The sequence below is a fragment of the Saccostrea cucullata genome, unplaced genomic scaffold (assembly GCF_032062105.1).
Source record: "Saccostrea cucullata isolate Sc308-1 unplaced genomic scaffold, CSIRO_AGI_Scuc_v1 ctg279, whole genome shotgun sequence".
Classification (NCBI taxonomy): domain Eukaryota; kingdom Metazoa; phylum Mollusca; class Bivalvia; order Ostreida; family Ostreidae; genus Saccostrea; species Saccostrea cuccullata.
Genome location: NW_026933486.1, coordinates 428887 through 567154, shown reverse-complemented (window position 1 = coordinate 567154; position 138268 = coordinate 428887). Strand labels below are relative to the sequence as shown.

General features: G+C 35.3%; 5 protein-coding genes, 4 long non-coding RNA genes and 2 pseudogenes across 15 annotated transcripts; 6 read left to right on the top strand and 5 right to left on the bottom strand.

The window, feature by feature from the left end:
- Positions 1-83: 83 nt before the first annotated feature.
- LOC134238488 (E3 ubiquitin-protein ligase MIB2-like) lies at positions 84-5429 on the bottom strand (annotated as a pseudogene).
- A 1520-nt stretch (positions 5430-6949) lies between these two features.
- On the top strand, positions 6950-10100 carry LOC134238471 (uncharacterized). 2 transcript variants are annotated; one of them, XR_009986024.1, is made up of 5 exons: positions 6950-7213; positions 8211-8270; positions 8948-9078; positions 9465-9592; positions 9978-10100. It is a non-coding gene; the product is annotated as an uncharacterized LOC134238471 (long non-coding RNA). The 2 variants fall into 2 exon arrangements; XR_009986025.1 differs by lacking the exons at positions 6950-7213; positions 8211-8270 and adding an exon at positions 8682-8721.
- Positions 10101-20736: 10636 nt separating this feature from the next.
- Positions 20737-27677, bottom strand: LOC134238470 (uncharacterized). Of its 3 annotated transcripts, XR_009986021.1 has the most exons (5): positions 27379-27677; positions 26319-26378; positions 25511-25641; positions 24511-24641; positions 20737-22928 (listed from the first exon to the last, which is right to left on the bottom strand). It is a non-coding gene; the product is annotated as an uncharacterized LOC134238470 (long non-coding RNA). The 3 variants fall into 3 exon arrangements; XR_009986022.1 differs by lacking the exons at positions 26319-26378; positions 27379-27677 and adding an exon at positions 25868-25925; XR_009986023.1 differs by lacking the exons at positions 25511-25641; positions 26319-26378; positions 27379-27677 and adding an exon at positions 25868-25892.
- A 23409-nt stretch (positions 27678-51086) lies between these two features.
- Positions 51087-62552, bottom strand: LOC134238477 (large ribosomal subunit protein eL33-like; annotated as a pseudogene).
- Positions 52594-53640, bottom strand: LOC134238475 (uncharacterized). The gene is made up of 3 exons (XR_009986028.1): positions 53555-53640; positions 53069-53172; positions 52594-52890 (listed from the first exon to the last, which is right to left on the bottom strand). It is a non-coding gene; the product is annotated as an uncharacterized LOC134238475 (long non-coding RNA).
- A 216-nt stretch (positions 62553-62768) lies between the features above and the next one.
- LOC134238469 (dynein regulatory complex protein 9-like) lies at positions 62769-72448 on the top strand. Of its 2 annotated transcripts, XM_062720601.1 has the most exons (10): positions 62772-62789; positions 62937-62968; positions 66682-66809; positions 67179-67423; positions 68772-68900; positions 69655-69898; positions 70344-70418; positions 71103-71234; positions 71771-71872; positions 72030-72448. In XM_062720601.1, the coding sequence occupies exons 2-10, from the start codon at positions 62950-62952 to the stop codon at positions 72138-72140; spliced, it is 1185 nt and encodes a 394-aa protein (XP_062576585.1). In that variant the 5' UTR covers positions 62772-62789; positions 62937-62949; the 3' UTR covers positions 72141-72448. The 2 variants fall into 2 exon arrangements, with proteins under 2 accessions (XP_062576586.1, XP_062576585.1); XM_062720602.1 differs by lacking the exon at positions 62937-62968 and having other exon boundaries at positions 62769-62787.
- Positions 72449-80093: 7645 nt separating this feature from the next.
- Positions 80094-103462, top strand: LOC134238468 (protein timeless-like). The gene is given in 25 exon segments (XM_062720599.1): positions 80094-80357; positions 83700-83786; positions 85129-85243; positions 87715-87809; positions 88682-88743; positions 88928-89120; positions 90522-90652; positions 90796-90856; positions 91248-91301; positions 91763-92004; positions 92139-92208; positions 92293-92405; positions 92526-92639; positions 95838-95947; positions 96245-96385; positions 96388-96436; positions 96860-97058; positions 97210-97325; positions 97671-97854; positions 98113-98175; positions 98328-98505; positions 98644-98706; positions 101296-101496; positions 101625-101724; positions 102064-103462. Coding segments are annotated over 23 exon segments (2757 nt in total). The 5' UTR covers positions 80094-80357; positions 83700-83786; positions 85129-85143; the 3' UTR covers positions 102182-103462.
- A 1258-nt stretch (positions 103463-104720) lies between these two features.
- On the top strand, positions 104721-105818 carry LOC134238474 (uncharacterized). The gene is made up of 2 exons (XR_009986027.1): positions 104721-105399; positions 105720-105818. It is a non-coding gene; the product is annotated as an uncharacterized LOC134238474 (long non-coding RNA).
- A 1238-nt stretch (positions 105819-107056) lies between these two features.
- On the bottom strand, positions 107057-119215 carry LOC134238465 (tetratricopeptide repeat protein 14-like). Of its 3 annotated transcripts, none has more exons than XM_062720597.1 (15): positions 119177-119215; positions 119109-119141; positions 117325-117483; positions 116684-116796; positions 116142-116218; positions 114042-114246; positions 113842-113933; positions 113454-113491; positions 112936-113076; positions 112765-112836; positions 112171-112290; positions 111491-111613; positions 110683-110797; positions 110284-110414; positions 107057-110195 (listed from the first exon to the last, which is right to left on the bottom strand). In XM_062720597.1, exons 3-15 carry the CDS (start codon positions 117465-117467, stop codon positions 107507-107509), a joined length of 4059 nt encoding a protein of 1352 aa, XP_062576581.1. In that variant the 5' UTR covers positions 117468-117483; positions 119109-119141; positions 119177-119215; the 3' UTR covers positions 107057-107506. The 3 variants fall into 3 exon arrangements, with proteins under 3 accessions (XP_062576581.1, XP_062576580.1, XP_062576579.1); XM_062720596.1 differs by lacking the exons at positions 119109-119141; positions 119177-119215 and adding exons at positions 117777-118535; positions 118628-118954; XM_062720595.1 differs by lacking the exons at positions 119109-119141; positions 119177-119215 and adding an exon at positions 117777-118954.
- Positions 119216-120841: 1626 nt separating this feature from the next.
- LOC134238467 (eukaryotic initiation factor 4A-I-like) lies at positions 120842-130053 on the top strand. Its single transcript, XM_062720598.1, has 10 exons — positions 120842-120982; positions 123040-123121; positions 123489-123621; positions 125438-125577; positions 125694-125859; positions 125965-126074; positions 128338-128481; positions 128621-128758; positions 128949-129118; positions 129271-130053. Exons 1-10 carry the CDS (start codon positions 120954-120956, stop codon positions 129413-129415), a joined length of 1257 nt encoding a protein of 418 aa, XP_062576582.1. The 5' UTR covers positions 120842-120953; the 3' UTR covers positions 129416-130053.
- Positions 130054-131715: 1662 nt separating this feature from the next.
- On the top strand, positions 131716-137606 carry LOC134238464 (uncharacterized). Its single transcript, XM_062720594.1, has 9 exons — positions 131716-131935; positions 132678-132744; positions 135373-135508; positions 135601-135906; positions 136016-136125; positions 136243-136386; positions 136510-136647; positions 136936-137105; positions 137340-137606. The coding sequence occupies exons 1-9, from the start codon at positions 131787-131789 to the stop codon at positions 137482-137484; spliced, it is 1365 nt and encodes a 454-aa protein (XP_062576578.1). The 5' UTR covers positions 131716-131786; the 3' UTR covers positions 137485-137606.
- Positions 137607-138268: the final 662 nt, after the last annotated feature.

The window sequence follows — 138268 nt, the reverse complement described above, 5'->3', positions numbered from 1 at the left end:
TTATTGTACAACCAAAGGATTAGAAAGAAACATGAAATAATAAAACATAGTAAGCAAATGTAACCTTTGTACGTAAAGTATACCTGAACATTTACGCTACATTTATATGCAATCAAGAGTTTAGCTGGTTCCTCAAAACCAGATTTTGCGGCCACGTGAATGGCTGTCCTTCCGTTTTTGTTCGCAGCATTGACGTCACACCCTGCTTCAAGCAATATCTTGACAGTGGTGGATTTGTTCCTGAAATATTACATTGTCATATAATATATACAAGTAAATTATAATAAAAGTACTATGACTATGCCTGAGCTTGCAAACTAATAACCCACACCCCACGTGAGCAATATGATAATTTAAGTAAATTAAAGTTTTATAGAATTTTTGGACTAATAAGTACATCGTAACCTTCAAACAAGGTTTCTTGATCAATGAAATACTAGTACTTGGCTTAAATGTAGCTGATGAAATCTTGGGGGTGTCCTATATATCCCTAAAACAAAGTTAATCAAGTGGACTAAAGACTGTAGGGATGAAATAGTGAAGTTCTTGTCAGGTCCAAGGTTCTTGTAAGTATAGAACAATGTCATAACTTTGCAATGGGGTACGGACTCAAACATTTTTAGGCCACAGAAAATTACAGTTCAGTTTTAAAGCAAACACGTACTTGGGTTTGTCTCAACACATTTTGTTCCCGTATGTCAGCATTAACATCCCTTTCATCTTCATACTTACGCAGAAACAGAGGCCAGTAATGCCGTATTTCCGTTTTGGTCCGTTTGGTCCACTTTTGCTCCACTGGCAATCAAAATCTTAACAACGCCATCATGTCCTTCAAATGATGCAGCAATCAACGCCGTTGTTCCTTTTATTTGCATATTACACTGGTTTTATAAAGATGGGGAAAATTAAAGAAAAGATAACAAATTCAAAAGCAAAAACTCACCAGATTTTTATTTCGGGTGAGAACAAAGTGCTTACCAGGTTTGGTTCCCCTTTGACCATTTGTGACACCATTTTATCGTCTCCATCAGCCGCCATTCTGAGAAACTGTTCAGGGGACAGTCTGCTTTTCTGGGCTTGTAGTATTCGCAGTTGCTCTAGTAATGACCCCAATCCATTCGCTAAGCCAGCAGTTGCTGAAATACGATATACTCTAGAATATCATTCATTTTAAGCATTAATATAGAATTTATTCATTTTTTTCAACCAATGTTGAAATATAACTTAAAATTAAAAGGTGGTAATAGTTTCCTCAACAAGGGAATTTTTACAAACCAACGGATAAAGAGAGATCCTCCTCTTCCTCCATCTCGTCGACCTGAGCCCCGGGGCACGGGGTCAAGCAGGCCACATTAAATACCCAGTGTTTCCTCCCGAAGGACACTACTACATCATTCTTAGGAGTGATTCGGGCTATCTTACCTACTTTGCCCAAAACCTGGTATGTGGTAATTATCAAAATACTTGTAATTAATTACATCAAATTTGAACTTGTAATTAATTACATCAAATTTCAATCTATTATCATCATGTATCTGATAATTAATCGATTTTTAAAAATTCATTTTTGCTTTTCATTAATATACCTTGGACATATTTGGATTCCACTCTCCGTGGCCTTTCTGGAGGGCTTCAACTTTTTGTTGGTCATTTTTTACACGGACAGTCTCCCCCGCGGCCACCCTCCAAACCTGCCAAAGAGTAACGCGAACCACTACAATATATATCATTTCTTATACCAGTGGTTATTAAAGTAATACGATGTATACGTTTGTTCTATATGTACGTACTTTGCTTAGAGCCTTTGGGTTGAAGACCCATCTGTTGTCCTGGAATTTGACGACAATTCCCCCGTTGTCTGTAAAACCATCGATTATACCACGTTTCCCTATGGCCTAAAAGTACCCAGTGGTACCGGTATATTAAAAAGATGTTTGAGATGAAAACCCATTAAGCTGGAATGCTTGAAAAGATTTTAGAATGATATGGTCTAGAGTTCGAATCATTTTCGGGGTTTTATTACATTTCTAGTGTACTTTTAAAATAAAAAGAACATGAATCCCGATTTTTGTCGCACCTATAGACTTGATCCAACTCTCGTATACCTTTACAGTATATAATATATGTATGTAAACAAATGCTAAGAGACAGTAAGACAGGTACAGGGACGATACGTAGACAGCTATGAAGAGAAGTGGCTCAGGTGAGTTATTATGCATCTTTAAGCAAATGGTCAAATCCGGATTCCCTTCATCAGTTGTTACATTATTTTCATTACCCATACTACACCATATCTTCTTGTTCTCTAAACAGATGCATATCCTTTGATAAAAGAATTGATTTTTTATGAATTTAACGGTGTATTGAATAATTGAATATCGCTATTAACTCACACTTTCCATCTCGTCATGAAACCCCCCGAAATTTTTCTGTGCTTCCTTTAATTCTGCTTTAGAAAGGGTGATGCAGACTTGGTCGCCAATTTTTACACCAACAGTTGACTGAGTAGTTACCTGATTCTTAATCAAATCAAGATCTGAAATATTAAAAAACAAGAGGCCCATGGGCCACATCGCTCACCTGAGTAATTTGGGTGATGCAGTTCTTTACCAGATTTCCCCTCTTGCTATACCTATCGTGCCCCCTACCCCCTTCCTTTTCATGATTTTAACACTAGTGGTTCTTGAGAAGAAGATTTTTAAAGATTTGTTCTATATATTTCTATGTAAAAGTTGGATTTCCTATTGTGGCCCCACCCTACCCCCGGGGGTCATGATTTTAACAATTTCATATCTACACTACCCCAGGATGCTTCCACATAAGTTCCAGCTTTCCTGGCCTAGTGGTTCTTGAGAAGAAGATTTTTAAAGATTTGTTCTATATATTTCTATGTAAAACTTGGATTCCCTATTGTGGCCCCGCCCTACCCCCCGGGGTCATGATTTAAAAATTTAATATCTACACTACCCAAGGATGCTTTCACATAAGTTTCATCTTTCCTGGCCCAGTGGTTCTTGAGAAGAAGATTTTTAAAGATTTGTTCTATATATATATTTCTATGTAAAAATTGGATTCCCTATTGTGGCTCCGCCCTACCCCCGGGGGTCATGATTTTTTACAATTTAATATCTACACTACCCAAAGATATTTCCACTTAAATTTCAGCTTTCCTGGCCCAGTGGTTCTTGAGAAGAATTTTTTTTTTAATGACCCCACCCTATTTTTGTCTTTTCTTGATTATCTCCTCTTGTAAGAGGACTTGGTCCTTTAATTTAACATTTTAAACTCCTCTTTACCCAAGGATGCTTTGTACCAAGTTTGGTTAAAATTGGTCCATTGGTTCTTGAGAAGAAGTCGAAAATGTGAAAAGTTTACACACGGACGGACGACGGACAAAATGTGATCAGAAAAGCTCACTAGAGCCTTCGGCTCAGGTGAGCTAAAAAGACAATCACCACCGTATCTATAAATACCACTGAATACCATTAAAGTAAGGCAAAATGCTGGCACCTATCTCCACTCCACCACACAGTATCTACGAGAGACATATACTATGATGGCGCACCACATTGCGTCATCTTCGTATACCGAACTGGAAAATTTTGTGAATGGTTTTTATTCTATGAATAACTGCATGCCAGATTATACTTGCCTAGCAGTGGAAGGTGTTCACGATAATATTCAAATCCTCTCGCCACTTCTTTGCAGGCAAGATCAACTTTCCCCTTGAATCCAATGCGATAAGCAAACACTTTTCCTGAAGGCCAAATGACTCCAACAGCGTTACGGTGAGACATATCCTTTTTGAAACTGCGAATGTCCCGTACAGTTCCCACCGCCCCACTTCCACCTTAAACAAGAACATCAAATGTACGTATTGCTGTAATCCAATTTTTACATTATTTTTATATTAATTGTAAGTCGTACCGTCTTGGTCTTCGTAATCCCAATCTCTTCCCCTGGTGACTTTGGCTCCAGGATACATTCCAAATGACCTCATGGCCAGACTTGAGAAGCGTTTTTGGACTTCGACTCTAAATAAATATTTTTTCTTTAAATGACGTTTTAAAGGCGTACAGTCATTGATACTTAGGGGACGACCATTTGATTCTGAGAGGGGGGTGTCAATCCTGTTTTCGGGTTGGATTATTTATTTTGATGCCAGTCAAGAGGACAGAATTTTGATTTTCTTCTTCATTGGAAAAAATGACTAAAAAAGCAAATAAAAAGGTAAAAATGTCCAAGTTCGTGATTGTACTGTTGATGTTGTGCGTGTAAGGGTGTGTGTGTGGGGGGGGGGGGGGGGTAATCAGTCATGATTAGATTCTTATTTTCGTGCCATCTGAGATTAACTTATTTATTCTCAACATTTTCAAGACCAGATTTTTTTAATTTCCCCAATCCCTTGGCATCTCCCGAATCAATGGTTGTCAACTAACAGTACACAGTGTCTAAAGAAGACGGACCTTCCAAATCAAACCTACCACTCCGAGAAGCTTAGTACAATTAACCTTGTCATATGACACGCTATCACTGGGACTTAACTCGTTGACATAGTATATTTCAACAGTGTGTGAATAAAAGGCTGTGTAAATTTCAGACGCTAATTAGGTAACGTCGAGAATACCACGCCTTAATTACTGAAAGTCCAAAGTTATCTGAGAATTGTCCTACTCAGCAAATATGACAAGCCATTTGTAGGCTAGGATATTAAAAAAAATGCTAACCACATCATTAAGGATTTTGATAAAGAAAATTAGTCTTGTGTTTATGATCATTTAAAAACTTACGCATCTAACTCAAATTTTGACAGAAAATATGGCCATTTAGAAAATGAAATTATTAGAGAACACTTTGGAGGAAGCAATGATTAAAATCATTGATGATCCTCTTCCACATCAGTCCTTATTATAACAGGTGTGTATATTTACACACAATTACGTAAGTGTAAGTCCACTTTGTTTTAATAAAACACTAACCCTTCTGCATTTGGCATAGTATATCTGACAAACTCGTGTTCCATGTCGTGTTTGCCTCTGAAGTAACAAATGGTACAGAGGTCGGTGTCTTTACAGATTTTGCACTCCCAGCACATTCCATAGAAAATTTCCCACTGACATTCCGAACATTTCTTGTTTTTAAAAACAATTCCTAAAAAAATAACAATTAAACAAATGCATTAAAAAAAAGAAAATGAAAAACAATACTTGTAGAACTAAAGTACTGACCTATGGAAGCATTATCGAACACTCTCAGATCATATTTGTTGTCTTTTCCGATCCGGCAGGTTGTAATATTTCCAATGTCCCAGATCACATTCACGACAGCCTCCCTCTCACTGACGATCACTACCGTCCCTAAATGCCCCTCCCTCCATCCCCGTCCCCCTGAGTCCAGTCCGGTCCCCGCACTACACGGAGTCCCGCCATCTTCAAGAAACGGAAAAATAAGAAAGGATCCTAAATGAACAACAAAATACCTAAAACAAAACTTTATTGACGGATTTTATATTATTTATGTTGTCAGATGTGACATATTTTTCAACGGATTGGAAAATTTCCAATACGGGAAGCAAAAGTACAAAAAAAATTTCGCTTTCCATATTCTTCAAAATTATAGATACAACAAAGGCTTGAGAAAATATAGCTACGGTTGTGGAAACTGTCATGCTGAAATGTTACTCTGTTGCAATTGAAAAAAAACATACCTTTTCATTTTGTAGCAGAATGTAGTTTCGTTTTGAAGGTTATCTTTTAGGAAGTAAAATTTTAGGTATACCCAACTCATCAGAGCGTATTCTTGATCGATATCAATAAATGATACGACTTTAAACGTACAGATAATCAACCAACCCCTGGCTTCTTTTATTCTGGTTGTTAACAATTGTCAGAAATTTTGTCCGTCTTCCAAAACGTGTTTAATTTTATGCCCCTTATCGAAGATTTGGGGGTAGAATCTATACAGATTTTTGTCCTGATCGTCCGTCTGTCTGTCTGTCTGTCTGTAAATCTGTTTGTCCGCAGAAAACTTTAAACTTGTCCATAACTTTTGAGTGCATGGGGCAATGGCTTTCATACACAAGTGTATTCCTTGTGACAAGACCTTTCTTTGGGTACCACTACCACCAAATTTGACCCCTTGACCTTGAATTTGGCGTTTGACCCGCTTTTATACCAAAGTATCAAACTTTAACCACAGTCATAGTCATATGTATATATTTACATCCACTGAATATTTTCTCCTTTATATCTTAAGAAAATCCATTGCCTAGATGGGGGGTTCAACTGAGTGCACTTTTGGGGCTGTGGGGGATAGGGGGTTCAACTGAGTGCAGCCCCTGGGGGGGATAGGGGGGTCAACGGAGTGCAGCCCCTGGAGGGGATAGGTGGGTCAATAGAGTGCAGCCCCTGGGGGGAAGCCGGAGTTCAGTACATGGGGGGGTGTGTTTACACTGTGTTTATACTGGTGTCTCATTATATCGCAGCCCCTGGAGGGGATAGGTGGGTCAACTAGAGTGCAGATTAGGGGGTCTGTGGGGGATAGCCGGGTCAATTCAGTACATATAATCCCCCTAAATACGGGGGTGTGTTTACACTGTGTTTACATTCTGTGGTCTAAATAAAATAAAAACGAATGAAAATCGGTAAAAATACGTTTTATATAAATACAAACTTTTCCGACGCTGTTTACAGGTGACAGACAGATGCTTTATCACTCACATGTTGTATCAATTATATACTATATACGCTGCTACTACGATTCACAACGCTGCTGCTACTACGATTTTGGCAGCGACTTTTATACCTGTTGCATCATCTGTAAGGGCCCTGTGCAAAAAATACGATAGACCTACGTTTTTTTTTTTTTTATGCTGACTACACAGGTATTACTTGGCAGCGATTCAAGTTTGTTTAGGGCCTTGTGCAAAAAATATGCTTACCTATGCATTGTGACGTCATAAACTTGGCAGCGACGTCATGTTAGCCCTTCACAAGCCGCGATGGCTGCTTATTTTGACACAATAACACAGACTTTCACAGCGCTTGAGACTTCATGTAATAACAGTATGGTCCTATGGATTTCAGTACCAAAACTGATTTTCTACCGTTTTTCTTCCAAGAAAGTTCTGAACAGCTGAATCCTGGATCAGCCTAGATGTTATTTCACTGGATTATTTAATGAATATTACTCTACTGAGTTACCTGGTTACATGGTAAGTTTTAACAAACTTTTCTTTATACATTTTCTATGAAGGTCATCTTTGTATTTATTCATTATTACTGTGTTATATACCTTATGTTTAGAACATTCATATAAACACTGCCATTGTTTACCCTGAAATACACTAGGACACTAAAAGATCCTCAAAAATGTTGATAAATCTTTTTTGCATGAGTTATGATCATATTGTCTCACATTCCTTTTATTGGATCAGTATTCTAAATATTCTTATGAGGAGACTCCTAGCATATCTTATAAAATACTGATACATGCTTTTAAAACAACTAAAGTGATATTCTCAGTTGTCATTTCTAATATTTCTATGAATATTTAATCACAGTGACCAAAAGAAGGATATGGAGATAATCAATCAGATCATATTATGCCAATGAATCTTTTGTCTCAAATCTTTTTTAATGAAATATACAGAATCTTTTGCCTTATTTGTCACTCATATTTTTACATTCTGGTGCAACAGTGGCCCAATGAAAGTGGGAAAAACTCAGTCTGAGCATCTCTGTAAATCTATAAACATGTGTGCCCCCCCTTTTTTTTAAACCTTCATGTATATACATGTATGTATTTTATTTAGTCAGTGATTTCAAACATCAACATGTAAAATATATATTGAGTACTTTAAAAGTGAATATGCATGATTTGTACACCCTGAATATTCTGACATACTAATGGTGACATCAGTTAAAAGAGTAATTAGTTATGTAAAATTCAGTTTATATGAATGTAAATGGGGTATTTATTCTCAGTTCATGTAAGGTATAATTTGCATGTAACCCAGAGTGTATTTAATATTACTATGATGGGTCATTCTGTGATTGAATTTAAATCAGAAAAAATGTTTACTAAATTTTGGTAAAATATATATGGTATCTTTTACATTTCTGTCCTGTTTGTCTGTCAATTGTTGCTTTACTTCCTTTGTAAAATGAGGTTAATTTGTGTATCACTGAATATTGTATGCTTTTTTTCAGGATCAGCTGAGATGTTATTTCACTGGATTATTTAATTGGGCATATAATTGGATAATTCTGGTAAGTTTGTCTTTGTTTTGTTTACATTTCCTATGAAGGTCATCTTTGCATTTAACCATGATTATATGGATTAATTTAATTACTGTGTGATTCTTATGTGATCTAATATCTCTAACATTCATATAAGCACAGTCTTATTTTGTCTAAAATATACTAAGGAAACTTCATATTGTTAATAAGTCCTTTTGCATAAATTATGATATAATGTCATAATTCATTATGTCTGTTACCCATGGAATTCAGACTTACTAAATTGTGATCTATAAGGAATGTAATAAAAGAAAAAGTAAGAATCTACAAAAGGTTTATCCTTGTTTTGATTCTAAATATGTGGTATATATGGCATACATATATTTTCATTTTCACTTTTGTTTCTTGGTAATGAGCTTTTCAAAAAATGAAGGACTACCTGTTGTATATGCTAATATCTTTTTGTATGCTGTACTGACAGGTATTAAACAAAATTGAATATGCTGTTAAGAGAAAGTCTGTTAGTGTCTAAAAATTACACTGATAATCATTTTGTATTTGTGATATTAATACAGTAACTGTGCTTCTTTTGTTATCTAAAGATAACATGATGAACTATTTTCATGAACTTTTTGGCACTGTATTTAAACATGCAATGTTTCATGCAGTTCCTTGTCATATTAACAAAATGATTATATTTTCTACAGTCCTCAACCTGGAAGATATGTTTTATTCCTAACCATCTATAATCCATTCTCTTTGAAGTTCAGCCTGTCTGCCCAAATTCCTTTGGAAATACATAGTTAGTCAACCAACATAGAAACAATCAAACTTGAAGGTAAAGTTTCAATGAGATACAATTGTAATTTTAATTTATTTAATTCTGTTTTATTTAAATGTTTATATTTTAAAATGGATAAAAAAAATGGATAAAAAACATCTGATAATGGAAATCAATATCATAAAGATAGTAAGTTTTTTAGTGTCTAAATAATTAATCTGATAATCATTTTATTTATGATATTAATACAGTAGTTGTGCTTGTTTATTATCTATAGATAACATGATGAACTTTTCTCATCTGGAGTTAATGTTAAAAACAATTTTTTGAGATTAAAAACAAATATTTTCATGATCTTTTTTGGCATTGTACATGTTGTATTTAAACATGCAATGTTTCATGCAGTACTCTGTCATATTAACAAAATGGTTTTATTTCTACAGTCATCAACATGGAAGATATGTTTTGTTCCTAACCATCTGTAATCAATTCTCTATGAAGTTCAGACTGTCTGCTCTTCCTTTGGAAATACACAGTTAGTCAATCAACATAGAAACACACAAACTTGAAGGTAAAGTTTCAATGAGATACAATTGTAATTTTAATTTATTTAATTCTGTTTTATTTAAATGTTTATATTTTATAATGGATAAAAAAATGGATAAAAAACATCTGATAATGGAAATCAATATCATAAAGATAGTAAGTTTTTTAGTGTCTAAATAATTAATCTGATAATCATTTTATTTATGATATTAATACAGTAGTTGTGCTTGTTTATTATCTATAGATAACATGATGAACTTTTCTCATCTGGAGTTAATGTTAAAAACAATTTTTTGAGATTAAAAACAAATATTTTCATGATCTTTTTTGGCATTGTACATGTTGTATTTAAACATGCAATGTTTCATGCAGTACTCTGTCATATTAACAAAATGGTTTTATTTCTACAGTCATCAACATGGAAGATATGTTTTGTTCCTAACCATCTGTAATCAATTCTCTATGAAGTTCAGACTGTCTGCTCTTCCTTTGGAAATACACAGTTAGTCAATCAACATAGAAACACACAAACTTGAAGGTAAAGTTTCAATGAGATACAATTGTAATTTTAATTTATTTAATTCTGTTTTATTTAAATGTGGATAAAAAAATGGATAAAAAACATCTGATAATGGAAATCAATATCATAAAGATAGTAAGTTTTTTAGTGTCTAAATAATTAATATGATAATCATTTTATTTATGATATTAATACAGTAGTTGTGCTTGTTTATTATCTATAGATAACATGGTGAACTTTAATGTTAAAAACAATTTTTTGAGATTAAAAACAAATATTTTCATGATCTTTTTTGGCATTGTACATGTTGTATTTAAACATGCATTGTTTCATGCAGTTCCTTGTCATATTAACAAAATGATTATATTTTCTACAGTCCTCAACCTGGAAGATATGTTTTATTCCTAACCATCTATAATCAATTCTCTATGAAGTTCAGACTGTCTGCTCTTCCTTTGGAAATACACAGTTAGTCAATCAACATAGAAACACACAAACTTGAAGGTAAAGTTTCAATGAGATACAATTGTAATTTTTATTTATTATTTATTTATTTATTTATTTACATATGCATTTTTATATTTCTGAATTGATAAGTAAATGATATATGATTTTTTTTAAATAAAGAGGGCTTGGTGGTCATGGTCATGTTTAAACTCTATTGATATCCTTTAGAAGAAGAAGAAAAGGCATAAAAATTCATGATCAAATTTTTAAAACTAAAATGTATGAAATTTTTCTTTGCCAAATGATAGTTAACAGCTGAAGATAACATATTTATAGAATAAGTTAAATATGGCTAATTTGTTAACCCCAGCTTCCTTAATAGCATAATTGGTAAAGATAGGAAGTTTTGACTTCAATTGCTGATGAATTCTGAATTTTCCATTTAATATTAACATTCTATCAAAGAGAAAGAATACTATAATGTGGCTCATTAGGATGACCAGAAAAGAAATCTTAATGACCCTCTTGACTATGTATAAAGATTGTAACCTTATAACTGATGTAAGATGATCTGATTGTGTGGAAATAAAATTTCCTGGTGTTTCTACTACCCAAGATCTTCTTATGAGTGTATGGGACTGCTGTAAACCTTCTCCTGTTTATAAAAATAATACCTTGGAGCATGACACTTTATTCATAAAAGGTACTTTCAATATCATTTCTATGAGTTTGTGTTCTTTCTTTTTAATAATCTAGTGTTGTATCTCCTTTAACCTCATTAATATGTATGCTTCCAACATCTTAGATCTGTCTGTATAGTTTCTTCAGCTCTTTGAACACAAATACCCTGATTCAATCTTTTGAGGTAAACATCATAGAGACATCATAGATGATTATCAGAGTGTATATATCACAATCTTGACCATAAGGTCAATTTAAATGGTCAAAGGCACAACAAATGAAAGTGAAAACTTTTCTTTTTTTTTTTTTTTTTATCAGAATACATAATTTTGTAATAAACAAACACTGGAAAGTTACTCTCATAATGAGCCTTAATGTCTTCCAAGAGTTCAGTTTGGACTTCCTCCATTAATCCTTGTATCTTGTAATCCTTGTATCTCCAATGGTTTTGTGGGCTAAAAATCATGTGTCTTTAACAATCTTTTTTTTCTGACAACTGTTTTCTCTTATCATCTATAAACTTGACTTCTTTCTAGTCAAAGGTCTTTCAGGGTAATCCAAGTAATTCTCACCCTCTTTTGGTAATAAATGGTTATATTCTTCATTGGCTTCTTCTGCAATCAAGGGTCTTTCTATGTAATCTCTGACAACATTAGGATCACCCTTTTCTGGACATAATTGGTTATATTCTTCTTGAGAAATGATCTCAATAGTGCCATCTTTTTTTATTTTAACTGGTATACCTCTGTCTACATCTTTCTCTGAAAGAATTCTCTCTCCGAACTGAATTTTACTCATTCCTTTACTCTTTTCTTTACTAGAGGTGTTACCCATGGTTAATATGAAAAGTCAAAATCTTATGTTACAACTTGTTTTTATACCCTTTTTGTCTATATGTAGAATTCCATCAAGCTTATATTACATTACAATTTTTTTTTTCAACTAAGACATTTTTTTTTCTCAGGATTCTCTAGTGAGAGGTTATGGAAATGATCTATGTCTACTCTTAGAATGGTGAAAGACTCTCAGATTATGCAAAGACTAACAGAATATCCTCTCTTGGAACACTGAAACAAGAAAACCAAACTTAAGAGGATGGAGGATTTAAGAAGAACATAAATATGATTTCCATCGAATTTAACCAGTACGATCATAGACTGTGGTTTATAGAGGATGACAAAGAAAGGACCCAGGATTGTATGTTTCACTGTCAGACACTGACTATGGATAAAGTGTAATCATTTATCAAACTGAGATCTAGTCAAATCAAGTACTGAAAATATGATTTTCTGATAGCATGAGCTCTTTAAAAACTATTTCTCACGGACCTCAAAGTATCTGAATGTGACTTTTATTTTTACCAATTCATATTGAAGACTGTTGTTATGTATGGGAATTACACATTTAAACCTTTTATTTTTCATCTAATTTTTACAACCCCCTAGAAATTACACAGATATCCAGATGCTGGATTTAATGGTATTATTTAACTTTCCTGGAATTGTAAATATATTTTGTTTGTGTATGTATCATGTTTAATTTTGAATTTAAAATTTGTCTCAATAGGACCCCCATAAAGATGTAAGTGTCCCATAATCTGTGATGCAATAATATCTTGAATATTTGTTGTCATTCCATATACTTCATACTTACTACATAAATACTGATTGGAGGAATACACTTTGTTGTTTGGGACACTTTATCAAGGTCAAAGCATGAGATTATTGAGAAGACTACTTTGACAATAATTTGTAACTTACAAACTTCACATCGTAAGTACATAAATGAAGAATGAATAGGATGAATAAGAGATTTCTTAAGAAATCTTGGATCATGTTTCTCCTGAATAAAAACCAGTTACTGAGATAACTGATATGAGTCTTGCAATAACTTCAACATTTTGTAATAAGTATAGAAAATATGATTTTCTGATAGCATGGGCTCTTTAAAAATTTAATTCTCACGGACTTCAGAGTATTTAAATGTGACTTTTATTTTTTGCCAATTCATATTGAAGACAGTTGTTATGTATGAGAAGTATACATTTAAACCTTTTATTTTGCATCTTATTTCTATAACCCCCTAGAAATTATACAGATATTCAGATGCTAGATTTAATGTAATTATTACTTTCCTGGAATTGTAAATATATTGTATTTGTGTATATATGTATGTGTATTGTACCCTATTTTTAAATTTAAAACTTGAAATATGATAAAGGTCCCTTAGTATCCCACATCAAGATGCAGTTACCCAGTAATCTGTGATGCAATATCTTGAATATTTTTATCATCTCATATACTTCATGCTTACTACACATAACAGCTTATAGTAATACACATAGTTTTAAAGGACACATTTGTCAAGGTCAAAGCATGCGATTATTGAGATAACTACTTTTGAAAATAATTTGTAACCTACAAACTTCACATCATAAGTTAAGAATGAATGGGAGATTTTCTATAGATTTTAAGATCATTTTTCTTCTGGGTAAAAGTCAGTTGGTAAGATTACTAATATGAGCTTTGTAATGTTGAGACTTTATATCTGTTATATTGGGTGACATGGCATATTCTGTGGAAAGAATTGGAAATGTAAATCAAATGCACAACAAGGATGTTTAAAGACTATTACTATGTAATACCTAAGAATTCTGTAAAAAATCTTATTATCACTGCATAGATAAAGACTGGTTGGAATAATATAAGTTTTGAACTAAGGTCAAGGGGAAAAACCCATTCATAAATAGATCTGCATGGGGAAGACTCCTCTAGATCTTCATTCAAAAGTAAAGAAAGTATTTTTTTTTTTTTAAGTTTGAAAGATTGAATGGCAGCATATCATTTGCTTATGAATTTAAAATGAATCCAAACATATACATCTTTAGATGATAACTGTAGAATTTTTTCAATTCCTGGACTTTCTGTCTTGATATTTTCCTTTATTTTCTGTAAAATTTAATGATTGTCTTTTTTAGTTTAGTTGCATTAGTTTCTTTTTGGCATGTAAAAATGACATCATCCAATTTGAAAGAAGTTCATCTACATTTTATATTTAGGAGAGAATTTTTCATCAAAGGTTTCATTTTTGTTTATATGGAATGCTAAGTTCTGTTGATTTCCCTTTTTTCTACTAAAGACATACCAGTAGAGTAGTAAATGTACATGATGTGTCAGCAAAGCATGCGGAAACCTGATGACTTTATCATTTCTGATTAAATCAAATTATGAGTTTCATCTTTGTTACACTGTAATAATTCCTAAATAGGACACACACCAGAAACTCTTAAAATGATCTCTACTGTTTTAACTGAGCATCAGGCTTTAACAGTACATAACTATTCCAAATGATTTTTGGACGCTTTTGTATCAAAAAGACAAAACAGTTGGTTCACAGATGTTCCAAAGAAAAACAGCCACAAAGAAATGATTTGTTATGTTCTTTGATTGATTCATGTAAAATATATTTTAAAAAATATACTCTAACATTTATCTTTTGCATAAATAACTTTTTGTGGAGAATTTTTCATAACTTTAAAAAAGTAGTCTTATTGTTTAATATGGTTAGCTTAAAATCTTGTAGACTTTAAAGTTTTACATGACCTGTCACACATCTTACATGTGTAACCATTTCATTTCAGGGTATTCAGCATATATTGTGGTTTTCTCTTAAATTTATTTGCTTATGTAATCAATAATTTGAGAATACTCAAATTAGGAAATGTAAGAGAGAATAGGCAAGAAAATCAGGGTTAAAAAATGTTTTTACTACAGAGGGGTTAATCTGTTATTTAATATATAAGTACATTCAGTCTATACATTTCATTTGGGTATGAAATAAACTTACATTTGAGCATTTTAAGACAATTGTAAATATTACTTTAATCTGTTTTTTAAAAAATGAAAATGACGAGATTCACTGTCAGCATGTTATTTCCTATAAAATAAAATAAAAAGAAAACAAACAATTTTATTTGAGTCAGTTTTTCTTTAAATGTAAATAAGAAGCATTGGAAGTTGGGAATATTTCACAAAGTTGATTGAATATAATTCTCACTAGGACAGTTGGAGTATTATGATTTTAGCATTAAAGGACACCATTTCAATTTCAATATACAAATCATGTTAGTCATGCAGTATATAGTTTACACTTACCAAAAAGTAAATGGTATCTCTATTCAGGGTCAATCCAAAGGAATGAAAACAATGTTTCTTTCTATGTATCAAATTTGAAGGATTTCTTGCAATAATTTCACTGTGTTCCTGTTCTGTTTTCTTTCTATGTATGGATAACCCTAACCTGTTCAATCAGAATACAAGAAGTAAATAAATTATGTCAAATGAAGAAGGTGCACAGCAGAAAATTACATGAATTGAACAGAGAATTTTGAGTTTCCCTCAAATATGGCACCAAGTGATGTAAATTTAAAACAAAATGTGGATTCATCTTATGATTGAGACTTGTACATATTATGAATGATGGGCATTATGACATTTAGAATGACATTACATTGATTCAATTATATGGAAACAGTTCTTAATCCATACAGTCAAAATGGAGGAATATATTTTTCTTTATAGGCATAAAGTATGAAACACTCACCCAATTCATCAAATTTTACTTTTTAAAGAAAAGGAGCCTTACTTGCTTTGTTGAGTTGACATTCCTATTTTTGTGTTTAGGTACACTGAATGGTTTCTGACTATATATGAGAACTTTTTATTTAAAATCATCAGATTGTTCTGATATTTTGGTTAAAATAACTGCATGACATCAATAATTTGTTCATACAAAGGGATATAAAATTTTTCCAGGTTTCTCTTTTTTGGGTCAAATTAAAAATGTGTCCAACTAATATATCCAACATATAATACAAGATAATCCAAGTTACACAAAGGTAAATAAATGACCTTATTAAGGTTTTAGTCAAAAGGTCAAAGTGAAGTGAGATCTGGATATTTATTTGTTTAGTTAATGTTCATTAAACATCACGAATAGGTTAATTAAACAAACTTCATATATTTTGCATTCTCAGGTCAAAGATCAGCACACATTTTGTTATACCATTGTTGTCCATGAATATTATAACACCTCTATTGACTTTTCAGGTTAAAGGTTTATGTATTCCTGCTACAGTAAAACTTCATTATAAGGACATCAGAGTGATTTGTTTATTTGTAAGGAATTACACTGTAGGTATAAAATCTCCCACTCTTTCTTTAATATGTCACTGAATGGGTTCCTTCATTTTAAAGAATTTGACAAGCAAATCATATACTGACTTTTAATCCTTCAAAACACAATATGTATATTAAATCTTGAGATTCAGACTTTCAAACTTTTAGGCTTTCAGACTTTTAGGATTTCAATCTTTAAAAACTTTCAATCTTGAGGACTGAGTATTTTAATATTTATTTTGTAAGTCTTGTCTTTTATGTCATTACTATTAATCCTTAGTAATTCAAACTTTTCATATTTGTAAAACCAGAGTGTTGAAGTACATTGTGTAATCTTATTGTTTATCTAAAATTACTGCTTTTAATACAGTCAAATATAATTTGTGATGATCAAAATTTACAAATTGCCTGACCTACACATATTTAAAGTTTCAACATCATACACTCTTGAATATCCATAAATATCAATATATTGATTCAGCATTGGCTATCAACCATACACTTGTTAACCTAAGGAAGGCTCTTATCATAAGTTTAAAAAACATGAAATTCCTCATGCAATTTTAAAGAATCTTTGTTATAAGGGATATTAAAGACAAAGGATCCATAAATTTCCAAGTAGTAATAATATTTTAAAACTATATATCCACATTAAATTGAGGAACATTTGAAGATCCCTTTTCTTTATAACTCATGAAATTTCATGTAGATAGTGACTATAATGTGTAAATAATCTTTATGAAAAAAAAAAGGATGGTGTAAAGTTAGCCTCACCCAACACCCAAGGGAGAGGGAAGGGGGTTGAACCCTTTTGTCCAGGAAACCTACATGAATTTTAAAGGTTTAAAAAATAAAATTATATCAAAAAGGTTAATATTTTTTAATTTTGTTTTTAATATTTTCTTAAGTTTTGTTTTTATTTTTAAAAAAAATTTGAAAGTTAATAAAAACAAAACTTAAAACAAAACTAAAATATTAACCTTATAAATTTGATATAATTTTATGATTTTTTTAAAACCTTTAAAATTCATGTTTCCTTGGACAAAAGAAGGGTTTTACCCCTTCCCCTCTCCCTTGGGTGTTGGGTGAGGCTAACTTTACACCATCATTTTTTTCATAAAGATTATTTACACATTATATGAGTTATAAAGGAAAAAAGGGTTCTTCCAATGTTCCTCAATTTAAAAATGTGGATGTATAGTTTTAAATATTATGACTACTTGGAAATGTATATGTCTTTTGTCTTTATCATCCCTTATAACAGAGATTCTTCAAACTTGCATGAGGAATTCCATGAGTTTAACTTATGATAAGAGCGTTCCTTAGGTTAACAAGTGTATGGATGATAGCCAATGCTGAATCAATATATTGATATTTATGGATATTCAAGAGTGTATGATATTGAAACTTTAAATATGTATAGGTCAGGCAATTTGGAAATTTTGATCATCACAAGTTATATTTGACTGTATTAAAAGCAGTGATTTTTTTATAAACATTAAGAAGATTACACAAACACTGTACTTCAACTCTTTGGTTTTACAAATATGAAAAGTTTGAATTACTAAGGATTAATCGTAATGACATAAAAGACAAGACTTACAAAATAGATATTAAAATACTCAGTCCTCAAGATTGAAAGTTTTTAAAGATTGGAAGCCTGAGAGTCTGAAATCCTAAAAGTCTGAAAGTCTGAATCTCGAGATTTAATATACATATTGTGTTTTGAAGGATTGAAAGTCAGTATATGATTTGCTTGTAAAACTCTCTAAAATGAAGGAGCACATTCAGTGACATATTATAGAAAGAGTGAGAGATTTTATACCTAATTCCTTACAAATAAAAAATATCACTATGAGATCCTTATAATGAAGTTTTACTGTAGCAGGAATACATTGACCTTTAACCTGAAAAGTCAATAGAGGTGTTAAGATATTCATGGACAACAATGGTATAGCAAAAATTGTGTTGATCTTTGACCTGAAAATCAAAATATATGAAGTTTGTTTAATTAAACTATCCATGATGTTTGATGAATATTAACTAAACTATTAAATATAGCAGATATCCTCCTCACTTTGACCTTTTGACTAAAAACTTAATAAGGTCATTTATTTACCTTTGTTTGACTTTGATGAGTATCTTATATGTTGGATATATTAGCAAGACACAATCTAATCTGAGTAAAGAGGAAACCTGGAAAAGCTTTCATCCCTTTGTATGAACAAATTATTTGTTGTCATGCAGTTATCTTAACCAAAATATCAGAACAATCTGATGACTCTTGAATAAAAAGAGTTCTCATTATACTAGTCAGAAACCATTAGTCTACCTGTCAAACACAAAAATATGAATGTCAACTCAATAAAGTAAGTAAGGTTCCTTTTCTTCAAAAAGTAAAATTTTGATGGATTGGGTGAGTGTTTGTTACTTTATGCCTATAAAGAAAAATATATGCCCTCCATTTTGACTGTATGGATTAAGAACTGTTTATATAATTGAATCAAACTTATTTCTTTCATGTCATTCTTAATGTCATAGTACCCATCATTCATAATATGTACAAGTTTCAATCCTAATAGATGAATCCACATTTTGTTTTTATTTCACATCACTTGGCGGCCATATTTGAGGGAAACTCAAAATTCTCTGTTCATGTTAATTTTCTTGTGTATACCTTCATCATTTGACATAATTTATTTGCTTCTTGTATTTTGATTGCCTAAATCAGAGCTATTAATACAGAGAAAGAAGACTAAAAATGAATACAGTGAATTTATTGCAATAATACCTACATGTTTGATACATAAAGAGAAATATTTTTTTCATTCCTTTTTGACCTTTGGATTGACCCTGAATAGAGATACCATTTACTTTTTGGCAAGTGTAAACTATATACTGCATGACTAAACATGGTTTGTATATTGAAATATGAAATGGTTTCTTTAATGCTTAAATCAAAATACTCCTACTGTCCTAGTGAGAATTATGCTCAATCAACTTTGTGAAATATTCTTTGCCAACTTCCAATGCTTCTTATTTAAATTTTGTATAAATTAATTTAAAAAAAAACTTCCAATGCTTCTTTATTTACATTTAAAAAAAAAAAAACTGACAAATAAAATTGTTTGTTTTCTCATTTATTTTACAAGAAATAACATGCTGACAGTGAATCTAATCATTTTTTAAAACTGGTTAAAGTAATGTTTACAATTGTCTTAAAATGCTCAAATGCAAGTTTATTTCATACACAAATACCTTAAATGTATAGACTAAATGTACTTATAGATTCAATATATAGACTAACCCCTTATAAATAGTAAAAATCATTTCTTAAATCTGATTTTCTTGCCTATTCTCTCATACATTACCTAATTTGAGTATTCTCAAATTATTGATTACATGAACAAACAAATTTAAGACAAAACCACAATATATGCTGAATGCCCTGAAATGAAATGGTTACATATGTAAGATGTGTAACACATCATGTACAACTTTTAAGTCTACAAAATTTTAAGTTAACCATATTATACAATAAGACTACTTTTTTCAAAGTTATGAGAAATTCTCCACAAAAAAAAAATGTATTTATGCAAAAGATAAATGTTAGGGTACAATTTTAAAATACATTTTACATGAATCACATAAAGAACATATCAAATCATTTCTTTGTGATTGTTTTCCATTGGAACATCTGTGAACAAACATTCTGTTTTGTCTTTTTTTTGATACATAAAAAGCGTCCAAAAATCATTTGGAATTGTTGTGTTAAACCCTGATACTCAGAATTTTAAGAGTTTCTGATGTGTGCCCTACTTAGAAATGTTTACAATGTAACAAAGATGAAACTCATAATTGATTTAATCAGCAATTATAAAGTCATCAGGTTTACACATGCTTTTCTAACACATCATGTACATTTTTTTTCTACTAGTATGTCTTTGTTCACAAAAAATTGAAATCAACAGTACTTAGCATTCCATATTAAGAAATATGAACCCTAGCTATTAAAAATCTAAAAGTATATTTGTGCATCAATGCATTATGTTTAACAAAACAATCTCTTTCACTGTGATGAAAATTGTCTTCTTCATATAACATGCAGATGAAGAACTTCTTTGGATGATGTCATTTTCACATGTAGAAAAGAAACTAATTCAACTAAAACTAAAAGACAGTCATTAAAATTTTAAGGACATTAAAGGATGATATCAAGACCGAAGTCCAGGAATTGATAAAATTCTACAATTATCATCCAAAGATGTATATGTTTGGATTTATTTTTTAATTCACAAGCAAATGATATGCTGCCATTTAATCTTTCAAACTTAAAAAAAAAAATTCTATACTTTTGAATTAAAAATTTCAAAATCTAGAGGAGTCTTCCCAATACCTATCTACATGTATTTATGACTGAAGGTATGTAAATCACCAGAGTTGCTGTACTGCACCATTTGAATAAAAGTCATATCCACATTCTTGACTTTTTTCCCTAAACCTTATTTCAAAACATAAATTATTCCAACCAGTCTTTATCTACGCAGTGATAATAAAATTTTTACAGAATTCTAAGGTATTACATAGTAATAGTCTTTAAACATCCTTGAACATAGTGCATATGATTTACATTTCAATTCTTTCCAAAGAATATGCTATGCCACCCAATAGAGCTGATATAAAGTCTATAGGTTATCACAAAATGTTAAAGTTACAACAACTGAATTTTACCCAGGAGAAAAATGATCCAAAAATCTATAGAAAATCTCCGAATCTTTCTTTACTTATGATGTGAATTTTGCAGGTTACAAATTATTGTCAAAGGTAGTTATCTCAATAATCTCATGCTTTGACCCTGACAAAGTGTCCTATAAAACTAAGTGTATTACTCTAACCTGTTCTGTGTAGTAAGCATGAAGTCTAATGGTTGATAGAAATATTCAAGATATTATTACATCACAGATCAGGGGACACTTACATCTTTATGGGGGTCCTATTGAGACCTATTAAATTCAAAATAGGACACACACACACACACATACACAAACAAAATGTATTTACAGTTCCAGGAAAGTAATAATTACACCAAAGCTAGCTTTTAAACATCTGTGTAATTTGTTAGGGGTTGTAGAAATAAGATGAAAAATAAAAGGTTTAAATGTATACTTCTCATACATAACAACTGTCTTCAATATGAATTGGTAAAAATAAAAGTCACATTTAGATACTTTGAAGTCTGGGAATTATTTTTTTTTTTGAAGATCTCATACTATCAGAAAATCACAATATCAATTCTAGGATTTGATTAGACCTCAGTTTGTTATATGACTGCAATTTATCTATTGTTGTGTATGACAGAATATGAAAGATATGAAGGGGAGAGCTTTTGACCTTTTTTTTTTCCTTCATCATAGTTTAAAATATATATTATACAGGTCTTTATCTATGTAGTGAATATAGGATTTTTACAGAAACCCTAGGTATTACATAGTAATAGACATATAAACACCCTTGAACATTGTACATTTAATTAACATTTCATTCCTTTCCTAAGAATTTGCACCTAATTTTTGTAAAGTCTATAAGTTATCACAAAATGTTAAAGTTACTGCATTACAGGACTCAAATCAGTAATCTCAGTAACTAACTTTTACCCAGGAGTAAATGATCCAAAAAAAATCTATAGAAATATCTTATTGATTCTTCATCTGTGTACTTATGATGTGAAGTTTGTAAGTTACAAATTATTGTCAAAGAAGTCATCTCAATAATCTTATGCTTTGACCTTGACAAAGTGTCCTAAACAACAAAGTGTATTCCTACAACCATTCTATATGTAATTAGTATGATGAATATGGTATGATAAAGATATTCAAGATATTATTAAACCACAGATTATGGGACATTAAATCTTGCATCTTTATTGGGGGTCTTATTGAGACCAATTTTAAATTCAAAATTAAACATGATACATACACAAACAAAATATATTTACAATTCCAGGAAAGTTAAATAATAACATTAAATCCAGCATCTGGATATCTGTGTAATTTCTAGGGGGTTGTAAAAATTAGATGAAAAATAAAAGGTTTAAATGTGTAATTCCCATACATAACAACAGTCTTCAATATGAATTGGTAAAAATAAAAGTCACATTCAGATACTTTGAGGTCCGTGAGAATTAGTTTTTAAAGAGCTCATGCTATCAGAAAATCATATTTTCAATACTTGATTTGACTAGATCTCAGTTTGATAAATGATTACACTTTATCCATAGTCAGTGTCTGACAGTGAAAGATACAATCCTGGGTCCTTTCTTTGTCATCCTGTTAACCACAGTCTATGATCGTACTGGTTAAATTCGTTGGAAATCATATTTATCTATGTTCTTCTTAAATCCTCCATCCTCTTAAGTTTGGTTTTCTTGTTTCAGTGTTCCAAGAGAGGATATTCTGTTAGTCTTTGCATAATCTGATAGTCTTTCACCATTCTAAGAGTAGACATAGATCATTTCCATAAGCCCTCACTAGAGAATCCTGAAAAAATAAAAAAAAAATAATGTCTTAGTTGAAAAAAAAAATTGTAATGTAATATAAGCTTGATGGAATTCTAAATATAGACAAAAAGGGTATAAATACAAGTTGTAACATAAGATTTTGACTTTTCATATTAACCATGGGTAACACCTCTAGTAAAGAAAAGAGTAAAGGAATGAGTAAAATTCAGTTTGGAGAGAGAATTCTTTCAGAGAAAGATGTAGACAGAGGTATACCAGTTAAAATAAAAAAAGATGGCACTATTGAGATCATTTCTCAAGAAGAATATAACCAATTATGTCCAGAAAAGGGTGATCCTAATGTTGTCAGAGATTACATAGAAAGACCCTTGATTGCAGAAGAAGCCAATGAAGAATATAACCATTTATTACCAAAAGAGGGTGAGAATTACTTGGATTACCCTGAAAGACCTTTGACTAGAGAAGAAGTCAAGTTTATAGATGATAAGAGAAAACAGTTGTCAGAAAAAAAAGATTGTTAAAGACACATGATTTTTAGCCCACAAAACCATTGGAGATACAAGGATTACAAGATACAAGGATTAATGGAGGAAGTCCAAACTGAACTCTTGGAAGACATTAAGGCTCATTATGAGAGTAACTTTCCAGTGTTTGTTTATTACAAAATTATGTATTCTGATAAAAAAAAAAAAAAAAGTTTTCACTTTCATTTGTTGTGCCTTTGACCATTTAAATTGACCTTATGGTCAAGATTGTGATATATACACTCTGATAATCATCTATGATGTCTCTATGATGTTTACCTCAAAAGATTGAATCAGGGTATTTGTGTTCAAAGAGCTGAAGAAACTATACAGACAGATCTAAGATGTTGGAAGCATACATATTAATGAGGTTAAAGGAGATATAACACTAGATTATTAAAAAGAAAGAACACAAACTCATAGAAATGATATTGAAAGTACCTTTTATGAATAAAGTGTCATGCTCCAAGGTATTATTTTTATAAACAGGAGAAGGTTTACAGCAGTCCCATACACTCAGAAGAAGATCTTGGGTAGTAGAAACACAAGGGAATTTTATTTCCACACAATCAGATCTTACATCAGTTATAAGGTTACAGTTTTTATACATAGTTAAGAGGGTCATTAAGATTTCTTTTCTGGTCATCCTAATGAGCCACATTATAGTATTCTTTCTCTTTGATAGAATGTTAATATTAAATGGAAAATTCAGAATTCATCAGCAATTGAAGTCAAAACTTCCTATCTTTACCAATTATGCTATTAAGGAAGCTGGGGTTAACAAATTAGCCATATTTAACTTATTCTATAAATATGTTATCTTCAGCTGTTAACTATCATTTGGCAAAGAAAAATTTCATACATTTTAGTTTTAAAAATTTGATCATGAATTTTTATGCCTTTTCTTCTTCTTCTAAAGGATATCAATAGAGTTTAAACATGACCATGACCACCAAGCCCTCTTTATTTTAAAAAAATCATATATCATTTACTTATCAATTCAAAAATATAAAAATGCATATGTAAATAAATAAATAAATAAATAAAAATTACAATTGTATCTCATTGAAACTTTACCTTCAAGTTTGTGTGTTTCTATGTTGATTGACTAACTGTGTATTTCCAAAGGAAGACCAGCAGCCAGGCTTCACTTCATAGAGAATTGATTATAGATGGTTAGGAACAAACCATATCTTCCATGTTGATGACTGTAGAAATAAAACCATTTTGTTAATATGACAGAGTACTGCATGAAACAATGCATGTTTAAATACAACATGTACAATGCCAAAAAAGATCATGAAAATATTTGTTTTTAATCTCAAAAAATTGTTTTTAACATTAACTCCAGATGAGAAAAGTTCATCATGTTATCTATAGATAATAAACAAGCACAACTACTGTATTAATATCATAAATAAAATGATTATCAGATTAATTATTTAGACACTAAAAAACTTACTATCTTTATGATATTGATTTCCATTATCAGATGTTTTTTATCCATTTTTTTTTATCCATTTTAAAATATAAACTAAAACAGTTAAATAAATTAAAATGATATCTCATTGAAACTTTACCTTCAAGTTTGTGTGTTTCTAACTAACTGTATTTCCAAAGGAATACAGACAGGCTGAACTTCATAGAGAATGGATTATAGATGGTTAGGAACAAAACATATCTTCCATGTTGAGGACTGTAGAAATAAAACCATTTTGTTAATATGACAGATTACTGCATGAAACAATGCATGTTTAAATACAACATGTACAATGCCAAAAAAGATCATGAAAATATTTGTTTTTAATCTCAAAAAATTGTTTTTAACATTAACTCCAGATGAGAAAAGTTCATCATGTTATCTATAGATAATAAACAAGCACAACTACTGTATTAATATCATAAATAAAATGATTATCAGATTAATTATTTAGACACTAAAAAACTTACTATCTTTATGATATTGATTTCCATTATCAGATGTTTTTTATCCATTTTTTTTTATCCATTTTAAAATATAAACATTTAAATAAAACAGAATTAAATAAATGAAAATGATATCTCATTGAAACTTTACCTTCAAGTTTGATTGTTTCTATGTTGGTTGACTAACTATGTATTTCCAAAGGAATTTGGGCAGACAGGCTGAACTTCATAGAGAATGGATTATAGATGGTTAGGAATAAAACATATCTTCCAGGTTGAGGACTGTAGAAAATATAATCATTTTGTTAATATGACAAGGAACTGCATGAAACATTGCATGTTTAAATACAGTGCCAAAAAGTTCATGAAAATAGTTCATCATGTTATCTTTAGATAACAAAAGAAGCACAGTTACTGTATTAATATCACAAATACAAAATGATTATCAGTGTAATTTTTAGACACTAACAGACTTTCTCTTAACAGCATATTCAATTTTGTTTAATACCTGTCAGTACAGCATACAAAAAGATATTAGCATATACAACATGTAGTCCTACATTTTTTGAAAAGCTCATTACCAAGAAACAAAAGTGAAAATGAAAATATATGTATGCCATATATACCACATATTTAGAATCAAAACAAGGATAAACCTTTTGTAGATTCTTACTTTTTCTTTTATTACATTCCTTATAGATCACAATTTAGTAAGTCTGAATTCCATGGGTAACAGACATAATGAATTATGACATTATATCATAATTTATGCAAAAGGACTTATTAACAATATGAAGTTTCCTTAGTATATTTTAGACAAAATAAGACTGTGCTTATATGAATGTTAGAGATATTAGATCACATAAGAATTACACAGTAATTAAATTAAACCATATAATCATGGTTAAATGCAAAGATGACCTTCATAGGAAATGTAAACAAAACAAAGACAAACTTACCAGAATTATCCAATTATATGCCCAATTAAATAATCCAGTGAAATAACATCTCAGCTGATCCTGAAAAAAAAGCATACAATATTCAGTGATACACAAATTAACCTCATTTTACAAAGGAAGTAAAGCAACAATTGACAGACAAACAGGACAGAAATGTAAAAGATACCATATGTATTTTACCAAAATTTAGTAAACATTTTTTCTGATTTAAATTCAATCACAGAATGACCCATCATAGTAATATTAAATACACTCTGGGTTACATGCAAATTATACCTTACATGAACTGAGAATAAATACCCCATTTACATTCATATAAACTGAATTTTACATAACTAATTACTCTTTTAACTGATGTCACCATTAGTATGTCAGAATATTCAGGGTGTAAAAATCATGTATATTCACTTTTAAAGTACTCAATATATATTTTACATGTTGATGTTTGAAATCACTGACTAAATAAAATACATACATGTATATACATGAAGGTTTAAAAAAAAAAGGGGGGGGCACACATGTTTATAGATTTACAGAGATGCTCAGACTGAGTTTTTCCCACTTTCATTGGGCCACTGTTGCACCAGAATGTAAAAATATGAGTGACAAATAAGGCAAAAGATTCTGTATATTTCATTAAAAAAGATTTGAGACAAAAGATTCATTGGCATAATATGATCTGATTGATTATCTCCATATCCTTCTTTTGGTCACTGTGATTAAAGATTCATAGAAATATTAGAAATAACAACTGAGAATATCACTTTAGTTGTTTTAAAAGCATGTATCAGTATTTTATAAGATATGCTAGGAGTCTCCTCATAAGAATATTTAGAATACTGATCCAATAAAAGGAATGTGAGACAATATGATCATAACTCATGCAAAAAAGATTTATCAACATTTTGAGGATCTTTTAGTGTCCTAGTGTATTTCAGGGTAAACAATGGCAGTGTTTATATGAATGTTCTAAACATAAGGTATATAACACAGTAATAATGAATAAATACAAAGATGACCTTCATAGAAAATGTATAAAGAAAAGTTTGTTAAAACTTACCATGTAACCAGGTAACTCAGTAGAGTAATATTCATTAAATAATCCAGTGAAATAACATCTAGGCTGATCCAGGATTCAGCTGTTCAGAACTTTCTTGGAAGAAAAACGGTAGAAAATCAGTTTTGGTACTGAAATCCATAGGACCATACTGTTATTACATGAAGTCTCAAGCGCTGTGAAAGTCTGTGTTATTGTGTCAAAATAAGCAGCCATCGCGGCTTGTGAAGGACTAACATGACGTCGCTGCCAAGTTTATGACGTCACAATGCATAGGTAAGCTCGCTGACTAGATAGTTTACAGAAAGATAAGTCCAACCTATTTTTGCAAGATGATGCAACAGGTAATAAAGATTTTGCAACAGGTATAAAAAGATGATGCAACAAGTATAAAAAGATGATGCAACAGGTATAAAAAGATGATGCAAAATCGTAAAAAGATGATGCAACAGGTATAGATGATGCATAATGTAAACATGATGCAACAGTATAACACACCCCCAATAGATTAAAAAGATGGGGATGATGCATATGTACTGAATTGACCCGGCTATCCCCCACAGGGGCTGCACTCCCTTGACCCACCTATCCCCTCCAGGGGCTGCACTCCGTTGACCCACCTATCCCCCCAGGGGCTGCACTCCCTTGACCCACCTATCCCCCACAGCCCCAAAAGTGCACGAACAGAAAGTGGTAGGGCTTTCATACTTCACAAATGTAATTCTTGTGAAAAGACGGTTCATTTTATACCAAGGACTTGGACCCTTTGACCTTGACCTTGGAGTTTGACCTACTTTAAAAATACAACTTTGACTATAATTTTTGAGGGGTTAGTACTAGACTTTTATACTTCACATATTTTATTCTTGTAGAAAGACCTCTTATTCGATACCAAAAACCTTGACATTTTGACTTTGACCTTGGATTTAGACCCACTTTTACACAAAAATTGCATATTTTTACTTTTGGCCCTAAGTTTTAATTGGTAGATACTATGAATTTCATTCTTCAATTATAACTTCTTTTTGGCACACCTTTCATTAAAACCAAGATTTTGACCTTGACCTTTGAGATTTCCGGACTTATGAGAAAACGTCAACCTTGGAAATAACTTTCGAAGAGGAAGGGTTAGGGTTTTCAACCTTCACATATGTAATTCTTGTTACAAGATCTTTTAATCAGTACCAATAACCTTAACCTTCTGACCTTGATCTTGGAGTTTAACATACATAAAAATCTTTTTTAACCTTATAACTTTTGAATGGTTGGGGCTAGGTCTTCCATCCTTCGAATATGTTTTCTTTGTTGAGAGACCTTTCATTGGATACCAATAAACTTGACCTCATTACCTTGATCTTGAAGATTTTTGTACTTATGAAAAAACTTAAGCCTGCTTTCATGTCTTGCAATTGTATTTCCAGGTAGAAGGCATTATCTCAGAAAATTTTAATCTTCAGTATGTTGCCATACGGGGGCATCAGTATTTCATAATCACATTTTTTTTTTGCACTTTAATGTTAGATATTTGCATATGTATACATTTTATGTTATATGATATTAATTATAAGTTCACATCAAGTTTAACGTTTGAAAAATCTCTTCACCTCTAAAAAATGCAAAGTTTCGATGATAAAAGTATTAGACCATTACAGAATCTTTATTACATATTGCCATTTTGTACCTCTTATTATCCCACCCGGAACGAAGTTTTGGGGGTGTATAGTTTTTGTCGTGTCCGTCCGTTCGTCTAGCTGTTTGTTTGTTTGTCCGCAAAACTTAAACCTTGTCCTTAACTTTTGATTTAATGGAGCTATGACTTTCATATTTCACGTGTGTACTCTTTGTGACAATAAATTTCTTTGTGTACCACCAAATCTATCTTTTTGACCTTGACCTTCGAGTTAAACACATTTTAACAAAAAAATTCTAATTTTTTACTTTGATCATATCTTTTAAAACAGTAGATACCAGGACATATGTATACTTCAAAAATCCATTTTCTGTTGAAAGACCTTTCATTGGATACCAATAACCTTGACCCTTTGGCCTTGGAGATTTCTGTTCTTGTAAAATAACTTTTACCTTGGCTAAAACTTTTGAAAAGTAAGTGCTAGGGTTTTCATACTGGACATATGTAATCCTTGTGACAAGCCCTTTCATTGGATATCAAGTCGTTTGACCCTTTGACATTGGAGTTCGACCTACTTTTTACAAACTTTAACCTTGGCCATAACTTTTAAACGGTAAGGACCAACGCATTTATACTTCCCAAATGTAATCTTTGAGATATGGCCTTGTGCAGAAACCAATAACTATGACCTTTTGACCTTGACCTTGGGGTTTGTCTTACCTTTAAAAACGTACCCTCCGGCTTTTAAGTGTGTGGGTTGGTGGGGTGGAGGTGGGGTATGATTAAGGCACGTTATACCTAGTAGGACCCAAAGAAAAACACCAGCTCCAATTATAGGAACCTCTTTGTAGTGACATTATTAAAACAATGCTATGCTTTTGATAACTAATTAACAAGAGGCTCTGTGAGCAATGAGTTCGTTAAATGATACCCCCGTATCCCATAAAAATATAGTGGCAAAGTCAATGCTTTGCTATGAGAAACCCAAAATATGTGTAGGATCACAAAATTAAACAAGATGTTTTTGTGAGCGCAAATTTAATATATTTGTACCAAAAGAACGGTATTCTCGCTAAAAATACAATTGTAAAATATTAAAGTTGGCCAAGACTAAAGTTTTTCACAAGTAAGGAATACTTCAAGGTCAAGGTCATTGATATCCAATGAAAGGTCTTGCCACAAAAATACATATGAAAATTATGAAAGCCTTAGACCTTACCTTTTAGATGTTATGGCGAAGGTTAAAGATGTTAAAAAGTAGGTCAAACTCCAACGTCAAAGGTCTTGCTTTCAAATGAAATGTCCTGTCACAAGGATTAAATATGTAAAGTATGAAAGCACTTGGCCTAACCCTTCAAAAGTGATGGTTAAGGTTTACTTTTTAAAAGTATGTCAAACTGCAAGGTAAAAGGGTCAAAGTTCATAGTATCTAATTAAGGATTATATAAGTGAAGAATGATATCACTAGCCCCAAGTGTTCAAAAGTCTTGTGACCTTGACTGTGACCTATATGCTAAAAATATTTTTTTTTTCTGCAAACTTTTACATTCGCCATAAATTTTGAACCATAAATGATAGAGACTTCATATTTGGTATGCATACACCACTGGTAAAGCTCTTTAAATGCCACCATGACCAATGACCTTGTGACCTTGACTGTGACCTACAGTGTATACGCTAAATACAGTTTTTTGTCTGCAATTTTAACCTTGGCCATAACTTTTGAACGAAGAAAGATAGAAACAATATTTGAAATATATACTTCACTAATGAAGCACATTCACGTGCCACCAAGGCCAATGACTTTGTGGCCTTGATTGTGTCCTATATGCTAAAAATAACTCGTTTGGAACCATGAGAGATAAAAACTGCATATTTAGTATGCATGCTTCACTATTCAAGTTCTTTGTGACCTTGACTGTGATCTATATATTATAAAATTGTTTTTTTTTAACTTAACCGCCGGGCGCATACTGTTTCAAAAATGCATCTTGTTCATAAGTATAAAAATCTCCATGGTCAAGGTCCAAAGGTCAAGGTAACTAGTATCCAATGTAAGGTCTTGTCACATAGAATACATACTGAGTATGTAAAGGATGGAAGTTATGACCTTTACCGTTCAAAAGTTATGGACAAGGCTAAAAAATTTAAAAGTAGGTCAAACTCCAAGGTCAAGGTGAAAAGGTCAAATTTGGAGGTTCAAAAAGAAAAGTCTTGTTACACGGAGTACACACATGAAATATGAAAGTCATAGCCTCATTAAGGGGGCTCTCTACACCTGTAAAGTATAACTGATTTTTGTTGCATGTATTTGTTTCTAATAATAGGCCCCATATCCGATAAAATAAGGTTCCAAAGTATTTCAATTTATTTTTTAGAAATATTTGAAATATGTTATTTATTTTGTTAAAATCCCTCCTATCTGTATTTTTAAGAGCCCAGCGCTTTAAATTTCTCTTCAAAGTTTAGTGTTATAAAATATTGAAATAATAACAAACAAAGCTAAAAATAAAATCAAAATAATTTTTATTTAAATTTACAAAAATGGACAAAAGAAAAACTAAAACAGCATTTTCTTGAGAATAGCTGGTTGGATCCTCTTCAATATCTGAAAAGATATATTATATCAAAGTGTAAAAACAATGAAAAAAAGAAATTGAAAAAAAATGAAAAACTGTCAAAAATTTATAAACATCACAAAAATTCAGGTGTGCGAGATCCGCTTTAAGAGTGGACTCAAATATCTTGGTACTGTTTTTTTATAAACTTCAAATAAACTCTACTTGCACAGTACAAGTATTAAACAAATGTTACGCAAGGACATTGAAAGAAGTTCGTATTGTACTTGTATTGTTTTTCGATGAGTTTAAGCGAAAATCATCGCGTTTCCAGTCAATGACAAAGACATGTATTTAGTAAATTCATGGTTTAAGTTTACTTGTAATATTTAATGATTAAATAATTAGAAATTGAATAAATTGACAAACATTTTATTTTAAAAGAAAGAATATGTATTGGGCGATACACTGTATTAATTGATGTGATATAATGTGCATTTCATACACAATATCGCATGTTGTGTTATACTCAGTGATTTATCGGTGTTAAGTTAATTTGAATCTGATCATTTGGGATCAAAATGGCGTTTTTACGGAAGTACGCCATGTTGTGACGTTGTAGAGGGCCCCCTTAAACCAAAAGTTAAGGACAAGATTAAAGTTTTCACGGCCAAACAGACAGAGATGCAAACGGACGGACACGGCAAAAACTATATACCCCAAAAACTTAGTTTACGGGGGCATAATGAGGTGCAAACTGGCAATATATAATAAAGATTTTATGATGGACTCATATTTTTAACATCGAAACTTTGCACTTTTTAGAGGTAATAAGATTTTTCAAACGTGAAACTTATGATGTGAACTTGTAAATAATATTACCGGTATAAAAAATAAAATGTCTTTGGGTTGAAGAAATAAGAAAAAAAAAATCGAAAAAAAAAATTAAAATACACCCAGCCGGTATCGAACTCACGACTCTTTGGGATACGTTCTAAACACTACGTGGAGTTCCAACTTCCTGGTTGAACAAGACAGTAATCCGTACTAAATAGTTTTGAGAAATACGATTGGTGTATAATAAAATTGCAGATTTTCTGCAAAAACAAGTTATTTCAATTTGTTTAATCTTAGAACAAATCGATCTAATAATTGAAAGCCTAGGATACAATAGAACTGCAAAGTCTATACTTTGTTTACAAATTTGCGACAAATGTCGCGTTCAGTTTGACAGATTATTTTGAAGTTATAGGTGATATTAGATATGCATAAGCCTATAATAGCTGCCCTTTTCCCGTTTCCCAATCTACAATGATGAAAAACATCAAAGTTCAGGTTAGCTAACTGGACCCTTCCAGCCCCTAGGACCCTGCAGAAATCTGTCAAGGGGTACCCCCTAAGGCCCCCTACCCACCCCCAGTGTTAGTTTGTTCAGGAGGCCGACAATGAATAAAATATGAATGCTGGAAATATGCCCCACGCACTTGGCACCACAGGGTGGTGCCACTACAGCCCCATTCTGAAAGTGGCAAATGATAGCCCTAGGGCCCCTCTACCTTGTCCCAATAATCATTTGATGAACACTTCAAGGATAAGGCGTATAATAGCTGCCCTTTTCCCGTTTCCCAATCTACAATGATGAAAAACATCAAAGTTCAGGTTAGCTAACTGGACCCTTCCAGCCCCTAGGACCCTGCAGAAATCTGTCAAGGGGTACCCCCTAAGGCCCCCTACCCACCCCCAGTGTTAGTTTGTTCAGGAGGCCGACAATGAATAAAATATGAATGCTGGAAATATGCCCCACGCACTTGGCACCACAGGGTGGTGCCACTACAGCCCCATTCTGAAAGTGGCAAATGATAGCCCTAGGGCCCCTCTACCTTGCCCCAATAATCATTTGATGAACACTTCAAGGATAAGGCGTATAATAGCTGCCCTTTTCCCGTTTCCCAATCTACAATGATGAAAAACATCAAAGTTCAGGTTAGCTAACTGGACCCTTCCAGCCCCTAGGACCCTGCAGAAATCTGTCAAGGGGTACCCCCTAAGGCCCCCTACCCACCCCCAGTGTTAGTTTGTTCAGGAGGCCGACAATGAATAAAATATGAATGCTGGAAATATGCCCCACGCACTTGGCACCACAGGGTGGTGCCACTACAGCCCCATTCTGAAAGTGGCAAATGATAGCCCTAGGGCCCCTCTACCTTGCCCCAATAATCATTTGATGAACACTTCAAGGATAAGGCGTATAATAGCTGCCCTTTTCCCGTTTCCCAATCTACAATGATGAAAAACATCAAAGTTCAGGTTAGCTAACTGGACCCTTCCAGCCCCTAGGACCCTGCAGAAATCTGTCAAGGGGTACCCCCTAAGGCCCCCTACCCACCCCCAGTGTTAGTTTGTTTAGAAGGCCGACAATGAATAAAATATGAATGCTGGAAATATGCCCCACGCACTTGGCACCACTGGGTGGTGCCACTACAGCCCCATTCTGAAAGTGGCAAATGATAGCCCTAGGGCCCCTCTACCTTGCCCCAATAATCATTTGATGAACACTTCAAGGATAAGGCGTATAATAGCTGCCCTTTTCCCGTTTCCCAATCTACAATGATGAAAAACATCAAAGTTCAGGTTAGCTAACTGGACCCTTCCAGCCCCTAGGACCCTGCAGAAATCTGTCAAGGGGTACCCCCTAAGGCCCCCTACCCACCCCCAGTGTTAGTTTGTTCAGGAGGCCGACAATGAATAAAATATGAATGCTGGAAATATGCCCCACGCACTTGTCACCACTGGGTGGTGCCACTACAGCCCCATTCTGAAAGTGGCAAATGATAGCCCTAGGGCCCCTCTACCTTGCCCCAATAATCATTTGATGAACACTTCAAGGATAAGGCGTATAATAGCTGCCCTTTTCCCGTTTCCCAATCTACAATGATGAAAAACATCAAAGTTCAGGTTAGCTAACTGGACCCTTCCAGCCCCTAGGACCCTGCAGAAATCTGTCAAGGGGTACCCCCTAAGGCCCCCTACCCACCCCCAGTGTTAGTTTGTTCAGGAGGCCGACAATGAATAAAATATGAATGCTGGAAATATGCCCCACGCACTTGGCACCACTGGGTGGTGCCACTACAGCCCCATTCTGAAAGTGGCAAATGATAGCCCTAGGGCCCCTCTACCTTGCCCCAATAATCATTTGATGAACACTTCAAGGATAAGGCGTATAATAGCTGCCCTTTTCCCGTTTCCCAATCTAGAATGATGAAAAACCTCAAAGTTCAGGTTAGCTAACTGGACCCTTTCAGCCCCTAGGACCCTGCAGAAATCTGTCAAAGGGTACCCCCTAAGGCCCCCTACCCATCCCCAGTGTTAGTTTGTTCAGGCGGCCGATAATGAATAAAATATGAATGCTGGAAATATGCCCCACGCACTTGGCACCACTGGGTGGTGCCACTACAGCCCCATTCTGAAAGTGGCAAATGATAGCCCTAGGGCCCCTCTACCTTGCCCCAATAATCATTTGATGAACACTTCAAGGATAAGGCGTATAATAGCTGCCCTTTTCCCGTTTCCCAATCTACAATGATGAAAAACATCAAAGTTCAGGTTAGCTAACTGGACCCTTCCAGCCCCTAGGACCCTGCAGAAATCTGTCAAGGGGTACCCCCTAAGGCCCCCTACCCACCCCCAGTGTTAGTTTGTTCAGGAGGCCGACAATGAATAAAATATGAATGCTGGAAATATGCCCCACGCACTTGGCACCACTGGGTGGTGCCACTACAGCCCCATTCTGAAAGTGGCAAATGATAGCCCTAGGGCCCCTCTACCTTGCCCCAATAATCATTTGATGAACACTTCAAGGATAAGGCGTATAATAGCTGCCCTTTTCCCGTTTCCCAATCTACAATGATGAAAAACATCAAAGTTCAGGTTAGCTAACTGGACCCTTCCAGCCCCTAGGACCCTGCAGAAATCTGTCAAGGGGTACCCCCTAAGGCCCCCTACCCACCCCCAGTGTTAGTTTGTTCAGGAGGCCGACAATGAATAAAATATGAATGCTGGAAATATGCCCCACGCACTTGGCACCACTGGGTGGTGCCACTACAGCCCCATTCTGAAAGTGGCAAATGATAGCCCTAGGGCCCCTCTACCTTGCCCCAATAATCATTTGATGAACACTTCAAGGATAAGGCGTATAATAGCTGCCCTTTTCCCGTTTCCCAATCTACAATGATGAAAAACATCAAAGTTCAGGTTAGCTAACTGGACCCTTCCAGCCCCTAGGACCCTGCAGAAATCTGTCAAGGGGTACCCCCTAAGGCCCCCTACCCACCCCCAGTGTTAGTTTGTTCAGGAGGCCGACAATGAATAAAATATGAATGCTGGAAATATGCCCCACGCACTTGGCACCACTGGGTGGTGCCACTACAGCCCCATTCTGAAAGTGGCAAATGATAGCCCTAGGGCCCCTCTACCTTGCCCCAATAATCATTTGATGAACACTTCAAGGATAAGGCGTATAATAGCTGCCCTTTTCCCGTTTCCCAATCTACAATGATGAAAAACATCAAAGTTCAGGTTAGCTAACTGGACCCTTCCAGCCCCTAGGACCCTGCAGAAATCTGTCAAGGGGTACCCCCTAAGGCCCCCTACCCACCCCCAGTGTTAGTTTGTTCAGGAGGCCGACAATGAATAAAATATGAATGCTGGAAATATGCCCCACGCACTTGGCACCACTGGGTGGTGCCACTACAGCCCCATTCTGAAAGTGGCAAATGATAGCCCTAGGGCCCCTCTACCTTGCCCCAATAATCATTTGATGAACACTTCAAGGATAAGGCGTATAATAGCTGCCCTTTTCCCGTTTCCCAATCTACAATGATGAAAAACATCAAAGTTCAGGTTAGCTAACTGGACCCTTCCAGCCCCTAGGACCCTGCAGAAATCTGTCAAGGGGTACCCCCTAAGGCCCCCTACCCACCCCCAGTGTTAGTTTGTTCAGGAGGCCGACAATGAATAAAATATGAATGCTGGAAATATGCCCCACGCACTTGGCACCACTGGGTGGTGCCACTACAGCCCCATTCTGAAAGTGGCAAATGATAGCCCTAGGGCCCCTCTACCTTGCCCCAATAATCATTTGATGAACACTTCAAGGATAAGGCGTATAATAGCTGCCCTTTTCCCGTTTCCCAATCTACAATGATGAAAAACATCAAAGTTCAGGTTAGCTAACTGGACCCTTCCAGCCCCTAGGACCCTGCAGAAATCTGTCAAGGGGTACCCCCTAAGGCCCCCTACCCACCCCCAGTGTTAGTTTGTTCAGGAGGCCGACAAAGAATAAAATATGAATGCTGGAAATATGCCCCACGCACTTGGCACCACTGGGTGGTGCCACTACAGCCCCATTCTGAAAGTGGCAAATGATAGCCCTAGGGCCCCTCTACCTTGCCCCAATAATCATTTGATGAACACTTCAAGGATAAGGCGTATAATAGCTGCCCTTTTCCCGTTTCCCAATCTACAATGATGAAAAACATCAAAGTTCAGGTTAGCTAACTGGACCCTTCCAGCCCCTAGGACCCTGCAGAAATCTGTCAAGGGGTACCCCCTAAGGCCCCCTACCCACCCCCAGTGTTAGTTTGTTCAGGAGGCCGACAATGAATAAAATATGAATGCTGGAAATATGCCCCACGCACTTGGCACCACTGGGTGGTGCCACTACAGCCCCATTCTGAAAGTGGCAAATGATAGCCCTAGGGCCCCTCTACCTTGCCCCAATAATCATTTGATGAACACTTCAAGGATAAGGCGTATAATAGCTGCCCTTTTCCCGTTTCCCAATCTACAATGATGAAAAACATCAAAGTTCAGGTTAGCTAACTGGACCCTTCCAGCCCCTAGGACCCTGCAGAAATCTGTCAAGGGGTACCCCCTAAGGCCCCCTACCCACCCCCAGTGTTAGTTTGTTCAGGAGGCCGACAATGAATAAAATATGAATGCTGGAAATATGCCCCACGCACTTGGCACCACTGGGTGGTGCCACTACAGCCCCATTCTGAAAGTGGCAAATGATAGCCCTAGGGCCCCTCTACCTTGCCCCAATAATCATTTGATGAACACTTCAAGGATAAGGCGTATAATAGCTGCCCTTTTCCCGTTTCCCAATCTACAATGATGAAAAACATCAAAGTTCAGGTTAGCTAACTGGACCCTTCCAGCCCCTAGGACCCTGCAGAAATCTGTCAAGGGGTACCCCCTAAGGCCCCCTACCCACCCCCAGTGTTAGTTTGTTCAGGAGGCCGACAATGAATAAAATATGAATGCTGGAAATATGCCCCACGCACTTGGCACCACTGGGTGGTGCCACTACAGCCCCATTCTGAAAGTGGCAAATGATAGCCCTAGGGCCCCTCTACCTTGCCCCAATAATCATTTGATGAACACTTCAAGGATAAGGCGTATAATAGCTGCCCTTTTCCCGTTTCCCAATCTACAATGATGAAAAACATCAAAGTTCAGGTTAGCTAACTGGACCCTTCCAGCCCCTAGGACCCTGCAGAAATCTGTCAAGGGGTACCCCCTAAGGCCCCCTACCCACCCCCAGTGTTAGTTTGTTCAGGAGGCCGACAATGAATAAAATATGAATGCTGGAAATATGCCCCACGCACTTGGCACCACTGGGTGGTGCCACTACAGCCCCATTCTGAAAGTGGCAAATGATAGCCCTAGGGCCCCTCTACCTTGCCCCAATAATCATTTGATGAACACTTCAAGGATAAGGCGTATAATAGCTGCCCTTTTCCCGTTTCCCAATCTACAATGATGAAAAACATCAAAGTTCAGGTTAGCTAACTGGACCCTTCCAGCCCCTAGGACCCTGCAGAAATCTGTCAAGGGGTACCCCCTAAGGCCCCCTACCCACCCCCAGTGTTAGTTTGTTCAGGAGGCCGACAATGAATAAAATATGAATGCTGGAAATATGCCCCACGCACTTGGCACCACTGGGTGGTGCCACTACAGCCCCATTCTGAAAGTGGCAAATGATAGCCCTAGGGCCCCTCTACCTTGCCCCAATAATTATTTGATGAACACTTCAAGGATAAGGCGTATAATAGCTGCCCTTTTCCCGTTTCCCAATCTACAATGATGAAAAACATCAAAGTTCAGGTTAGCTAACTGGACCCTTCCAGCCCCTAGGACCCTGCAGAAATCTGTCAAGGGGTACCCCCTAAGGCCCCCTACCCACCCCCAGTGTTAGTTTGTTCAGGAGGCCGACAATGAATAAAATATGAATGCTGGAAATATGCCCCACGCACTTGGCACCACTGGGTGGTGCCACTACAGCCCCATTCTGAAAGTGGCAAATGATAGCCCTAGGGCCCCTCTACCTTGCCCCAATAATTATTTGATGAACACTTCAAGGATAAGGCGTATAATAGCTGCCCTTTTCCCGTTTCCCAATCTACAATGATGAAAAACATCAAAGTTCAGGTTAGCTAACTGGACCCTTCCAGCCCCTAGGACCCTGCAGAAATCTGTCAAGGGGTACCCCCTAAGGCCCCCTACCCACCCCCAGTGTTAGTTTGTTCAGGAGGCCGACAATGAATAAAATATGAATGCTGGAAATATGCCCCACGCACTTGGCACCACTGGGTGGTGCCACTACAGCCCCATTCTGAAAGTGGCAAATGATAGCCCTAGGGCCCCTCTACCTTGCCCCAATAATTATTTGATGAACACTTCAAGGATAAGGCGTATAATAGCTGCCCTTTTCCCGTTTCCCAATCTACAATGATGAAAAACATCAAAGTTCAGGTTAGCTAACTGGACCCTTCCAGCCCCTAGGACCCTGCAGAAATCTGTCAAGGGGTACCCCCTAAGGCCCCCTACCCACCCCCAGTGTTAGTTTGTTCAGGAGGCCGACAATGAATAAAATATGAATGCTGGAAATATGCCCCACGCACTTGGCACCACTGGGTGGTGCCACTACAGCCCCATTCTGAAAGTGGCAAATGATAGCCCTAGGGCCCCTCTACCTTGCCCCAATAATTATTTGATGAACACTTCAAGGATAAGGCGTATAATAGCTGCCCTTTTCCCGTTTCCCAATCTACAATGATGAAAAACATCAAAGTTCAGGTTAGCTAACTGGACCCTTCCAGCCCCTAGGACCCTGCAGAAATCTGTCAAGGGGTACCCCCTAAGGCCCCCTACCCACCCCCAGTGTTAGTTTGTTCAGGAGGCCGACAATGAATAAAATATGAATGCTGGAAATATGCCCCACGCACTTGGCACCACTGGGTGGTGCCACTACAGCCCCATTCTGAAAGTGGCAAATGATAGCCCTAGGGCCCCTCTACCTTGCCCCAATAATTATTTGATGAACACTTCAAGGATAAGGCGTATAATAGCTGCCCTTTTCCCGTTTCCCAATCTACAATGATGAAAAACATCAAAGTTCAGGTTAGCTAACTGGACCCTTCCAGCCCCTAGGACCCTGCAGAAATCTGTCAAGGGGTACCCCCTAAGGCCCCCTACCCACCCCCAGTGTTAGTTTGTTCAGGAGGCCGACAATGAATAAAATATGAATGCTGGAAATATGCCCCACGCACTTGGCACCACTGGGTGGTGCCACTACAGCCCCATTCTGAAAGTGGCAAATGATAGCCCTAGGGCCCCTCTACCTTGCCCCAATAATTATTTGATGAACACTTCAAGGATAAGGCGTATAATAGCTGCCCTTTTCCCGTTTCCCAATCTACAATGATGAAAAACATCAAAGTTCAGGTTAGCTAACTGGACCCTTCCAGCCCCTAGGACCCTGCAGAAATCTGTCAAGGGGTACCCCCTAAGGCCCCCTACCCACCCCCAGTGTTAGTTTGTTCAGGAGGCCGACAATGAATAAAATATGAATGCTGGAAATATGCCCCACGCACTTGGCACCACTGGGTGGTGCCACTACAGCCCCATTCTGAAAGTGGCAAATGATAGCCCTAGGGCCCCTCTACCTTGCCCCAATAATTATTTGATGAACACTTCAAGGATAAGGCGTATAATAGCTGCCCTTTTCCCGTTTCCCAATCTACAATGATGAAAAACATCAAAGTTCAGGTTAGCTAACTGGACCCTTCCAGCCCCTAGGACCCTGCAGAAATCTGTCAAGGGGTACCCCCTAAGGCCCCCTACCCACCCCCAGTGTTAGTTTGTTCAGGAGGCCGACAATGAATAAAATATGAATGCTGGAAATATGCCCCACGCACTTGGCACCACTGGGTGGTGCCACTACAGCCCCATTCTGAAAGTGGCAAATGATAGCCCTAGGGCCCCTCTACCTTGCCCCAATAATTATTTGATGAACACTTCAAGGATAAGGCGTATAATAGCTGCCCTTTTCCCGTTTCCCAATCTACAATGATGAAAAACATCAAAGTTCAGGTTAGCTAACTGGACCCTTCCAGCCCCTAGGACCCTGCAGAAATCTGTCAAGAGGTACCCCCTAAGGCCCCCTACCCACCCCCAGTGTTAGTTTGTTCAGGAGGCCGACAATGAATAAAATATGAATGCTGGAAATATGCCCCACGCACTTGGCACCACTGGGTGGTGCCACTACAGCCCCATTCTGAAAGTGGCAAATGATAGCCCTAGGGCCCCTCTACCTTGCCCCAATAATTATTTGATGAACACTTCAAGGATAAGGCGTATAATAGCTGCCCTTTTCCCGTTTCCCAATCTACAATGATGAAAAACATCAAAGTTCAGGTTAGCTAACTGGACCCTTCCAGCCCCTAGGACCCTGCAGAAATCTGTCAAGGGGTACCCCCTAAGGCCCCCTACCCACCCCCAGTGTTAGTTTGTTCAGGAGGCCGACAATGAATAAAATATGAATGCTGGAAATATGCCCCACGCACTTGGCACCACTGGGTGGTGCCACTACAGCCCCATTCTGAAAGTGGCAAATGATAGCCCTAGGGCCCCTCTACCTTGCCCCAATAATTATTTGATGAACACTTCAAGGATAAGGCGTATAATAGCTGCCCTTTTCCCGTTTCCCAATCTACAATGATGAAAAACATCAAAGTTCAGGTTAGCTAACTGGACCCTTCCAGCCCCTAGGACCCTGCAGAAATCTGTCAAGGGGTACCCCCTAAGGCCGCCTACCCACCCCCAGTGTTAGTTTGTTCAGGAGGCCGACAATGAATAAGATATGAATGCTGGAAATATGCCCCACGCACTTGGCACCACTGGGTGGTGCCACTACAGCCCCATTCTGAAAGTGGCAAATGATAGCCCTAGGGCCCCTCTACCTTGCCCCAATAATCATTTGATGAACACTTCAAGGATAAGGCGTATAATAGCTGCCCTTTTCCCGTTTCCCAATCTACAATGATGAAAAACATCAAAGTTCAGGTTAGCTAACTGGACCCTTCCAGCCCCTAGGACCCTGCAGAAATCTGTCAAGGGGTACCCCCTAGGGCCCCTCTACCTTGCCCCAATAATTATTTGATGAACACTTCAAGGATAACCCACCCCCAAGTGTGCCCCATAATAGTTTGTTCAGGAGGCCGACAATGAATAAAATATGAATGCTGGAAATATGCCCCACGCACTTGGCACCACTGGGTGGTGCCACTACAGCCCCATTCTGAAAGTGGCAAATGATAGCCCTAGGGCCCCTCTACCTTGCCCCATTAATCATTTCGTGAACACTTCAAAGATTAGGCGTGTAATCGCTGATCTTTAATGGCGTTTTTGGGATAAAATGCAAAACAGGCAAAGTTCATAGTAGATAACTGGCCCATTCCAGTCCCTGGGACCTTTTGAAACGTTGACAAGGGATTCCCTCTAAGACCCTTAACTTAATGACCAATAATTGATGACGAATGATTGCTTGAAATATGACCCATGCACTTGGCACCACCTGGTGGTACCACTAAAGCCCCTTCTGATAGCAGGAAATAATAATCCTTGGGCCCTTCTATCTTGCCCTAGTAATGTTGATCACTTTATAAATCATGGGTATAATACCTGCCTGTAATATCAAAATTTGGAACCACTTAGTGGCACCACCACCACTTATTACTGATAGTGGTAATTTACAGTCTGATAGATTCATTAAGTTGTCCCAGTAATAATGTTCGAAACATACTTCAACCTAGTTTACACTTGTGCTATATTTCTGTTTACAATCGTTATATATTAATCAAATTTCAGGTTAGCTTATTGGCCCTGTCATAATCTTGAGGTCCCTGAAGGAGTTGAAAAGGGATTCTTCCTGAGGGAGTTAACCATTTCCTAATGCTTGTTTGTTCAATTGGATAAAAATTATAAAGTAATGTATTTCTTATTTTTCGGTTTTAAAAAAGAAAAAAAAATTGTTCAGGTGAGCCTTACTGCCTCTGAGTATCTGATTTATTATGTAATTAATTGTTGCATTAATTTTATAATCATTAACCATTAATTATCTAAAATAACCTATTAAAAACAATACTGTGTTTGAGTACTCTCAGTTCTTTGATAAATTTCCTTATTGGCTGCTAGCTTCTACGCGCTTAATGGCTGCTGTTATTGGCTGCTAGCTTCAGCCTGGTGGTACAACTCGTGGTGGTCCTTCATCCACGTAATCTGGGGTCGGGGGTTTCCCGTGGCTTTACATCGGAGCCGCAGCGAACTGTTGACCGGCCTCGTGATCTTCTGTCTCTTCATCTTCTCGGGGTTTGTAAACCGAGAGGACGCTACAGAAAGAGGAAAGTCAACTTGATGAAAAACAATCATGTAAGTAATACAAGTAACCGTCATTTACCTATAAAATTCACATCATGTATAATAAAGGAATTGCATTTATGTTTTGGTTATCAAATTCAGATACAAGCTACAATGTTCTGACTAAGGCTGAGACAGGAATTCACAAGCTGAGTGTAAAAATAATGGACTAACAATTGGTATGAAAAAAGTCAGTCAGCATTTGACTCAATGATAAATTGTATTTGCTGACGAGATCATTGTATCGACCATAGAAATTACGAAATGATGACTTTAAACGAGACTGTTGATATTCTTGTTTCATCAACTTGCTTGTCAATAATTTAACTCGTTTTAGAAATTGTTCATAATTGGAGCATATTCTTGCATATCGAATCAACTGAGATATATATATATACTCCGTATGCAGGTGATGAAGGTATATTGCTGCATAAGTAAGGGAAGTTGACAATGGAAAAGTTAAAGTCATCACGTTTATCACATAGCTTGGTTGTTAGATTACCATTAACGTGGACTCTGTGGTATCTTTTATTTCAAGCTCACCAGGATATATCGTATCAACGTAGGAATGGAAATTACCATTGTTAATTGACAATAGGTCGTTTATATATCAAAATGTCGATTTAGAGACCACAGCAAGTGTTTTCTTCTTTTCACGCATAAGATTTTGCATGAATACTGCTTCATATGAATATAAAATAGGTTTGCTAATAACGGAGCGCGTTGTGTACCATGGGAATTCCAATAGATTGTTAGAATATCTGGTCTCCAAAGACCATATAGTTATTGTCAATCAGAAACTCAAGAATCTCTTTGATATCAACTCTAGAGTAATAGTGTGTGCAAACAGAATGACCAAGGTAAGTTAATTTACGAGTTCAATTTTTAATAAAAAAAAAAAGCAGCTGTCAATTATATAAAAAAGCCTGGACTTATAATTAATCGTGGGGAATGGTGTGTATAAAGTTGAAAAGTTGCAAGTTTTAAAGTTGTTGATTTTAGTAAAATCTTGTGATTTCAAATTGTCCAAAAGTTCTTTGGAATTTTTGAGTATCCACATCTGATTCACACCACTTGGTAACCAACAGTATTGAATCTTACTTAATCTTTACTTTTATTTTTTAGCATTTCTAGAAAATTTCTTTATGGGTCATTTGATCTAGTCGACAGGACTCTTGAGAACAATTACTCTGATAAACTGACGAAAAGGAATAAGTTTATGAAACTAATTTCAGAACAAAAAATTAAGAGGAAAATGATGTATTCATCTTTATAAATCCTTATAAAGCAATATGCTACTCAATGTGTCTAATCAGTAAAAATAACTCTAATTTAATGTTTTGTTCGAAATTACTAAATTATATATACTTTTTAGACGAAAAAATCATTAGAAAGGCCAAAATTCCCATGCGCTTGAATTTTATTTATTTTTGTTTACTTAAAAAGAACATTTTAAAAATGTAAACTGACAGATTTAGATTTCGCCTTCTGACGTCAAAAAAAAAAAAACAAAAAAAAAAAAAAAAACAAAAAACCAGCCGTGTGAGATTTACATGCATATTTGACCACCTTTGATTTACATCAAACATTTAGGCTCCTTAGTTCCTGACCTATCGATATGATTATGTATGATTCAGTGTTAGACAGAGAGGGGGTGTCTGTTCTAGAGAGGATACGACGACTGATGAGTAAGTGCAGAAATAGTCCGTCAATATGGAAAAAAAATATTAAATCGTTTAATATCACAAGAGTGATCAAGGAGTTGAAGAAACAAGTAAGACGATACTCTGTGTAGAAAATCTAAAGAACTCCATATACTTCTAGAATAAAGTCTTTTAAATTACTATGAGGGTACATATTACCATAACCCTATTGTAAAACACTGAAGGGTAATGTTTCATATATAGGGTTGTTACAACGCAAAATGTAATAACAACGCGAAATGTAATAAACCTGGATTACTACATTTTGCGTTATTACATTTTGCGTCGAGATCAACGCAAAATGTAATAACGCAAAATGTAATTACATAGCTTTAGATTATTACATTTTGTGTTATTACATTTTTGCGTCGAGATCAACGCAAAATGTAATGACTTGCTTTTTCGTTGTTACATTTTGCGTTATTTTATTTTTGCACTAAACACAACGCAAAAGGTAATAAAACAATATGTAATAAAACAAAATATAATTAATTTATTTAATTGCGTATAATATAACAGTGCATAAAATTGATTCAAATATATACATGTAACCAACAAGGGAAACACGCTGTAAAACTATTAAGAAATAAAACAATGAGACCAACATAAGGGCTTTTTCGGACATAAATACATCTAAAAGTAGATTTATCTGACTCTGATTTTAGTTATATCGAATACACTGTACTTAATTATACAGAATTAACTCAACTTTGATCGTCATATTTTTGATAGTCATATATTTCTAACCAATAACACATAATTTATTTAATTACAAAGATTGACCATAGGTTTATTAAAATCTCTTGATATGTATGTATACATTGGTTAACAAATTAGACGTGTATGTGAGGGGCAGGGATGGGGTGGGGTGTACTTTGTATGTTTATAACTGTATTCCTGTGGACTTAGTGACACAATCCATTTTATTATTGGATGGAGAGAAAAAGAGAGAGAATTTTGTTTTTGCTTGTTTGCAATGCTGGTGATTTGCATGGAACAGAATGGTATCATTTGTCAATGAACCCCTTCCCGCTATAATTTCACACCTGCCAGTACAAATGAATAGCTTTTTTTTTATAGATTCATTGCATTTGTCTATAAAAAAAAGCAAACTGGCCAATACTCCCCAACAACCCTGCCCACAGATGCAATTTGCAACACCTATAATTTGGAAACATTTATTAAACTGATTTTAAATACATTTAGATAATTAAATAAATATATTTTAAAATTTATTAATTGAAAGAAATTGCATGTATCTAATTTTTTCTTTTGTTTTATTTTATTTTCATCGGCTACTACAATATTGCAAATTGTACTCAATCTGGCTGACGAAAAAAAATGTGTTATTACATTTTGCGTTCTTGCCTTTTGCATAATCTCGACGCAAAATGTAACAACGCAATATGTAATAATCCAAAAAAATTGTTATTACATTTTGCGTTATTACAATCTGCGTTGGTATCGACGCAAAATGTAATAACGCGAAATGTAATAATCCTCAAAAGTGTGTTGTTACTTTTCGCGTTATTACATTCTGCGTTGATTTCGACGCAAAATGTAATAACGCAAAATGTAATAATCAGGGTTTATTACATTTTGCGTTGTAACATAGGGTTCAAATGTTTATTTAATACTACAAGAGTATAGAATGAACATTACTGTGTCTTCGTGTAAAAATCTACGAATTATTTACTAACGACATAATTGGGCTTAGATAATATGTCTTATGTAGATGCATGTTATTTGTTATATCTGGAAAACTTCAATGCATATTCCTTATCTAAGCTATTTACTCTAATTTTAATGAAAGAAAAAGTGAGCAAGCTCACATACCCCACGCTTCCCCAAAACTCAAAGTGCTGAAAATCCCGGAAAAATGAAAGAATCAAAATTTCACGGTGATATGCACATCTACAAATTGTGTCCTAAATATCTCCAAAGTTTGATGAAATACTGTGCAGCGGTTTATGAGGAGTTGCGCTGACAAACTGTTCACCCCTATATTCAAGATATCCCCAAAAATCTAAGTTGTAAAGTGCCGAAATTCCCAGAAAAATAAAGGAATCGGAATTTCCAGGTAATATGCACATCTTCACACTGTGTCCTTAATATCTCCAAAGTTTGACGAAAATCTGTGCAGCGGTTTATGAGGAATTGCGCTGACAAAATGTGACCAAATATCTAAGTTAAAAAGTGTGAAAATTCTAAGAAACCAGAAGTCTCTGTCGAGACTGAAGCTCTACTGGTTTGAACTTATAGCAAAGGAAAAGAAAAGTACTTAAGCAGCTGGGATTTGAAATTTTACAACAGCAATAAATAGAATAATGATCGTTGATAAAGCCTCTTAATGTTCTTAGTGTAGTCTACTTGTGTGCCAAGTTATATTGAAATCAGACCAAAACTGTAGGAGGAGTAGCATTTTGAAACAATTTTACAGTCATTTCTACTTTTAGTAACCACGGAAACACCGTTCATCAAAATTAAAATTAAAATTCGATACACAGAATTATGTATCTTAGTGTATTCTACTTGTGTGCCAAGTTACACTGAAATCAGATCAAAACTGTAGGAGGAGTAGCATTTTGAAACAATTTTACAGATATTTCTATTTTTAGTAACCACGGCAACACCGTTCATCGAAATCAAAAACCAATACACAGAATTATGTATCTTAGTGTAGTCTACTTGTGTGCCAAGTAATACTGAAATCAGACCAAAACTGTAGGAGAAGTAGCATTTTGAAACAATTTCACAGAAATTTCTAATTTTAGTAACCACGGCAACACCGTTCATCGAAATCAAAAACCGATACACAGATTTATGTATCTTAGTGTATTCTACTTGTGTGCCAAGTTATACTGAAATCAGACCAAAACTGTAGGAGTAGTAGCATTTTGAAAGAATTTCACAGAAATTTCTATTTTTAGTAACCACGGCAATACCGTTCATCGAAATCAAAAACCAATATACAGAATTATGTATCTTAGTGTATTCTACTTGTGTGACAAGTTATACTGAAATCAGACCAAAACTGTAGGAGGAGTAGCATTTTGAAACAATTTCACAGAAATTTCTATTTTTAGTAACCACGGCAACACCGTTCATCGAAATCAAAAGCCGATACACAGATTTAAGTATCTTAGTGATATCTACTTGTGTGCCAAGTTATACTGAAATCAGACCAAAACTGTAGGAGGAGTAGCATTTTGAAACAATTTCACAGAAATTTCTATTTTTAGTAACCACGGCAACACCGTTCATCGAAATCAAAAACCGATATACAGAATAATGTATCTTAGTGTAGTCTACTTGTGTGCCAAGTTATACTGAAATCAGACCAAAACTGTAGGAGGAGTAGCATTTTGAAACAATTTCACAGAAATTTCTATTTTTAGTAACCACGGCAACACCGTTCATCGAAATCAAAAACCGATATACAGAATTATGTATCTTAGTGTAGTATACTTGTGTGCCAAGTAGTACTGAAATCAGACCAAAACTGTAGGAGGAGTAGCATTTTGAAAAATTGTTAACAGACAGACGGACAGCTAGACAGACAGACGGACGGACGCCGGACGCATTACCATCGCATAAGCTCTTATGGTCTCTGACCAGTAGAGCTAAAAATAAAGGAATCGGAATTTCCAGGTAATATGCACATCTACACATTGTGTCCTAAATATCTGCAAAGTTTGACAAAATTCTGTGCAGCGGTTTATGAGAAGTTGTGCTGACAAACTGTTCATCTCTATATTCAAGGTATGGCCAAATGCCTAAGTTAAAAAGTGCAGAAATTCCCGGAAAAAATAATGGAATCGGAATTTCCTGGTAATATGCACATCTACACATTGTGTCCTAAATATCTGCAAAGTTTGACAATTAAATTCTGTGAGCGGTTTATGAGGAGTTGCGCTGACAAACTGTTCATCTCTATATTCAAGGTATGGCCAAATGTCTAAGTTTAAAAGTGCGGAAATTTCCGGAAAAAAATAATGGAATCGGAATTTCCTGGTAATATGCACATCTACACATTGTGTCCTAAATACCTGCAAAGTTTGACGAAATTCTGTGCAGCGGTTTATGAGGAGTTGCGCTGACAAAAAAAAGGACTGACTGACTGACTGACGGACTGGTCAAAAATATTATACCTCACGCAACTAGTTGCGTGGGGTATAATAATGATATACATGTATTTTAGTGGTTATATTTTAGATTGAGAGATTTGTGTTAGCTGTTCACTGTATTTCAATGTTCACAAATGTTTACAAAATAAATTGTAGTTTAAGTGTTGTTTATGTTGTTCAATGTATATGCATTGTTTTACAAATTTAGAAATTTTAATCAATATTGAACCATTTGTGCAATTCATCGGTAATTATTTTGGTGTCAATTGTCTTTCCATTTTTAATATTTCCGATCGATATTTTCAAATACCAAAAATGAGATGGTCTATGCATGATGTCTTCATATTTGTGTCACCCATTTTTTATTATCTAACTAACCATTAGTTTTTTTTTAATTATTCACATTTGAAAGTTACAATATTTTAATGTAACACTTTGTTAATGTAATGTAACCCTGAACCCTCACTCGGACCCTACAGACATCCATGATTTGATTTCTAATAACTATTCTGACTTTTTTTACTAATTTAAAATTCTATTGAATCTAATAGTGATGTGCTATAGATTTCGAATCATTTCCTGGACCCATTTTGACTGATAAGATGTAAATGAAAAGGACATGACTTTCTGGAATGCAATTAAAGATGAATTTAAACCTGAACTGAATATCACTTTGGAATGTTCCGTCGACCTGACTAATACATAGGGCCCAGGGCGGGTGTGTGTTCCGTCCACCTGACTAATACATAGGGCCCAGGGCGGGTGTGTGTTCCGTCGACCTGACTAATACATCGGGACCAGGGCAGGGGTGAGTACCGTCGACCTGAATAATACATAGGGCCCAGGGCGGGTGTGTGTTCCGTCCACCTGACTAATACATAGGGCCCAGGGCGGGTGTGTGTTCCGTCCACCTGACTAATACATAGGGCCCAGGGCGGGTGTGTGTTCCGTCGACTTGACTAATACATAGGGCCCAGGGCGGGTGTGTGTTCCGTCGACCTGACTAATACATAGGGCCCAGGGCGGTTGTGTGTTCCGTCGACCTGACTAATACATAGGGCCCAGGGCGGGTGTGTGTTCCGTCCACCTGACTAATACATAGGGCCCAGGACGGGTGTGTGTTCCGTCGACCTGACTAATACATAGGGCCCAGGGCGGGTGTGTGTTCCGTCCACCTGACTAATACATAGGGCCCAGGACGGGTGTGTGTTCCGTCGACCTGACTAATACATAGGGTCCAGGACGGGTGTGTGTTCCGTCCACCTAATACATAGGGCCCAGGGAGGGTATGTGTTCCGTCGACCTGACTAATACATAGGGTCCAGGGCGGGTGTGACCAATCGGAGGGGAAGCTTACTCCTACAAGGCATCTGATCCCACCTATGGAAATTTAAGGAACCCTGTTTTAGCCCTCTTCACAAATCTGTATTGTTTGGAGATTTTTTAACCCGCCATGAACACCTTTGTTCACTTTCATCAAACCACGATCAAGTTTCAGAAAGATTTTTTTGGATCAACCCTGGTACAAACAAATATAATTGATACAACTTTTAAAATATACTTTCATGTAAATGAGATTTGTTTAATTGAAATAAGTAATTTGTTCCAAAATAGATCTTCGAATCTAAATTAATCAGCATGCATGAGCAGGTTGAAATTGGTTGAGCAGTTGCAGAGAAGAACCTGAAAATGTTCAGATGTTAACGCACAAAGCTCAATGCACGACGGAATGAATACAGATAGCATTATTTTACACAAATGACCTAAAAATTCAACCATTGCCACAAGCTGACATATGAGGGCATCATTGTTTCACAAACACATCTAGTTAAATAATTTTTTAATATATATATTTCTATGTAAAATTTGATCGCCTGTTGAGCTTTATGGTCAGGTAAGCTGAAAAAGTGTTTTGGCATACAAAACAAAAAAATAGGGTTTTTTTAAATTTATTTTTTTCTTTTGTACATATTTCTATATCCTTGATGGGTACAGCATCTAAAAATAAAAACAGAAATTCTAGTCAGTATGTATTAACAATGTACAAAAAAAACAATTCATTGAAAAAAAAGCAAAATATTTTAAAGGTTGTTTTACTTGTTGAAAGGTTTTGGCACAACAAATGCTTGAAGAACAGTAATGGCGTTATTTCTAATCAAGAACAAATCTACTAAAATCAGGGAAAATCAAAGAAAGTTCCAAGGAGCAGTTAAATAACCTTAATTCTCAATTCTCTTGAAATCTCAAAAAAAATGTGATTGCTTCAGTTTATGGTAATGTACTGCAACAAGAGAGTCTGATCAGTTCTAGTGAGATTGAATGCAACTGGAGAATAATGATGGTAAGAAAATTCTAAGCCTTGGTTTCCACAAATGTCATTACATTCAGTCTTTCCCATAATGCATACTTCATTTAAAAAAAAAATACTTTTTACCACTTAAAACATCAAATAAATGGTGATCATCAGGACACAGAAAAAAAATATAAAAACATTTTTTTTTTATAAATTGAGTTCAATATTGTTGACTTGATGGAATCAGTTTATTTAAACGATAAAATGCTTTCTTTGGTTGTAAGTGGGGGAATGAATGTCACAGCTGTTGCAAAGAAAAATACATAACCCTCGTAAGCGGGTTATGTAAAATATTTTCTGCAATAGCTGTGCCATTCACTCCCGTACTAACAAACAAAGACAGGCATTTTTATAATTCTGTTTAAATAATTATTTAAAGTAGGATTACGAAGATCAATTATCGTATTAATGATACATCAGTCTTAGTATATTTCATTGATGGAACAGCCACTTATCAAGAAATCAATACAGTTGATATGCCTAGTGTTGTTCATGCACTGATTAATGGCAATGGGTTTCTTAAGAAATAATGGAGATATTCAGTGGATGTAAATATTCTATCATATTCCAACTTTCTAGGTGGAATCTGCATTCAACTTCAATGGTTCTTTTATTTTTTTAAACAATCTATCAAATTATATTCATTTCAGGCTGGCTTTGTCAAAGACACTTATGGTGGTAAAAATAAATGAGCAAGGCTTAAATTATTCATTAACAGATTTTAGGGGTGGGGGGTATAGAAAACTAGGAGGAAATTGAACATTTTAATCCATTATCATTTCAAATTTTATGAATTATTGTTTATCATTTATGTTATATTTTGTAGAATAAACTGCAAACAAGAGGCCACAGGGCCCTGACTCTCGCTTCTGATAAATTACAGTACAATCTATCACTTCTATTAGAAACCTCCAACTCTATTAGTATCATAAGACCCAAAATGCATCAACTGACAAAGGTTGATAATATTTCGCCAGTTAAGACTTAAATTAGGCTGTTTAAAGTTAATTCTACGTTTAACGTCACATCTAAAGTTCAAAACCTACGCAGAATAAACTGCAGGGAGGAAAAAAATAAACAAACAAAATTTTCAAACAATTGTGAATTTATTCAAATTAACCTATTCAGTACATTAAAAACATTACAATTAAGTAATAAGAGCATTTAATTGATATGACACCTAAGATTAATTTCCCTTGCAGAGTTTTTCCTTAGTATGTAAATCAGTTTGAGTCCTATTGTTAGCAAACAATGTAGTCTAAGACTGAATGTGCAGGAAAGTGGATTTTAACTAGGCCTCAGTTGTCCTTTGGATTTATATTGCCACACGTCCATGGTACCCTGGAGGCAAATGCTTCTTCTTGTGGGAAAAGTTGATCAATATCTACAGTCAAAATTATTGATGACAATATTTAAAAGTGTTCATGTTGAAATATCCTCAAATTGAATTATGTCGTATTTTTTCTTAGTACTAGATCTACTAGCATTAAGTTTTGAAAGCGTGAATACTAATATTTTGACCATACTGATAGCTGTTAAATTATATTTATTAAAATTAATACCTTGAATTCCACACAAAAGACAGGATTCTTCACATCTTGGAATACCCCAACCACTTTCCTTACTCTCCTTCACTTGAAAGGCCCTATCTTCGGTAAGCTTCTCCCTGCTCAAATGGTTATGACAAGTATATTATCTTTCCCAAAAATTGTAGCTATTTGTAGGTACATAAATTATGAAGAAATCAATTACTTTACTCATTACTGTTCCTTTGGATTTTTACAGAAATATTTTTAATATGAAACATATTAGTAAGATTTAAATGATGCTTTTCACTGTATATAAATCTTGGTTTTTGACACAGTTTCCACTCAGTAAGAAAAGTTTTTCGATTCTCTCCAAAATACAATGAAAAGTTCAGCCAATAGAATCACGAACTGAGAGTCTGTCACTGTCAGTCTGCACATATGATTCGAAGACTGACAAAAAAATCAACAAACAAGACTTTGTCATTAATATAATCATAAAATAATTTATTTTTTACTTACATTTATGGTCCCAAAGTCTTTAATTCTCTAGTTTTCTTTAATAAGACACCAACTGCCTTAACTGCGGCTTTCAAAGCACATTTTCTGTCACTACGGGAAGCAGAATTCAGTCGCTAATTGAAGAACCAAACCGGAACGGACATACGGAATTCCGAATTGTTTGTTTTTTTTCAAAGACGAATTTCTCATAAACCTACGCGCGCGGGTGATGTTAAACGTAGTTTTAATTTTAAACAGCCTTATTATAATAAAATTAAAAAATACCATTAAGTAAATCACAGTGACCCTCCTTTTGATTAAAATTTTCTGATGACTCAAGATACATTAATTGACAAAGTTTGATGATTCTAAGCCAATAAGTACCTGAAATATACAAAAGTAGGTCACTCTGATTTCTTCTTGGTCGACATTTTCCGATACCCTAAGATGACTCAACTGACAAAATTTGATGATTCGAAGCCAATAAGTAGCAGATATAATTAATAAAAGCCATAAAATGTCAAAAGTAGGTCACTGTGACCTACTTTTTTGGCCGATGTTCTTCGAGAGCCCAAGATGCCTAAATTGACAAAATTGGATGATTCTAAGCTAATAAGAACCTTAGATCAGGGTTCTCATTAGTTTTTACAGTAGGTGGAGAAAAAGAAAAAGTAGGGGGCACTTCAAACTTGAGGGCCGAAGGCCCGAACCGAGGGCCAACGGCCCGAGGGGGGTGAGTCCGAGAGGGGGGTTTCCCCCCTTTCTGCAAGTGGGGGGGGTTCGGGGGTCCTCCCTCGGAAAATTTTTAATTCTTACATTGCAGGAGGTGTCTTCTGGGACCTATCTGGGCATATTTTGACTTGTTTCATTTGCTCTCAATATTACACTTTTTAGGAGCCCATTTTTGTAAAAAAAAAAAAAAAAAAAAAAATCAGCCCCCCTCACAGGAGTAGCACACAACCTATGATGATCTATAAAACTTCCTTGATTTTTGTAATACATGTATGCTGTGAATAAAGATTTTTTTTTTAATGTTGCTTTTTTTGTAGCAGTTGTTTGATTGAAAACATTTAAATTGTTTAGATGTATGTGATACCAAAGAGTCTGAGTGTCTGCAGCTAATTAACTAGATATATATGTACGCTGTATTTTCAGAATTATTAAAAAAATATGCAAGTGTCATTGAAATCCATACAGAAAGTCACCCTTACAATTCTTTTGTCAGAAAACAGTGATGCGCCTGTATTTTTATCGGTAGTTAGAATAATCTTACTGTGTCTCGGGACAAGGCCTCACCACAGAATCGTTCCGAAACGAAATTTAAGTATACAAAGGGATTTGCACTGGAAATAACTTCAAAATTAATTACAACAATTTTTTTTTAGGTTGCGCATGCCTTTAAACCTAAATTATAATCCAAATAAAGACGATAATTCAACTAATATTCTCAGCGGTTTTTTTCTGACACGCCATGATTGCTTTCGGAACTCTCTGTAATCTTTGGTAGATGCACTGATTTTGAGTTATCACCCGTGTTTCGATCGCGATTCCTGTATCATCACCACGTTTTTAAAAATAGGGGGTCGTAATCTTACAACAAGGAAAGCGTCAAATAACAATGATTTTATATGTTTACGTTTTTTATTCACTACGTTGAACAAGACAAACGGGATAACCAAAATTCTCTTGTGAAGCACAGATTTTCTTTACTGGTTTTTGAAAGTGTAATAACCGGCGCCAGTGTGTAATATAATTAATAATAGCCATAAAATGTCAAAAGTAGGTCACCGTGACACTTAATGAGAACCCTGCCTTAGATATTCAAAAGTACACCACTGCGACCTTCTTTTTGATCGACATTCTCCAAAAACCCAAGATGCCTCAACTGACAAAGTTTGATTATTCTAAGCCAATTAGTACCTGAGATATTTAAATAAAGCCATAAAATGTCAAAAGTAGGTCACTGTGACCCACTTTTTGGTTGTCACACACTGAAAACCCAAGATGCATCGACTCACAAAATTTGATGATTCTTAGCCAATAAATACCTAAGATACTTAAATAAAGCCATAAAATGTCGAATGTAGGTCACAGTGACCTTTTTCATAAAGATGTTTAAGGTCCCAAGATGCATAACTTACAAGATTTGATGATACTAAACCCCTCAGTGTCTCAAATAATGGGATTAAATGTTTAAGAAAGGATTAGTCATAAAGTTCAAAAAGTAGGTCACCGTGACGTACTTTTGGGTTAACATGATGTGAAGTCCTAAGATGCATAAACTTACAAGATTTGATGATCCTAGTCCTTATAGTAAGCAAAATATAAATGTTTGTATTAATTGTAAACTTAGGTCAACTTTGAAGTGACCTGAGACCACGTCCTTTGCCCCAGGGTAAATCTTCGACATATCCTGATCCTTGTATGTAAGTTTGGTGAAAATCTGCCTGGTGGTTCTGGAGAAAAAGAGTTTTTAGCAACCATTACTTTTGGTTTTGTTTTCCTGATTATCTCCCCTTGTTTAAGGGTCCCAACCCTTGTTTTAGTATAAATGGTAGCCCTTATGCCAAGGATACCCTGTGACAAATTTGACACTAATTGGCCAAGGGGTTCTTGAGTTATGGCCCATATTCTAAAAAGTTAACGCACACCACACAAATGGCCATAGCATTAGCTCTTTGAGCCTTTGGCTCAGAAGAGCTAAAAATATACAACCCTTCTTTCATCTACCCTTGTAAATTAAATCAAAGGATATAAATGCTACAGTTGGTAAATCATTGATCCATTGAAATATTACTAAACCACAAATTATCATTTTTCTCTTGATGTTCAATATATTTGTATTTCAGACAAATGCCTCAATAGCCTCACACAATGAAGAGCCTTTACCCAGGTCACCAATCAAGAACTGTATAGTGAAGGGAAGTAACTCTCTATCAGACTCGTCATCAAGTGTCATCATCAATACACCAAATACAAGATTTATTCAGAAAAACTTTTTACGTATTTTCCAAAATAAAAAGAGGTACATGGACAACATTGCTCACCTGAGCACTGTGGCTAGGATAGAAGCAAAAATCAAAAATATTAAAATCTAAAATGTATATTAAAATCTTAAATGTATAAGTGGTCCTAACCTACAACCCCTAAAATATGGGGGGAAGGGGGGGGGGGAGAGAGAGGTATGATTTGCATTGTGCGCGAAAAACTTTTTTTATCAGCACTAGCCCAATGGGCTAGTAATGATAGAACAATTACTAGCCCGAATCAGATTTTGCTAGCCCACATCGATACGGAAGTTTTCAGATCCAGTTGTGAATTTGTTTTTGTTTTTCACGTGTATGCAGTAAGTACAAGTCATGGTCTTTTTCACCTCGTTGTATTACAGCCAAGGCCGCCCCTCACTTCCACTTGTTTAGAAATTCTCTTGTCCTTTTTACTTCATATTTCTTTTTAACATAACGCAACCATAACCAGAAGTAAATGCTGATGTGTATTTTATAAACCCAAACTGTACAGAGAAGACCGATTGCCATAAAGTTACCACACGCTTAAACAAAAGAAACCCACGCACATGTAAAAAGAAAGGAATTTGTAAAAATTCTTATACTTATTTTATTACTTTTAAAGATTTATCAACAAATAAATGTAAAATGCATGCAACTTTTCACTAGACCGATCGGGCTAGTGCTGACCTACATTCTACTAGCCCGATCGAATTTTTACTAGTGTTCGGGCATCGGGCTAGTCCTTTTGGCGCACACTGGATTTGTAACTAGGAATAAACTGAACATTTTACCTCATTATCATATCAAAGTTCTGAATTTTTGTTAACCATTTATGCTTTATTTTGCAAAAGAATCTGCATAAACGTACAAACCTTCTCCATCTACCCTTGTAAATGAGATCACAGGATAAAAATGCTACAGTTCTTAGTGCACTGATCCGATGAAATATTACTAAAACACAAATATTACTTTTCTCATTTTGTTAAATGTATCTGTATTTCAGACAAATGCCTCAATAGCCTCATACAATGAAGAGCCCAAACCCTGGTCACCAAACAAAAACTGTTGAGTGAAGGGAAGTAACTCTCTATCAGACTCGTCATCAAGTGTCATCATCAATACACTAAATTAAAGATTTATTTCGATGCTACATCTCAGCCAGTCGAGTGTCCAATTCTTATCTCCACATCTCTTACCTTAGTAGACTAGATTTAGATTGTGTAATACTACTGAAGACATTCATAAAGTTACCATTCTTGGCAACAAAAACTATGTATTCAAAAAAGCAATTTACTGGACAAAGAAGAGGGGTTTGACAAGCTTTTGTGTCATGCAATTTGACTGGATGTCCTAGACCTTCAAAGTTTGAACCAAATCAGCCAAGGGTGATACACTGCAAATCCAACATTAGCTAGCAAAAATGCCAAAGCTGTAAAAAACTTACGACTCTGACTCTTTTTCCCATGGCTGATGATGGCAGATTCTTCCTGAACTTAGCTCGTACAGCTCACGCTGTTTCCGTGAAAATTTGGGTGACTTTACCCCAGATGACTCTGATACGGCTAGCTTTGTCATGTCCAGGACATGCTGTCTTCCTGTAAAAGTTAGAGATAAAAGGATCCTACAGATCAATCCTAATGAGATAATACTAGTGCTCTTATTATGCTATGTTTTCTGACTGAAAAGAACAAAATGTCTCAATGCCACTTTGCTTTAATATTAAATGAAAATCAACAGTCAATTTAAACATTTAACAAGTTAAAATGTTGAGTTATTTCAGACAAATGCCTCAATTAGCCTCACATTAGCAGAGAATTCCTCTCTCAACAGACACAACAAGAACTGTTCTGTCCGTGAGTGAATCCCAAACGTAACTCAGTCATCGATGTCATCATCAATACTCAATAAAAATAATCCCCCCCCCCCCCAAAAAAAACTCTGCACCAAAAATATTGCAGAATATTTGTTAAGACTTTTCTTTAAAACATATCAATATGATTTTCTCAGATATAATCATACTTTTTGAATGCTCTAGCTCAATCTAGGTTAGAACTAACAAAACTGTACACTCTGATCGAAGATTTTTCTTTTTACACTTGTCTTTCATTTATCAATTCACCAAAATGATAATGAAATATAAATTTTTAAGCTTTAAACTCTCAGTGATTTATCTAGCTATTTTGTTTTACTACCGTTTTATAAGTAAAGGGGAAAAATGAGAGCCGCAGGCTCGATCCCATAACGCCGGAGGCGCAATGTATCTCGCCTCAAGGGGGTTTCTTGGGGCATGCCCCCCAGAAAATTTTTAAATAAATGGAGCAAAATCCTGCATTCTTAGAGCTTCTGATGGTCTTTTGTAGACCTTTACAAAGGCCACAAAAACTTCATTTTTGAGACAAAATATTAAATAACAAAAAAAAAATTTAAACCAAATCAGTACTTTATTTAATTTTTTCTCTCAACATCTATCACAAATCAATTCTGTCTCTCATGTTTCACTACTAACATTGTTTTTGTTGTTACTCCACTGAGCCAATAATGTGGCTTCTGATTCATAGTGATTTAAGCGCCATCTTACTCATCTACACTTTTCTTAACTCTGCAATCGCATACGTATATTTTGACATCATTGACATGGCACATGTTTACCGATCAATATCAACTAGAAGCTTGATATAATCTACTCTCGCTTTTAAAAGCGTTTGAATGACTAGGATTGTGAATTAGGATCATCTTCCCAAGTCAAGAGTTTTGTCCGCTCCGCTCCACATAAACCCTTGACCGAATAGGCTAAGTTTGACGGGGTTTACTGTCACGCCATCTAGTGAGATTACATATGTTGAACTCTCCTGACCTCTGCTATTATCCAATCAGAGTAAACGAATTCAAAAGCGAATTCGAGATAATATTGGTAGTCGGTAATAAATTCAATATAACTCAAGACAACTAAAAAACTGAGACAAACCTTTAAAAGGGCTATCTAATGAAAAATACGTAATCCTTGGGACTAAAACTGGCGAGTTTTTCTATTTACGATGTAGTTTCAGTTTAAATAAAACTGGTTCATACAAACTTGCAAACATGCAACAAGAGAACGCATTTCTAACCCCGTCAAACTTTGCCTTTTCGGTCAAGGGTTTATGTGGAGCTGAGCGGATCAGAAACTCTTGACTTGGGAAGATGGAATTAGGATATGCTGTTAAACTTCAATTGGACAAAAACGGAAAATTTCAGTACGATGTTTTTAAATATTCTCCGTTTAATTTGGAGACTTTTCTATCTGAAAAGGGGAATTTTTCACCTTTTTCAAGAGGGGAAAGGTACCGTTTACTGGTAGTAAAAACAGCCTTGATAAATCCCTGACTCTGAACAGAAAACATGTTCATTTCATAGGGATGCATATTTCAAAATATTTCGTATCGTGATATATCACAACTTTTCCCCACAATATCACCATAATATCATGATATTTTTAAAAGCAGTTTTTACAATGATTTTATATGAAAAGTCATTATTTTTCTAAAAAATATGCTAGAATAACAAAAGTTTACTTTCTTGAAATTTTTATGTATATAAATCAATTATGTTTGAATGGTAAGATGCCGTTCTTTTCACTTTTTACAACATTTTTTATACTTTCTGTAATTGTAATTTGAAAGATTGAACAAATAAATAAATAATTTCTGGACTTTATAATATGTACTTAAAGACCGGTATTTAAGTCTCTGTATCATGATACGTATCACACAACAAAAAATTGCGATATACCGGTATACCGATAAAATCGCACATCCCTATCATTTCAGAATCTAAACTTTCCGTTTCATATCTGTACTCAGGATAATATAGAACTCTGTATTCCATACCTTTTTGCCTTGTAAACGTATGCACATCTTTTGCCATAATAGAATGGTGTGTCTTCCTTGCATGTGACTCCATCGATTTTCAAAAGAGCGGTGTTTTCATGTTGGTTTCTCAGTCCTCTCTTGTAACCGGTGAAGACAGCCTTACAGTATAACCTGAAATCATTTGTTATTAAGTCAGCTATACAGTACAACCTTCATGAGAGAACTAATTTTGTATCATTTTTAAAGGGGAAATAAGCGCGATTTTTTTTTTACCTTCCTAATTTTTTAGGTGGATTTGCTGAAGGTGTATTTGCTTCCGCCATTGTGCTTTGTTACCTGTATGAAATAAAATCCCTCGTTAGATATGTTAAAAATCAATAAATTCATTCAAATTTAAATTGGAAGGCCCACCATAAACAATGGTATAAATTATGCTGTGCTAAATAAGAACAAAGTCGCACTTGGGTTCTCATTTCATGTTGTCTAGATGTGTAGAGTTTTCAAACTGAATTTGATTATATCAAAATGTTTTTCAATATTTGAAGTTCATATTATTATTGTTAATAGCAAGCACAGTTGCACTACTTGTCACTGCTAGCTTTTAAAACAATGCCTGGGCGAGAAAATTTGAATTTTGATCTGCAGTCACCTGCAGTCCCATAATCCTTAGAGCAATGTATCTCGCCTCAAACTACTTTCTTACAGTAACAAGACATTTCAAGAAAAAAAAAACTTGGCTTGATTTTAATGGATATATCAGGGTTGTGGTAAACCACTCGCCCATTCGCCAATGCGATTAAAATTTCAAGTGGGCGATGAGTAAATCAAAATTTGATCGCCCACATGGCAAGCGTCTTGTTCCCGGAACATGACCGTGCTTTGTTTGTATTTTTATAATCCACTTCCTTTTTTCATAACAAACACTACGCTAACCATGACTTTTGGTGTCGTGTGCAAACTATTACATTTGTATACGATACAAGCACTTGCGTGACCTAGACATATGCCCTAGTGAAACCAATAATGTGGCGGTTTATTGATGGAGTATAAAAAAAACAAAAACGTACTGCACAACCACAACGTAATACATATTTTAGCGAGTACAACTGCAACATGTGAGCCCGTAAATCACATTGTGGGCCCCTAAACTTTGAAAAGTAAGGGACCCACATGGCTCCTAGGATGTAAATGGTTAACCACAACCCTGATATATAGTAGATTATATGTTATTAGTAAAATTCGCATTGCTCAGACTTCGATTTGTCATGTATCGTCAAAGTCTATACGTAGCAAATGGCACGTACACTTTGTACAGCCCGATCTAAATCAAAACTAAATAAGTATCCGCACTCACTCTAACAATTAATCACACAGTCAATGTATTATAAATATTATCATATTATAATATGTTGATAGTGCGACCGTTAGAGCAAGCGCAAACTCTTCTATTGTTTTCATTTAGATCGGGCTCGTCAAACCGCAAGTGACATTTGGTGCGTCTAGACTGCTCTAACGGTCTCGCTGTCAACATATTACTAGATATTTATAATCAACATATAACTAGATATTTATAAACACAGCCACTGTTACATGCACAGGGACTGATCTTATTTTAAAATTTCATGTTACAAAGGCCATGATTCCAGACTTAAAGCAGATACCAATTCATGTTTAACTTATGCACTTAATTTTCATCTGTTGTCAGAAAAAGAAAATATTCATTCAGGGTTAAAAACACATCAAGAACCCCCCCCCCTCTCTTTTCCCATACATCTCTCTCAGAATATATATTCCTCTTAACCTTCACTTACAAAAAGAATTAAAAATTACAGTTTATACATACAGTCTCATAAATATTTCGTTATTCATGCTATTTAGCGTTTTTTCAACACAGAATTCTCAATTTCATGCCTTTTTCTCAGGTATTTCATGAACAATCTGTCAAAAATCCCACCGTAAGGCTATCATCAAACATTAAATTTATTATTTACAGATAAGAATATCTTAATTTAAGATGGGCTCCACACATCACGCAACATATCGATACACTAACTAGTAAAAGTTTAAAAATTAAAAATAATGTTAACTTTGTCAGTACCAAAACAACGACGGGAGATTGAAAAAGGAAGCGGAAGTATACTCAGCCTTACCACATTTCCAAATATCTATGTAAAAAAAATCCTCAAAAATTAAATTGAAATATGGTATGTTGGAATAAATAGAATTTTTATAATATATGGGTAAAATATATTTATATTTTGAATAGGAAAACTTCCCTATATTATAACCGGAAGTATATGTGTAAATGAGGTCCATAGAAACACAAACAATATGGAAGTCGTCGAGCTGAACTGATTAACGAGAACAAATCAACACATAAAGGCTAGACAGCGAGAAAGTGTAAGAAATCACATCCTTTTAACTTTATTCAAATCTTTCCTTCTTTATATTGACACGCATTTGATGGAAGTTCATAAATCCAGAAGTGATTTTGCGATTTTCCTTTGGAAATCTATATTGTGTAAAATAAGTTTAAAACATTTTCAGGAAAACAAAGACCATGGGCAAAGGACAACAAGGTAGTTACTGGTGTTTGAATAGCATGTATAGCGATTGTTTTGGCCTCATTGTTAATTAAATTGAGTGAAAAAATACATAAATATTTAATAATAATGCAGGGCTCGAAATTTTTAGGGGGGGGGGGGGTCATATAGGCTTTTATTTTAGATTTTTACAGGTTAGCTGAGAGATTTCTACGTCTCATTGTGCTACATGTAGTAGAGATTGAACAAAACTGAAGCTCTAAAATAGTATCTTAAAAAATCATAAAATATGTTGACAGTGCCAATGTTAGGGCGAATGCAAACTTCCGTTTTCGATTTGGCTCTTCCAATCACATGTGACATTTTGTACGTCTATAGACTCTGACGTCACATGATATAGTATACAAGTTGCATTACTAAAACAAAGTCTGAATGTTTTTTAAAATTTTTATATTTAAGAACCCTTAATCTATTATATAACTGCCATCCATTAAATAAAGGTGAGTTTCATATTTTATGGAACTTCAAGGTGCAATGATAACACATATAGTTTGAATCAAGATGCAATTTGCTAAGCATTATGGGACGATGGAAATAAATTCCTCTGAATCATTTTGCAGAGTCTGCATAGCTCGCAATGACAAGTGGTGCTTTTAGCCACTCACTGTGACCTCCATTAATTCAAAATGATATATGGCTTATCTCCAATAGCAAATCCCAACAGCTAAAAAAAAGATTTCTTTGCTGTTAGTTAGTAGTGCCAATTTCAGATTCTACATATATTCTTTATATAAACCTTGAAGTAGTTGTTGTACATTTTGTTCATTAACTTAACTGCCTATATCTCATAGCTTTTCAAGCTTTTCACTCTGTAGAGCCAACATTACCGCTACATTGCCAAAAATTTCAACTCATTACCGCTACATTTTTTCAGATTTTCGACCGATCAGTACCGTTACATTTTTCCGGCCAAAAACAACTCAGTACCACTACATATTAATCAGCCCCAAACAACTCATTACTGCTACATATCGATTTAGCCAGGTATGGTTCGGTATAATGAGTTTCTAATCAACAGAATGTATTCACTATCTAATCAGAATGAGTATATTTATATAAATAACTCTGTAGTCGAAATTTAATTATCCAGCGTCATCTGAACATTATGAAGACAATTGAGAAGTTTGTTACAAATCGAGGGAATGCCACAATACTTATCGATGGTTATAAATTTAGAAAACAACAATATGTCAAGGAAATAGCTTTCAACAGGTCCAGTCCAAAGACTATTTCTACCTACATAGCTATTGAAAGCTACGTAGGTATTTAAACCTACCCAAAGTAGCTATTTTTACCTACTTTCTGCTTTACTTGCATTTGTGGCCAAATGCAAGAACAGCGCAACATGGTGAGCATTGAATTTTTTTATAAAGTCACACTGATGATGGATATGACAAAAAATTGGCCAAAAATGATTACTTCGTATATTATCAATTTTACATAGAAACTAATGTAAAATTGCCGTTTCAGGAAGTAATCGTTTTTGGTCAAAAATTTGTCTTACTCATCATCAGTGTGACTGTATCAAAAAATGTGGTATTGACCATGTTGCGCTGTTCAGTCTTTTGACCACAAAATGTAGATAATAAAAAGGTAGGTAAAAATAGCTACTTCAGGTAGGTTTAAATACCTACGTAGCTATTAATATCTACGTAGGTAGAAATAGTCTTTGGAATGGACCTGTTCTAGGCATTAGCGACAGTGTAAAGCATTTAACAAAACTTAGAATTTTATCTATGAACAGTGCTAATTGATTTTAATTTTTTTTGTGTTTTATTAAGTCCTACTTTCACCTCCCTGTAGTGAGCAAGGGAAATTGGTCTTATGCATTTATATATTGTACTGTACAGGCATATGTGGCTGCCTAACGAAAGAGGCAATGTAGCGGTAATGTATACTTTTTGATGTAGCGGTAATGTAAGGTTTTTTGTAGCCGTAATGACTATGTAGCGGTAATGAAAATTTCGAAAATGAAGCGGTAAAGATACGCACCTGTGGTTTAAACCTACAACGCTTAGATTTAAAATCCAATGCCCCAAAGAGTGAGGGTTAGTGATAGTAAAGGAGCATGGCCTCACTATTTACAACACATAACCATTTTTAACTCTCTTACACTTTCCCCCTTATTTCTTACCCCTGAGAAATCTCACACACAAGACTATAAACACCATTCACCAAGTGGGTTTTGTAATGGGGCACCAATATGACCAATTTGCTATGAATCAAGGAGGTTAACCCAATACCTAGTGTTAGTGGGAGTGTGGGTTATTTACAACACATTTATTATAGCACCCACTTTTAACTCTGTTAGTCAGGTGATATTTCTAAGATACAATCTAACAGAAGTAGGAATTGTATACATGTATATCTGTCATATCTGAAATTATTAAAAATTGGAGACACAAGACTAATTCCTACTTAATGATAGTCCAACTCTGAATGAATTTTGATATGCATAAAATAATCTCTGCCCCCACAGTACTATGCTGTCTTCAATTTACAAATTACTGGCCCAAATCCAAAACTTACTCAAAACCACTGAGCCATCATTTATTTAGAGCACATGTAATTAATTTTAAATGTTTTTCTTATATTTAAAAAAAGCATACCTAATAATATTTTAAGGTATAGGGCTATATTTTTTTATATGAAAAATATATAATGTCGAGTGCTGTGATTTTGAGTCCTGATATTATAATTAGTTTTTTTTTTTTAATTTGTCCTTTGATCAGATGCCAAACCAATTTTTTAATCTTCCTGCAATTATATTTAGACAGTGTTGTCAGACTATATACAGTAAAATCAAAATGCCAGACATTAAAAAAAAAACTTAATGTGTGTGTTGTACATGTCATGTATAGAGCTATAAAATAATCAGGCGTAAAATAACTGCTATTACTCATATATCATAGCATGAAAAGTTTAATATACACACCATGCATGGTGTATGATGTTATTCGTTTTGACCATGTGTACTACAGGTGTGTGCTGTGTCAATGTGTTGCATAACAGACTTCATAATTATATGATAAGTTAACTCTGTATTGGCAACTTATCAAGGGATTTTTTTTAATTTTCTACAAATGACAGATAGTCTAGGTCTTAATACAGAAGTCAGTGACTTCTTTACAACTTTTCTGAAATATAGTTCTAAAGAAACATTGGTTTTAATGTACATATGCTATGGCCTAGGAAGAAATGTTTGCATGTGCAAAAAAAAAAAACTGCCTGCCGCATTGAATTTTGATTTTTTTGGCCTGAGAAACTATTTAAAATTAATTTTTTTTTGGCCTAAACTAAAAAACGTACATTTGGGAGGATTTCTTACAGTTTAATACATTTTACGGGGTGTTGCCTTTAGTTGATTGCTTTGACAGTTTAATTATATTAGCCAGCAGATTTCTATTGAATTAAGAAAATTAATTTACTAGTATTATTATAACAAATCCCTTATAATTATAAATAATGACTTTCATATATATTTTTCTTTTTATATATCAGTAACTATGGATAGTGATAGATAAGATTTGCAGAGGGTTTATTTTTTCAAAAATATAAAATTATTTGTCAAAAGTTCATGTATATAGACATGTATATAAAGCTTTCCTATTTTGCCATATATCAGTTTGACAATGATTATAGTGCCCTCTAGTGTTGGCCACATTTCCTGAGGACGTTCTCTCTTACAGTGGCCGGTATGCTGAGCGGTACGGACGCTATCCACGTGGCCACCGTCCTGGAGGACTGTGTAGATCAGCTGACCATCCTCGGGAGGATCATGCCGGCGTCGTTTGAGACGCGAGTGGACGCAGTGGAGGTACATATAAACAGCTGACGTTGGTAGAGGGTCGGATGTTTTATCTGAATACATTCTTCATAACTTTATTTTATGCATTATTTTAAGAGATATGCTAAAATATATCAAATTAAATACATGATATTAAATCAGTTCAATGGGCGAAAGTTAGTTTCACAATATTGATTGACATTTCGTATTTGTAAGGATACATATATAGACTATTATAATGGTTATTTATAAGGATATATATAGACTATAGTGGTAAGAATATTGAAAAACATAAAAATTTTGTCTTTTTTTAAAATCAATCAGCTTTTTAGTGTATACATGATGACCACGTATGTCTCATGGTTCACGTTAATTTACCCTGTCCATTGTTTTCTTCAGATGGTCAGTAACGAGCTAAATCACCTGGTCTCCGGACAGAAGGAGTTAGAGCTACGATATCAGACCATCCTAGCCAAGAAGCTTGACCTGATGAACAGCACCAAAAACACAGAGCGTCTGACGCAGGTCGAGAAGGAGGTCATCGAGGCTGGGGCAGATCTAAAGAACAGCACGCACGTGTTCGGGCGGAGCCTCCGACAGAATCCTCTCACGGGGGACAACATGGTCAAAGTACAGGAGGACAGGTAACTATAAAATCGTCATCATTAGTTATAATAGATATGGATCTACCAACAAGCATGCTAGATATATACTGAAAGGAAAAAGAAACGCAGGCTAAACTTTTGAGGTGAATTTAATTTTTTTTTCTTAAAATACTTTTTATTTTTCCTATGTACCTTTTAAAATCATCTTTCAAAAAGATATAACCAAGTTCTCATATGATTTTGTTTAATTATTCATGAGTTATTGAAGCTCAAATGACGATACCCCCCAAAAGTGAAAATCGAAAACTTTCATTATCTTCAATGTCTATCTCGTGTATTTGTCAGAGTCTTGTTTCTCCTTTGCATGGAATTTCATCAGAGTGTTTATCTTTCAAACCCTGGCTATATTTAGCATGGGTAACCACGCAAAAAATAGTCAAACGGCGTGCGCATGCGCCAGTGAGAGGAATACAACCGTAAGTTGACTGGCTCAAAAAACCAAATTGCGGAATTTTTTCTTTCAAATTTCGTATGAATGTAATGATTATAATCGTCTACTGTATAAATGGCTGTTTTTGTGGTAGTAAGGTGGCAATTTAAGAGATGGCAGGACGACTAATACGCTCATAACATGGCTCTGTTTTGCGTTCTCGTCATCGTCACGGTTGATTGAAAACCATTCCAGACCCTCTCTGACAACGGGTAAAAAGTTTTATGGGGGAAAATTTACAAGAGACTGCTTAGTAAACCGTTGTTGCCTTTTTCATTAATTAAGCAATACGAAAACAAGACCCCATTGAACTTCTGTAAACTGTGCCAAGATTGCAATAAATTCATAATGTGTCTTACTATTGAAAAACAATGTGCATACCTCATATGCATAAAATAATGCAACAAGATTTGTCGACAAACTGGTCGTCATCAAATTGCATGTGTTTTTGGCTTTTTAACGTTTTCCCTACGTGACGTTATAAATTTTACGATTGAGTAATTCTGAATACTGATTTTGATGCACAGTAACTAAATTTCCCTTCTGATCAATTTTCGTAATTTTCGGTCATGTGGTGAAATTTTTATTGAAAATTATGCTACCCTGCATTTCTTTTTCTTTTCAGTATATTTAAACCCACGTGCCAGCTTTCATTTCTCTATCTGATTTTTAATATTGAAATTGAAAATAACAATCCTTAGGCCTGTTAATAGAGTGAACGTTCACGAGCGCTGGCCAAAATTCCTGAATGACATACCTCCAATAGAAATGTTCGTGAGCGCTCACTCTGTTGAACAGGCCTCAGCAAATATGAATTGTTTCCTCTTTTAAATGCATGAAAGTGGATAAAGATTCCATCTCTGACGTACTTATAAGGATGTATTTGTATCTTGACAGGATGTTTGTGGAGAGATGTATGGCTGACACCCTGTCAGAGTGTATACAGAACTGTAGCTTCCAAGCCCTGGCCGAGACCGTCCGCACCCAGAAGGAGAGGAAGGCCAGGCTACAGGACACCATTCTGAAGTAAGCAGGGCATGCTGGGACTGTTATAGCAGGGAATGCTGGGACTATTATAGTAGGGAATGCTGGGACTATTATAGTAGGGCATGCTGGGACTATCATAATAGGGCATTCTGGGAATTTAGTAGGGCATGCTGAGACTATTATAGCAGGGGATGCTGGGACTGTTATAGTAGGTCTTACTGGGACTATTATAGCAGGGCATGCTGGGACTGTTATAGCAGGTCTTACAGGGACTATTATAGCAGGGCATGCTGGGACTGTTAGAGTAGGACATGCTGGGACTATTATAGTAGGGCATGCTGGGACTACATTCTTATAGCAGTGAAAGGGTTCTGCTGTCTCTAACAGAAGAATTGTAGCTAAGAAAGTTAGAAAAATGTCTTCATTTCAAATTTTGAAGAATAAATATTAAATTCTTCTGTAGATACTCTAGGTTTAGGGTCCGATCATCAAGGTGGGGCAAAGGGTGTAACATTTTTAAAATGCAATATCTTAAAAAATAATTTTTTATCACCTTGAAAATTTAACCAGATAAGCTGATGATTACAATAAACTGAATATTCTATCATACATGTATTTGTTTGTGCTTTAAAATTTTCACAGAGAAACAAAATCAGCTTGTTTGTTACAGAAAAAGGGCTTACTGTCTGTATTGTGTGCCAACTGATACTCAGGTGACTCTTAATGCCTCCATGGGCCTCTGCTAACTAACTCAAGCTACAACTGAATCTAACGTGAATTTTTCATTTGACAGGGAAGAGAATGGAAGGAGACATGTGAGAATGCTGAACAAGAAGTTGGTGGACATCCAGAAGGAGAAGGAGATTGAGTTACAACAGAGGAACAATATGATCGCCCACTTCAAGGACCAGCTGCAGGAAATGAAGGCCAAGACCGACATGGAGGGGAAGTATCTAAAGAAGAGCGCCGAAGTCACGGTGGCCCAGACCCAGAAAAAGTGTACACTGTCCGAGAAAGCCCTCCAGGACGAGATAGAGGTCAGTGGGGGGTCACGAAAGGTCATAGGTCAAAGGGGGGTATTAAAGATCATAGGTCAGTGGGGACATTTGTAAATCTGGGGTGCAAGATCTGCACTTCCTGCTGTGTGTCTTACTTCTACTGAAAAGAGGTTTTTAGTAATTTATGCTAGTGTGTATGTGTTTTATGGAAAATTAAATTAATTCAAGGAAGTCAACAGGGATTTAGTGTACAAAGTTACAAATTAAGGTTTTTTTTTCACACATAACATACTGTATGTGTACTTTTATAAAGTGGGATTCATATTTTACTTAAATTGCATGTGCCATTCTTTAATATTTTAAGTATTTTTATATAGTAACAAATTTGACTAGGAGTTGCTGCCCTTGGTCACATTTTCTCAGTAAACTGTTCCAATAAGCCATTGTAACAGTGTCTGATGGAGTTTCCTCCTTCTCATTCCAGAGTCTGAAACACAAGATAGAGGAGGAGCAGAGATGTAATCAGGAAATAGAGAACTTTCTACGGGCACATCAAGAGGTAGGGAACCAGGCTAATACACACACTAAATATATACAAAAATAGAGAACTCAGGGCACATCAAGAGATATGGAACCAGGCTAATACACATATATAGATAAATACAGATATAGAGAACTTTCTCCGGGCACATCAAGAGGTAGGGACCACGGTAACATACACATATATAAATACATATATACAGAAATAGAGAACTTTCTTTAGTCAAATCAAGGGGTATGGGACCATGCAGGATAACATACATGTTGTCAGAGGAATGAAACAGTTATGTATACAATTCAGAAACATCTCTCATAAAGCTGCACAATATTGTTGCAATAAAGGGCTGTTTGAATACAAGATTACACTAGAAAAATTTTTTAACTTTAAACTCTTTTATAATTGCGAGCTTTAGCATTAGGAGCACCAATAGTCCAGTCAAATAATAAATTTAGAACATAGGAATTCTAATACAAGAGATCTGTCAGCTTATAAGGCCATTTATTAACTGCTGTGGATGCAAAAACTTGTTGACCATGAGGAATCATATTCCAGTGACTTCAATCCTAACACCATATCTTTGGCACACAAAACCCAAACAAAAACTAAAAAGAAACCATGATAATAAAATACTTATGTATACATAAACATTATCAGGAAGTGCCTATATTGGAGATTTATTTGACATACTGTATTTTGTGACAGGAGCTGGAGAAGAAAGTAGATATCTGGATGGAGAAATACGAGAAAGACGTGGAGGCCAAGCAACACGAGCTGGACGTACTCAAGGCATCAAAGGCCAAGGACCTGGATAAATTACAGGAACTCACCAAACTGGTACGTACTGTTTAAATCAATAACCTGTAATTCTGACTAATCTTGTACGTACATTGTCTAAATCAATAACCAGTAATACAGATCCCCAATTACTGGCACTTAATGGTTCAGTGCATCTGTGTTAGATTGACCTCTCATTTTATAAATCAGATTCTCTCATTTACTGTTCTTCCCATGCTGTTAAATTAATATTATATTCTTACTTACTGCCAAGTTGTGTTTCAATGCTTTTTGTGTGAGTAATTTACCCTTGCTTTAAATGCAATCCTCTCAATTATTGCAACCTTGTGGTTCAATGCCCCTGGATAAGAGTTACCTGCAATTGCTGTAAATCGAATCTCTCAGCTACACTGCAACCTTAAGGTTCAAAGTTTTTGTTTAAGAGTGACTTCCCCTGGCTGTAAACTATTATCCTTTCAGTTACTGCCATCTTGTGTTTCAGTGGAATAGATCTTGATAGAAATTAAATTCTTGTATGTAAGTTTTTTTAAGGAGATGGCTTTTTGTGTTTTAAAAGAAATATTCTCTCATTTCAGTACAAGGAATATGAACAAGTGGTTGTGGAAGACAGAATAGAGAAAGAAAAGGCCAGAAGGAAGGCCGACCAAGAAGCCATTGAGCTTAGAGCAGCCACAAGGGTAAGTAATGGGCTTATATCAAAGTTTGTTATATAGGTCATTCTTCACACAGTTCAAGCTTTTACAACCTGTTGACATTTATCATCACTTTTAAAGTTTAAATACAGATTCTGACTGCAATAAAACTTTTATTATAATGTTTATATTTTGTGTTTAGATCCAGTCCTGGTGGCGCGGTGTAATGGTCAGGAAGGGATTCGGTCCTTACAGCAAAAAGAAAAAGGGAAAGAAGGGCAAAAAGGGAAAGAAAGGCAAAAAGAAGAAGTAAAATGGCTGCTTATTTTTGTGTTGGACAATTTTGTTTTTGTTATTTTTATCTCAATTCAACATCTATTTACTCGGGACACTATCAAACAACAGTTTATATGTCTAGTTTACCGTCACGCCAGAACAAAGACAATTTTTTTTTGCTAAATATTATTTCTTATCAGAAGTCTAATGTATTTATATGAGCAATACCATGTGATACTGGAATGGTAACTTCTTTAATATATTTTATGTGCTGGTTTTTATTGAAGGGAATGATACATGAAATATATGTTCTTTGTTGAGATATAAATATGTTTTATACCTTGATTTCTTCCATTTTTATGGCTTACGAAGCCATATAGCTCCCGGTGTATCTTTACGGCAAAGAGTTCCGTGTGTATTCTAGTAAACATGAGCAAGATAAAATAGTCCTTGTCTTTTCTTTAATTCTATTCTACCTTTGTTGTGAAATTTACTCACCAAGTTCTTAATCAAAAACCTTGTTATTTTCATTTAATTTTCGCTACTGAAGACAAGATAAACCAAATAAAAAAACTAAATTAAATAAACTCTTGTGAGGACACGGCAGAATATCTTCTGACCGTATGTGTCAACAGCGCCACCGTGTAGATAAGTCGATCTAAATTAAAGAAAGAGAACTGTGTCGGGAGTACGTTGTCGCGCCAGATAGTTCGTAGGAATACAGATTAAATGTATTTTACCTTACAAACTGTTTAAGCAGCTGCTATAAGCAGTGATTTCCTAAGGCCGTTTTTGCTTGGCGGTAACGCGATCACGATCTCCCGCCAACTCAATGTTGTGAACTCAATGCGTAACGCGGTATGATGCAATAGCCTTGATGCTCCGACATTTAAAAAAAGATTCATTATTTAAACACATAATATTTAAGACATTATTTTTTTGCATTAATGTACTGAAAATGAAACGTGTGATAAAATTATCAATGTTTATGAATTTACTTTATGAACTCTGGAAAGCACTTAGTTCAAACGCATATGCTTCTAATACACAGTGACCTATATATTCAGAAGCGCTCCAAGTGACAATATCTACATGCGGTAAGCATTACATTGGTGCTACATAATGAGAACAAAAAGTTTCAAGATGACTACAAGTAGATACATAAAAAAAAAATAAGGAGGATCATTAGGGGCCTATTTAATTGTAGATAGCAAAAATAGCACAATACATAAAACAGTAAAAAGACAGTGGCTTTATAGAAAATTTTAATAGAACAATTTTTCGTGATTAGATCTCTTTACATAAAAAAAACTCTATTGTTGAATAATTTTAAGTACGTCTTTAAATATGAATTTAGATAAAATAAACTCAACTGCCAAGAAACGCCTCAGGCCGTCAATTCAGCGACCCCCCCCCCTTTTTGCATTAAGAAATTTCTGGGAAAACAATTTTGTAGTATATTACATTTCCTTACATTTTACATCCATGTCAAGCACGTAAGCCATTATGGCTCTTCAGGCCTTTGATTTTTTAAACTGTGAATCAATGTTTGCAATGAAGCAAACTAGGGTGAACTAAGCAAGCAATGACAGTGAAAGCCTGCCTAAATACCATATTCAGTGGGACACAATATTTTGTCAGAGTAGACAAGGTGCCAGATTTTACAGTGAAAAGAACATGGAAAGTAGTAAAATAGAAAATTAAAGTAAAGGTTGGATTTCACAGTGAAATACTGTCAGATAATTGTGTAGATGTGGGGATCTAGGGGAATTCACAATGGTCAGGCTTCAGAATGCAGAACAAATGTCTAGAATCATACACTAGCTGATCCACAGTGCTCATCTGAATCTGGTCTTGCTGCTCTTCAGATTTCTTTCTATGTTGGATTTAACAATTTTGGCCTTGTACTGTAGCCAAACCCTAGTCACAGCTGATGTTGAATCCACACACAAGGGAATGCTGGGATATCAGTATAAATGATAGTGGTAAATCTTAATAACCTGAGATCATGTCTTTAAAATTCTTTCTAGTTGTAGTACTTTTTTAAAATCATGGGGGAGATTATGAGTCAACTTTTTTCGTTAATTAATTGTATTTGTCTGATGAAAATCTCATTCGCTCTTTGTCACTGTACAGTAACTTGCTTCATTCAGTATGGGGGGGGGGGAGTGATCCAAGCAAAATGTTTTACTACTGACTTACTCCAGCATGTTAGAGGTTCACAGCGAGATACTTTTGACTTGGCGCCCTGTAACATAAGGAGCGTAGGGACGTTAACCGAGGCTCTTACTTGTAGGAGTAACTACTGACTATGGACATTGAAGGTTTCGGACCAGAGGCATTGTTTCCTTTATGCAGCAATGCAAATAATGAATGATTTTTTTCAACCCCAAAAAAAATCATTAAGGACTAAAGGAGGGAAAAAGTTCAATAATGGATCAAAATTAAACAGACAATAAAATTAAAAAGAATTCTGAATCTTTGAAGTGTAAATCATGCTATTTTCAGCTTTAAAAGTGTAGGATCTTTGATGCTGGGTACTTCATCTCTCATGTAATGGTTTTAGAATTTCAAGGACAAATTTCATGATATTGTCATTTCAAAGCAATATTTAACAAATATGAAATATGCTTTTTACTAATTAACCTAATTTAATTTACAAAAGCAGATTAAGTTGCGTTTTACAAGTAAATGAACTGTGATTTCTTTTTTTAAAACGATAATTACATGTAAAATGTTTTCGCATTTTAAACTAGAGGTATACTGTGAGCACTGAGCTCCCTAATTCATACCCACGTCTCTCATACCATTGCAAAGTGCATGATTTGCTCTGGGAGACCCGATATAAGTGTCAAATCAAAACATAAAATAGGAGGTGCAAAATGGCAGTAAAGAATATCATTAAATTTCATTCAGTGATATGGGAGAGATCCTTACCCTTCAATACATTTAAGAAAGAATTGCAGTGTCAATGTTTTGCGCCGGAAAACCCTAAATGTTTGTAGGATCAAAGTAAAGTAGAATATACACAATGACACTATGAAGCATAGATTCTTTAAAAAGTTTCATTTAATTTCATTCAGTGGTGTACGTGGATAAGAGATTGGTACCCTAAAACGTAACAGACAGGCGGACATCCCAATCACTATATATATCCTTCCACTTTTCAAGCGAGGGGGGGATATAACAAATCCGCCAAAATACTACCAGTAGATAAGATATATATGCCAACAAGATCAACAGGTTGTTGAAATCCCCGTAACATCAATTTATTAGTAAGTAGCATGCCTTACTTTAAAAATTAATCGTCCCTAGAGCGAGCTCTTGAATAACTATAAAGTTCTCAACTATAAAGTTATCTTTGTGTGTGTCGGGGGAAGAGGTGGTCTCCAGGAACCGTTGTATTCTTGTACGATAGAACCTTACGTTCTGTGACTTTCCTGTGACCTAACATACCTTGTAAAAGGTGAAGATATATAACGAACGGTGACCATTCTCATAAATCTAGTGAGTACGAACGGTGACCATTCTCATAAATCTAGTGAGTACGGATCGTGAGTAGGACAGGACCAATGGGAAACCGTGTCAAGAGGTGGGGTCAGGTGCAATTTATATGATGTGGGTCAGATAGTTGACATATTTCCCTTTTCAAACTGAAGGCGACTGAATTGAGTTTTTTCCCATTATTATTCTCTGCTCTGGTATATAATCCGTCTTGTTTCCCAAGGTGTTTGTCTCAGTATTTGTACAAGTGTTCTTTGATTCTTAGGTGTCTGCCTGAAAATCTGCACGTTTTTCATTCTCAGTATTGTTGCCCACAATTAATGTCTTCAATATATTTTTTATTTTTTCGAGAGAAAAAATCCAAATATGACAAGCAGTTGATTTATTCGTTGACTTTTCCCGATGGCTGTTCCTGTACCAGCACGTGGTTGTCGTTTTTAAAAATGGTGGTCCAGCCAGAAAAAATCCATTTTTTCTTGAAAATAAACATTTTCAATGATAAAAGATTATACGATATTTGAAAGAAGTGATTGCCATTAAACTACAATCTACTACAAACTACTAAGGCAGGCCCTTAGCAACGGGTTTCAAAAGGAGAAGCAACTTCTAAATTAAAAAAAAAGGCAAAATTACTAAAGCCCAATGAGCTCATTTTCGTAGGTAAGAAAAATATTTTTTCGCGTTATAACGCGAAACTTTAGCGAATTAACGCGTAACTTTCGCGATATAACGCGAAACTCTCGCGAATAAACGCGTAACTTTCGCGTTATTTCGCGAAAAAATATGATGCGAGAATTGGATAGATTAGTCATCAGAATATTTTATTTTATTTTAAAACCTTACTATTGAATTAATAAAATGAATTTTCCTTTCTTGTACATGTTTTTCAATTGTTAAATTCTTTAGACTGATTATTTCTTAAGGAAAATCTCCACTTGACATTTTTCCTAGCTGTTTTTTAATCAGTAACATTTACTACAACTGTACCACTAGTAAATTAAGCAATCAATCATTTTGGACAAAAATTATACACTGTAGAAACATAACTTAAAAGTGAATGAACAATGTATAATTTCATTGTCTCCAATATTTTTATATTGGGTTATAGAGAAGTAAGTGGACTAGCCATAAATAAAAACTATGAAGGTATACAGCAGAGTTTGTACACTTTGAATTGTCAATGTTTTCGTAAGCAATGGAATGACAACGTGGTGCAACCTCAAAATAGGATATCGAATTTCCACAGCGAATCCAACGGAGGCAAATGAAAATCTGCTATCCAATTTTCACAAATGCGGTGGGACGCAATTGACAAATTTACCTCATTTTGTCAATTTTCTGAGATCTTGATCTCTATAAAATAAAATTATTTCAAATTCTCTAGATAGTGCATAAAAAAGACGCCCGAAAAGGGTAATTTTCCCCGAAATTAATAATCTTGACGTTTAACTTTTGGAAAACTCGCATAAACTTTGAATTGTTTGAACAGCGTTGAGAAAGACAAATTGTGACGGTAAAGATGGATTCAATGGCATGAAAGCTTAAAATTTAACTTTTGATAGTCCAAAATCAAAATAGCCTTTTGCTTATCATTGTAATGAATAAAATTGATGACAAAATCAAAAAAGCAAATGTCTGGTTAAACAGCAAAAGTTTCGCGTTATAACGCGAAAGTTACGCGTTATATCGCGAAAGTTTCGCGTTTTATCCTGCAACTACCCCTTGCATTGACCTAATAAAGGTAACCTAATAAACCAAAGCTTTGTCCGGTCACTGCCCTAATAAATCCTCGTGCATGTATTCCGACGTTCTAAAAGCATTGTGACGTCATGTATATTGCAATGTTTACGCAATGGCGTCATTGTTTCAACTGCAGAGATGTGCCTAAATATGTCGCCCTCTATCACGTTTTCTTACCCTCGCCCAAATATCGCTTATATTTCAAGACAGTAACCATGTATTTTATATATAACGCGAACGTTTCGCGTTTATTCGCTTTATATCGCAAAAGTTTCGAGTTTTAACGCGAAAGTTACGCGTTTATTCGCAAAAGTTTCGCGTTATTCGCGAAGGTAACGCGAAAGTTACGCGTTTAATTATTCGCGAAAGTTAATAATTTCGTGTTATATCGCGAAAGTTTCGCGTTATAACGCGAAAGTAACGCGTTTATTCGCGAAAGTTCCGCGTTACATCGCGAAAGTTTCGCGTTATAACGCGAAAATTTTATTTTTCTTACCTACGAAAATGAGCTCCTTGGGCTTTCGTCAAAATAGCCACCACCCCCCCCCCCCCCCCCCCCAAGAAAAAAACAAAATAAAAAACAAACAAACAAACAACTTAATAGCTGTCCATGCATTTGTAAGTGATCGACCTTACAGCGACAAAAATATCGGGGGTCTGTAGAAAAAATTACTGTATAGAAATACTATTCTCAGATAAATGGTGCCCCCCCAACTTGCCTTCGAATTATACAGGTCTAATAGCTGCAAAACGATAGCGTTATAAATATTGCGGTTTTATATTTTCAATTTTTAGTCTTTGACCAAAACTTAATTATATATAAAACCATAACGCTAGAATGTTCTGCAGCTAAACTACGCGGCTGCTACAGTCACAAAGAGAATAACTGAATGACTGCCAACATGTTTGGTGAATCAATAAAGAAATTGAAATTGAATCAGATGTAACCCAGCTGCCCACCAGTATATCATTTCAAAACCTGGATTGAAATTGTTGTGTAATACATGATGCAACCATAGCTAGTATTGTGGATTCATTGTCTTTGTTAAATGATACTTGTATAATGAATTTAAGAGGAAAATGTGACACATTTCTTCTTTCAGCTATTTTAAGTAGGTTTTATAGAGAAAGCCTACAAGTCACTCGTAATACCTACCCTAGAATATGCTTGTACTACCTGTGACCCATTTGAAAGAGGATGTAATATATAAGAATTAGCATGTGTTCCAACGCAGGGCAGTCATGCAGGTACGTTACCAACCGATATCACACACCTCGTCGGTCACAGATATATGCTGGACACCCTGCATTTGGAAACACTAGAGGAGCGTAGAGAGAGGGCCAGAATGATTTTAAGATCCAAAATGGACTCATCAAGCTAGACTCAGTCGTAATCATGGTAACATGGGATCGAGGGCATTCCTTGCAGATATCATCTACCACCAACCAAGTTCGTAAGAAATCCTTCTACCCTGGGACCATGAGAGCCATAGTGTCTTCAGGACCCGCTTACTTGATTGAATTAACCAAAGAAGAAAATCATACATTTATTGTAATTAACAGTATCATAAATATTATGTAAAAATTGAGTCAAATGCATAAATTGTTATGGTGAAAGTTCCTAAATACTTGTTATTTATAAGATACCTTTGAATTGTGAATATTAGGGAAACTATTTTACATAAATCTGAAATGCCTGAATGAAGCTCCCTGAACAAGGGTTATTGCCCTTGTCAATATTTTTTAAAAAGATTGAATAATTGATTAAAAAGGAAATATGCATTTTTAGAATTCTTTTACTTAACAATATTTTTTTTTATCATTTCACCTATGGAAAATCATCCTTTCAAAATATATTGTTTTATTGGGTATGAATTCAATTTAAAAACAGTTTAAAATTTGCAAAAACTAGTGACATGAGAGGATGGTGGAATTACCTCGGTATGCGCACCGAAGTGGCAGTATCATATCAGTGGTTGGTGGTGGCCGCAGACTGGTATATAGAAGTAGAACTAAATTTATCGATAAAAGGTGCCCAGCAATGCATGTTGCAATAGCAGCAGAGATATATCGATCTCCCGATATATATGTCGATCAGTAAAATGCATGATGTGAGCACATTTAAGAGAGTGTTTGATTGCATGTTAACATGCATGAAAAGCCACGTGACAGAAAATAAGTGACATTAACAATTTTATATTGTAAGCCTTTATGTACACCATATAAATTATAAATAAAGAGGCCTATTGACCAATTCATTTTTTTTCTCGTTTTTTCCCCTTTGTATTCTCCGTCTGCCACTATACCACCCGGCCTTGAAAAATAAAGCAACACGTGTGGTGTGTGTGTGTTTAATAAATTAACACCAATTCATAGGATTATATTTTTTTTTCAGTTGTTGTACACTTGACTTTTCAAAGTTTCTTGTATTTTCCTAGATACACTGAGTTCAAACTGAGGATGAATTAAAAATCGATATTTTTATGTAACTGCGGATCCAGTACAGTCAATTTTGTACTTGTGTCCAATGATGCCGATATTATTTGTATTGCCTGTATGGACATTGAGTGAAAGGCACAGAGACCGATGACCTACAAGTGTTTTTATGCTCTTTCGCACTTATAACCTGATAAACTCGTAGATCCGCGCCTTTGTGACCTTCACCTGGCACGCGTTCAGTCTCACTCAGAACATATGTTTGGCTGGCACGTGTCTGACATTGCCTTCAAACAAAAACTCTACAGAGCCCTCAGAAGTTAAAAAAAAATGTGCAGAATGGTTTTAACGATGTTAAAAATATAATTAATCATAACCAAACCTTATTTTGAATATAACATAGCTTATATGCAGTTTAAAGGGCATGAAACGTGAATGAACAATACATGTTCGCAGTCTACGTGTTTACCCCACGTGACACGTGACTAAAAATGGTTGGTTCATTAGGACTGTATTGATTTATTATAACCTGCGCTTTCGAAGTATTCAGAAAGGAATAAAGAAACCAAACAAGGTAATTATAATTATTTATTTTACTATTAAAGAAAAAGAGATGTAGAATTTAGAAACGGAACTGTTGTACGTCTTGCAATATAACCAGGCCCACGGAATTAACGTATTTAGTATATATGTAGGTCGATCCCTGATATAACTCATTAACTGAATGTAAGGAGGATATGGAAATAACGAACAGTATTCAATCTCAACGTCCATTAAACAAATATACAAAATAAGAGCAGAGCAAACACGGACCTCCGAAACATCAGAGGTGGGATCAGGTGCCATGGAGGAGTGAGCATCCCCTGCCGACCGGTCACACCCGCCGTGTGCTCGTTGTCATAATCAGGAAATAACGGAAAAAATCCGTGGTCAATTCAGTGTATAAATAATGGACTAACAATTGGTATGAAAAACGTCAGTCAGCATTTCATTCAATGATAAATTGTATTTGCTGACAAGGTCATTGTATCGACCATAGAATTTACGAAATGATGACTTTAAACGAGACTGTTGATATTCTTGTTTCATCAACTTGCTTGTCAATAATTTACCTCGTTTAAGAAATTGTTCATACGTAGAGCATGCTCTAGCGTATCGAATCAACTGAGATATAAATACTCCGTATGCAGGTGATGACGGTATATTGCTGCATAAGTACGGGAAGTTGACGATAGAAAAGTTAAAGTCATCACGTTTATCATATAGCTTGGTTGTTAGATTACCATTTGTGTCTTTTTCAAGTAAAATATCCAAGTATGAAGCAGAAGTGTAAATAACGAATACACACAATATCATAAAACTGTTGATACATTGTTCCACTTTTTCTCGTATACTATAATACAGTGTGTATAAATCTAATGATAAAACTTGAATTAGGAAATTTGACAAATGAAAAACATTTTATTTTTTGTTGAAAGGATAATGAAGTTTTTTTTAGATCCATAAATTAATTCCCATACACTGTCAGAGTTGACAGAATGTTAAAGAATTAAGGCAGAGATTAGAAGGTATTAAATAATCAGCACTGGTCATTCAAAGCTTTTGGGACACACCTGCTGTCAACAGGTGCCCCATTCCCTTGGTCAAGTTCTGATAGAACTCGGAAGTAATTTATACCCCCTATGGCCTGAAGGGAGGGACAGAACTTGTCTTTAACAGTGGACTGGAGGTCATCCAAGTCCACTATTTAATTGAAAAATTCCACAAAATGCAGTGTTTATGTACTGGACTAGCGGAACGTCTGCCGTCGATTCACTTAAAGGATTTAAAATTATCGATTAAAGAAATTCAGTCCCCTATTGGATATCATATCTAAAAGATTGCCCATTGGAAGAGTCAGCATTTACAAATAGCATTAACATTATGCAAATATCATTCTTCTTTATAACTAAAGTTTAAACAGTTTTGTTTTATGCCCCTGCCATGAATTGGCCGACCGGCAAATTATAGAGTTACCCTGTACGTCCCATCATTCTGTCATTCTGTCCTTCCATCATCATTCACTCTCCATTATTTCTGCAACTTTATTTCAAACTCAAATTTGACATAGATTACAAGTGAGATGCAGGTCAACTTGATTTCTTGAACTGAAAAAAGGTTCCACTCTTTAACTTTTGCAGGGATGTATGTATAAGGTTGAAATTGCATATACAGGTATTTTACAGGTCAAGTTCGAATTTGGTCAATGGTCTGATGATTTTTGAGAAATTTTCAAAAATTGCAAATCAAAATACAGTAAAAATTGTCTGATCTGGCACTTATGTAATCTGTCATACTGTAAATTCTAACGGTAAAATCCTTTCTCATTTTACAATAATTTCATGTTATTTATGCATTAAAAATCTTTTCAAGAACAGCTGAAAGCCATGATTGGTCATAGTAATATAGAAGCGTCCTCAAATAATGTAGATTCAAGTTTGTTCAAATCATCCCCAAGGTCAAATTATTGAAATTTCCTTTTTGAGCAACTGATTTTATAAACACATACAGCAGAGAAGAAAGTGATGGAGCCTGGGCTTATTGACCTCCAGTGTGTTGACCTGAGCAGGAAATAACTCGAATGCTTAAATTTATATCTATTGAAAGCTATATAAATATATCTAGTTGGATGATAGAATGATGAAATATGTCGAGGATTTTTTTTAAAAATACGAATAACTGATCAAAGGCATCGTTAGCAAATTGAAAATGTGTGTGTGTGGGGGGGGGTAATTGTGTGTGTGTGTGTGGGGGGGTAATTGTGTGTGTGTGGGGGGGGTAATTGTGTGTGTGTGTGTGGGGGTAATTGTGTGTGTGTGTGGGGGGGGTAATTGTGTGTGTGTGGGGGGGGGGGTGTGTGTGTGTGTGTGGGGGGGGACTAAACCAACAAAGCCCTAGCCCTTCCGGTTCCGACGCCTATGCCGATTCCAACCTTTGGAATATCTTTTGGTTATCCAATTGGCAGTTTGATTGCCATCCCTAAAAATTTAAACACAAAGAAATCAGAAATATTGTTGGTAGATCGAGCTAACATAGATTCGAGCCTTCTTTTATACTTAGAAAGGACAGTTATTAATTGTTATCACCTAGAATCAATGTACGGCCAATCAGCAGTTAGTGGGTGAATCCAAGCTTAACTTATAAATTTTTTCCTGAGTCAGCGAGGTTCTTAATCCCCGCAATAAGACCTGTCTTAACAACACGAGACATTGCCTCCAGGAAATTCTAATCTCAGAGAAACAACATCTCTCTAGCTTACCGGGGTACTAGTGATCCACTTCTTCAAGGATTCCATCTTTCTTAAAAGATAGAATAGGCAGACTTTGGTCACCTGATGAGATATCTCTACAGTGATCAGAAACAACATTCTATTCTCTCAGTCTAGTTTTCAGTGTAAAATGCAATTAAAAAGATTTAAAAGGAAAAAACCCAATCATGATCATGATATTTAATTTTCTTGCATTGTGAGATTAAGTTTCTTCAATTCTCAATGTACTGCATAATATAACCAAATATAGCAATTTCTCCTTAAGAGTTGGTATACTGATTTTAGCAAGATTTAATTTTAGTGATTTTAAAATGATTACTAATTAAAAGAACCTAGCTATTACAAATATAACCCAATTTATTTTTAGCAATATAAGCCATCTTAGCACCCTCTCTAATAGTGCCAAAATAAAATCCTCACTAAAATTTCTGCTTTTACAGTATTATTTGATCATTAAAACCTCTCCCCTTTATATATAACATAGATAAGTCTGTGATGTTTAGACCGACTCTAACTTAAGCTGAAAGAGTAATTATCTGTCACTGAAATTAGTTTTTGATTTTCAATATCTCTGTACGTGTGTTTTTGAATTTATTTTAATTATTTCAGGGTCATTTTGAGCTTACTTTGATGAGAAGATGTAACGTAGACTTGAGCGGACAGTAAAGGATTGATTCAAACAAATCAGTATAAAGGGTAAGTTCCGAGCTTTTACTTTGAAGTTGTATTTATTTTGATTAAAGCCAGTTCTTAGAGAGATGGAGATGATGAAGAACAGAATGATGTGACATTAGGTTATTGATTTTTGAGATGTTTTCAATTCTAGTTGTTCAGCATCACTATAAAATACGACAAAGCCTGGAATGATAGTAAAATGTATAATGTTCTTATCCTCCTAGGAGGGCTGACTGAAATAAAAAAAAAAGATGATCTTTGTAAGCTGTTGGATTACAAGAGGTTTTTCTGTATTCTTGGTATTGCTGTCAGACTTAGACATTTAAAGGTGTAAGAAAAGGAAACAAAAGAATGCATTGGCTGTGTGCTATAGCACATCATTAAAGATATATATAAGTTAAGAGTTTTCAGTATTATAGCCCCTGTTTTTGCCTGCAAAGAAAAAATCATTCACTTCAAGAGTAGAGTACCATTATGCATATTTTAGGTCACAGCATCTTAGGAGACCCATGAGTGATCTCCCCTTGACTCATGATGAGTAAAAGAGACCTTTGGGTATCCGACAATGAAGTCAAACGTTAAGGAATTATAATTTTGGTTTATAAGTTTGCAACTGTTAATTTGATTTGTGAATTCCCTTTATGACATTTCCTTCTCGATAAACAAAAACTGCTGCCACTGCAGCCACTGACCAGGAAGTTACTGAATTTAAATATTGTCAATACGTGACAAAGACTAAAATCATCGCGAGGTAACCGAGATATCCTACGATTAACTCTTTAATTAGAAACTACAAAGTTTGTAGCAGATAATGATAAAAATGAGAAATGTTCCTGGTTTTGTTTTTTTCCTGAGAACTCAAATATTTTAAAAATCATAATGATCATTACACTTGGACTTTTGGATGAGTTTTGGAGTGCTCATTTATGGTCCTAATAAAATATGTCCATCACTGATTCTGTTGAGATTTGACCATGCAGGCAAATATAATTGATGTCTAATGATCCCGGTATTAATCCTGTCTTAACCAATGTGCTGATCTATCACTTAACTTGACCAATCAGTGCTTGTACAGAGTCTATAAAAGGAGTGGCATTTATTGTGTTACCAAGCAGTACACTTCTGCATAAGTGGAAAAGAAATTAACTTAGCTTGAACATCAGAGAATGCAAGGAGAAATCCATGTTATGATTTTTTTTCAATATATTATAGATTAAAAAAAATCAAATGACACGAACAGTTTAAAAATTTTCAAAAGCTGATTACCAGGTTAATATTTTAATGATAAAATTTCAATTTAAAAATTGAGAAGAAAGCTTCAATAATTGCCACTTTTACAAATGAATTTTTTGACCTTTTTCAGACTTAGGCAGCCATCATGGAGTGGCACATAATGAACGCGGGGGGAGTAACCAGTCTGGGGAGTAACCTGGGCTGTGTGGAGGACTCCCAGTACATACCTTCAGAGGAATGTAAAGGTAAGCTACCTGTATAGGTGAGGATTTACCTTTAAAGGTGAGGTTCTTCCTGTAAAGATAAGTTTTTACCTGTAAAGGTGAAGTTTTACCTGTAAAGGTGAGATTCTACCTGTAAAGATAAGGTTTTACCTGTAAAGATAAGGTTTTACCTGTAAAGGGGAGATTTTACCTGTAAAGGTGAGATTCTACCTGTAAAGGTGATGTTCTACCTGTAAAGATAAGGTTTTACCTGTAAAGGTGAAGTTTTACCTGTAAAGATGAAGTTTTACCTGTAAAGCTGAGGATTTACCTGTAAAGGTGAGGTTCTCCCTGTAAAGGTGTTGTTCTACCAGCAAAGGGGAGATTTTACCTGTAAAGATGAGATTCAACCTGTGAATGTCTTGTTATACCAGTAAAGGGGAGATTTTACTTGTAAAGGTGAGGTTCTCCCTGTAAAAGTGAATGAAGGGAATTAGTCAAGAGAATGTAAGGGTTATAATAGCCTCTAGAGAATGTTAAAGGTGCTTGAACACAGATTTGAAGTTAAGATTTTCTCAAATTTCCTGTATAATATCATGACTTATTGAGACAGGATTGATAAAACTATATTTACATTTTTAAATTTCTTTGTCCAGAGTAAAACCTTTAAATTTAAAAAAAAAAACTAATTTCTTCTTTAAGCCATTAGTTCATTGATAGACATGCATGATTGAAAAAATCACATGCAGAGCAGGGGAGAGGGGTGGCCCACTGGGGGTTTGGGAGGGGGATGGAGGCATGGAACATGAATTTCATAAATGTGCATGGCATTATTGGTTCATTGATTATAGGCATGCATGATTAAGAAAGAAATTACATGCAGAGCAGGGGAGAGAATTGGTCAAGGCTTGAGGCACATGATTATTTAAGAAACGTGAGCATGTAAATATAAAGAATAAGTATATGTTTAGAGCAATTGGTTCATTGAGAGACAGGCATGGTTGAAAATTCACATGCAGGACAGGGGAGGGAATTGGTCGAGGCTTGAGACACGTGATTATTAGAAACGTGTGCATGTGAATATAAGGAATAACTGTATGGTTAGAGCAATTGGTTCATTGATAGACATGCATGGTTGAAATAAATCGCGTGCAGGGCAGGGGAGAGAGAGAGAAGTGATCGAGGATTTGATGAGCATGTGAATAGTAGAAACGTGTAGGTATAATTTAAAGGATTACCTGTCTGGTTAAGGTTATTGGTTCATTGATCTGACATGCATGGTTGAAATAAATCGCGTGCAGGTCAGTGGAGGCAGGAAGTGGTCAAGGCTCGGAGCACGTGAATTTTAGAAACGTGTGCTTGTAAATATAAAAAATAACTGTATAGAAATATTAGGTCTCATCATGCTGATTGAACGCAATTTAACTTATGTGATAATTCCATGCAATTAAACAATATTTATTGTCATAAAAAAGTTTAAGAAGGTTTTTATCCTTTTTAATGTGATCTTATACATGCATATTGGTTATAATTTTTTCATATTTAGTTTAAACCTGCAATGCTTTCATTAAACATAAATGTATTATGCATTCACTAGAGCGGTGTTAATTTATTCAGATCTATAGAGTAGTACTTGTCAAGGAAGAGAGATCTGCTATTTATGAATCACGCGCCATTAGAGTGGCCTTTATAACAGACTAATTCGTTAAAATGATGGACATTCATGCCTCAATTAGACTGAAGTTGCTCTTATTTTAACAGAACAGTATACCTATACTAGCAACAGTTTATCGCACGTGAGGAGTCATTAGGAAATATTTCTTGGAAATGTCATAATCAAAATAATGGGAATGAATGCTGAATTTATATATGATTTTTAAATAAATTCAGACATCAGGCACACTAAAACATAAATGTCAATCTATTATAACAAAATTCAGACATAAGAAAACATTTATTGCCAAAACAGTAAGCCCATCTTCAACATATGTTCAATTTAAATGGTTAATTTTATGGTAATTAAAACTAAAATGCTTCAATTCTTTTCTTTCTTTTTTTTAGTGGTTCTTGCATTTATTAGTAATGGTGCCAGGAAAACTTATTCTAATTATAGGCGAAAAAAAACAGAAAAGAAAACAGACACATCTAATGTTCTATATTTCATAAACACATGCGTTTCTATATTCTATTTTAAGGTCAGACATACTTTCTCACACGTGATCATTACATGAGACACTGTGAAATTGTTTTAATTAAAATTTAAAATGAAGACAATTGAGTGTATTTTGATTTTTCTTATGATTTGATATTTCTTATGAAGAGAAAAAACAAATGTTGACTATGTACCAGTGCAATATTTTTATGGTTGATTCAAGGAATAGATCAGGGAACCATCATATTTTCAGAAGAGGCATGGACATTCTTAAGTTCCTAATTTTAAGAATAAAATATTTTAACTGTTATATAAGTTACATGTGTGCGTTGTTTTATTTTACAGACGTTTTATTTTACAGACGTTTTAGTTGAAATCTTGATCCAGCTTAAAGATGAAGATCCCCAACATAGGTCGACGCGGCGACAAATCTTCTACAGTCATCTGGTAGAAAAGGTTTGTGTTTACTGAAAGGTCAAGATTGTAGCAGTTTTAAGGTTCATCACTGTTAGTATTTGTAGCAGTTTTAAAGTTCAACATTGTAGCAGTTTTAAGATTTAACATAATGTAGCAGTTTTAAGTTTAAAATTTTTAACAGTTTTAAGTTTCAACATTGATTGTAGCAGTTCAACACTGTAGCAGTTTTAAGGTTCAACATTGTAGCAGTTTTTAGGTTCAATATTGTTCAACAGGTTTAACATTGTAGCAGTTTTAAGGTTCAACATTGTAGCAGTTTTAAGGTTCAACATTGTAGCAGTTTTAAGTTTCAAAATTTTAACAGTTTTAAGTTTCAACATTGATTGCAGTTTTAATTCAGCACCCTAGCCGTTTTAAGGTTTAACAAGTTCAACACTGTAGCAGTTTTAAGTTACAACATTGTAGCAGTTTATAGGTTCAACATTGTTCAACAAGTTCAACACTGTAGCAGTTTTAAGGTTCAACATCGTACCAGATTTTAAGGTTTAATAAGTTCAACATTGCAGCAGTTTTAAGGTTCAACACTGTACAATACAGTTTTATTTCTATACTAGATAGCTTTGTCTATTGAGCACACTGTTATACATCGTTTTCCTATGACATATTTCCTATACAGCTGGTAGGCTAACACAGTAATCAACATGAAAGCTTTACACAGCCACTACAATATTTATAATATTCCTTATCTAACACTGTCTTTTGGAATTTGAATTCGTTTATTATAATTTATTTTGATTTGAGAAAAAGTTTTCATATTTGCTTTGGTCATGGCCAATTGCAATTCATTTGTATGCACATTTATCTGCAATTATAGCAACTAGCTTAATGGTAACATTTATTTTCTTTTCTAGGATCTTTGTTCAATGATAAAGTTTCTGAGAGATGAACCAGACATTTTTGGCTTGGTTTTAAGGTAAGAAATACATATAAATAAATTTATCTTCATTTGCAAGGAAGATAATGAAAGGGACAAGACATTGAATAAATTTAACTCCGGAGAAATCATTCCCTAGGAATAAATATGAAATAGCAGAAAGCTTATGTTAATTTTGATATTAAGTTGAGCATCTTGGTAAATTTTAATGATACATTCCCAGGATACTGGCCAATCTAACACAACCGGTGGAAAGCCTGATTCATTCTACAGGGTACACCATGACAGAGGCAACTCAGGCTGGGTTGTCATGGCAGCAGGGAGTGGAGAGTTCCCTACATCACTACAGAGCTCTCTTCACAGATAAATCTCTCATGTCAAGCATCTTTGAGGAAATCAATACTCTTATAGCAGAGGTAGGACACGTTTTAATGAAATGTTACGTTTAATGTAAAATCATATATAGCAAAAAAAAAATTTTTCCTAACAGTTTCTGAAAAGTTTTGCTCTTCTTCCATTATAATTACTATCAAGAGCACATTCTTTGTCGTTTGTCTTTAGCTCACCTGAGCTTAAAGATGTTGTGATACCATTCCTTTGCTGTTTATTTTTAGTCTAAGGGAAACCCATATTAGAGGATTAAGTTGCGATGCCATTAATCAGTGCCTCTTATTTTGGTTTACTGTAGAAGTACTTTTTTCCGTATGGTATTAATTTACTCTAGGTACCTGGTCACAAATTTGTACAAGTGTACTTAAGGTCAAGCTCTAGTAAATAACTTTAGAACAATTTTTTGGTGCTAGATCCATTATGACGTCATAATCAATTTCAACTTTCTTTTTCCCGTACTTTACGTCCTTAGCAGAATTATGTAGAAAATAGGGTATTTTCATGACATTTAATTTGAAAGTCATATGAAACCATTAATCGTGCCTCCTATTTTGGTTTGATTTTTATTTGAAGAAGAGGCCATGAACATACTAATTTTGTTGTTTATTTTTAGACTGTAGGCAATAACCCCATTAATCAGTGCCTCCTTTTGTGGTTTATTTTTAGTCTGAGGGATACCCCCATTAATCAGTGCCTCCTTTTGTGGTTTTTTTTCATTGAAAATGAGAGTTTAACACCATTAATCAGTTTTTCCTTTTGTGTTTTATTTTTAGTCCAAAACACCTTATTTGACCAACCCAGAGTTGTAACATCAATAATTTAGTGCCTTTTTTGTGGTTTATTTTTAGATCTTGACCTTAATATAAATGCAAGGCATATAGTGAAGTTGTGAAATGCACCTAATCAGTGGCTCCTTTTGTGTTTTATTTTTAGTCTGAGGGATACCCCCTGTCAGAGGAGAGTTGTGACATCATTAATCAGTGCCTCTTTTTGTGGTTTATTTTTAGTCTGAGGGATACCCCCTGTCAGAGGAGAGTTGTGACACCATTAATCGTGCCTCCTTTTGTGGTTTATTTTTAGTCTGAGGGATACCCCCCTTAATCAGTGCCTTCTTTTGTTGTTTATTTTTAGTCTGAGGGATAACCCCATTAATCAGTGCCTCCTTTTGTGGTTTATTTTTAGTCTGAGGGATACCCCCATTAATCAGTGCCTCCTTTTGTGGTTTTTTTTAGTCTGAGGGATACCCCCTGTCAGAGGAGAGTTGTGACACCATTAATCAGTGCCTCCTTTTGTGGTTTATTTTTAGTCTGAGGGATACCCCCTGTCAGAGGAGAGTTGTGACATCATTAATCAGTGCCTCCTTTTGTGGTTTATTTTTAGTCTGAGGGATACCCCATTAATCAGTGCCTCCTTGTGTTTATTTTTAGTCTGAGGGATACCCCCTGTCAGAGGAGAGTTGTGACACCATTAATCAGTGCCTCCTTTTGCTGAGGAATCTCCTCCACTTCCCAAGCAGCCTTGATGACAACAGCAGCAAAGAACACGAAGTTCTCCTCAAGTAAAGCTACTTCTAAGATTATCTTCAGAATTTTAGAGCAATTAAAGCAAAAGTGGAAAATTAAACATATAAAATATGAAGGTTCATGTTCATTTTGATGCATGCACTCAATGTCTGACATGCTGATAATTTTGATTTTGTAGAATCCTGTTTGAGTGTGACTTTACTGAGAGATTAATTAGCATTCTGCAGCTCTCCCAAAGGGTAAGGAATAGTCCACATATGTGTATCAGTTGCCATCAAAAACATTCAATACTTATAGACAAGGAAGGAAATGGCGATTTAATGCCAAAGTATTGATTAAAAGTGATTAGTTACCAATTTGTAATGATAAACATTTGCAGATGAAAATTGAAGATTACGGTGACTGAGAAAAATACTGGACAGTGGTCTATTTGATTTAGAGCCTGATAATTATAATACAGATATACATTATACTTGTAGATTAATTCATGAATACCTATACAGTAATTAATGATATTTGTTTTAATAGGAATACCAGACAGTGGTCTAGTTGATTTAGAGCTTGATAATTATTAGACTGATCACAGATAAGTTGTACCTGTACAGTAATTAATTATAATGAATTTAATAGGAATACTGGACAGTGACTGCAGTGCAGCTGGTGACTCTTATATTTAAAGGCCACGTAAGTGTTTACTTATTAGTCTCTGTTATCATTCCTTATCAGTTCTTACTTACTTATAGTCTCTGTTTATCATTCCATATCAGATCTTACATTAAGGAGTCGATCAAAAGATTTTAGCATTTTACTAAATGAAACATATGAAGGTAACAAACAGTATTCAAGATCAAATGTCCATAAAACAACACAAAGTAGGAGCAGAGCAAACACGGACCTCCAAAACATCAGAGGTGGGATCAGGTGCCATGGAGGAGTGAGCATCCCCTGCTGACCTGTCACGTTGAAAGCTCTCAGTTAATGATAGATCCATTAAAATGGGCTGAATAAGACTTTGTTTTGCCTTAATAAGAAAATCAGTTTTCCTTTTTTGGACATTGTAAAATTAGATACTTAAAGAAATGACATAAAATTACCCCCTCCCCCTTCTTTTAGTATTTATATGTTATTATATGTTGACATTACAGATAGGAGAGATGTTCCTCCAGAACGTGTCAGACAGTAACACAGTCACGTTTCAGCTGGAGCCGGCCCTGGAGGAATCTCACGAATGTCTGATGTGTGGATGTCAACACAGCGACAAGGACTTCCAGTGTATTAATTACCTCGAGGAAAACATCTCCAAAAATCTCCGTCTCAGATCAAGCAAGAGTTCCTCTCTCAGTGGGTCCAGTTCTGATCTCACGGAACAGGAGGATGAAAGCTTACTGTGAGTACCACTGAACTGTCTCCAACCAAAATCTTTTTATAATTTGTATTGTTACACATAATTTTCTTAATATAATGTATATGCATTGTTATTTGTAATTGAGATTTACATAAATTTTTCCCTTTTTCTTGTAGGAAGTATTTGAAAGACTTTGCTCTCCAGTTTCTCACGAAGGCCTTCTGTAACATGGTACACGATCTCAGGGTAAGAGTTTTCTCCCTTTATTGTATTAAGATGAGTTTATTTCTGAATTGACTAGATTTAAACCTTCTGATTTCTATATTACAGCATATCCTCACCTCCCCATACAATGCTCTGATTGATGAAATCTACCTGTTATGGCTGCTGGCATTTTTCCTCAAGTATGCCAGACATCAGCATGTGGACTTTCATTACATCAGGTAATCATTAGACTTCTAATTGTTGCAAGTCACATCAGACTTCTTTGATGAAAACAACACCAAATACATAGAATTTTAAGCAACTGACATTCTGATGGAATTTGTCATTTTCTTTTTCAGGGGCACCTTCTCGACGGACATGTACGGTTTCCTGGTTTACGAGGGTGTGGTGAACTCGGAGGAGCTGGTGATAGCCCAGAGGAACAAGCAGGACACCACCAAATACCTAAGGAGGTGGGTATAGTGTAATAGACACCACTAAATAGAGACACCACCAAATACCTAAGGAGGTGGGTACAGTGTAATAGACACCACTAAATAGAGACACCACCAAATACCTAAGGAGGTGGGTACAGTGTAATAGACACCACTAAATAGAGAACCACTAAATAGAGACACCAGCAAATACCTAAGGAGGTGGGTATAGATTAGAATACACAACAAAATACAAAAAAAACAACTAGGACAGAGACAGGCCTGGTGGACTTTTAGCTCACCTGAGCTGATATCTCAAGTAAGCTTTTCTAATCACTTTTTATTTGTAGTCTGTCCGTCCATCTGTAAACTTTTCACATTTTCAACTTCTTCTCCAGAACCACAGGGCCAATTTCAAACAAACCTTATTCAAATCTTGACCCCCAGAGGTAGGGTGGGCCAAAATTAAATTTTCAAACTTGTAGGGAAAACAGTCATACCACAGTAAGTCAAAGAAATATGTAAGCATTCTTTGTTAGTGTAAAGTCAAGTCAATGCAAATCATACTCCCCATCCTTATTGTAGGAGGTTGGGACTACTTAAAACTTTGCATTAATTTTTGTCCCCCGCTTGAAAAGTGGGGGATATTAATTTGGGTTTGTCCGTCCGTCCATTTTTCTGTCTGTCTGTAACGCTTTCGTTTCCACACGATATCTCGAGAACCCTTTGAGCTTTTGCAATAAAATTTAGCATAGCAACTCCCTATGTACTAAAGAAGAACCCTATTGATTTTGAGGTCAAAGGTCAAGGTCATAAATAAGCAAATTCTGTCTTTTATAGCACTTTCGTTTCCACACGATATCTCTAGAACCGTTTGAGCTATTGCCATGAATTTTTACATAACAACTCCCTGCGGCCTAATGAAGACCCCTATTGATTTTGAGGTCAAAAGGTCAAAGTTCAAGGTCGTAAATTTATACATTCTGTCTGTGTGTAACACTATCATTTCCGGGCGATATTTCAAAAAGATTTTGAGCTTATGCAATGTAATTTTATACCAAAATTCCCTAGGACCTCTCTCACCCCTCCCAAAGTGCCCCGCCCCATTTGTTTTATTAGTATTTATAGTATTACATGTTGCTATTTTTAGCACAGGGGCATGAGGAGAGTTATTGCATATAAAACAGGTTCCCGGCGAACTTTATGTTCTTATTACATCTATTAGAACTGTTTAATAAAGGCTAAATAAATCAAACACCATGGATTGTGTAAAATTTTGACAATACCGAACATGAATATATACATGTATGTGACTTCACTTATGCATATACTTCACTCCTTTTAAAGAGATTCCGTGGTCTAGTGGTATGTTTCTCGCTTCCATTGTGAGAGGTCCCGAGTTCAAGTCCCGGTCGGACTACTTTTTTTTTTTTTAGAAGTACTTTTTTTTTTACTAAATAATAGTATTCAGAACGTGAAATGAAAAATTTACGAGGTCTGGCTTGTACAAACTCATAAAATCATCATTACAGTGTGATAAATATTCCATATAAAAGGAATCTTCTATACACATAACAAAGAATAAGCAATCAAATCTTTATATCCATATTGACATATTTTATTTGTTTAGTATACATGTATACATTTAATAATTCTACAAATTCAGTCAGGGAGACTGACCACCCCCCCCCCCCCCTGAACTCTGCATTGTTTACTTTTTCCCTAAGCGGGGGAGACACAAATTCTCTGAATTAGCTTGTTCTTTTTTTCTATCAACAGTGCTCAGGTGAGCAATGAGGTCCATGGGCATCTTGTTAGCTCTACTGGTCAGAGAGCAAGAGGAGCTTATGCGATAGTAATGCGTCCGGCGTCCGTCCGTCTGTCTGTCCGTCTGTCTGTAAACAATTTTTCAAAATGCTACTCCTCCTACAGTTTTGGTCTGATTTCAATATAACTTGGCACACAAGTAGACTACACTAAGATACATAATTCTGTGTATCGGTTTTTGATTTCGTTGAACGGCGTTGCCGTGGTTACTAAAAATAGAAATTTCTGTGAAATTCTTTCAAAATGCTACTCCTCCTACAGTTTTGGTCTGATTTCAATATAACTTGGCACACAAGTAGACTACACTAAGATACATAATTCTGTGTATCGGTTTTTGATTTCGTTGAACGGCGTTGCCGTGGTTACTAAAAATAGAAATTTCTGTGAAATTCTTTCAAAATGCTACTCCTCCTACAGTTTTGGTCTGATTTCAGTATATCTTGGCACACAAGTAGAATACACTAAGATACATAATTCTGTATATCAGTTTTTGATTTCGATGAACGGTGTTGCCGTGGTTACTAAAAATAGAAATTTCTGTGAAATTCTTTCAAAATGCTACTCCTCCTACAGTTTTGGTCTGATTTCAGTATAACTTGGCACACAAGTAGAATACACTAAGATACATAATTCTGTATATCAGTTTTTGATTTCGATGAACGGTGTTGCCGTGGTTACTAAAAATAGAAATTTCTGTGAAATTCTTTCAAAATGCTACTCCTCCTACAGTTTTGGTCTGATTTCAGTATAACTTGGCACACAAGTAGACTACACTAAAATACATAAATTTGTGTATCGGTTTTTGATTTCGATGAACGGTGTTGCCGTGGTTACTAAAAATAGAAATATCTGTAAAATTGTTTCAAAATGCTACTCCTCCTACAGTTTTGGTCTGATTTCAATATAACCTGGCACACAAGTAGACTACACTAAAATACATAAATCTGTTTATCGGTTTTTGATTTCAATGAACGGTGTTGCCGTGGTTACTAAAAATGGAAATATCTGTAAAATTATTTCAAAATGCTACTCCTCCTACAGTTTTGGTCTGATTTCAATATAACTTGGCACACAAGTAGACTACACTAAGAACATAAAGAGACTTTATCAACGATCATTATTCTATTTATTGCTGTTGTAAAGTTTCAAATCCCAGCTGCTTAAGTACTTTTCTCTTCCTTTGCTATAAGTTCAAACCAGTAGAGCTTCAGTCTCGACAGAGACTTCTGGTTTTTCAATTTTACTGGCACCTATGTTTTATTTTGTACTTAAAAATCTTTTTATTCCCATAGTCGCCATTCTGTAATTCATTATCATTTCTAAGAAGAAGCTATATCTTACAAATAAATAACTTGAATTCATGAGTGTATTGATGATTCTTATGTTTTAATTATCTAATTTTTCTTGTAGATTACATTTGACGTTAGGTGCTGTGAGAGAAATGTTGCAGGGTCTGAAGTTACACTGTGAGAGTACGAGTCTTAACCAAGCTGATATCACATATCTGGAGAATTTACAAAGTAACTCAGATGTTTCATTATCATTCTATCCACTTCTTAATTCCATTTAATTTTATTTTGTTAAAAGCTTCCAGCAAAATGATTGATATGCTTTAAAATATAGAATTGTACAATACTTTTGTAAAGTTTAAATCCATCCCCTAATCTTAATTTTTGTTTTTTATCGCATATATATATCTGAATAAAAAAGAAAATATATTTATTTGAACTTGACAATATCGACATTGATCACCCTGATTCTTTATTATTACTGATACCTATGAATCTATATGCATAAGTTCTCTGTGTATTGTATAGAGGATCTGGCCAGTACAGAAGACCTACCTCAAGTGTTCCTACTTCTGATCAGAAACTTCCAGATGCACACTCACAATCTCAAGTTCTTACAAGACGTCATCGTCACCAACCACCTGCTGCTTCTCCTGATGGACGTCTGGAGAATAAAGGCTTCGGCAAAAAGGGGTTCCACATGCTGGACCATGTCAAACAGTAAGTAGGTCAGATAGAAAGTAGATCAAGCAGTATGTGGGTCAAATAGAAAGTTTGTCAAACAGTAAGTAGGTCAGATAGAAAATAGGTCAAGCAGAATGTGGGTCAAACAGTAAATATGTCAAGCAGTAAGAGGGTCAAATAGAAACTATGTTAAGGTATAAGTGGCATGGGCACAACAGAAAGTATGTCAAGCCATAAGTAGGTCAAATAGAAATGTCATGCATAGTATGTAAGTTTGGAATCCTGGCATAATTTTTAAATTCATTGACATTTAATTTTTTGAGCTATTGATATCTTAGTTTAAATTTTCAAATGCGGTTTGAATTTAAAGTAGGAAATCATATTGCTGTTAAGTGAGAGATTTTATCTGGCTAATTAAGTAAGTAATTTATATCTGAGTACTCTCTAATATTTGTGCAGATTTGCCACAACAGAAGTGATGCAGAAATATGGTCGCCTACTTGAGAACTTTGAGTATAACAATGCCGTAGTAAATAACTGTATATTTACGATGATGCACCACATCGCTGGTGACTGTGAGAAACCCACCGCCCTGTTACAGGTCCAGATACTCCGAACCTTCCTAGAAATACTGGACAGTAACACACCTTTATCTCAGGTGAGAGTTCTTAGTAAAGTCGGATATCTTTTTTATAATCTACATGTATATTGTATTCTTTTAGGAACATTCAGTGTGTACTTGTTTTTCTAGGAATTTGTAATATTCTGTCAGTTTATTTTTAATTGCACATTTTTTTTTTGGACCCCAGGAGAAGACAGACTTGATCGAGTTCATTCTTCAGAAATTCATGGTTGAGGCGGAACATAATCCATTTTCTTGTGCTTTACAACTGTTTGGAGAAATGCCAGTTAAAGGGGAGAACAGGTAATTATTTATGGTTCTAGCTAGGAATGCATAGGAATGCATCTTGTCCATATAGCATTTTAAAACTTTGATAGCTACACTGTATTTACATGTAGTGCATAACTAGTATTTTGGATTTTGAATTAATATGTGAAAAGTTACGAAATTTTGTTAAAATTGTTTATTAATCCCCATCTGACTGTGCACGTATTCATAATTGATTGGAAAACAATAATTTCTGGAATCAGATGATTTTCATGAGCCATGGTTTACTCTATCCATTAATTTCTATGAAAGAATGTGTAGATTTACTCAATTCTTTGTACACACATCACAAACCGAGTCAGTGTTTCTATTGATTTACAGAAATTCGGAGGAAGCGGGAGTCGAGGAGGAAGATTTAGATGAGGATGAGGAGGATGCTGAGGAGACAAAGAAGGAGAAGGACATCCTGTTGATGTTGTACACGGAGCTGATGGGGCAGCCCGGGGCGCTAGGGACCATCTCCTGTAAACTCCAGGAATTCGGCATCAAGAAAACAGAAAAACAGGTACTTAGTTAATGCTCAGATTATAACCAACAGCCTTGTTGTAGTGGGATGGAGAATAATTACAGGATAATGATGGTGGGTTTTTTTCTCTTCATGTGTGTAAATTTGATTCCCATAGAAAATATTTACATGGTAAGCAGACAGGTTCTCTCATGGGTGGTTTGATATTTTGAAAAACCTGTCCAGAGATAATTAGTCAATTCTAGTCAGAAGATTTACATTTCCTTCCTTGTTATGATAAATCCTGGCTTGTTGTAGATTTCCGAGGATCTGAAGGAATTTGATTGGTTGACAGATGAAAGGAACACACAGGAGTTGGAGGTAAGAGATCTGAGGTCAAAGGTCAATACTTAAACGTTGATAGAAAGTGATATGGCCCAAAGTGTGTTTTAATCATCTTAAGCCTGTTTAAAATAAAAGCAGAATTTTAGTTTAGACCTTTAATAACGTATTAATTTGATTGATTTGATCAGGAAGAGAAGTCATCGTCAGAGAGCGATATGGACCAGGAGTCATCTCCCCTTGATCTGTCCAGTCTGAGTGATTCTGAGATCGTCATGCACTGTATAGACAAGCTGAAGGAGTCGGGGTACGAGTCTCACCTCAAGTGGTTACAGCGGCAGTTCTGCGAGGTCGCTTACGCTAAATCTGGTAAGGGCCATTCTGTTACTCTCAGTCTTAACATTTGTGTGCTGGGAACTTTATGATGGTTAACATTTGAACTTTGGTTACAAAGCAGGAATATGATCATGTGACATGAAGTGTACATTGTGTTGATTGATTTTGTAGCAGTTTGTGTGAGTAGTCTTCAGAAACAAGAGGCAGAGGAACCTGTAGCCAGATTCCATGTCAGTAAGTAGTTTCTATGAAAGGATTACTAATCATATTTTGTACCGTCTTCTTTAAAAATTCAATTTAGTTTTGATATTTTTATTTATCTAATGGTAGAAGTACAGTCTAAGAACAAATCGGTGCCAATCACAACCCGTACCAAACATTCTAACAAATGCTCATGAGCAGCTCATGAGACTCACATAAGAATCAAGTAAGAATTGTATTCAAATTAGGTAGAATTGGATTTTGCTCATGTGCAGATTGTTAGTCTCTGTTAGGGAGGAAAATACTAACCAAAATGCACATGTGCAAAATTTTCTCACCTCAATGCTCATGAGCAAAAGTCCATTCAATTTGCTCACCTAAGAACAGCCTTTATATTTAAGATATAGCATTGGTAGTGATTTTTCTAAGTTCAGTTTTCTCATGTGAGCAAGAAGTGAGCAAGAGGTGAGGAAATTGGACATAGTCAAAATTCAGTATCACAAGTAGAACCAAAACCAAAGAATTACAAAGTCTCAATTCCTCACGTGAGGCTCACGTGAGGAAATACAATACTCTGACACTCTATGTGGTCCAAGCTTTCCCAAGCCTTTATTACAAATTGACCATGTGTTAAGTGTTAGCACTTCCTGATGATAGCATCACAAATAATTGGGGACCAGGCAGGAATATCTAAATTTTCTGAGCTTCTAATCTTCATATTCCAATCAATTTGAAAATGCTTTCCTCTACCTAAACAACCTGTTGTGTCCCTCACTGTTACTTAATGTGGGGCAGTATCCAATGAGGAGAGCCAGTCAAGATTTGTGCGCCTTCTCACACCAGTTCAAAATTTCAATACAAAATGTTTGTGAGGGACATTGAAAGTATATGGATTAATACAGTGAAGAACTGAAATATGCTTTTGGAAATTACATGTCATCACCATATTGAACTAGATGCATGCCAGCTATAGCCTTTAAAAGTTACAAATGTATCCAGTATGTCCATGGGATTGAATCAATCAGATATTACCATGGTGCAGCCACCTCAATGAAGGAAAATTTCAAAGATTTGCAATTGCTGATCTGAGAATAGGGTAGGTGCTTTGAAATTTATTATCCCCCCCCCCCCCCCCTCATTTCAGATATTACTAATTAAAAAAAAATGATATGTCTGTGTGTTAATTATCAGTGTATTTAATTTTGATAATATATTTAATGCAGAATTTTATCAGGAATTACAGTTTAATTAAGAACTATAAATATTGTAAGAACAGATTAGGTCAGAGTGTACAATATGCATGGCAGTCTCGGTGCGGTACATGTACATGTGTATTCTATGAATTACATGTATTTAAGTTGCTAATTAAATATTGATGCATATGATTTTTCTATTGACTGGCTTTTCATGACCAACGGAACCTTGAAAATATACTATACTAACTATAATTTTAAATTTTTTTTGCAGTCTAAAAGTTGGAATCAAAGGATCTGCAGATTAATCACGGGCCCTAGCTGAGCTTGCATACATGACGGAGTTCTGATGTTGGCACTCATTTAAAGGAAATGCAAAGAAATAGAATGGAACAGGATGAATTGACATTATGATTCTTATGACCACTGGATTATTATTTTACACCCAAGTATGGCTGCATAACACTTATAAAATCAGCAAAGGCAGAAACATCTAATTAGCCTCCAAGACAACTTTAAGACAACTTTATTCCATCTAGTACTAGTGCGCAGTCAAAAATGTTGACTGGACATTTACATTGGATGTTCTATGTTAATCTACTGGAAATGGAACTATTGGATAATAATACCTTGATTGATGTGTACTGTATATAATTATAATAGAATATAATATATATTTTTTTAAATTTCATTTTAAGTTTAAAAAATGAAGTTCACTGAACATAATTATGCATGCATCTATTTACATGTACATGTTGCTCAAGAGTATTGAAAATGTAATTGATGAATCACATTTTAAAATTACATAATTATATAATAATATTTGTAATCTGAATTTTGTTCTATTGTTGCTTGTTCAAGTGAGCAATTGTTGCACATGAGCCTCATGAGACTCATGTGAGCAATATTCTAGGTGAGCAAAAAGATTCCTCAAGTGAGCAAAAAATGCTAATGTGCAGAAGCCTGCTCACGTGAGCATTTCACCTAATTTGCATGTTAAATTGCACATGAGACTCACGTGAGCAACTCAGGTGAGGAAATCTGGTTAGTCCTCACGTGAGCTGCTCATGAGCAAATTGTGAGAATGGTTTGGTATGGGAGTTTGTAATGTTCACTTAAATCATCATTTAGTCATGATATATATTTATTTAATGACAGAAGTACAACCTCAGATGATTTTTTTGCTTTAACAGTTAACAACAAATCGGTGCCAATCACATTTTATAATGTTCACTTAAATCATTTAGTCATGATATATATTTATTTAATGACAGAAGTATAGCCTCAGATGATTTTTTTGCTTTAACAGTTAAGAACAAATTGGTGCCAATCACATTTTGCAATATTCACTTAAATCATTTACTGGTAGTCATGATATATATTTTATTTAATGACAGTACAGCCTCAGATGAATTTTTTGCTTTAACAGTTAAGAACAAATCAGTGCCATTAGTACTGTACAACGAAGAACAAGAACAACTGATGCATAATCCCTACTTTGTTACCTTACTTCAATTCCTCGGACTTCACATGCCGGAAGATGTAGGTCTGATGTATCCCAGAATTCCTCATTTCTGGACCATACAACATCTGCTGGAGAAAGCCAGTCTGATTGGAGAGCTAAATATAGGTATGCAATTGTCTGTGTATGTATGGGAGGGGGGTTCTCTTTGTATTCCTAAGATTTCTCGCACCCCTTGATCCGCTGTAGAGGGTGAATTTGATGCATTTCAATAACATAATATCTGCACATTTTAGAGCAACTCAAATTTGATCCAGTGAAGTTGAAAGAGGGAAGAGAAGCAACAGAAATTCCATTCCAATTCAAAATAGAGGGAAAGGACGACATCACATTTGAGTATGTATTTTTTTTCCTCTCAGATAAAAAAAAACTGCTTTTATCATATATATAGTACTTATTATTTGTATTGTTTGAAAGAAAGAGAAAGACAGAACTAGATTTTGTTTTATATTTATTTAGGAAATTTTTTTTTAAGTTAATACTTTAAAAACAAAAAACAATAAATTTGGCACCTTAAAATAAATATGTTAGTTGATCTGCTCTCATTAACAAATTCCAACCACAACACATAGAGCAAACTTTATTTTCTAAACCTGGGATTAGAATTTAAAGGTTATACACAAAATTGAATCTTTTTAAAAATTTTGCTGATTGAAAAATTATATATTTTCACAGAAAACTGAGAAAGATTCCGGATTCCATTTGGATGAAGATGATCCAGCAATACAACAAACATTCCGGTGGCGACTCGAATTGTGGCAGCCAGACGCGCACAGCGAGCCAAGCCTCGTGATCGTGGCTTCTTCACAGAGACTAAATCAGAAGCCACAAAGTGGTGCTCTTGTCAATCAGCTGGCTAGCACTGATATAATAAAAAAAATGATGGAGAATTTCAGACAAAGTTTGAAGAGCCAGAGAACAATTTTACATGTTTAATTGGTGTACACACGTAGAATGTTTGGGACTTCCACTGAAGCCATTGAGGCAATGTTTCAAGCCAAGACAAAAGAACTGAACATGAGCTAGACAGGTTCTAGTCGAAGAATACTCAAGGGAAAATAGATTCTAGGCTGTGTGTTATTCTGGAGATAAAACTGTAGCCGTTTTTCTTGCATATTTAACTTATCACAGAGACATTCATTAGAGGTACAGGGTCTAGACTGTCTATATTTGGGACATGAGAGCAGCGCCTCATCTGGGAAATATCACCAATTACTGCCACCGTCTTGACAGACCTGAGAGAATCATTGAAAATCTATCGGTAGTAAAATTAAGAAAAATCATCTTATGTCAGTAAATACATGTACACACTCTATATGCGTCATAAGTTGAATTGTAGCATCAAAGATAAACATGTCATCTGTTTTGAACACATCAACATCAAGTTTTCATTTATGTATAATATGTGTACTATAAAGCTAAATATGAAGATCCGTAGTTTATTGGACTTGGATGTAGTATTGTACTGAATTACTGTGTTCTGTTAGGTGTTATTTGGGCATTACATGTTTTTACTTGTTAAAACTTGAGTAAACATATTTCTATGTCTGTATTTGACATTAAAGTTCAGCATTTAATGTAATGTTGAATTGTTTCTTTTATTACAGAGCTCTACATTTCATATTTCTTATTAAGTAAAAGAACTTAATGAAATTTTCTTATAATGCTCAAGACTGACCTTTAAGACTGACCTTTAAGATTTCTTTGATATTCATAATTCATATTAGTTGTCTTTATAGTGTTAATTAAACAGCTGAAGTATTTACACCATCTCTCTCTCTCTCAAGGTAATCCTAACTGTCCATGTTGAAGCCTGTATGATTTTTTGTCAAACTATAATTATTGATACCTAATGGCTATTGTAATTTTACAGGACTGGTGGTGATAAAATTGTTTTTTGAAACAGAAAGCATGTAAAATGTGCCATGATCTGAACGTTGGTTTATATTACACTAGTTTCTCTCTGAAGGTCATTGTTATTAAACTGAAGTATTTATTGTATTTGCTGTTAACTTTATTGCCAAATATTGTTTATCATGTCAACTGTTTTAAAAAAATAAATCTAAATGACTAATATTTTGTCTCTTTTAAAAAAGAGTTTTAATATTGTAGGCATACAGCCATTTTATATCATAGAGGCCGTTTAACTTGGTAATGTTTATTTTTGTGAAGGAATAATGTAGAAAACTGTATTATAGAGAAATTATTAATACCCTCCAAAAAGGGGTGGGAGTTGTCCCATTCTCACTACCCTCATGGGCCTGATGATGGCAAAGCTCTTCCTTCTGTCTGTCCTTCCATCACACTTTCCATTTAGCTCAGTTTCAAAGAAACTATTAAAGATATTTTCGTCAAACTTCATATGCTCATAGATATTGATAAGAGCTATGCAACTGCATTTTTTGACCTTGGCTTTTCCTTTGACCTCGACCTCACTTTTCTGAAACTAGTGTTTAACTCAGTTTTTAACATACTGTTAAAGATGGTGTTATCAAACTTCACAAGTTGATACATACTGATGAGAGCTATTCAACTGCATCATCATATTTGTTCTAAACATTTCCTTTGAACATGACCTCATTTTTCTTAAATAAGTGCTTTGCTCAGTGTAAAGAGCCATTCAAAATGGTTTTATCAAACTTCATATGCTGATACATACTGGAGAGCTATTCAACTGCATCAACATTTTTGACCTCAACCTTTCCTTTGACCTTGACCACTCTTATTTTAAATAAGTGTTTAGCTCAGATTTTGAGAAACCATCCAAGATATTTTAAACTTCATTGGCTGATACAAACTGATGAGAGAAATTCAACTGCATCAACATTTTGACCTTGACCTTTCCTCTGACCTTGATCTCATTTTTCCTAAATCAGTGTCAAACTTCATAGGCTGATACATAATGATGCAAGCAATTCAACTGCATCAACAATTTTGACCTTGACCTTTCATTTTGACCTTGACCTCACTTTCATCAAATTGAGTTTAAATCAGTTTTAAAGAAATCATTTAAGATATTTTTTCTGCATCAACATTTTGACCTTGACCTTCCTTTGACCTCACTTTTCTTAAATTAATGTCAAACTTCATATATGCTGATACATAATGATGTAAGCAATTCATCTGCATCAATTTTTGAACTTGACCTTTCATTTGACCTTGACCTCTTCTATCAAATTTTGTTTATGTCAGTTTTAAAGATATCATTCAAGATATTTTTATCAAACTTCATATTTTGATACAAATTGATGAGAGATATTCAACTGCATCAACATTTTAGACCTTGATATCACTTTTCTTTAAGGGGGCTCTCTGCAACGTCACAACATGGCGTACTTCCGTAAAAACGCCATTTTGATCCCAAATGATCACATTCAAATTCACTCAACACCGATAAATCACTGAGTATAACACAACATGCGATATTGTGGATGGAATGTACATTATATCACATCAATTAATACAGTGTATTGCCCAATACGTATCCTTTCTTTAAAAATGAATTGTTTGTCAATTTATTCAATTTCTACTTATTTAATTATTAAATAATACATTCACAAACTTATTAGAATAAGATTTTTGGATGAGAAAAAAAATGATATAAAACATGGCTTGTCCATATGCTAATTCATCATTACGTGTCAAAACGCCATACACTCAGATATTTATTTCTCCAATAAGCATATATGCTTTTCAGCAAAATATATTCCCCCAAAAATGCAAATTTGATAAGATAAGACATATGTATTATCTTCCCATCGACTAGAGGATACTCGGTTCTCGATTTGTATACACCCGAATGAATGGTTATACCCGGTGAAATTTCGCATGACCCAAACGTTTGATCACCATTGATTGTCAGCTGTTTACAAGTATGGGGAACGTGCAGGTTTTAGACGAAGTGTGCATTTGGTTATAGGAATTTCTTTTACCGCTTTTGGCCATTTACCATCTTAACTTGTTTTGTTATATATATAGCACTGGATAACACATGCAAGTTGGATAAAAACGGTAAGTAAATCTACCTTTCTCAATACCATGAAGTCACTAAATACATGTCTTTGTCATAGACTGGAAACACGATGATTTTCGCTTAAACTCATTGAAAAACAATACATGTACAATACGAACTTCTTTCAATGTCCTTGCGTGACAGTTTATTTGAAGTTTATATAAAAAAAAAAACAGTACCAAGATATTTGAGTCCACTCTTAAAGCGGATCTCTCACACCTGAATTTTTGTGATGTTTATAAATTTTTGACAGTTTTTCAAATTTTTTCAATTTCTTTTTTTCATTGTTTTTACCCTTTGATATTATATATCTTTTCAGATATTGAAGAGGATCCAACCAGCTATTCTCAAGAAAATGCTGTTTTAGTTTTTCTTTTGTCTATTTTTGTAAATTTAAATAAAAATTATGTTGATTTTATTTTTATCTTTGTTGGTTATTATATCAATATTTTATAACGCTAAACTTTGAAGAGAAATTTAAAGCACTGGGCTTTTAAAAATATAGATAGGAGGGATTTTAACAAAATAAATGAAATATTTCAAATATTTCTAAAAAATAAATTGAAGTACTTTGGAACCTTATTTTATCGGATATGGGGCCTATTATTAGAAACAAATGCATGCAACAAAAATCAGTTATACTTTATAGGTGTAGAGAGCCCCCTTAATTACTGTCAAACTCATGTGCTAATGCATACTGATGTAAGCAATTCAACTTTATCAACATTTTTTATCTTGACCTTCATTTGACCTTGATTTTACTTTTATCAAATTGTGTTTAAATCAGTTCTAAATATGAAAACCATTGATAATATTATTTCAACTTTATATGCTTATCCATACTGATGAGCTCTTTTCAACTGCATCAACTTTGTTTGCCCTTGACATTCTCCTTTGACCCTGACCTCACTTTAAAGAAATTAGTGTCAAACTTCATATGCTGATACATACTGATGTAAGCAATTCAACTGAATCACTATTCAAGATAATTTGATCAAATTTCATACACTAATACAAATTTTCATGTTGCATTACTATTATACCCTTGGCGGGGCATTCATGTCCTACGGACATATTTGTAGTCTTCTTTGAATTTTACTTTCAACATCTTTAATAGATACACATCAAAATATTTTTTTTTCAGTGTACTAGCATTAAAGCTGGACAGGTTTCATATAAGAAACTTGCCCACCATATTTAATTGGTCTCTTGCTATATCTGAGGTCCCCTATATAAACCTGCTCACTTAGCTGCTGTCCAGTTTAATCAGTTATCATTAGTGTAGATAGACATATGCTACACAGCACTTGGTAGAAATAATTGTTACTTCATCTAATACTGGAGAGTAAGATATACCAAAGAAACTTACAACAGTTGCAGAGGTCAGTGCGGTATACAGACAAACACAAATATTCGTAACTGCAATAAAATGTAAAGAAGGGTAATGCAAGGATGAAAACATACTCATGTGTCACCATTTCTTACCGATAACTGTGACAAGTAGGCATTCTGGGGAAACAAATTCTAGGGGTGCTGATATTGTAGTTTCTAAATTAGAAAATGGTATACAGTATGCCTATTTACGAGTCAGCTTAAAGTAGAAAGTTTATTTTGTGAAAGTGGTAAGATATGTGTCAATCAAACGCATTTCAAAGATTGAAGTTTTTAAAGTTTTAATAATCTCCACATAAAAGAAACTTCTGATAAAAGAGAATCTAGGTAATTGTTTAGATCTTTTAAAGATATATTTTTGTACAAAGTATTGTCTACAAGAACTATATACACTTCGCTCAGTGGTTCAGTGACTTGAAGTCTACCATGATTATGAGCACAATCTTTACAGTACCTTATACAACAACCACAAATTGAATGTCTCTTATTCTCAATCCCATATTTCTGGGGTCTTTGGTATTTCAAGAAAAGTAATCTTTACATAGACACTGCAACAATTTTTCTAAATCATCAATTGTTTACACAGTAAAACCAATGAACAATAACACAAGCATTTGATAACATACATTTAAAACAGAATTTGATATACTTTATCAAATTTCAATGAAAATTAAAATGGACATTTTTTTTAAATGTACAGAAATTTTTTTCAAGTTAAAAATTGTTATTTGCAGCTGCTTGCATTTTCTTCTGCCTCAATTCCTCCAGAAATATTTCCATCATATCTAGTGAACTTTTGCCCTCTGCTGATGGAGCACCAGTTGTCATGGGAACACTAGCCCCTGCTACATCATCGTCTGCTTTTCCTGGTTTACCAGCTTTTGGACCATAGTAACCACTACCCTGACCAATCGGCGGGGACCAGCTCTCCTTCTTCCTCTGTGGAGACCTGCTCTTAGGACGGGAATTCTTGGGGGACCTTGACCTGTGTTTTGAGCGTGACCTTGACCTGTCCCTTGATCTATACCTTGATCTGTCTTTAGATCTTGACCTTGACCTCGATCTGGTCCTTGACCTTCGCTTTGAGGAGTAGGAACGATCCTTGTGATAGTCCCCCCTGCTTTTATAGCTGTCATGATACTGGCCCCTTCCTCTGAATTTTCCCCTTCCTCTATCTATAAACTTTCCCCTTCCCCTATCTACATACTTTCCTCTTCCCCTATCTACATACTTTCCTCTTCCTCGGTCAACAAACTTCCCCCTCCCTCTACTGTTATCAAAATACTTTCCTCTCCCCCTGCTGTTATCCATGAATTTTGAATCCCCTCTTCCCCTCCCACCCCCTCTCCCATGAGACCCAATCTCCAGCTTGACAAAAGGTTTGATAGTTATTGATTTACCATCAGACAAGATTCTGTTCTTATTATACCGATTAATCTCATAGATTTTCTTCCCGATATCATTCTTGTCTTTCTTTTCATCACCACTATGAGGTGACCTTGACCTTTTCCTTCCAGACCCACCACGATGGGAACTTGGTGACCTGCTGTGACTACTGCGTGACCTTGACCTTCTCTTTTTATGTGATGGCGGTCCTCTACTATGTTTGTTTTTGTCGTAGGAGGAGGACCGGCTTCGACTGGAGGAGGAGGAGGACTGGGAACGTCTTCTCCGATAATTCGATTTTGATCTTTCATGCTGGGTAGGGGAGTCATCTCTTTTTAACTTGACTTCAAACAGTTCTTCTTGATACGCTGGCTCTGGTTTGGGAGCGTAAATCTGCTCTGAGTGTAGGACACTCACGATGCTGACAGGGTCCTCTTCTACGCTGTCAAAAGGTCGCACGCCCACCGGTCCAAGGCTTCCTTTCTGCTCCTCCACAGAACTGTATTTGTCATTTCGAATGTGGATTCTTATTCCTTCAAATTCTCTATCCAGGTCTTCTTTAGATGGAAGACTAAATTTTTTGGGTTCACCTCTTGGTTCTCTCTCCCTCGATGACGACTTTTGTATTTGTGGTACCTTTGTTTCCTCTTTAACCTTAGTCACATCCTCCCTTCTCTCCGAGGTCTCTTTAAATGTATTGCGGAACTTGGAGACCGTCTCCAACTTAGGCTTTTGTTCTTGATACTTATCATCAGAATCGAATCTCGACTTCCTTACAGGGTTCAAGTCTTTGTAATATTTCTCATCTGACGGACTGTCCCACCTCGATTTCACCACTTCTTCTATGGACCCTATCTTGTCAGGTCTCTTTTTCTCTGAGTCCACATCACCTGGATATTCTTTCCTCTTTTTGTATTTCTTTTCACCTCTGTATTTTCTGTCTCCCTCCATCTCCTCCATACCTTTCTCCCTCTTGTACATATCTTTTTCGTCTTTATAGTATCTTTTTTCCCGAGGAGACATGCTTCCTCGACTTTTTCTCTTCTTTTTCTCTGCCTTGTCATCTTTGTTCTTTACTTTCTTTGCCTTCTTCTTCTTCACTGGCGACACGCTCTCACTTCTTGATTTATCATCATCTGTAAAACTCTCCTTCTTTATTTCATCTTTATGAAGTATTTTCTCTTCTTTGAGCTGTATAGAGCTGTGATTTCCTGACTTTGGGGAAACACTCCTTTTCTGACTCAGAGATCTAGAGTTATCTTCCTTCTTTATTGACAGCTGTAAAGGTTCAGTAGATTTGGATTTGATTTTCATTAAATTTTCAGTGAGGCCTTTTTTCACCCTTTCCTCTTCTTGTCTGTTAGGATCAAAATCATCAATGTCCCCATACAATAAATCAAGTTCCTCTTTCTGAGATTTCTCTCTGGGCATTTCTTGGTACTCCATACTTTTCTGGTCTTCACTGGTACTTCTGTCCGGGTTTCTGTGCAGTCCTTCAGGATAAGGATTTATATTCCTACTTCTATCTGGATATTTCTCCAAGTCTCTATCTGGATTTCTATCCAGGTACTTTCTATCAGATTTTCTGTCCATACTTCGTCTGTCTGTTCGTCCTTCCATACTCTGTCTGTCTCTGCTTCCACTAGACTCTCTCAGCTCTCTGGACTGTTCTTCAAATTTCTTCCTGTAATCTGGATATTCACCTCCACTGCGATCATTATCTCTTCCTTTAAACATAAAAGATGACTGATGGTCTACATTGTATTGACGACTTGGAGATTCCTCAGGTGACCTTGACCTATATCTTTGCCTAGATTCCTCTGGTGACCTTGACTTATATCTTTGCCTTGGTGGGGATTTCTCTGATTTCTCAGTCTCCTGTCCAAAATCCAAGCCTGGAATACCATCATATTTACGTCTGCCAAATATATCCTTGTCATAATCTGGAGACCTTGGTGACCTTGACTTCCTTGACCTTGAACTTCGTGGGGATCTATCCTTTCTTTTCTTGTCACTCCTAAATAGAAATATAGAGTTAAATATTGTGAATATGATTTGATTTCTCAAGTACAAAAAAGAACTACTTTCTTGTTGCTTTGCCTCACCTGCTTCTGTCCTCGTTAATTAACTTTTTCAGTGTCGCTGTGGTGCGATCCATAAACATTTCCTCATCTGAATCTCTCCCGTCATCATATCGCGACTGTTTGCGGTGACGGTCACTCATATGCTGTCGATCCTACAAAAATTATTACTTTTCACAACACTGTTTTCATTACACATACAAAAGAATGACAGATGATTGTTTTTCAATAGGTACTGTAATATAGCAAAACTTAAGAGTATTAAGTCATCTTCCTGTACTAAAAAATATAACTCATCTACAATTAGCTTATCGTTCATTTATGTTTAAACTTAATATGGATATAGGATATTATAAACACTTTGTACAGTGATCACTCTTGTTTGTAGGAGCAATATCTACTAGAACCCCGTTTTTATCGTACCTTTTTGTAGAGTAGGAATCGGAGGGCCTCCCTGGCCTCTACAGACTGAGGTTCTATGTCCAGGGCCCTCTTTATGTACATCTCAGCCTCCTCAAAATTATCTATGTCCTCCTTCCTGTAAACAGAGAAAACAGTCATGTTAAACATTTCAACCTAAAGAACTTTATTCGGCAATAACCAATATTTGCCCCCCAAATCAAACTTTGATGGAGATATATTTAATTAAGTTCGTAAACAGGGGAGTATATGCTGACTTAAAAGCACTGAATATATTCATAAGTAATGACGCCATATGTACGTAATGACGTCACAAACATGACATAAATTTCAGTTTTTTATGAATTTCAAAGTCATAGCTTACAGAAAAAATGTACATATTTCGTCGATATTTTGAGTAAAAAAGTTAGTGTGTTCAGGATCAATATTTTGATATTATGTGTAGAATGATAATATCAATGAAATATGTCAATATTGTTCCTGAACAAACTTTTCTATAAATTTTAAAGCTAAAATTGTTGAAATTTTGTCCATTTTGTCCTCTTTCTGAAAAAGGATATAAAATCGGACTAGTTTGTGACGTCATAAAAACAAAAATTGTGAATACACTGCTTTGACACTATAACATTTTCTGTTAATTTATATTTCTCATATAATTTATTGAAATCAGCACATTTCAGGAAGTTTTCAAAATTTGACTTTTGTGGGGGCAAATATATGCAATATACCGCATATAGTTCTTTCCCCCTTTTAATACCTTGCTTTAAATGAAATGTACTATACGTAAGGAATTAAAATGTGGGTTACTTACATTCGGGCTACGGCTAGTAATGTTTCATACATGTACTTCTTAGCATTCTGATGGTTGGGGTTTATTTTTAAAGCTTCTTCAAAGTCTTCCATAGCTTTAGTGTAGCTCTCATTGTTTGCATACCTACAAGTTTAAATGTGATATTAATTAGTTCTTGTATGTGAAAAACAATTTCTTTTAATACGCGAAATATAATTCTCTTGTTGACTACTCAGCTCTTCTTTGAAAGGAATTTTATAACAGCTATGTGTACGGGATGTCCTTTAGTTTTCTCTTGGCTGCTGCTATCTGCCACCTCCTACCAGCCAATGACATAAATCTGCAGGATTTCTTTATCTCTATACATACCAGGCTGCTCAGTGCTTTATTGTTTTGTATACTTACAGGGCCCCTCTAGCAGTTAGAGCTTCCACATTTAATGCATCAATCTGTAGTGCTTTATTGTTTTGTATACTTACAGGGCCCCTCTAGCAGTTAGAGCTTCCACATTTAATGCATCAATCTGCAGTGCTTTATTGTTTTGTATACTTACAGGGCCCCTCTAGCAGTTAGAGCTTCCACATTTAATGCATCAATCTGTAGTGCTTTATTGTTTTGTATACTTACAGGGCCCCTCTAGCAGTTAGAGCTTCCACATTTAATGCATCAATCTGTAGTGCTTTATTGTTTTGTATACTTACAGGGCCCCTCTAGCAGTTAGAGCTTCCACATTTAATGCATCAATCTGTAGTGCTTTATTCAGGTATTGCATCGCTTCTGTTTGCTTTCCCATCTTAAAATATTTGATACCTTCTGCAACACTGAAAACATAAAAGTCTGCACATGTCAACACCTGGTTATCAAAGTGAACACCTATCATGGTTTCCTGTTACATTTTGTGTAGACAGATGTCAGACAGGCTGATGTTTTATCCACAGATACATATCAATCGCAAGAAATTTAAATTAGTATGCATCATTGTGCATTGATAGAAATTGTCATGATTTAAAATTTTCATCAAAACTACTTTAAATTTGAGTTCACATTTTGCAAATTACTACTCAGAAGACATCGTTGCAATCCACAGCCAAAATGTACGACTCCTCCCATTCTGGATGTGAGTAAAGCATAGTCCGAAAATGAACTTTGACATGACCTTGCAATACCTAATCACAGTTTACAAAATATTTCTAGTATCCTGTTGAAGTCATTCGTTGATTTCAATTGCAATGAAAACAAAAACATATAAAAAAAAAAAAAGCCCATAATGTACCTATAATGAGCCCACTATGTACCTCTGAAGTGCCCACTTTTGGGATTGCTGTTTTCTCAGTCCCTCAGCCATCTCTTTCTCCGGAAGTTTCAATCTAAAATATTACAATGTTGACAGACAAATGTTGCATTACAGAAACTCTTTTTTTGGTTAAATCTTTACTATTCATTGATAAATCTACAATCATACATACTTATGCAGGCCTCTCATGTAGGAAGACGAGTCCTCTAGCTTCAGTACCCCCAATAGGTAGGGCACGTTTCCCATGTTGTTAAACCCCAGAATCGAATGAAGGAGTTCATCAAAGGTCAAACCGCGAATATGTAACTTACGCCTGTAATAAAACATACAAAGGTCAAACCGCAAACATGTAACTTACGCCTGAAACAACATATATAAAATACATTAAAAATTTTATCAGGGACCTTTCTTCTCAGTTTTATATTAAAGATTTAGTTACTCCTTTCAATTATCTTCATATGTGTCAAAAGCTGTGTAGTGTTCAATTTTGTTTCATAATGAACATCTTTTCTGTGCCAAAAAAATGGGTGTGTGATATTAACCTCAAGTTTTTTTAAAATCATTTATATGAGTCTGAAAACAAAAATGGATTATTCAGCATTTCAATATATCTGCTGGACTTAAAGAACATCTCCCTCTGACACAACACAATCAGATATTTTGTTTGTCCTTCATCTTTGTCTTTTTTACCTATACTGCACAGGAAACTCATCTGCATTAATTAAACCCTGAAAATCAAAAAATATATATAGATAATAGTTATCCAATTCAACAATGTCAGAGAAGAAAACTTAAAATTTTAGAAATGAAAAAAAAAAATCATAATTGCGTTGTTACATTCTGTTATGTTCTTTTTATATTGGCAAAAACATATGTATATCTGATTTTAAAAGCTGTTTGAATTTTTCATGCTGGAGACATGAAGTATCCTTAAAATATATATTTATTTCTAATAAAAAGTAAAAAAAATTTTGTTAAGTTGGCAAATAAAGTAATAAAAGTTACTGTATTTGATTTCTAATACTGGGGACATTTTTAAAACCTTTCTTTACACTATGTAATTTTCTAAGATTCATACCAATTTAATGTGCTCCTGTTCCTCAGAGAGAGCTCTCTCATTTAACGAGACAATGATGCGTTCGGACTCCGAGTTCACATTCACTACCACACCTACAAAACAACACAAGTCAATATCAAGAATGCCAGCACACTGAAATCTGTTAGGAAACCACCATAATTAAAAAGTTATTTTACGATCCTAAAAGTTTGAATCCTGACCTCTGACTTTGTCCTTGACAGTAAAAGCCTCTGTGGGGCTCTGATATGGGACCCTAGGGAGCTCCTTTGCGGGACAGAATGCCGTTAATTTCATCTCGTCGATATCTCGAGCTTTGTCGTTATCCAGACAGAGGAGAGTCAGGACAAGTCCACTCTCCAGTGAGGAGGTCACGACCCCTATCACAATGTCGTATCTCTCTAAACTCTAAAAATAAAACAAACATAGGTAATCAGAGATTACAGAGCTCACCTCAACGAATGATGTCTTTAAGTAAGGCAAAGTCACACAATTAACCAACAAAAAGTGTACATTCCAGAAATGAAAATATTTAAGCAATTTTGATCGATACATCGAAATAGACCTACATAAAAAATTTAAACTAGTTGTTCATGAAAATGTAATTAAAATTAAGCATCTGAAGCAAATTTGAGAGTTTTCATCTCCTGATGCAACATTTGTGCAAGTTTGGTTTGGTTTATACAATGTTATATAAGCCTTCAAGTTTTTTGGTAATTGACCTGCACCCATAACTTTTACCTGGTCTATTATCTGAAAAAATGTATGTCGAATTCAGCATCCAAAGTAAGTCCATTAGTGTGCATCCTGATGTATCGTCCATGCAAGTTTGCTCATTATAGGGCTCATAGTTAATTGGAAATGATACATTCATCACAAACTAACATTTTCACTCATCCACAAAATGTAGGTCAGATTCAGCATCCGAAGCAAGCCTGGTAGTATGCATCCTTAGATGTATCATCCATGCAAGTTTGGTCAACATAGGGTTTATAGTTACTTGGAAATGAAACCTGCACCAAAAACTTTAACCTGTTCACTCAACCAGAAAATGTAGGTCAGATTCAGCATCTGAAGCAAGCCCGGTAGTATGCATCCTCTCCGTGCAAGTTTGGTCATTAAAGAAGTCATAGTTACTTGGAAATGAATTATGCATAAAAAACTTTAACCTGTTCACTCAACCTGAAAATGTACATTGTAGATCAGATTCAGCATCCGAAGCAAGCCTGGTAGTATGCATCCTTAGACGTATCATCCATGCAAGTTTGGTCAACACAGGGCTTATAGTTACTTGGAAATGAAACCTGCACAAAAAAATTTAACCTGTTCACTCAACCGGAAAATGTAGGTCAGATTCAGCATCTGAAGCAAGCCTGATAGTATGCATCCTTAGATGTATCATCCATGCAAGTTTGTTCAACACAGGGCTTATAGTTACTTGGAAATGTTTGGTGCACCAAAAACTTTAACCTGTTCACTCAACCGGAAAATGTAGGTCAGATTCAGCATCCAAAGCAAGCCTGGTAGTATGCATCCTTAGATGTATCATCCATGCAAGTTTGGTCAACATAGGGCTTATAGTTACTTGGAAATGAAACCTGCACAAAAAAATTTAACCTGTTCACTCAACCGGAAAATGTAGGTCAGATTCAGCATCCGAAGCAAGCCTGATAGTATGCATCCTTAGATGTATCATCCGTGCAAGTTTGGTCAACATAGGGCTTATAGTTACTTGGAAATGAAACCTGCACCAAAAACTTTAACCTGTTCACTCATTCGGAAAATGTAGGTCAGATTCAGCATCCGAAGCAAGCCCAGTAGTATGCATCCTTAGATGTATCAACCATGCAAGTTTGGTCAACATAGGGCTTATAGTTACTTGGAAATGAAACCTGCACCAAAAACTGCACCAAAAATGTTAACCTGCTCCAAAAACATTAACCTAGCCATTCCTTTGCTGAAATTGCAGCATCTGAAACTTTGACTGGTACAATGAAACACATTAGAAGCATCTTCCATGCATGTCTAATCAATATAGGACATAGAAGTACTTTAAAAGAAAACTGCTCCAAAAAACTTAACCTGGGACGCCAACGCCGACACCGACGCCGAGGGTATTACATAAGCTCCCCCAACTTCGTTGAGGTGAGCTAAAAACTCGCATAATTAAGAATTGTATCTAGAGAAAAAAATACCATTTTACAACTCTTTAAACAGTTAAAATACCAGTACAATAAATTTACAAAGTTTCAATATAAGTGTTACTTCTAAAAGTCATTGAGACAAACTATAAATGTACTCACATTGAAGAAATGTCTTCTGGCAGCGGTCCAGTCCACCCCCATGAATGACTCAATAGGCGGCATCTTGGCGTAAGTATCTGGTAATAAATATTATAATGACTACAGAGATGGCACCTTGACATAAGTATAGACCTAGTAATAGATCAAACAATGCTGAAAGCTCTCTCAATCAGAGATCTTACCATCACTATATGCATGTATATTTATAAACAATGTACTTTAATTTTTTTTTTATTGATTGCTTCCGAAAATGTCCTGTTTGATGCTGTACAGGGGGAAATTTTCTCTTCTTAAGAACATCATAAACGATGACAGAAATTTCATTTTAAGTTATAAGGACAATAAGTATAAAATATCGGTCTTTACAAACATGACTAACACACATTTCATATTTGTACTAAATCAAACACCTGTACTAAGGTTCAGAAGGGGAACTGAACAAAAAATGATTCTCCCCTTTTAAAACTGTGCAATGTACATGTATTGGCGAGGACATCTTTTATAGCAATTTATGTCATTATCTAATGAGAGGTCCAGCATACCTTCATCAGTGGATACTGGTGGCTCTACTGAAGCATCTTCTAGATGTGTAAACAAATAATCTGCCTTCTTAGCCACAAAACTCTGTATTCTCTGGGATATATCTCCTCGAAGCCTAAATTCAAAGTTTAAATTTAAAGTACTGTAAATTTCAATTCAACTACATCTAAAATTTGTCAATAAAAAGAAAAATTTGCAATTCAAACATGCTGTCCTTGGCAGTATCTACCGAGGTGTTAATAAGTAGATATCTTGACATATTGACCTTACCCCGTTGTGACATGCTGTCCTTGGCGGAATCTACCAAGGTGTTAATAAGTAGATATCTTGACATATTGACTTTACCCGTTGTGACATGCTGTCATTGGCGGTATCTACTGAGGTGTTAATAAGTAGATATCTTGACCTATTGACCTTACCCTGTTGTGACATGCTGTCGTTGGCGGTATCTACTGAGGTGTTAATAAGTAGATATCTTGAACTACTGACCTTACCCTGTTGTTATGTGCTGTCGTTGGCGGTTCTACCGAGGTGTTAATAAGTAGATATCTTGAACTACTGACCTTACCCTGTTGTTACGTGCTGTCGTTGGCGGTATCTACCGAGGTGTTAATAAGTAGATATCTTGACCTATTGACCTTACCCTGTCGTGACGTGCTGTCGTTGGCGGTATCTACCGAGGTGTTCCGTCATGCTACTGGGCACCTGCTGCTGCTCTATCTGTAGACATCTCACGAGTTCTGGTCCGTGGTACTGTACTGCCTGACCCAGAAGTCCAGAGTCCATGGTGACAACTTATAACCTGTAATCAAGTTCACAAAATAACACATGTTCTAATGTCAAGCAAGTCCTTCCATCAAATTTAAAATTAAAACTATGGGGAACAAGAAAGCACCAAAATAATAGGGATTTACTTTTATGGATATAGACACCTTACATATACATGTCAAAAACAATTGATCTGTATTGCTCTATCATCATTTCATGCATGGATGAAGTTGAAAACCACTTTTCATCCATTTTTTTAAATGAAAAAAAAAAGTCAATTTTCTTGCTATTCAGACTGAATTTCTGAAAAAACACAGAAAAACAAACCTGGTCTTTTCCAAGACATTGATCAATAAAATTATACATCTTTTTTATTGCTACATTATTTTCGTATTTTAGGAGGGCATCTTATTTCCCTTTCTCCCTAAATGGTAGTCCTCAACAACACTAGCGATTGTTCAAGCTCTTCAATCATTTGCCTTCCTGTAGATGTACTGTCATCAATTGCTCAAATTCTTCTAACATCATAGGAAATGTCAGCCTTCTTGAAAGAGCGTCGTCATCAGGTAATATCAAATCAGTCTTAATGAAAACACCTCCCATTGCCGTCTTCTCTGTATACATTACTTTTTTGTTTCCATTCTTTACGAGTGTTGCAGATGAATTCCTCATTTTTAATTCTCTGTCTGACATCTTCCAAGGCTACAGGAATGCTTCCAAAGCAGCATGTATTTCAGGTAACCACTGTATACTACTCACTTCACATCATGACTAAAGGAAGATTTGGTAAGATATATAGCTCTTCACTGGCGTGGTCCATCGTTTAGCATGTCTTATACATCAGAAATCATCTTTTTCAGTCTCGAGACATTCAAATCTAGTTTCTCCCCACATATAAATAAGCCAAATTGTAATTTTCTTTACATCATTTTGATATGATAAATATATAATTATGTACAATTTAAACAAAAAAATATATTAAAATCAATTTAAATTCCATACAATATATATTTAAATAACAGCTAATTTTCAGTCTTGCACATTTCCATTACTTGGCCAACTTGACAATATGCAGCTTTTGGTCTCCTAAAGAATTAGAAATGAAATATTTAATGTGTGACAACTTCTGAAGTAGATCTACATATATTTACAATGGATATAATTAAAACTAAGCATACCTGATATATTCGTACTGGATGTCACAGCATGCATTCAAGATAACGAGATCGAGAAGTAAACGAAGATATAAATAAATATATGTAATAATTTAACTAATTATTTCTGCAACGAGCTGGGAGCATTAATTTACTTCGCATTTCCTTTATTTTACTTCGATTCTTTTATTTCGTGTTCAAACAAACGAGTGTAACTGTATAAGCATGGTACAAAACACAGTTGACACGATTTATAAGGATAAGTTTCTGTTTTAGTTTTCAAATACAATCAAGAATACACTGTCTAACACGTTCATGACTCTTTAAAGAAAACACGGATTTATTAACTCGAATTGGCGATACGACGCTGAAGCCTTTGCCCAAAGAGCAAGTAGATCTGTCACTCCTTGTTCTATGTTTTTCAATGTTGACTCTTAATTTGTCCCCAAAACAACATCAACAGGCAACATTGCAGGAATTTAATGCGATTAAAATATGTGCAAACCTATGTTGTATTCCGTAAAACCTTCTTCATTTGTTAAACTGAAAAAGAAAAATCCAACAACCACCAACCAAACATGGAGGGCATGCAAAAGTGTTTTCAATATATGAGTTATCGATCCCGATGTTAAAATGTTACAAGTATCTTTACTCCTCGCTAAGATATTTAACAGTACTACAGAAGTGAGAGTACTGTGTAACATTTTATTCGAGGAGTGCTGAGTGGTGTAAATCAGATGTGGATAGTTAAAAATTCCAAGGAACTAATAAAAAAATTATATCACAAGTTTACTCAGTAAAATCAGAGACATACAGAATGTCTCTGGTAAAATCAACACCTTAAAAAGTAAAAACTTTCGACTTTTCAACTTTATAAAAAATTAACCATTCCCATCGCCCGCGTGGCGCGATGGTTAGAGCGTCTGCATGCTGTAGAGTAGCGAAGTATATTTAAGTAAGGAGTTGAGCCATTGGTCATTTGCTTTTTTCAAAATTCATTCTGTGGTACACAAAAGTACTCTAAAGTTGATATTTAAAAGATGCTTGCGTTTCTGTTTGACAATATCTGTGCGGTTTTTCGGAGACCACGTCTTCCAACACAATCTATTGGAATTCCCATGGGTACCAATTTCGCTCCGTTATCAGTAGACCTTTTTAAGTATTCATGCGGAGCAAAATTTGCTCGAAATCTTGTACGCGAAAAGAAGAAAACCTTGTTGTGGTCTTCATTTCGACATTAAGATATATCGACCACGTTTTGTCGATGCGATATAACGAGGTGAGTTTGACTGAGATAAAAGATACCACAGAGTCTGATACATTTGTTTATAATTCATACTTGGATATTTTACGAGAGAAGACGTGAATGGTTATCTAAACAACCAAGCTCTATAATAAACGTGATGATAGATGATGACTTAACTTTTCAATCGTCACGTCTCTTGCCATATGCATCACTATACCTTCATCATCTCATTCTGGTTCTGCATACGGGGTATACATGTGTATCTCAGTGTCAGGGAATTCGATATTCAGGAGCATGCGTACTATTTCTAAACGATCATGTCAATCATGTCAATTATTGACAAACAAGTTGCTGAAACAAGGATATCAGCAGTCTTGTTTAAAGTCATCATTTCATAAGTTCTGTGCCAATCTATTATCGATACAATGACCTTTTCAGCAAAAACAATCTTTCACTAATTTATCGAAGTCCGACAGTACGTGCTGACTAACATTTTTTATACTACATTGCAATTGATAGGCCATTATTTGCACACTGAAATGTCGATGGATTTTCTTTGTTTTTCCTGATAATGACAAGGAGCACACGGCGGGTGTGAATGATCGGCAGAGGATGCTTATTTACTCCCCCAGAGCACCTGGCCCCACCTTTGATGTTATAGAGGTCTATGCTCTGCACCTGAATTTGTATTGTTTGATGGACTTTTAAGCTTGAATATTCTATGTATTTCATTGCATGAGCTATTTAGATATTTTATATGGAAGTGTATAATGTATTAATGACTTCGCGCCATTTTCCATTTTTGATCGGGATCAGAGTAAGAGAATAGATCACTCCCACGTGGATGACGTCAAGGATGGAAAAGAAAGGAAATTGCGTTTTATTCAAATCAATGCGCCGATCAGAAAATATAGTTCTTTAAATCTTATACAATTATTAAAAGTTTAAACTATTTTAAGATACAAATCATGAAATGAGACTTAAAATGTAAAATTTCATTTACAAAACTGATATCATATCTTTCTAAACTTGACAAAATATCGATTTAGATTTATAATTTGCGGAAGGTTATTCGGTCCTTTATTCGCGGTACTTAGCGAGAACATGTCCTATAACTCCGAAGATGGTGATAGGTAAGAAATTAACAGAATGAAATGGAGTGAGATTTGTATGAAACTTTATGAACTGAAACTTCTACCTACAATCTAACATTTGTGTAAATTATGTGTCCATATATTGACGAGTTTATGAGAAAAATGATTTCGATATTCGGTTGCGAATCTACCACGGTGTCATGGCGGACACCGGTTCGCACGTGTGCACTCCATATGGAGATGGTTGAAGTAAAAAGAGATGGTTACAGTCGATCTGATGTATAAATTCTATCATTTAATAAAGGATTGTATCGTATATATTGTTAAATTTTAACGTTTTGTTTTCCTTGGCGTACTACCGGCGAAACATGACCACCTTCCAAGTCATTCAATGATCACGTGGTACTTCCATTTCCTTACCAAGTTACCATTTTGACATTTAATTTTTTTTATGAAATCTCCATATTTTGAAATGGGGAGTCTATATTTCACTCCATCGTAACCGCACTTCATCCATAATTTAAAACTTTACTGTGACTTTTGATGAAGAGATTTGAAGCACTATACCCTTTCTTTCCCAAATCCAATTTTCTCTGTAGATGTCACCAATTTCTTATGGAGAACCTAACTATCCTTCCTCAAAAATTTTTCATTTTTTTTATTGCTCAACAAATAATCAAAAACTTGCAACAAACTCGTGCAAAGTTCAACTCTATCAGGTTGGGCACACATCCCCAAATGGTCATTTAACCCCCGTTTGGTGGTCAATCGCCCATATCGGCGTCTTTATTAACCACCAAATGGGAGAGAAAAATCGTTTCGTTCAGTTCTCTGGAATGACGTGAAATGGCGCATAATTTCAACTCACAGGGAATAAAATATAGATATTTTTCTAAACTTTGAACAAAAAAAATCAGAATTTCAACGCGGGTATTTTTGCGCAGTGTCGTTCAAATATTTGACAAAATCGTCACCTATGTAAGCAAGTGTAACGTTTCTGTGTTTTAACTTAAAAAGAAAAATTCCCTCCATCTCGCGCGTAGTTGCACCTATCAATCGTGTTTATCACTTCATATTTCTGCCATCCGGGCAACCAATCAATTATCTTAACCAATTAAAAATGACGATCTTTTCCGAACTTGGGTCAAAAGACTGATTTAACTACGGAGGCCCATTAATGTTAATTTTCAACAAGTAAAATTAGGGGAAGGGTAAGAATTCGCTTTCATTTCGTTCATTTCGTATGCAATGGTTTTATCTTTTACAAAATTACAATATGCAGTGAATTCATGATAAAATAATCGCTCCAAAACTATAATCTTGGAATAAAAACAAGAATAATTGCAAAATGTCACTTTGTGAATTTTTTATTCAAAAATATTTAATAAATATAGTAGATACATCATAGATATGCATACTAAACCACAAAGGGTCGCACAGAAATCGTAACTTCATCCTAAAAGAAAATAAAGAATAAATGTTACATTCAAATGTAGGAAAAAATGAATATTATAGCAATAAGTGCCCACCATACAAATAAGATACGAGGAGCTCGTGTTTAACGGGATTTTACAGAGGTTTATATAGGCGCAGATTGAAAGATCATTTATAAAGTTACTTCTCTAGACTAACATCTCTTGTTTAAATATATTTTTTACCGAACTATACACAACAAAATAATTTTTCGTAATGTTTGAGAAAATAGTTCGGCCGTCACGAACAACTATGGGTTTCGTTTTTACGAAGTTCCAAAGAAATTCCACATGGAAAATTGACTAAATTGTATTAAATGGGCGAGGAATGTGTTATTTAAAATTCCCCAATGCCTGAGTAAATGCGCTTTTGCTTTATTTTAATAAGAATTGGATTTGAATAAAAAAGACCACCATTTGGTAGGTAATAAAGACGCCGATATGGGCAATTGACCACCAAACGGGGGTTAAATGACCATTTGGGGGTGTGTGCCCAACCTGTCTATAACAAGAAAAATTTTAATGTTGCTAGAAATATTGTATATTGGAAGGAAGGTGATGTGTAAATCAAGTAGAGAGGAATGATTAATGAATGAGTGATTATTACTACATTTTATTTCACAGGTCTCGGAACGAGAGACCACAAAGTGGAGACAGAGGGGAAAGTAAGGAGGAGTATATCCCAGAAGCTGGCGGCCTCATCGAGGTAGGAAGTCTGTAGTGTACAAGGAAAGGCCTGCTGTATATATGTCATAAGAAAAAATAATTAATTTTAGAAATATGCAAAAATGATTTATTGCAAAGAACAAATGGCAGATCTTTAAAAAAATAACCTCTAAATTTTTAACACAGGTAAAGTTTTGACTTGTTAAGATTTTACTGTGTATTAAATCACTTCCTGCATAGAGGGATTAGGCGACAAACAACCACAAGTAGACTGCTAGCTCCAGAGTCATTCACACCTGTACAAAATAAGCCAAACCCCCACCCCCACCCCTTAACATGAAAATTGCCACACGGTCAAAAATCTCTTCCTTTAATTAGAAAAAATGAGATTTTTTCTTTTTATTCAGAGCAACTGGGATGAAGTGGTTGACAACTTTGATGATATGAATCTCCGAGAGGAGCTGTTAAGAGGAATCTATGCCTATGGATTTGAGAAACCCTCAGCCATTCAACAGAGAGCTATCATTCCTTGTATTAAAGGTATGTGCTATGTTAGTTTGATCTTACCTTCCCAAAAGCACCACGCTCCTGCACAATGGGTGTGATGGCCGTCAAGTGGAAGAAGAAGAAATTGTTCTAAGTGGGTGAGGTCTTCTTCAACATGAGGAATATCTCAAACTAGAGCAGCACACTCAAGTTTTAAAAAAATTGTTATGTTTTAATTATTAAGTGAACAAAAGAATTATGAAATTAATGATTAGAGAGTGAAGGAAGTTGTACAGTGACCAGTCAACATGAATTAATTTTTGAAATAAAAGTTCATGGCCAGAAAATCTCTTAGCATAAAATCCTTGTCCAGGGCATATTGTTTACCCAGATGGGCACAAACTTTACCCACAGGGTGCCTGTTTGTAGAAAATTTGAAGTGTCAATTGAGCTACGTTTCTAAGTTAATGGGTTAGAGGGTTTAAATTGACCTTGAATTTGGTTTTAAATACTAGAAAAGAGGTCAAGATTTATTAAAAGACTTTCCCCCTTTCTTATTCTTAATTAAAGATTTGATTATTATTGGGTAATTTTTTTTATTTGTTGGATAATTTTTCAATAAAATGGTTCAGATCTCTCCCGCTCTTTCTGTGAGCACTGGCGGATTTAAGTGGGGGGCGCACGCCCCCCCTAAAATTTTCAAATTATGATATGACTAATATTAATAATGCCATATTTTGGTATATAACTAACCAATACGTCTTTTATTGTGCCGGTTTTACTCTTTTAAATACACCAAAACCCCAAGAGCTTCCGGGGGCTTCGCCCCCTGGGCCCCCATCATGCAAAGTACGTACAATATGATTAGGTGTTAATAATGCCGTACTTTGATACATAACTCGTCAATACCACTATTAGTAAGTAAGTAAATCCTTTATTATAGCAGGGAAATATATACTAACGGGATAGGCAACTCCTTCATCGCCATGTGTATTTACCCAAAACATCATGCACACCACTACAAATTTTTCAAACTACTTTTATTTTATCATAAAATTCTCAGTAAATAGGGTGTTTTCTGATTAATATCACTTATTCATTTGATGTATTGGAATTGATTTTTAATAAATTTTAAAGCATAAATTATAATATAATTTAAGTATTTAGAAAACAAACACCGAAATCGGTGATTTCTCGGAAATACGGCTGATCATGGGCATGTGCTGATTTTTAATAAAAAAAAATTACTATTAAGCTTAGGAATATAATCTGTGCTAGAAAACAAATCTTGAATGATTTTTTGGTAGATAATTAAAGGTTTTGATCTGAAATATGTGATAGCATAAGAGATATAATTAATTAAAGTTGACTTACGAAATCCTGTCAGTATATAGGTCCCTGATTATAGTGGCATGTGTTATGATACAATACAAGGAGGAACATTCAATATAATTAATATTCAAACACCCGGACCTATATATGTCACTTTTCACAAAAATAAATGAAGAATATACTCTATTATAGTGTCTGGTTTACTCTTAAAAATACACGAAAATCCAGGAGCTTCCGGGGGCTTCGTCCCCTGGACCCCCACAAGGGCTTCGCCATGGACCCACTGGGGGCCTTAAGGCGGCCCCCAGACCCCGTGCCTCAAAAAATTTTCCACGCCCCCCCTAATCTCAAATCCTGTATCCGCCCATGGTGAGGAGATGGAGGAGAGATCAAGGCTTTCATTGTTTATGTTTTTAGTTTCTCATTTGTGATGTTATACTTGAAGTCTAGGAAAATGTACATTCTTCTTTATGCGTGATTTTTGTTGTAAGACTTGAGTAGATCAGGATCCACAAAACTTTATATTTGTTTAACATAGGAAGAGACGTGATTGCTCAGGCCCAGTCTGGAACTGGTAAAACTGCCACCTTCTCCATAGCTATTCTACAGCAACTCAATGTAGAGGAGAAAGACTGCCAAGCTCTGGTCCTGGCCCCCACCAGGGAACTGGCACAGCAGGTACGCTCTAATGGTCCTACCGAGACCTTCAAATAATCAATCTGTAAAATATTTTGCTGTAGATTTATATGCTATATGTGTTAAGTAAAACACCCTGCTCTTTGATGTTCATGTAGATTCAGAAAGTGGTGATAGCCCTGGGAGATTATATGGGAGCCTCATGTCACGCCTGTATAGGGGGCACCAATGTCCGCGAGGATATGCACCGCCTACAGGCTGGCGTCAACATTGTCGTTGGAACCCCAGGACGTGTCTTCGACATGATCAGTAGAAGGGCATTAAGTAAGTAATGAGTGAAGGTTACCTTCTCTGAATTGCCAAGTATAATGTTTAAGTACCAGCACATGATTCTAGTGAACCGTTCATTTAAAATTTGTCTTTTTTTAGATCCCCGAAGCATTCAGCTGTTTGTCTTGGATGAGGCTGATGAAATGTTATCCCGTGGTTTCAAAGATCAAATTTACGACGTCTTTAGATACATGCCCCAGTCTATACAGGTAAGAAAGGGAGGGAATTCAGTCAAACACGCTTATAACATACTGCCAGGCTTCATTTTAAATGTAATCCATGGTATCCATAAGCTTCATATTCTTTTAAAACCCAGGGGGTAAGAAAATCACTTTGCTATAACCATCAGTTTGTTACCTTGTAAGGCTTAAAAAAAAAAATATGTTTGTTTCCTGTAACATTCCCAAAAAATTAAGGGTCAGTAGGTCGGGAATTCTTTTTTTTTTTTCTTTTTTTTTTTTGCTTTTGAATGGTCAAACGTCCCCAGACTGAATATACCAGGTGTCATATTTACAGTGGACACCCAACATGGCATCCAAAATGGCTGCCTAGCGGCAGAAAACGAACTTCAGAAAGTTGTAGGGGGAAATTGTTGTTACAATAATTATTACTCTTTATAACTGAGGTAAATGTAAATGACATATTTTATGTCTCAAGTTAAGCTACAAGGTTAAGCTACAAGCTAATTTTTTTTTTTATATATGGAATCAGCTGATTGATCAAACAAAGTTTTGTCATTTGTCAGAAAAAAAATCAACCCGGGGGTAATTTGAATGGGTCGGTCGGGTTACAGGAAACAAACATTTTTTTTAGGCCTAAGCAGGGTTTGCTGTATTGTATAATACATGTATGAAGCTTTTGGCTATATTCTTTGAACAATTAACAGTGTACGAAATTCCCGTCCGCCCGCACGCCCGAGACGTACTAAATCGGGAGCGGACGCATAAACTTTACTCTGCATCAGCCCGCTTGGACGCACTAATTTTACCCCATCCCCTCCATTTTTACAGATTTATAAATTTTTTGAGCTGGTAAAGACCAAATATTTCAATGTACATACAAGGCATTATTTCCTGGGACAACAAGGAATGAACAATAACTGATCAATAAATCTGTAAATATATGAAGAACACCACCATCGTCTTTTAACCTGAATTTTCTCTGTTTTCACGCATGAAACGATATTTTCAACTTTCCACTGGTATATTGTGCTTTTTTTTTTAACTTAAAAGATCAGACAGAATTCAAACACATTCAGTGTGTTTATTTATAAGTATTAATTAGTATTAATATTTTCACAATGATCATGCCGTTTATAAAGACAAAGCTACATAGTCAGCCTAGAGTACTAAAATTCAACACTGTTCAATTGCTTACAATATGAACTTCCATGTAACGGTAACATTCTGTGCTTTTATTCAATGGTTGTTTAAACTCATATTTGTTTTAATTAAAACAAAAATTAACTTGCGTTATATTAAATCATATCACAATATTTATACCTGAGACACAGGCACTTGTTTCTGTAATAAATTTTTGACCCATAGTATAATAATAACACGTGTTATTATTATACTATGGGTCAAAAATTTATTACAGAAACAAGTGCCTGTGACCTGAGATTAAAAATTGTATTTTTTTCTTTTAAATTAAAATCAAACAATCTCATTACATCTAAAATATACATGTGAATATATCTATAAACGTTGATATTATTAGATATCATGACCATACATATGTAATTATGATATCTTATAATCAATGTTTTCAAATGTAAAAATTAGAAGAAAAAAAAAACGACAACATAGGACATGTATTTCAGATTAGCATTTAATATTGTATTGAATATCATTTTTCCTAACTTTATAATTATGTAAACAATGACTGAATGAATAAAATTTTAATCATAGAAATTACTGTATGAAATTCAAGTGGATGTAAAAAAAAAAAAAAAAAAAAAAAAAAGAAATGTTTAAGTCTGAGTGTGTGTACCCTTATTTATAATATTGAATTTTTTATGCGGGCTTGCTAATTTTCAGCAGGGCTGACAGACTTTTTGAGTAGTCAGCCCTGCTGGTCTACCTGATTTTTTCCCGAGTTTCGTACACTGCAATTAAATAACTATAATAACTGTATATTATATTTAGCATGTAGAGAAATTAGTGGACATTGAATTTTGAACAAGTTAACATAGATTGGGTCGGGGGGGATTTAGCTTTGTACTTGAGTCTGTGTAAGTTTCTCATGGACAAAGATGCGAAAAAGAAGACTTTTCTACATTATATCGCACTCAGCTAATTTAATTGGTAAATATACATAGAAGCTGAAACTAAAAGAATTTAGACAATAAAAATTACAAGGGGACATCTTGTAAACCTTTTGAGATTGTAGACCTTGTATTGACAATGGCTGGTTGCTTCGACAGTAGGGTAGGCCTTGCACGTGAAGTAACGGTAATCCCTTATATTTCAGGTCATCCTGTTATCAGCCACAATGCCTGCCGAAGTCCTGGATGTTACCAAAAAGTTCATGAGGGATCCAATCCGTATCCTTGTCAAAAAGGAAGAATTGACCTTGGAAGGTATCCGTCAGTTTTACATCCAAGTGGAAAGGGAGGTAAGTCAAATCTGGATGTCTCTTGATCAGTATATAAATTGTATGTTATTGTCTATCTGCAGTTAATGAAACCTGCTACAACAAGTTATTCAAAGTTTAAAGGTGTTCTAACAGTATTTTATTCCACTATTTTGACTAGGAATGGAAACTTGATACTCTGTGTGACCTGTACGAGACCTTGACTATAACTCAGGCTGTCATTTTCTGCAACACCAGGAGAAAGGTGGACTGGCTAACAGATAAAATGCTCAGTCGTGACTTCACTGTGTCGGCCATGGTAAGTCCCGATTCAGATACGAATTCAAGTACAGGGGATAAGAAGATGATGAAACAAATCTATTTGACTTTCGTTCTGCTGAAGTCTTGTGTAGAATATTGAATTCTGAAAGCTTACCCCAGTAGTATAAGAGTTTGTAGATGTGTATTTTAGAGGTTTGGTATGGAGTTGACTTTACGTTTTGTTGTAGCACGGTGACATGGACCAGAAGGAGAGAGACGTGATTATGAGGGAGTTTAGGACGGGCTCTAGTCGTGTTCTAATCACCACTGATCTCCTGGCACGTGGAATCGACGTCCAGCAGGTGTCATTAGTCATTAACTTTGATCTGCCCGCCAACAGAGAAAACTACATTCACAGGTAAATTATCATTTCTGATTTCAAGGATTTAATCCTAGAGGATTGTACTCAAAAAAAAAGAAAGCTCTGATTACTTTTTGCTTTTGAGTTTTCATTGATTTGTATTATAAATGAATTGAACAAATAGATATAAACTTTGATAAATTTTACAGAATTGGTCGAGGTGGACGATTTGGAAGAAAAGGCGTTGCCATAAACTTTGTCACTCAAGAGGATGTACGGACATTGCGTGATATTGAACAATTTTACAATACACAGATTGAAGAAATGCCAATGAACGTAGCTGATCTGATTTAGAGTCTGCCATACTTCGGAATATCTTGTCTTACTGCTAGTGGAGAATTTCTACAGTGCAATTTCCTCGAAATCAATTTTCAAAGTATTTAATGAAATGTGAATTGTCGACAAGAAGATCCGAATCGAGTGGTGACGGAGAGCAGAAACTCTCGTAACGTTTTATTTAATCTGTTGACCTTGTATGAGAAAGTGCTGTAATATTGCTGCTTTTTGTAATTGTTAATTTATATTTCTAGAAATTTAAAGCAGCTCTTGTTTATCTTTCTTTATTAAGAAAGATTTATCAGAATTTTCATACAATATAACTACAAGCTTAATTTTAATTTTTTTTCATGCAAAGTGCAGTGCTCTGGTGCAGATTTTTGTATAGTACTACTAATTTCTTTGTTTAAACATTATTGTACAGTTATATTAGAGCCATCTTCATGTTTCATATGACATCAAGAGAAAGGTTGGCAATGCACTGGACATTATTGTACCGCCATCTATTGCTGGAGAAGATCGACTCTCCCTGTGTGTGGACTAACAGGAGAGATTCACATGAGACAGTAAACCCCCTGACTTCTGACAGGAATGTTTATATTATTTGTCATGTGAGAGAAAGCAATAGGTGTATTAAAAAATTCTATAATTATAAATCAGACTTGTCTTCTTTGTCATCTTGGTATGATGGTAGCTCCAGCTATAGGAAGGTGGGTGTACAAGGCATGTAGAATGCCCACATCCTAAGATTTAAAGAGTCATATTCACTTGTGAATTTAGTACTTGAGTCAAGTTTTCCTTATTAGAATTTAGAAAATTATTATCATTAAAAATATTTTGAGAGAAAAAATTCTTAACAGAAAAAATCAGTTTAAAATAATTATGTTGTAATTGTGGGGTTAGACTTAGCAAAAAAAATCTGCTGAATTTAATTTATGCTTGAGACATGCTATTTAAAATACCGGTACTACACAACTTCTGGTGAATTTTGGAATACATGTATTTCTGTTAACAAAAACACATCAGTTTTTCACTTTGATGTTTATTGCACTATTCTTCAATCCTTGTTCCCTATCATCTTGGACTTCATCAGGTTGTATAGAGTAGGACCATGGAAAATAAATATGTTCAGCAAATGGATGAAGAATACGAACTTTTTTTCTCCCAAAATTCAAATATCTATATTTGAATGTGTGCCTCTTTCACTGTGTAAGTGATATTTGCTCAGTATAATGTTTTGCAAAGCCACATTAGTCTGTGAAAAGTGCAAAATTGAACCTTTACAGCTTGATGCATGTTTTAAAAATTTTTAGAAATTCAGGTTTAGGGTTAGGGTTCTTACTGCAAAGTTTCTGGGTACATTTCCAAGAGTGTTAACATTTTTCACAATCAAAATTTTTAAAGTACACTTCAATAGAAAGAAATATGAAAAATAGCATTGTGACTATAATAATGGACTTTGATGTTGAGAGTCTTTTCTCGACTGAGTTAATTATGATGAGGTTTGACTTAGATGAAGGTTTTGTAATGGTAAAATAAAAAAATGTAATTTCAGTGTTGTAAATCAACTGATTTTAATCGAAAAGTCCATAATTTTACTCAGGCGAGCCTTGAGCGCAGAGTTTCGTTTTTTTTTTTCCCGCTTGACAACAGGTTTTGGGATTTATTTATTTTTTTTTTTTTTTGGAAGTGGGGGAATTGGATGGACCCCTCCCCTAGCAAAAAAAAAATAATATTAAAAAAAACTGGATCCGAGACTGCAGTAAAGAGGAGTTAAATTCATTAAAATAAAGGGGTAAGAGTGGATGTCGGTAATTTCGATAAATCAAAAACCAACGGGAGAAAGGGGTTTGACTGGGGGGGGGGGGGCAAACTTTTTCAAGTTTCTTTTTTTTTTTATAAATTTATTTTTACACGTATCTTGCTCTATTATTATTGATTTTATTATTAGTTTATTATTTAGTATTTTATTATAGAGGTCAATTATTTTTTCTCTCTTAAAAAAAACAACAATAAATGCCTGCGATAAATCAAAGAATATAGAAAGATGTTATATTCGTTGACTCTTTATGGAGTTTTATTTGATATTCGTACGTTAATTTTCTCAACTGGAATACTTCATTCATAAATCAGATTTACTACATTCAGATGTTACCGGCTTTTCTTGGCATCGATCCATGATTACCTATGGTCTATTTATAGAATTATTACCGTCATCTTCAATGCATAACTTAACGCAGTGATCCCATTGGCCACAATACACGTACATTTCTCAATACCCGCCCGTCTCCTAGATATATAAACTGTAGATACAAGATGATTAATTCATATCCAATTCGACAACAAATGAATACACACCCTTATTGTCTTACTTTGTGCACATTTTTCAATGAGCTTATCGAAAGTTGAGGTAGCCCCCGGTTACAACCAAGACAGGCGCCAAGAGCTTAACGGGGAGCAGGGAGGGGCTCGTCCCCCGGGACCCCAGACAACAGGCAAGGAGACCCACCCCAAACCGGAACCTGGGACTGACCACTGGTAAGATTTAGGTGTCATGTTAAAAATAGAAAGGGTTTTAGATTAGAAAAACATGAGTATCTACTGTATATTGATGTCGCATATTGAACATGTTGAATGCTCAGAAATTCTATTCAGAAATTAACAATCCAAGGGGATATTCGAGGATTTATTTGCAGATTCGTTGTGTGAAGTTCTTTTCTAACATCTAGTAAAGTTACTCCTATGAAAAGTTGAAAGTTTAATTTATATACAAAATCAAAAGGTAAAAGCGGGGCCATTGGAAAGAGGGGGGAGGCGGTCCGGATTTTTAGGGTAAAAAAAAGTGCATGTATACGTTTATTAAAAATTCTTTGGAATCCTTACCGCAACCGCCTACTTCGAAAAATATATCTCCTTATTATTTGAAGAGTCATGTATGGGATAGGTCGAGTCATAAATATAAAAGGTGAAGATTACAATAGGTGATCGATCTTAAAAAAAATGTAAAATGGGCATAAAACGGACCACTGGAAATTCTAAGGGTTGAATCAGGTGCGAAAGCGAGAGTTGTCGACCAGAATGAATTTTTTTTCTGTAGTGAATTTTTCTTTTTATTTAAACCCACCACCCCCACCCCACTTCTCTCCCATCCGTTGGAGAAAAAAAAAACTTAAGAAAGACAGGTACATTAAAATACAACCTCTTAACTTTAACCCGTTTAAGGTTAATTTAGAATTTTATTTTTATTGTGGTCAATAAATGTTGATATCTCCTTCCACAGGTCGGAGTCTGAGTTTCCACAGGATGACAACATCCTTAACAATGGAGGAACTAACGTGGAACAAGAGGTATGGGGATGTCCGTCATCCTGATTTGTAAACAAGTGTATACTGAATTCTATACGCTGTATAAAAATGAAATGTTACGCGCCCTTTCAGAATTAAACTCTTTAAACATTTTTAGCTCACCTGAGCTGAAATCTCCGTGTGCTTTTCATATCACCCTCTGTCCGTCTGTCTGTCTATATCCATCTGTCTGTAAAATTTTTACATTTTCAGTCTTCTCAAGAACCTTATTTTTAGTCAATTAACCAAAGTCATCGAAAAACATCCTTGAGTGAAGAAAACATCAAAATAAAGGGCCTAACCCCCCTTACAAGGCGAGATAATCAAGAAAATACAAAAAAAAGGTGTGGTCATTTAAAACTCTTTTGAAACTGGAACGACAATAGGGATTTTTTTACATTGAAAATTGAAATACATAGAAAAATCTTTATTTTAAAAAATCCCCTTCTGAAGATCCATCCTGGAGTAGTGTAGATTCTTAATTTAGGGGGGGGGGGGGGGCATTTTTTCATTATACAAATTTTGTGTGACCCCCTCTCTTACTTCACAGCTATTATAGGTATGTTATTTTCTCCTATTTTAGATAAATATTCTAACCCCCTCACCCTTAACTGCTATTTTGAGCTACTCCTTTCTGTAGCCCCTGTACTGCTATTTTAAGCTCCTCCTTTCTGTAGCCCTTTTACTGTTATTTTAAGCTACTGTTTTCTGTAGCCCCTGACCTACTAAAGCTCCTCCTTTCTGTATCCCCTTTACTGCTATTTTAAGCTATTATTTTCTGTAGCCCTTTTACTGCTATTTTAAGCTACTCCTTTCTGTAGCCCCTTTACTGCTATTTTAAGCTCCTCCTTTCTGTAGCCTCTTTACTGCTATTTTAAGCTCCTCCTTTCTGTAGCCCCTGTACTGCTATTTTAAGCTCCTCCTTTCTGTAGCCTCTTTACTGCTATTTTAAGCTCCTCCTTTCTGTGGCCCCTTAACTGCTATTTTACGCTCCTCCTTTCTGTAACCTCTTTACTGCTGTTTTAAGCTAGCTCCTTTACTGCTATTTTAAGCTACTCCTTTCAGTAGCCCCTGTACTGTTATTTTGAGCTACTTCTTTCTGTAGCCCCTGTACTGCTATTTTAAGCTCCTCCTTTCTGTAGCCCCTGTACTGCTATTTTAAGCTCCTCCTTTCTGTAGCCTCTTTACTGCTATTTTAAGCTACTCCTTTCTGTGGCCCCTTTACTGCTATTTTAAGCTACTCCTTTCTGTAGCCTCTTTACTGCTATTTTAAGCTCCTCCTTTCTGTGGCCTCTTTACTGCTATTTTAAGCTACTCCTTTCTGTAGCCCCTTAACTGCTATTTTAAGCTCCTCCTTTCTGTAGCCCTTTTACTGTTATTTTAAGCTACTGTTTTCTGTAGCCCCTGACCTGCTATCTTAAGCTCCTCCTTTCTGTATCCCCTTTACTGCTATTTTAAGCTACTGTTTTCTGTAGCCCCTTTACTGCTATTTTAAGCTCCTCCTTTCTGTAGCCCCTTTACTGCTATTTTAAGCTCCTCCTTTCTGTAGCCCCTTTACTGCTATTTTAAGCTCCTCCTTTCTGTGGCCCCTTTACTGCTATTTTAAGCTCCTCCTTTCTGTAGCCCCTTTACTGCTATTTTAAGCTCCTCCTTTCTGTAGCCCCTTTACTGCTATTTTAAGCTCCTCCTTTCTGTGGCCCCTTAACTGCTATTTTAAACTCCTCCTTTCTGTAACCTCTTTACTGCTGTTTTAAGCTCCTCCTTTCTGTAGCCCCTTTACTGCTATTTTAAGCTCCTCCTTTCTGTAGCCCCTTAACTGCTATTTTAAGCTCCTCCTTTCTGTAGCCTCTTTACTGCTATTTTAAGCTCCTCCTTTCTGTAGCCTCTTTACTGCTATTTTAAGCTCCTCCTTTCTGTGGCCCCTTAACTGCTATTTTAAGCTCATCCTTTCTGTAGCCCCTTTACTGCTATTTTAAGCTACTTCTTTCTGTAGCCCCTTTACTGGTATTTTAAGCTACTCCTTCCTATAGCCCCTTTACTGCTTTTTTCAGCTCCTCCTTTCTGTAGCCCCTTTACTGCTATTTTAAGCTCCTCCTTTCTGTAGCCCCTGTACTGCTATTTTAAGCTACTCCTTTCTGTAGCCCCTGTACTGCTATTTAGAGCTACTCCTTTCTGTAGCCCCTTTACTGCTATTTTAAGCTACTCCTTTCTGTAGCCCCTTTACTGCTATTTTAAGCTACTCCTTTCTGTAGCCCCTTTACTGCTATTTTAAGCTACATGTACTCCTTTCTGTAGCCCCTGTACTGCTATTTTAAGTTACTATTTTCTGTCCCCCCGCTTTACTGCTATTTTAAGCTACTCCTTTCTGTAGCCCCTTTACTGTTATTTTGAGCTACTCATTTCTGTAGCCCTTATACTGCTATTTTGAACTCCTCATAAATTCTGTAGCCCCTTTACTGCTGTTTTAAGCTACTATTTTCTGTCCCCCTATTTACTGCTATTTTATGTACTATTTTCTGTCCCCCTATTTACTGCTATTTTAAGCTATTTTCTGTCCCTTTACTGCTATTTTAAGCTACTGCTTTCTGTAGCCCCTTTACTGCTATTTTAAGCTACTCCTTTCTGTAGCAGGATGACGACGTGGCAGACGTGGCTGACGAGTTTGACGACATGGGACTGTCTGATCAACTCCTGAGGGGAATCTATGGCTACGGATTCGAGAAACCATCCATGATTCAACAAAAAGCCATTCCAATAGCTTTGACTGGTAATCTATCTCTCTCTCATTTCTCATTAAATAAATATGTTTACATGAAAACGTCTGAACATTTATCAGGTCTTTATGTTTCATCTTTTAAGGAAATGACGTGATCGCCCAAGCACAATCGGGAACTGGCAAAACAGCGACCTTTTCCATCTCGATCCTCCAGAGAATAGACCCTGACGTGAGGGGCTGTCAGGCGCTTGTTCTGGCTCCGACCCGTGAACTAGCCATGCAGACGCAGCGTGTGATGGCTGCGCTGGGTGACTACATGGGTGTCGTCTGCCACGCCTTGGTGGGCGGGAGTCACGTGGCCAATGACATCAAGAAGCTCCATGAGGGCGTTCACGTAGTCATAGGAACACCAGGCCGCATTCTACATCTTCTGAGTGAGAGACATCTGGGTAAATACAAGTTCCCTGTCCTGGTTACTTAGGTCTGAGCTAGGATCATTACCCTATATACAGTTACCTGTTCTTTAAATCTCATGCATTTTATCCGTCACTTTTTCAGACTTGTATACGACAAGACAGTTTGTTCTGGACGAGGCCGACCAGATGCTGTCCAGGGGATTTCTGGACCAAATAAAGGACACTTTCCAATACTTACCAAGGGACGTGCAGGTAGCTGTTGGACTTCAATACTTATATTAACATTCTAATGTTGTCAGTTACATCATTTTAAGACACAGCATTGGCTCGAACTGTACAACAATAACGTACACCTCTCTTGTTTTTCAGGTGATTTTGGTTTCTGCCACCCTGCCCCCGGAGGTTCTGGACATCACGGACAAATTCATGAGAAATCCCAGACGTATTCTGGTCAAACGAGAGGAACTGACATTGCAGGGAATTCAACAGTTCTACGTTAATGTTGAAAGAGAGGTTTGTACTCCAAAATCATAGTCTACCCATCAGTAAATTCAGCTGCACCCATTTCTCTATTCCTCTTTTTCAAGTATCGCGTTTGGATTTATGCGATTTGTTAGCCTCTGTTTTGGTTGACAGGAGTGGAAGCTGGATACGCTGTGCGACATTTACGAAACCATCACGGTAGAGACGACCATCATCTTCTGTAACAAACGCGGGAAAGTGGAGTGGTTGGAGAAAGAAATGACCAAACGAGACTTTACCGTGTCTGCAATGGTAAGACTCGAGCGGGAAAAGCCCGGTATTACATGGGGCGATTTGTGTGTGTGTGGGGGGGGGGGGGGGAGGGTAGAAATGTTCATCTTCAAGTCGAAAGTAATTAGACTTGGTTTTCTAACAACATCCCCATCCCTATTGTGATAAGAATGAGCGAACAAAACGCACAGATCGGAATTTGGAGTCTACAAATATCGCTTAAATACCATAATATTAAAATTTCATCTTATTTTAATCAAAGTGATTAGGGGGAAATGTGGTTGACATTCTATCCTCTTTTTTACCCAGCATGCTGAACTGTCCCAGAAAGACCGGGAACTCGTACTGCGCAGCTTCCGGACCGGTTCTAGCCGAGTGCTGATCGCCACGGATCTGCTGAGCCGTGGAATAGACGTCCAGCAGGTGTCGCTGGTCATCAACTTTGACCTTCCCTTGGACAGGGAGAGCTACATACACAGGTACTGAACATTGTGTCGTATTTCAGTGTATAAACAATTTTAAAAAGACTTAACAGCATTCAACAGGAAAATTTTTATTCCAACCATTTTTGGTTTTTAAGCGTGTGATGTTGTAAATCAATTTAATTTTTTAAGTGTATGTTAAAAAAAAAACTGAATCACTTACAAAGAGCCATTTCCATGATTAGTGTTGACAGTGAGTGTGTGTGTTGATGTTTTAAATTTCTTGTTTAGGATCGGACGCGGTGGGCGGTTTGGAAGAAAGGGAACAGCCATCAACTTCGTAACCAGTGAAGATCACCGGAAGTTGGAAGACCTACAGAAGTTTTACAACACTGAGATTATGGAAATGCCGAGCAACATCGCTAGCCTTCTGTAATCAGTGAACTATTACGGAGCTGTAATCAGTGAACCGTTACGGAAAACTGTAATCAGTGAACCATGTTAAGTGATGCGTGTTATGTAAAATTTACTGCATCAAATAAAATCTAACAAAATGGACATCTTTGTTATGACTAGACTATAAGATACATGTACATGGTTGATTGATTGTATGTTGTTTAACGTCACATTCGAGAATTTTTCGCTCATATAGAGACGTTTCTTTGTCTACAGGTTGTCAACGGAGAGTTGTTTTAATGGGGTTTTTTTTTCTGAGTAATATATTATGAAAGTTCTCCACACCATTCAAACAGTTTAAAACCTTAAAGAATTAACTATTTTATCACTGAGAGTCACGAACCACACGTCCCATTTTAACGGCATGTTTTCGTTCATTTTTTTCCTATATATTTCAATGTAAAAATTGGATTCCCTATAGTGGCCCTGCCCCTACCCCAGGGAGACATGATTTAAACAATTTAGAATCTACACTACGCCAGGACGCTTCCATGTAAGTGTTCAGCTTTTCTGACCCAGTGGTTCTTGAGAAGATTTTTTAATGACCCCACCCTATTTTGGCCTTTTCGTGATTATCTCCTCTTGGAAGGGGACTTGGTCCTTTCTTCTATCAATTTAAACTACCCTTCATCCAAGGATGCTTTGTATCAAGTTTGCTTAAAATCGGCCCAGTGGTTCTTGAGAAGAAATTGAAAATGTGAAAAACTTTACAGACGGGTGGATGGAAGACGGACGACAGGTGATGAGAAAAGCTCAGTTGAGCT

Bases quoted from the DNA above. Each gene is read 5' to 3' on its own strand.
- LOC134238469 (XM_062720601.1), top strand. The intron at 70,419-71,102 runs GTAGGGAACCAG...ATTTTGTGACAG, and splicing joins TTCTACGGGCACATCAAGAG to GAGCTGGAGAAGAAAGTAGA. The intron at 71,873-72,029 runs GTAAGTAATGGG...TTTTGTGTTTAG, and splicing joins AGCTTAGAGCAGCCACAAGG to ATCCAGTCCTGGTGGCGCGG.
- LOC134238465 (XM_062720597.1), bottom strand. From the start codon at position 117,467: ATGGACTCTGGACTTCTGGGTCAGGCAGTACAGTACCACGGACCAGAA. The intron at 110,798-111,490 runs GTAAGTAACCCA...CTCTGTTTACAG, and splicing joins TTACTAGCCGTAGCCCGAAT to GAAGGAGGACATAGATAATT. The intron at 110,415-110,682 runs GTACGATAAAAA...TAATTTTTGTAG, and splicing joins GATTCCTACTCTACAAAAAG to GATCGACAGCATATGAGTGA.
- LOC134238467 (XM_062720598.1), top strand. From the start codon at position 120,954: ATGTCCTATAACTCCGAAGATGGTGATAG. The intron at 125,578-125,693 runs GTACGCTCTAAT...ATGTTCATGTAG, and splicing joins CCAGGGAACTGGCACAGCAG to ATTCAGAAAGTGGTGATAGC. The intron at 129,119-129,270 runs GTAAATTATCAT...TAAATTTTACAG, and splicing joins AGAGAAAACTACATTCACAG to AATTGGTCGAGGTGGACGAT.
- LOC134238464 (XM_062720594.1), top strand. From the start codon at position 131,787: ATGAGCTTATCGAAAGTTGAGGTAGCCCCCGGTTACAACCAAGACAGG. The intron at 135,509-135,600 runs GTAATCTATCTC...TCATCTTTTAAG, and splicing joins CATTCCAATAGCTTTGACTG to GAAATGACGTGATCGCCCAA. The intron at 137,106-137,339 runs GTACTGAACATT...TTTCTTGTTTAG, and splicing joins AGGGAGAGCTACATACACAG to GATCGGACGCGGTGGGCGGT.